Genomic DNA, 144,179 nt, shown 5'->3' on the forward strand with positions numbered 1-144,179 from the left:
TGTGGAAGCTTTTCATCTCATACTCATCAGGATAATCACAAGTATACCAAAGCCAGGGGAAGCAACAATTTTATACTGTGTGAGAAGATATTGATTGCTTGAAAAGTGGACTCTGATTGGGAAAGACGTTGCCATGGATAATCTATCAGTTAATGGTGGGTGACAGTTAACTTTCCAAGCATTGTTTGAAAAATTGAACAAGGTAGCTTTGCCCACATTGAAGAATGAACGGCAGTCATTTATTTTGATTAGGTGAAACAGGCACAAAATGTGTACATGGTCTTTCTGTCTGAGAAGAACTGTGCCCTGTTTATTAATATATGTCGCTTACAGTACATGCAAATGCAGCACATTGCAAATCCGACTGACAATCTTAATACATTTTAGCACACAGAGGATTATTTAATGAATTTTGTCCAATCGCAGAATCACATCTAATGTTGGCACTGTGGGTGGGATTTTCCAGCCCTTTCGGCTGGTGGGATCTTCCGGTCGCACCAAAGGTGACCCCCCAATGGTGCATTCCCCAGCGTCAGGACAGGTGAGCCACATAAAATTCTGTAGATACCGGTGGGACCGGAATATCCCGCCTATGGTCAATGGCTAGCTGTCTTCACTGCTGGAAAACATGACATAGGGGGTGGGGCTGAAAATCTTGCCCTGTGTTTTGAGTTTTGTAAGCATGGTCTGTACCTTGCCTATTGCAAACAATGGCTGGGACATGCTGTTTGTATCTTCTTTTTAAAAAAATATATATTTATTAAAGTTTTTTAACACAATTTTTTGCCTTTACAAACAATAACCCCGCCCCCCGTAACAAAATAACAAGGAATCGCACAGAGCAAGATATATACATGGCAAAATTATATGTTTACATAGCTTTGTACACTGGCTCTCTCCCGTACGTGCCAGTTTCCCCAACCCTTCATGTTATCTCTTGCTCATCAACCCTCCCAGGCAACCCCCGCCCCCCTCTCCCAGGACGTCCCACCCCCCCCACGTTGCTGCTGCTGACCGACCTTCCTCTAACGCTCCGCGAGGTAGTCTAGGAACGGTTGCCACCGCCTATAGAACCCCTACACAGACCCTCTCAAGGCAAACTTAATCCTCTCCAGCTTTATGAACCCAGCCATGTCGTTTATCCAGGCCGCCACGCTGGGGGGCTTCGCCTCCTTCCACATTAGCAAGATCCTTCGCCGGGCTACTAGGGATGCAAAGGCCGGAATGCCGGCCTCTTTCGCCTCCTGCACTCCCGGTTCGTCCATTGCTCCAAATATTGCGAGCCCCCAGCTTGGCTTGACCCGGACTTTCACCACCTGAGATATTGCTCCCGCCACTCTTCTCCAGAACCCCTCCAGTGCCGGGCATGACCAGAACATATGGACATGTTTCGCCGGGCTCCCTGAGCACCTTCCACAGCTGTCCTCTACCCCAAAAAACCTACTCAACCTCGCCCCCGTCAAGTGCGCTCTGTGAACCACCTTAAATTGTATCAGGCTAAGCCTGGCACACGAGGAAGAGGAATTAACCCGACCGAGGGCATCCGCCCACAGACCTTCCTCAATCTCCTCCCCCAACTCCTCCTCCCATTTACCCTTCAGCTGTTCTACCAGCGCTTCCCCCTCTTCTTTCATCTCCTGGTGTATTGCCAACACCTTGCCCTCCCCGACCCATACACCCGAGATCACCCTGTCTTGAATTTCTTGTGCCGGGAGCAACGGGAATTCCCTCACCTGTCGCCTCACAAACGCCCTCACTTGCATATATCTAAAGGCATTTCCCGGGGGTATCTCGAACTTCTCCTCCAGTGCCCCTAGGCTCGCAAACGTTCCGTCAATGAACAGGTCCCCCATTCTTCCAATCCCCGCCCGATGCCAGCTCTGGAACCCCCGTCCATCTTAGCCGGGACAAACCGGTGGTTACCCCTGATCGGAGACCACACCGAGGCTCCCATTGTACCCCTGTGCCGTCTCCACAGGCCCCAGATCCTTAGCGTTGCCGCCACCACCGGGCTCGTGGTGTACCTTGTTGGCGAGAGCGGCAGCGGTGCCGTCACCAACGCCCCCAGGCTCGTTCCTTTACAGGACGCCATCTCCATCCTCTTCCATGCCGCCCCCTCTCCCCCCATCACCCACTTGCGGATCATCGCCACATTTGCTGCCCAGTAGTAGCTCCCTAGGTTTGGCAGCGCCAATCCTCCTCAGTCCCTACTTCGTTCAAGGAACCCTCTCCTTACCCTCGGGGTCCTATTCGCCCACACAAACCCCATTATACTCCTACCTACTCTCTTGAAAAAGGCCTTCGTGATCACGATGGGAAGGCACTGAAACGCAAAAAGAAACCTTGGAAGGACCACCATTTTGACCGACTGCACTCTACCCGCCAGCGAGAGCGGTAACATGTCCCATCTTTTGAAGTCCTCCTCCATTTGCTCCACCAACCTCGTCAGATTCAGTTTATGTAGGGCCCCCCAACTCCTGGCTATCTGGATCCCCAGATATCGAAAGCTCCCCTCCGCCCTCCTCAGCGGTAGGTCCCCTATCCCTCTTTCTTGGTTCCCTGCCTGTAATACAAAGAGCTCACTCTTCCCTACATTGAGCTTATAGCCCAAAAACTCCCCAAACTCCCTTAGAGTCTGCATGACCTCCACCATCCCCTCCATTGCATCCGCCATGTACAGCAACAGGTCATCCGCATATAGCGACACCCGATGCTCTTCTCCCCCTCGGACCACCCCCCCCTCCATTTATTAGTCTCCCTCAATTACATGGCCAAGGGTTCGATCGCCAATGCAAACAACAGGGGGGACATGGGGCACCCCTGTCTCGTTCCTCGGTACAGCCGAAAGTACTCCGACCTCCGCCGGTTCGTCACTACACTCGCCACCGGGGCTCTGTAAAGGAGCTTAACCCAACTGATAAACCCTCCCCCGAACCCAAACCTACGCAGCACCTCCCAGAGGTACTCCCACTCTACTCGGTCAAAGGCCTTCTCCGCGTCCATAGCTGCCACTATCTCCGCCTCGCCCTTCTCCGATGGCATCATTATTACGTTTAAGAGCCGCCACACATTAGTGTTTAATTGCCTGCCCTTTACGAATCCCGTCTGGTCCTCATGGATCACCTCTGGGACACAGTCCTCAATCCTCGTGGCCAGCACTTTTGCCAACAACTTAGCCTCCACATTGAGGAGCGAGATCGGCCTGTACGATCCACATTGCAGTGGGTCCTTGTCCCGCTTTAGGATCAAAGAAATTGTCGCTTCCGACATTGTCGGGGGCAGGGTCCCCTCCTCTCTTGCCTCATTAAAGGCCCTCACTAGTAGCGGAGCCAACAGGTCTACGTACTTCCTGTAGAACTCCACCGGGAACCCGTCCGGTCCCGGGGCCTTCCCCGCCTGCATACTCCCCAAACCCTTGCTCAGCTCCTCCAACCCAATTGGTGCCCCCAAACCAGCCACCTCTTGCTCCTCCACCCTCGGGAATCTCAGTTGGTCTAGGAATCGTCTCATCCCCTCTTCCCCTGCTGGGGGCTGGGATCTGTACAGCTCTTCATAGAAGGCCTTAAATACCTTGTTTATTTTCGTCGCACTCCGAACCGTGGCTCCACTTCCATCTTTGACACCCCCTACTTCCCTCGCTGCCATCCTCTTACGGAGCTGGTGTGCCAGCATCCGACTAGCCTTTTCCCCATACTCGTAGGTCGCCCCCTGCGCCTTCCTCCACTGTGCCTCCGCCTTCCCTGTGGCCAACAGATTAAACTCCGTCTGGAGCCGTCGTCTTTCCCCAAGTAATCTTTCCTCCGGGGCCTCTGCGTATCTCCTGTCCACTCTCAAAATCTCCCCCACTAACCTCTCCCTTTCCATGCCCTCTGTCTTCTCCCTATGAGCCCTGATGGAGATTAGCTCTCCCCGATCACCGCCTTCAACGCCTCCCATACCACCCCCACCCGCACCTCCCCGTTGTCGTTGGCCTCCAAGTCCCTTTCGATGCACCCCCTCACCTTCCCACACACCACCTCATCTGCCAGCAGTCCCACATCCAGCCGCCACAGCGGGCGTTGGTTCCTCTCCTCTCCCAGCTCCAGTTCCACCCAGTGCGGGGCGTGGTCCGAAACGGCTATGGCCGAATACGCCGTCCCCTCCACCCTCGGGATGAGCGCCCTGCCCAGAACAAAAAAAATCTATCTGGGAGTAGGCTTTGTGCACATGGGAGAAAAAAGAAAATTCCCTGGCCTGCGTCCTTGCAAACCGCCATGGGTCCACTCCCCCCATCTGATCCATAAACCCCCTAAGCACCTTGGCCGCCGCCGGCCTCTTTCCAGTCCTTGATCTGGAGTGGTCCAGTGCTGGGTCCAACACCGTATTGAAGTCCCCACCCATTATCAGGCCTCCTACCTCCAGGTCCGGAATGCGCTCCAACATGCGCTTCATGAATCCAGCATCATCCCAGTTCGGGGCGTATACATTTACCAACACCACCCACGTTCCTTGCAACCTACCGCTCACCATCACATATCGCCCTCCATTATCCACTACGATAGTCTTGGCCTCAAATGACACCCATTTTCCCACCAATATTGTCACCCCTCTATTCTTCGTGTCCAGTCCCGAGTGGAATACCTGTCCTACCCATCCCTTTCTTAACCTGACCTGGTCCGCCACCTTCAGGTGTGTCTCTTGGAGCATGACCACGTCTGCCTTCAGTCCCTTTAAGTGCGCGAACACTCGAGCCCTCTTCACCGACCCATTCAGGTCCCTCACGTTCCATGTTATCAGCTGGATTGGAGGGGCTCTCCCCCAGCCCATGTAACATTTCCTGCGCGTGATTGACCCCCTATATACAACAACCATCACACATCAAACCTCAAACATCCCCCCACCCTCACAAACCCTCAGTTAGAGTCCAACTTTTCGATTTGTATGAAGGTCCACGCCTCTTCAGGCGTTTCAAAATAATAGTGTTGGCCCTTGTATGTGACCCACAGTCGCGCTGGCTGCAGCATTCCGAATTTCACTCCTTTCCGGTGCAACACCGCCTTGGCCCGGTTGAAACCCGCTCTCTGCTTTGCAACCTCCGTACTCCAGTCCGGGTATATTCGGATCTCTGCATTGTCCCACTTACTGCTCCGCTCCTTCTTGGCCCATTTCAGGACCCTCTCTCTGTCCATGTACCGGTGAAATTTCACCACCATCGCCCTTGGCGGCTCATTTGCCTTGGGCTTCCTCGCCAGCACCCAGTGTGCCCCGTCCAGCTCCAGCGACCTCGAAGGGGCCTTCGTGCCCATCATCGCCTCGAGCATCGTGCTCGCGTATGCCCCGGCATCAGTCCCCTCCACTATTCAGGGAGACCCAGGATCCGCAGATTCTTTCTCCTCGACCTGTTCTCCAGGTCTTCGAGTCTTCCCGCCCACCTCTTGTGTAGTGCCTCGTGCTGCTCCACTCTCACCGCCAGGCCCAAGAGCTCGTCCTCATTCTCACTGACTCTTTTCTGTACCTCCTGGATCTTTACCTCGTGGGCCTTCTGGGTCATCCCTAGTCCTTCAATTGCCGACAGCATAGGCGCCAGCATCTCCTTGCACAGCTCCTCGAAGCAGCGCTTGATGAACTCCTGCAGCTCCGGCCCGCACTCCGCTTTATCCCCGGCTGCCGCCATTTTGTTTTTTTCCCTCGCTTCTCCCGCTGCTCCAATGCCGCTTTTTTGGCCGTTGCACTTCTGGCTGGGTCCATAAAAGTTGGAGGGGGACCTCTCTCTTCCCTTCCACATGGGTTGTCTTCGAAAAAATTCCGTTGGGGCTCCCTAACGAGCCCGAAAGTCCATAATAGCTGTCGAATCGTGCGGCTTAGCTCCGCATAGCCGCAACCGGAAGTTCGCTGTTTGTATTTTCTGCCGGTCTTTGGGACATATGGGCTGGATTCTCAGCACCCCGACACCAAAATCGCGTTCGGTGACGGGGCAGAGAATCCTGTTTCCCGCACGAAATCGGGACCGGCGCAGGTTCCATGATTCTCCGCCCCCCGAAAAGCAGCGTTCTCAGGGAGTACGTCGTGCTGATTATACACCGCCTCAGGCCATTGCCTGAGGCCCGGCCCGCTATTCTCCGCTCACGACCGGCTGAATTCCACTCATGGTCCCACCGTCCGTGATACCCGTGTGGCGGCTGCGCACTCAGTCCGGGCCGCCACAGTCGGGGGAGGGCCAATGGGAGGGCAGGGGGGGCCTGATTCGGGACTGGGGTTTTTTTGTGTTGCCGGTCTGGGTCAGGTGAGCGGCCCGATGTGGGGCACTATTTCGTCGATCCTGGTCCGTGGGCTGAGTCCGCCATGGAGCACAGCGCAGCCGCTGGAGGCCGCCGTGCGCATACGCGGCCTCTGACCCGGAGGTGCGGGGGGGGCGTATCGTCAGCTGGAGCTGCGAGCTCCACGACAGCTGCCAGCTAGCCCCTGCAAGCCTGTGAATCTGTGGCCTTTTGACGCCAGTTTTCCTGCCATAAAAGACCACAGTTTTCACGACGACATGGGGACATAATCCCCAAAACGGAGAATCCAGCCCATGGTCTACATACCTAACATCACACTGGCACTGAAATTTCATATACCATATCACACATTTGTATGAGAGTCAGAATGTCTTTTGGTTTGACAGCATTGACCAGTTAATGGCGAATACAGATGTGTTGCTGCTACATAGTGTCCGTCAGTGCCATTCGATAAAATGACCACTTCACTTCCTACCCCTTATATTTTTCCGATACATGGATGATACGTTTGCTCTTTTTAATTTCATAGCAGCATAGAACATAGAACATACAGTGCAGAAGGAGGCCATTCGGCCCATCGAGTCTGCACCGACCCACTTAAGCCCTCACTTCCACCCTATCCCCGTAACCCAATAACCCCTCCTAATCTTTTTGGTCACTAAGGGCAATTTATCATGGCCAATCCACCTAATCTGCACGTGTTTGGACTGTAATAATTTCCTTGGGCTCCAATCTACGCTCAAATTCACCTTTGAAATGGAGCACTCAAATAAGATACCTCTCCTGATATGCTAGTTGAGAAATCTACCGGGAGGTTCCCTACCACGGTTTACCGCAAGCCTGCCTTCACAGGTTAATATCCAGGTTGGGTTTCCTACAGTTCGTTCACCATGCAAGCTTGATGCTGAAATAGGGTACGTCAAAGGAATCCTGTGAGACAATGGCTTCCCTGATCAGATCTTTTTGTGCTGTATATCATGCAGACTCATTGTCCAGCCTACGCCAATTTACCCTGCATGGGTAAAGGTGAAGCTAGGTGCTTCACACTGCTACCTTCCAGAGGCAACATACGTGGTATTCGCCAGAAACAGGGTGCTGCCATCCAGCCATTCTGCCTAACACATACATGAGTAATGTGGTATATGAATTTCAGTGCCAGTGTGATTCTAGGTTTGTAGGCCTATGTTGCAACGCCTGGCAGACCGTATTAAACAGCATAGAATATAGAACATAGATCAGTACAGCGCAGTACAGACCCTTCAGCCCACGAGGTTGTGCCAACCATTTATCCTAATCTAAGATCAACCTAACCTACACCCCTTCAATTTACTGCTGTCCATGTGCCTGTCCAAGAGTCGCTTAAATGTCCCTAATGACTCTGACTCCACCACCTCCGCTGGCAGTGCATTACACGCACCCACCACTCTCTGTGCCTCTGACACCTCCCCCATACCTTGCTCCAATCACCTTAAAATTATGTCCCCTCATGACAGCCATTTCTTACCTGGGGAAAAGTCTCTGGCTATCCACTCTATCCATGCCTCTCATCACCTTGTACACCTCTATCAATCACCTCTCTTCCTTCTTCGCTCCAGTGAGAAAAGCCCGAGCGCCCTCAACTTTTCTCCATAAGACATGCCCTCCAGTCCAGGCAGCATCCTGGTAAATCTCCTCTGCACCCTCTCTAAACCATCCACATCCTTCTTATAATGAGGTGACCAGAACTGGACACAATATTCCAAGTGTGGTCTAACCAGGGTTTTATAAAGCTGCAGCAAAACCTCACGGCTCTTCAACTCAATCCCCCTGTTAATGAAAGACAACACAACATACTCCTTCTTAACAACCCGATCAACCTGGATGGCAACTTTGAGGGATCTATGTACGTAGACCCCAAGATCCCTCTGTTCCTCCACACTTCCACGAATCCTGCCTTTAACCCTGCATTCAGCATTCAAATTCGACCTTCCAAAATGAATCACGTCACATTTATCTAGGTTGAACTCCATCTGCCACTTCTCAGCCCAGCTCTGCATCCTGTCAATGTCCTGTTGTAACCTGCAACAGCCCTCAACACTATCTACAACTCCCCCAACCTTCGTGTCATCGGCAAACTTTCTAACCCACCCTTCCACTTCCTCATCCAAGTCATTTATAAAAACCACAAAGAGCAGAGGTCCCAGAACAGATCCTTGCGGGACACCACTGGTCACCGACCTCCAGGCGGAGTACTTTCCATCCACTACCACTCGCTGTCTTCTTTTGGCCAGCCAGTTCTGTATCCAGACAACCAAATTTCCCTGTATCCCATGCTGCCTGACTTTCTGAATGAGCTACCATGGGGAATCTTAGCAAATGCCTTACTGAAATCCATATGCGCCACATCCACTGCCCGACCTTCATCAATGTGTCTCCTCACTTCCTCAAAGAATTCAATGAGGCTTATGAGGCATGACCTGTCCCTCGCAAAGCCATGCTGACTATCTTTAATCAAACTATGTTTTTCTAAATAACCATAAATCCCTATCTCTCAGAATCCTTTCCAGCATTTTGCTCACCACAGACGTAAGACTGATGGGTCTGTAATTCCCAGGGATTTCCCTATTCCTTTTCTTGAACAGGGGAACAACATTCGCCTCTCTCCAATCACCTGGTACTACTCTAATGGAGAGTGGGGACGCAAAAAGCATCGCCAACGGCGCAGCAATCTCCTCCCTTGCTTCCCGTAGTAACCTTGGGTATATCCCATCAGGCCCAGTAGATTTATCTATCCTGATGCTTTCAAAATTTCCAGCACATCCTCCTTCTTAATATCAATCTGTTTGAGTCTATTAACCTGGCTCACGCTGTTCTCACTAGCAACAAGGTCCCTCTCTCTCGTGAATACTGAAGCAAAATATTAATTTAGGGTCTCCCCTATCACCTCAGACACTAGGCACAAGTTCTCTCCACTATCCCTGATCGCCCTACTCTCACTCTGATCATCCTTGTAATTCTCACACAAGTGTAGAACGCCTTGGGATTTCCCCTAATCCTTCCCACCAGGGCTTTTTCATGCCCCCTTCTAGCTCTCCTAAGTCCATTTTTGAGTTCCTTCCTGGCTATCTTGTAACCTTCTAGAGCTGTGTCAGAATCTTGCTTCCTCAGCCTTACGTGTTCCATTCCATTATTTGCAACAAACAAGGTACAGTCCGTACCCAACCAGCCCTTTCCTACAAAACTCAAAACATAGTGGGCGGGATTCTCTGATCCTGAGGCTAAATGTTGACGCCGTCGTAAATGTCGTTGTGTTTTATGACGGCGTCAACAGGCCCCCAGGAGCAGCGATTCTGAGCCCTTCAGGAGGCCAGCACAGCACTGGAGTGATCCACACTGCCCCAGCTGCCGATACCGGCATCAAATGTGCGCCACGGGTCTGCGCATGCGCACTGCGACGGGTGCAATTGCATGCATGCGCGGTGGCTTCCTTCTCCGCGCCGGCGCCGACGCAACACGGCGTAGGGCTACAGGGGCCAGCGCGGAGCAAAAGAGGCCCCTAGCCCGAGGGATCGGACCGCCGATCGGCAGGCCCCGATCACGGGCCAGGCCACGGCGGAGGCCCCGTCCCCTCCCCCCAGGGTTGGACCCCCCGTCCCCTCCCACCAGGCTGCCCCCGAAAAGATGCATGCCGAGGTCCCGCCGGGTAAGACCACACGTGGACGGCGCCAGCGGGACTCGGATGTTTTTTCGGCCACTTGGCCCATACCGGGCGGAGAATCGCCGGGGGGGGGGGGGCGCTCACCGGAGAATCGGCGGACCGGCGTCGGGGCGCATCGCGCTATTCGCGCCTGGCCCGGTGATTCTCCGGCCCGGTGTGGGCTGAGAGAACACCATCCGGTGTCTAACATTAGATGTGATTCTGCGATTGGTCAACATTTACTAAATAATCCTAAGCGTGCTGAACCAATTTAAGATTGTCAGTCAGGCTGTTTCGTATGTACTGGAAGCTGCATATATTAATACACAGGGTACAGTTCCTTGCAGGCAGAATGAACATGTACACACAATGTGCCTGTTTCACCTCAACAAAATAAGTGATAACCATTCACTGGAGCATTCTCCATGGCAACGCCTCTATCAATCAAAATCAACTTGCCAACAAATCAGCGCTCTCTTCTCATACAGTATAAAGTTGTTTCCCGTGACATTGGATTCTTGTGATTGTGCTGATGAGTGCAAAATAAAAAGCTTCGGCAAAGTACCTTTACAGCAAACCCAAGTCTGTACTACCAAACAAATATTTCCAATCTTGTGTGTTTTTGATGTGCAAGGGCTGCTCTGTTGAGCTCGGGTACCAGATGCAAATGTTTTAAAGCATGTTTGTGAAGTACTGTGCCAAATTAAATCTTACTTTTTTTTCCACAAAGAATTTGCAACATGAAAAGAAAACTGGCTAGACTGAAGGAATATGGCTGGGGGGCGGGGGGCGGGGGGGGGGGGGGGGGGGGGGAGGGTGATGGGGAGGTTGTTGCCGTAATGTCAAAGGAGCCTTGGTGTTGGAGTGTAGGTGAGAATGTTTGGAATGTGGTGTGGTACTGTCAGAGGTCACTGCAGTTGGACTAATTGAATTTTATACATCTGAGTCATGCATGGAGGACGGAACTGAGATGATTAATGGGAATATCCTGTAATGGAATGTTCTGAAATACTATGCTTATAGCAGCGCAGCAGGTAGATTATATTCCTTTAGGAACAATTTGAATGTCTCTCAATCCTCTTTTATGCCCAGGAAAACATTCGTCAATTTTTTAGCTGCCAAAGTGCTTACATCAATGAACTTCATTCAGTCGTCACTTTATACAGGTATTCTTGAAAAATATGCTGTACATTCAAAATCTCAAAATGAAATAATACCCCAAGGGGACAAATATTTGTTACATGTGTACTCCGTCAGCCACAGTTATACGTAAACAGTTCAACTTTGTTTGACCTCTTCAAGGAACAAGCCTTTTGATGTGATTTGTTGATCAAATGTTATTTACTTTTCAAATTAGAGATAGATGTTTCTGTCAGAATAGTTTCCTATTCTGGAAAGGAAAATTGTTGCTGTGCAAATAATACAGCTAGTGTAAGACCCCAACTTACATATTTTAGGAGACTAATTGTCGGGCAGACAACTGGACAACTAAAGATTATTCAAGCCGCAGTTTAGTGTAGAGTGAATGGGCAAACCTTGATACAAAATTAAATCCTGAAAACAAAAAATAGGCAGGCATGAGTTGAATTTCTCTCCCCAAATGTCCACAGGTAAACTTATCATGCTGCAATTACACACTCTGGCTGTTTGGCGTTTGCTCAGCACATAAGCAACTTCACCAATTCTCTCTCAAAACCAGGCTTTTCTGTCTTGTTTTCTCTCTAGATAAGTATTTATTGAAAGCTAAAGATTAATGCTCCTTTTTTTGTAGCAATTTACTTTGAATATCTGAACCTGGACATTATATGGCACCCCACTGGTTTTCTCATTACTCACTAAAAATGCAGCGTCGTCCTATTGTGCTGGCAAAAATATAGATCTGAAATAGGGGAGTATCCTTTTACATCTTCAGATAAGTTGGATGGGCAGCACGGGTAGCACAGTGGTTAGCACTTCACAGCTCCAGGGTCCCAGGTTCAATTCCTGGCTTGGGTCACTGTCTGTCGGAGTCTGCATGTTCTCCCCGTGTGTACGTGGTTTCCTCCGGATGCTCCGGTTTCCTCCCACAAGTCCCGAAAAACGTGCTGTTAGGTGAATTGGACATTCTGAATTCTCCCTCCATATACCCAAACAGGCGCCGCAATGTGGCGACTAGAGGCTTTTCACAGCAACTTCATTGCAGTGTTAATGTAAGCCTACTTGTGACAATAATAAAGATTATTCTTATTATTATTATTATCCCTCTGCAAAACCAGTTTGATGATGCTGATGTCCTAGACCAGGTATGACATAAAACTCAGGACTTACTCTTTATGTGCAGGGATCATTTCTTGTTCTGTGGGTTGGCTCAACTTTGAGCTTTTTCTTTTGTTGTCTTAAAGTTGGTTTTAACCCCTCTTCCTATTCTTTCCGCTTTAAAATAAATGTAGTTTTGTCAGGATCTACTTTAAAGTTAGCATTGCTACTTCCTTTGCCGTGACATTTTCTGGAGTCTAATCAGAAAAATAATTTGAATTGGTAACAGCAGCAATTGCTTAAATCAGTTCCACTAAATGTTAGATTCTTAAAATAATTTAGAGTACCCAATTCATTTTTTCCAATTAAGAGGCAATTTAGCGTGGCCAATCCACCTAACCTGCACATCTTTGGGTTGTGGGGGCGAAACCAATGCAAACACGGGGAGAATGTGCAAACTCCACACGGACAGTGACCCAGAGCCGGGATCGAACCTGGGACCTCAGCTCCCTGAGGCCGCAGTGCTAACCCACTGTGCCACCGTGCTGCCCTCTAAATGTTAGATTCTTAATGGAAAATGAATAAAGTTCTGCCCTTGTGGCATGGATCAGCACACATTTTACCACAACAACATGCCTGGTGCATCGGACCTACAAAAAAAGGCCCTGCACACGCGTCACATCCCATTAGAGGAATTGGTCAATCCCATTCTTTCTTGAAGCATCGATCCTATGGTACTGAAAAATGTATTTGTTCTGCCAGTATTGTCATTGTACATTCCATTAATCACTAAAGGCATAGCTTCATGCTGCACAAAGCAATATGTTCAGTCCCTGCAGGGGCCCCTCATTGAGCACGAGCTCAATCACTGTTCACTCAGCTACATGTCATAGAATTATAGAATACAGTGTAGAACCGAGTCTGCACCGACCCTCTGAATGAGCCCACTACCTAGGCCCACTTCCAACCCTATCCCCATAACCCCAGCTAAACCTTTTGGACATTAAGAGGCAATTTAGCATGGTCAATCCACCTAACCTGTACATCTTTGGACTATGGGAGGAAACCGGAGCACCCGGAGGAAACCCACACAGTGCTAGGGAGAAAGTGCAAACTCCACACAGACAGTCACCCAAGGTCGGAATCGAATCCAAGACCCTGGTGCTGTGAGGCAGCAGTGCTAACCACTGTGCCACACATTATCCGATGTCCAATACCCCTCGCCACTACCCTCTCCCCACCCTGAACAATTCCTTCAATTCTTGTTTCCCCCACAACCCCACCTCCAGGTAAATTAACTTGCCAGATCCATCTACATGAGGGTGAAATGATCCACCCCGGGTGAGTTGGCCTGGGGGCCACTTCCCATTGAGCAAATAATCATGCATGTGGGCCAGCCCATCCTCAGCCCAATTGATTAAGTAATTGCAGATAGCCTCTTCTGTCTTAAGAGAAGGGAATGAAGGTTGGGGATAGCAGGAGAGGGAAGGATTAGAATGTAAAAGGGAATGCAGGATGTTGGCGGGTGCGTGTGTGTGGGGAGGGGGGTGGTGGGGGGGCGGGGGGGACGGGGGTGGGGGGGGGCGGTAGAGAGTGAAAAGAGAATTAAATCCTACTTCAAATTGGCCTGAATTGCACAAAGTTTTAGCACCCAGGAACGGCAATTTTTTCTTTGACAATTAGTTTTTTAAATCTTTTATTTCATTTGCTTAACTATTTGTCTACAAGTAGTTGAACAACCAATGAACTAGGCAGCTGCGGAATGAGTTTTATTAGATCTGAACAGGAATGTGTGTTACACTTCACATAATTATCCTGAGAAGCACTAAGCTATGACTACAAGTTTTTCCTCAATCTTAACAAATTGGTGCAGCTGCTCTGTTCTGGCTCGTGTGCCCACATTTTTGTGCGTGTTGGTTGTAATGGATTGTGGATCATTTTGTTTGCCGTGTGACGGGAATGCAAGAGGAATATACATATAGACTGGTATCTTCGGCACTTATAAACTTCTTTAGCATTGGGATCATTCCTGGGTTGTGTCATCGGTGCACCTTCTAGCGTAATCTTGCGAGAAGTGGCAAATGAACAGGCCATCTTTACATTCACCATCCAATTAATGATGTTAGGCAGGTGACCAGGTTGGCACCACATTTGAGAATGTTATATTTAAAGGGATATCGACAGCCTGTACACTGTACCCTCAACCCTGCCCTATGCCCGCCACACCCAACAATGGTTGAGTCTCTCAAAGATGACCTCTATGCTTCACACCTCCATATCCTTGGCTCTCACTACCCTCGAAGTAGTCATCAATTCTTGGAGAATCATTTGTTTTGAGCTCTTTAGTTCTGTTTGGGTTTCCAGTTGCTTTATGCTGAGGTTAGTTCGACTTGGATTATTGCAGCTGAGGGAGCGCATGGCATGTACAATTTTCTTCTCGTAATCAAGGCAGCACGGTAGCATAGTTGTTAGCACAGTTGCTTCACAGCTCCAGGGTCACAGGTTTGATTCCCGGCTTGGGTCACTGTCTGTGCGGAGTCTGCACGTTCGCCCCGTGTCTGCGTGGGTTTCCTCCAGGTGCTCCGGTTTCCTCCCACAGTCCAAAGATGTGCGGGTTAGGTGGATTGGCCATGCTAAATTACCCTTAGTGTTCAAAAAGATTAAGTGGGGTTACTGGGTTGTGGGGATAGGGTGGAGGTGTGGGCTTGAGTAGGGTGCTCTTTCCAAGAGCCGGTGCAGACTCAATGGATCGAATGGCTTCCTTCTGCACTGTAAATTCTATGATTCTATGAAAGGAATCATTAATGATCTGGAAGAAGGAAGTGAAGGCACTGTTGTTAAGTTTGCAGATGATACAAAGATTTGTAGAGGGAAAGGTAGTATTGAGGAAGCAAGGGGGCTGCAGAAGGATTTGGAAAGGCTCGGTGAGTGGGCAATGAAGTGGCAGATGAATACAATGTGGAAAAGTGTGAGGTAATGCACATTGGAAGGAGGAATTTAGGCATAGACTATTTTCTAAATGGGGAAATGCTTAGGAGATCAGAAGCACAAAGGGACTTGGGAGTCCTTGTTCACGATTCTTTTAAGGTTAACGTGCAGGTTAAGTCGGCAGTTAGGAAGCCAAATGCAATGTTAGTATTCATGTCAAGAGGGCTGGAATACAAGGGCAGGAATGTACTTCTGAGGCTGTATAAGGCTCTGGTCAGACCCCATTTGGAGTATTGTGAGCAGTTTTGGGCCCCGTATCTAAGGAAAGATGTGCTGACCTTGGAAAGGATCCAGAGGAGGTTCACAAGAATGGTCCCTGGAATGAACAGCTTGTCGTATGAGGAACGGTTGAGGACTCTGAGTCTGTACTCATTGGAGTTTAGAAGGATGAGGGGGGATTTTATTGAAACGTACAGGATACTGCAAGGCCTGGAGAGAGTGGACATGGAGAGGATGTTTCCACCTGTAGGAAAAACTAGAACCAGAGGACACAATCTCAGACTAAAGGGACGATCTTTTAAAACAAAGATGAGGAGGAATTTCTTCAGCCTGAGGGTGATGAATCTGTGGAACTGCGGAAATCTTTGCTGCAGAAGGCTGTGGAGGCCAAATCACTGAGTGTCTTTCAGACAGAGATAGATAGGTTCTTGATTAATAAGGGGATCAGGGATTATGGGGAGAAGGCAGGAGAATGGGGATGAGAAAAATATCAGCTAGGATTGAATGGCGGAGCAGACTCAATGGGCCGAATGGCCTAATTCTGCTTCGATGTCTTATGGTCTTAACTACCTCAGAACTATCCTCAGATTCCACCTTGTTTACATCTCTTCACCTACCTTCTTACTGTTATAATTCTGAAATGTTAACTTACTTTTTTTTTCTACATGCTCAGTTATAGCTTTTATCAACTCTCCTTTGACCCTCTGTTCATCCTCGTGTCACGTTTCTGGATGTTCTCATTTCATCCTTGTGAACTTCCTTAACTTTCATTGATTCTGGTTAATTTGTTAACTTATTTAACCCTGCCCTGAGCCTTGCCCTTTATGCTCCTTTGTTGACCTGAATGTCTGTCAGGTGCAGCCAATGATGGCTATCCACTGTGATTTTGCTTCAGTTGATCTGATAAGCTCCTGGAACCATGACATTTTCAAAAAATACAATGACACTGGTAAAATGAGGGTGTATTGTACATTGACTGCTCAGAATTGGCTTCCAGACACTTCCGTCTGAGTAGCTGTTACAGCTGGGAGCCCACCTCCAGTAAAAGCATATGGTGATGGGAACACAATTGGGGAATTGACCTGATGCTCCTCTTACAGAATTTCCGGAGCCTCCCCTCCTCCAAAGCCCCATCCATGGAAAATGCAGACCATAATGGACTTCTCTGTGCATAGGTCTGGTCTTCTTATGTTAGGAAGGGTATACTTGCCTTGGAGGCAGTGCAGTGTTTGAATCCTGGAATGATAGGGTTGCACCAAGATAAGAAGTTGGGTCGATGAGAGGTGATCTCATTGAAACATATAAGATGATGGTGTTGCTTGACAGGATAGACGATGAGAGGTTGTCTCCCCTATCTGCAGATTCTAGAATGACAGGAGGCACAGTCTCATGATGAACAGTCAATATTTTAAGACTGAAATGAGGAGGAAATTCTTTGTTCACTGGGTTGTGAGTCTTTGGAATTCACCAGCCCAGAGGTCTGTAGGTTCTCATTTGTTGAGTATAATCAAGGCTGAGATTGATACATTTTTGGATCTAGGGAAACCAAGGGTATTGGGGATCAAGAAGGAATGTGGAGTTGAGGTCGAGGACCCACCATGATATTATTGAATAGCTGATTACTATTATTGAACAGCAGGCCTTAGGGGCTATTTGACCTACTTCTGTTCCAATGTCCTCTGTTTTTATGTTCTCTGCATGGGGCACTGTATTCTGTTCATAATTAAATCCATGCAGAAAGAAAACAAAGGAACAAAGAAATAAAGACTTGCTTTGTATAACACCTTTCATAACCTCAGAAGATCCCAAAGCATTTCATAACCATTGAAGTACTTTTGAAGTGTAATCTTTGTTGTAATTTAAGAATCATAGTGCAGGAAGTCTGTTATCCATGCATCGCTATATAAATATTAAAAAAACATCGTGGCAATAATGAACATCAAGGCATCATTTATTGGTGGGTGAGATTCCATATCAGGAATTATCTTTCCAGTTCATTTCACCTTTGTATCTTCCCTAACTGGATGGACAATATTAGGAGTTTACTTATGGACAAATACTGAGTGCGTGCCCATATCTTACCCTCCAGTATTACTGTAAAACCTCCATTAGTCGAATACAAGGGAAACCTGCTCCAAATTTAGTTAAAGTGAACCTACATAATAGCCGAGGAGGCTCTGTTCACACATCAATGTGTCTCTGTGTAACCCGATATGCCTAAAACGTGGTCTATGTCAAAAAAGCAGTGTTAAAAAGTATTTATTCCATTTGTTCACACTTTACAGGGCCCTGACCTTGTAAAAGGCCAGGGCTTTGCATTGAAAAATGTTCAGAGTTAGCTCCAGAGAAGCTCTGCAATCCTTTTCTGCCTATGTGCTGTTTTCAGACATGTGTGATACAGGCAGCCATGTTGTCAACGCAGTCAAACATCATTTTGGTGTTTTCATGCTGCAGGGTGAAATCCTGGAACATCTATCAACTAGGGAAACAAGCACGGAAGTGGTCAGGTGTTCATCGAACTCTTCAGGGTCATCAAGCTCCTTGGTTGAAGAATGTACTGCATCCACGATGGCATCATCTACCTCTGCGTACGTTTACACAGCATCATCGACCTCTGCGTACGTTTCCATGGTTAGACCTTGTCCATGGTTTTGGAAGGCAAGAACATCAGCTTGAATCTCTTGAGGCTAGCAGTGTCGTGGTACACGGGGCAGTTGTATGTAATGTTGACGATCTTCATTTTCTTTCGTTGATATGTTTTGTCTATTTTCCTGATCCTCATCTCAGAAATACTGGAGCTCATCCAGGCGGTTTTGTTAACCTCATACTGTGCGGGGGGGGGGGGGGGGGCTTCTTGGACTTTACTACCACAATATTTTTGCTGCTATCCATGTTGGCGCAGACCATTGCAGTGACTTGTTTCTCGCTCCGCTTTCCACCATTACATGTTTCACTGTTTAACATCAAAAGTCTGTCTAACAAAGGATGTTTTCTTCCGCAGTAAAAATGTCTCTTAATGCATACCTATTCAACACATGGGTGGGACCATTTGGGGGACAATCATCTGCTTTGTTGCTGCACTGTCGTACCTTCACTGCTTACTGTATGGAAAACTATGCTGATCATTGTCTTGAATCAGCCCAGCCATCCATTGCTGCAAGCAAACTCCATGTGGCTCAACCTCTTTGTCAGGGCAAGTCCCCTTTCCTGCAGGATTGGGCTGGAGATGGGAATGTTCTCTGCTCAGGCTGCCTTGAACCACATTGACAGATCTTCAATGTCAGGATTGGCAGCTGTTTTTCATCCTGGTCCCTGCTGGAGGGAATCCTGCTTGTTGGACTGTTCCAAGATGTTCATATGGCAGACAAACTTGTTGGGATAACCTACCACTCCATCGTAATGTCTACTTTCCACTTCAAGCCACAATTTTCCACTTGAGGTATTAACTTCACCTTCTCTCTGATTGACAACACGTTTGACTTCCTCACGGATTTAGCTGCACTTTACATGTCCTTTCACATGGAGATCTCAATATCAAATGGTGGCTTGCCCAACATTCCGTGATTTTGCATTCATGTTTGATCTAACTCCGCCCTGTTAGGTTGCTGCGGTCATATGACATGCTTAGTCAAGTTTGGCAACTCTGGAATTACCAGTGTGGAATTTCCTCTTATCACAGGCATCGTTCCACGGGACTTGCTATTCTGTTGGCGAGAACCGTTTATGACTTTGACATAGTCAGAACTTTGTGTCAACCAAGTTTTACTCATCACAAATTCACTGTGTCAAAGTGCTATGCCATTAGGTCTGTCAGGCACAAACATTTACTTGTATTTAAGAGTTACTTCCAAGCTAATACCAGAAGAGCTGCCTCGTGCAAAGTATATTATAGTGGGAAAGATTAAAAGGAAAACTTGCATTCATATAATGCCATTCAATGACTGTGCAATATCCTGTAGCTTCTTACAGCTCATGATGTGTTTTTGAAATGTGGCCACTGTTGTAATGTAGGAAATGCAGCAGCCAATTTGCACACAGCATGCACTCACAAACAGCAATCTGATAATTGCCACTTCATCTGTCTTTTGTGGTTGGTTGAGGATATCGGGAAAACTTACCTTTGAATTAGTGCCACGGGATTTTTTATGTCCAACTGCAAGGGCAAACGGGGTTTTGGTTTAGCACCTCACCCAAAAATCTGGAACTCTGACAATGCAGCACTCCCTCAGTATTGCGGTGAAGTGTCAGACTAGCCTTTTGCTCAATGCTGGGAAGAACAGTTCAAACATTGAATTCTGATTTCCTGTCAGTGCTAGTTCACTATTGCATTCCCAGAAGTGTGATTGACCATTTTAGCTAGTTGCCATTAAAATTCAGCGTTATTTTAAAGCTCAGCGAGCAATAGAAGAAATACAAGTCAGTTAGATGGAAAAATGAACACATTTTCTTCTGTGCACTGTCAAAGTTTATTAATCTCTATGAGTTTTGTCAGCTAAAACTAATTTTGAAGAGCAATAATTCCCACTTTACCCGATGTAAGTAATTTTCAGTGGATTCTTTCAGCAAAGTCTTTTTATTCTTCTGCCATTTTCAGTGAATTTATAGCCAGGGAGCACAGAATACGTGCTTTGTTTATCGAGATTTCTTTTGGGCAGGGCAAGACTACTTTCTTGCCTTCGATTGCCGGCAGTGTTCGAGATCTGGCTCAGTGATATAATCTGAAGCCATGCCAAGAATCTCAGTATGTGCTGCATACAGCTTTCACAGACTCAGTATTGGATAGGTCCACCTACCACTGATATGATTCATTTTTAACAAGTCTATGCTGCTGAACATTGCTTTTAAAATGCTCTTTTTAAAAAAAATAATGCCAGGCTAATATCTTTAACATCTCCTAAGCCCGACTGTTGGTTACAATTAGTAGCCTTCCTTTAGTTTAGTAGCTGCACTGGGACAAGCTGAAGAATGTAAGGCAGCTAAAGCATTCAACTTTCAAATACTCTACTGGAAAGCAGATTTCAGTGTGACAAATGACTTCATATGGAAAAGGTTTGTGGGAATGTCTGTTTATGTTAGAGTGCCATCCATTTATGGTACATATGGCCATTTATGGCAGATTCCTTTTCAGCTATGTGTAGTTTTGAGGTCAGCAAAAACAGTCTGCTTTATTCTTTGCACTGCGAGCTTGGCTTTCTGAAAGAAAGCAATAATTTATGAAAAAAAGGAGGCCCACATGATTTCTCAATTTGAAAACCTCACCATGTTATAACTTAAATGTGCATTAACTAATTTTGATACGGTTAACGTAACCCTGAGAACAAAAACAACCTTGAGATTTATACTCACTGTTCTCTTTAAATAAGCACGCCCATTAACAGGTTGCCCACTAGTCGGACCCCTCTCTCTACAGAAACATTTTCTCCTCTCGCCCCTCAAACCCAGGCTGAATTGGCAAAAGGGGGTGAGATGATTTGGATTGTGCTAAGCATGCAAAAGGTTTATATCTGGCTGGTTTTAGTTGGAAATGAAATTAGATTTTCACCAAATCCAGCTCACCCAGATTGCTGTCATTAACTGGAAAGGATTTCTTTTCATCTCAGCATTTGAGAGTAGAGGGCGGAATGCCAAAGTGGCAATGCAGTGAAAACAATAACTTATATCAGAAAGTTAATGAAGAAACTTCAATGCAACTAAAGCTGCAACAGAAAGTGCGAGGAGAGCAACAGCCAAGCTATCTGCCAACAGGCTATCTTGGCAATTAGAAGAGTTGGAATGCTGCAGAGCAAAGGATAAGAAGATCAACAAATCCAAAACAATTTTTCAGAATAGTTTTTATTGATGCCAAGCAGGAAATAGTATCATATTCATAGTACAGTGGAACTCCACCCAACCAAACTAGCTGCAGCCCAGAACTATTTAGTAGGTCAGACTTTCAATCCCACTTTGGTTCTGTTTTCAATTTCATTTACAGCTTTGTTCGGTTGTCAAAAATACACATGTTAAAACACACAAAGGTGATGAAGTGATACTATCAGCTTCACATCGATATCTCCCCAATCTGCATCTGTGGACTTGGCTCTTTTGCTGCAAGTACTGCGTGGGCACCTCAAGCATAGGGTTTACATCCATGAGGAGCATTTCCTTCAGATCACCATCCTGAATCAAGTCAGTAAGATTTCTACGTTAAGCAAATGGCTGAAAGGCGCACATGAAGAAGAGGCTCTCGCTGGCGGCTACTATTTTCGAGGGGGTTTTCCCGGTTTTTTTTTCTCCCCGACATCTTTTCGACCTTTAGGGTCGATGGGATGGGTGGCAAACCAAACCGGTTTAAAACCGGTGAAGAACCCCGCGGGAGTGTCGGGCAGCTGGAGCAGAGATGTCGAGCCCGAAGTGCGCGGCGGTTGGAGCGGTGGAGGCGGAGCCCAGCAGTTAGCGCCGAGTCCAGGAGGTGGCAGAGGGTGAGGCAGCTGGAGCAGCAGGGCTGAAGTTAAAGTGTGGAGCAGCAGGGCTGAAGTTAAAGTGTGGAGCAGCAGGGCTGAAGTTAAAGTGTGGAACAGCAGGGCTGAAGGCAAAGTGTGGAGCAGCAGGGCTGAAGTTAAAGTGTGGAGCAGCAGGGCTGAAGTTAAAGTGTGGAACAGCAGGGCTGAAGGCAAAGTATGTGATGTGTTGGGTGTTCTGGATCGCATACAGGTCACCAACACTTGAAGTAGTGCAACACTATTTTATTAAAAGGTTAACTATTTAAACATACTTGAACTGTGGGTAAATACGATACTAGCTTTAACTAAAGACCTTTGCCTTGTCCTAACCAGTTGATGCACTCAGCACATGGTGAATGTCTGTGTTGCAGGCTGTGAGCTCTGTCCTCCTAGCTAGCTGCTACTCGAATGAGCGGGAACTCTGATGCCCCCTGTCTTTATAGTGAGTGTGCTCTCACTGGTGATTGGCTGCGGTGTTGTGTATGTTGATTGGTCCCACTGTGTGTCCATCAATGTGTGTCTGCACCATGATATACTGGTGTATATTATGACAACTCCCCTTTTATACAAAAAAATGTGCCTGCGTGACAATAAATAGTGTGTGGTGAATGTTCCTGACTACGTGTGTGCGAAATATTTACAGGACAATGTACATAAAACTAAGCTATTTACATGGGAAGGTACCTGGTGCAGAAAAAACAGTGTGTCACACAAATAACGAGATGAACACTATATACAAACCACTTGAACGATTAAACGGAAGAACAGAACAGACCAGAGAGTCCATTAGTGCAAAGTTCACAAATTAAGTCTCTGAGGTGAGCGACGAATTCTGGTTGACCGCCTCAAGGGTGGGTCAGGAGCCAGCGGCTGAGGAGCAAGCTGGACTGCGTCAGAGTGAGGAGGATGCAGAGTAACCGGAATCTCCGCATAGTCCAGGCCAGGGACAACAGGAGGGTGTCGCACTGGCGGAAGATCACGTAGCGAGCGCGGAACGAGACGAAGGGCACGTCGATTACGGTGCCAAATGGAACCATCCGGTAGACGAACCAGGAACGAGCGGGGAGCCACCTGCCGAAGAACCACAGCAGTTGCAGACCAGCCAGCATCCAGAAGATGGATGCGGACGTTGTCATCTGGAGGAGAGCAGGGAGATCAGCTGCACGGGAGTCATGAGCCGCCTTGTGCTGTGCACGAGACAGTTGCATTTATTGAAGGACCGGAACGTGGTCGAGGTCTGGGACGTGAATGGACGGCACCGTCGTCCTCGGGGTGCGACCCATGAGCAGCTGGGCTGGCGACAGGCCAGTGGACAGTGGGGCCAAGCAATAGGCCAGCAAGGCGAGGTAGAAATCGGACCCAGCATCGGCAGCCTTGCAGAGGAACAGTTTGATTATGTGGACGCCCTTCTCCGCTTTGCCGTTGGATTGGGGGTACAGGGGACTGGATGTCACATGCACAAAGTTGTACCTCCTGGCAAAGTTGGACCATTCCTGGCTTACGAAGCAGGGGCCATTGTCCGACATCACAGTGAGTGGGATGCCGTGACTAGCAAAGGTGTCCTTACAGGCACGGATGACTGCAGACGATGTGATGTCGTGCAAACGTACCACCTCCGGGTAGTTTGGAAAATAGTCTACAATCAGAACATAGTCCCTGCCCAGCGCGTGGAACAGGTCGATGCCGACCTTGGACCAAGGGGACATGCCCAACTCATGGGCTGTAGGGTCTCACATGGTTGGGCCGGCTGGAACCGCTGACAGGTGGGGCAGTTGTGCACTGTGTTGGCGATGTCGTCATTGATGCCGGGCCAGTACACTGCCTCTCGGGCCCGTCGGCGGGACTTCTCCACGCCAAGGTGGCCCTCGTGTAGCTGTTCCAAGACAAGCTGGCGCATGCTGTGCGGGATAACAATGCGGTCCAGCTTCAGGAGGACACCATCGACTACCGCCAGATCGTCTCTGATGTTGTAGAACTGCGGGCATTGGCCTTTGAGCCACCCGTCTGTTAGATGGCGCATGACACGCTGTAGCAGGGGGTCAGCCGCAGTCTCGCGGCAAATTTGGACGAGGCGTTCATCCGTGGCCGGTAGATTGGAGGCCACGAAGGCCACATGGGCGTCAACCTGGCAGACGAATCCCGCTGGGTCACACAGGGTGTTGACTGCCTTGGGCAGAGCGTCGGCTATGATCAGGTCTTTGCCCGGGGTATATACGAGCTGGAAGTCGTATCGCCGGAGTTTGAGCAGAATGGACTGGAGGCGAGGCGTCATGTCGTTCAAGTCTTTCTGTATTATATTGACCAGCGGGCGATGGTCGGTCTCGACGATGAATTGGGGAAGGCCGTACACAATCATGAAACTTGACGACACTGGTCAAAAGGCCCAGGCACTCCTTTTCTATCTGCGCGTAGCACTGTTCCGTGGGGGTCATGGCGCGTGACGCATATGCAACGGGGGCCCATGATGAGGCCTCATCGCATTGCAGGAGCACTGCCCCAATGCCAGATTGGCTGGCATCGGTCGAAATTTTTGTTTCTTTTGCTGGATCAAAAAAAGCCAATAGCGGGGCCGTGATAAGTTTGGTTTTAGGTTCTCTCCATTCGCGCTCGTGGGCAGGAAGCCATTGGAAGTCTGTCGTCTTCCTGGCCAGGTTCCTGAGAACTGTGGTATGAGAGGCGAGGTTAGGGATGAACTTCCCTAGGAAGTTGACCATGCCCAGAAATCGGAGGACCGCCTTCTTGTCCTCTGGCTTGTTCATGGCTGTGATAGCAGCCACCTTATCCGCATCCGGCCGCACATCCAACTGGGAGATGTGGTCCCCTAGGAATTTGAGTTCCGTCTAGCCGAAGGTGCATTTGGCTCTGTTGAGACGTAGGCCCTGCTCCCGTATGCGTTTGAACACACGCTGGAGGCGACTGATATGCTCCTGCGGGGTGGTGGACCAAATGATTATGTCGTTGACATAGACCCGAACACCTTCAATGCCTTCCATCATTTGTTCCATGATCCTGTGGAACACTTCTGACGCCGATATGATCCCAAACGGCATCCTGTTGTAACAACATCTGGCAAAAGGGGTGTTAAAGGTACACAGTTTCCTGCTGGATTTGTCGAGCTGGATTTGCCAGAATCCTTTTGAGGCGTCAAGTTTGGTGATGAGATTGGCGCGAGCCATCTCGCATGTGATCTCTTCGCGCTTGGGGATTGGGTAATGCTCCCTCATTATGTTGCGATTCAGATCCTTTGGATCAATGCAGATTCTCAGCTCGCCGGAAGGCTTTTTTACGCACACCATGGAACTGACCCAGTCGGTTGATTCCATAACTCTGGAGATCACTCATTGGTCTTGGAGGTCCTGCAGCTGCTGCTTGAGGTGGTCCTTGAGGGGTGCTGGGACTCTGCGAGGTGCATGCACCACAGGCGTGGCGTTCTGTTTGAGTAGGATCTTGTAAGTATATGGGAGCGTGCCCATATGGGAGCGTGCCCATGCCTTCGAAGACGTCGCGGTGCTGGTCGATGATGCCGTTGAGTTGCGCCCTGAAGTCAGCATCCTGGAAGGCAGACGCGTCATCAGGAGAGAGAGTGTGAACTCTTTGAATGAGGTTTAGCAGCTTGCACGCCTGTGTGCCAAGCAGAGAGTCCTTCGAGGAGCCTGCGATCTCGAAAGGAATGATGACTTTTTGTGACTTGTGCGTCACTTCGAGTTGGCATGAGCCGGTAGCAGGAATGATGGTGCCATTGTAGTCCAATAGCTTGCAGGCCGATGGAAGAATGGTTGGTTTGACACGAAGGCTTTGGAAAGCAGACCACGGCATGAGATTGGCGGAGGCACCAGTGTCCAGGCGGAATCGTATTTGGGACCGGTTGACCGTCAGGGTGGCACACCACTCATCGTCTGGATCGATGCTGTATACCGACAGCAGCTGGTGTCTTTGCTTCGGAGACAGCCTGTTTTTCGTTACGACACCGACTCGAAAAGGCGCCTTCGGGTACTCAGTGTCACTGCTGTGCGGGAGGTCGGAATCGGACTCGGTGACCATGGGTTGAATTGCCGAACATTCCTGCGAGGCTGGCTGAATTGCTCGACAGCAGGCAGCATAGTGGCCAAGTCTTCCACATCGTAGGCATTGTTGAGATTTTGCGTGGCATTGCCGCATGTCGTGACGTCAGCACGTTCGCTGCGCCACCACGCATGCGCGGTGCGGTCATGCGTGGTGCGCGCCTGCGCATTACGTTCCTCCACGTCGCCGTCCCCTCGTTTGGTGCGTACAAACGCGTGAGTCTGCGAAAAGCGCGCAAAATGGCCACCCTCATCCAGGCTGAGGGCCTGGAGGTGCTCAATCACTTGGACCCATTCCGCCTCGTGGGGACCTTGCGGCGCCGTTTCAGCCGCTTGTATATGGGAATACCGACTCGTGGCGTTTTCATGTAAGACACAGGTCTCAATGGCGGTCGCTCGGGTGAGCTGCTTTACTTTGAGGAGCTGCTGTCGTAGGGGGTCCGACTGAACACCGAAAATGATCTGGTCGCCTATCATGGAGTCGGAGGCCCGTAGCTGCAAGATTGCACAAGGATGCGGAGGTGCGTTAGAAAGGATTGGAAAGGTTCATCCTTACCCTGAAAACGCTGCTGGAACACGTTGCGCTCAAAACTTTCATTCACCTCTACGTGAGGTCAAATTTGAGGAGAACTGTCTTGAACTTCGTCTTGTCTTTGTCATCTGCAAAGGTGAGAGAGTTGAGAATGTGGATGGTATGGTTCCCGGCCGTGGAGAGGAGAGGAGCAATCTTTCTGGTGTCCGAGGCGCCCTCCCTGTCCGTGGCTTCGAGGAAGAGCTGGAAGCGCTGTTTGAAAATCTTCCAGTTGGCCCCGAGGTTTCCGGTGACGCGGAACGGTGGCGGTGGGCTGATGTTGTCCATGTTGCAGGAAGACGGAATGCTGGCGGAAGGCAGATCACTTGCAGGTAGGTCTAAGAAGTGCTAGTATGCAACCACACCTGGTATCATGATGTGTTGGGTGTTCTGGATCACATACAGGTCACCAACACTTGAAGTAGTGCAACACTATTTTATTTAAAGGTTAACTATTTAAACATACTTGAACTGTGGGTATATACGATACTAGCTTTAACTAAAGACCTTTGCCTTGTCCTAACCAGTTGATGCACTCAGCACATGGTGAATGTCTGTGTTGCAGGCTGTGAGCTCTGTGCTCCTAGCTAGCTGCTACTCGAATGAGCGGGAACTCTGATGCCCCCTGTCTTTATAGTGTGTGTGCACTCACTGGTAATTGGCTGCGGTGTTGTGTATGTTGATTGGTCCCACTGTGTGTCCATCAGTGTGTGTCTGCACCATGATATACTGGCGTATATTATGACAGTGTGGAACAGCAGGGCTGAAGTTAAAGTGTGGAACAGCAGGGCTGAAGGCAAAGTGTGGAGCAGCAGGGCTGAAGCTAAAGTGTGGAGCAGCAGGAGAAGTGAGACTGAGGTCAGTGCTTGAAGCAGCCGGAGCTGTGGGGGCAGGGTCCAGAACACAAGGCAGTCGAAGGCAACATGTAGAGGGGGCGTCACACGTTGGGTGGCTCCTGCTTGAGGCGTATATGTTTTTTTTTTCTTTTTGGAAATTTTTAATGCCCGGTCCTGGGGCAATTCATAAAGGGCTATGAACCGGAAAAAAGTCGAAAGATGTCCACAGAGGAAGGCAGCAGCGAGGAGGGGAGAGAACGGGAGCTCGCCCTCGAACGAGAGGACCAGCCTCCGGATGCTGTCAAGAGGGTGGAGGCTGGGCCGTTGGGTCGAACTGCACTGCTTACAGCAGAGAAGATGGCTGAGGTGGTATCTCTAGAGCTCGAAGAGCAGTTTGCAAAGAATATGGAGGTGATGAGAAAGGACCATAAGACAACAAGATCATAAAACATAGGAGCAGAATTAGGCCACTCAGCCCATCGAGTCTGCTCCGCCATTCAATCATGGCTGATATTTTCTCATCCCCATTCTTCTGCCTTCTCTCCATAACCGCTGATCCCCTTATTAATCAAGAACCTATCTATCTCTGTCTTAAAGACACTCAGTGATTTGGCCTCGACAGCCTTCTGCGGCATGAGTTCCATAGATTCACCACCCTCCGCCTGAAGAAATTCCTCCTCATCTCTGTTTTAAAGGATCGTCCCTTTAGTCTGATATTGTGTCCTCTGGTTCTAGTTTGTCTTACAAGTGGAAACATCCTCTCCACGTCATTCTATCCAGGCCTCCCAGTATCCTGTAAGTTTCAATAAGATCCCCCCTCATCCTTCTAAACTCCAAAGAGTACAGACCCAGAGTCCTCACCTGTTCCTCATACGACAAGCTGTTCATTCCAGGGATCATTCTTGTGAATCTCCTCTGGACCCTTTCCAAGGCCAGCACATCCTTCCTTAGATACGGGGCCCAAAACTGTTCACAATACTCCAAATGGAGTCTGACCAGAGCCTTATACAGCCTCAGAAGTGTGGTGTTGAGTGTTCTGACACACAGATGAGCCAACACGGTTGCATATGGTACAACGCTATTTTATTTAAACTTACTATTTACAGTTTGGTCTTTGCACCCTGCACGTGGGGGTTCCCTGCTTGTGATGTTTTAACAGCTCTTTCTTGTTCCCTTCTCCCCAGACCTACTGACCACCAGGTGTCGTGCTCGTGCTTTTTATGTGGTTGGTGTTCTTGTCTGTGATTGGTTGTGGTGTTGTGTACTCTGATTTGCCTGTTAGTGTGTCCATCATGATGTGTGTGTTTGAATATCATGACATCCCCCCTTTTTACAAAGATATGTGCCTACGTGGTAATAAATATGATCGTGTCGTGAGTGCATCTAAGAGTGTGTGTGTGTCGTGTGCAGCATGTGCATATGACGGAACTATGTACATGGGGCGATGTCGGGTGCGTCACATGAACCAAGTTGTACCATAACATAACATAAATGCGAATGAGAGAAGAAGAAAAAAAAACTTGAACAGTTGTCCAGTCAGACGACATCTGGAACGATAAACAACAACAGGTTATCATGTAAAATTGTGCAACTTGTTAAACATATGAACGGTATTATAAGTCCAGTCTAATGGGCTTGCGACGAGTTCGGGTTGACCGTCAGGGTGGCACACCACTCATCGGCTGGATTGATGGCATTGACCTTGTTGACATCAATGACGGAAACGCGGAAGGCATCCTGGTCATCTGCATCACTTAACTGGAAGTCTTGATGTGTGGGCTGGACGGTCCTGACTTGTCTGCGAGATTGTCGAGGATGCGCCGGATCCATGGGTTGAGCCGAACGACAGTGGGCTGCGTAGTGGCCCATCTTGCCACATCTGAGGCACTGTCGGTTTTTTGCAGGACATTGCCCTTTTAAATGTAGAGCTCCACAATTGCCGCACGTCATGACGTCACGGCGTTCGTTGCGCCACTGCGCATGCGCAGTGCGATCTTGCGGTGGGCGCGCCTGCGCAGTGCGTCCCTCGTTGTGGCCGTTATTTTTGGCGCGCACCTGCGCGGGAGACCGCGAAAAGCGCGGGAAGCGGCCGCTGTCGTCCGGGCCGTGGGTCGGGAAGTAATCGACGGCCTGGATGCGTTCGACGTCGTGGGCGGCCTGGCTTGCCGATTCGACGGCTGGGGACCCCCTCCGTGCCAACTCGGACGCCTGAAATCGGGCAAAACGGCAGGTAGCATTTTCGTGGAGGACACAGGCTTCCACAGCAGACGCTAAGGTGAGGCTTTTCATTTTAAGAAGCTGCTGGCGTAGGCCACTAGAGGCAACGCCAAAAACAATCTGGTCCCTGATCATGGACTCTGTGGTGGTGCCGTAACCGCAGGACTGCGCTAGAATCCGGAGGTGCGTCAAGAAGGGTTGAAAAAGCTCCTCCTTACCTTGCAGGCGTTGCTGAAAGAGGTATCTTTCAAAACTTTCATTTACTTCAACTTGAAAGTGCTGGTCCAGTTTGAGGATGACCGTGTCATATTTAGCTTGGTTTTCGCCTTCTTCGAACACCAGTGAGTTGAAGACGTTGGTGACGTGCTGACCTGCGTAGAAGAGGAGCATTGCAATCTTCGTGTCATCCGAGGCATTCTGTTTTTCGGTGGCACGGATGTACAGGTCAAATCGCTGCCTGTAGAGCTTCCAGTTGGTACCTAGGTTCCCCGCGACTTGCATCGGCTGCGGTTTGTCGGTGTGGTCCATGTCCAGAATGGCAGGTTAGTAGGCAGGTATCGATCCACTCCTGTACCATGTGGTGTTGGGTGTTCTGACACACAGATGAGCCAACACGGTTGCATATGGTACAACGCTATTTTATTTAAACTTACTATTTACAGTTTGGTCTTTGCACCCTGCACGTGGGGGTTCCCTGCTTGTGATGTTTTAACAGCTCTTTCTTGTTCCCTTCTCCCCAGACCTACTGACCACCAGGTGTCATGCTCGTGCTTTTTATGTGGTTGGTGTTCTTGTCTGTGATTGGTTGTGGTGTTGTGTACTCTGATTTGCCTGTTAGTGTGTCCATCATGATGTGTGTGTTTGAATATCATGACAAGAAGTACATCCCTAGTCTTGTATTCTAGCCCTCTTGACATGAATGCTAACATTGCATTTGCCTACTGCCAACTGAACTGCCAACGTTAACCTTAAGAGAATCGTGAACAAGGACTTCCAAGTCCCTTTGTGCTTCTGATTTCCTAAGCATTTCCCCATTTAGAAAATAGTCTATGCCTAAATTCCTCCTTCCAAAGTGTATAGCCTCACACTGTTCCACATTGTATTTCATCTGCCTCTTCATTGCCCACTCTCCTAGCTTGTCAAGTCCGACTGCAGCACCCTTGTTTCCTCAATACTACCTGTCCCTCTACAGATCTTTGTGTCACCTGCAAACTAGCAACAGTGCCTTCAGTTCCTTCTTCCAGATCATAAATGTATATTGTGAAAAGTTGTGGTCTCAGCACAGACCCCTGAGGCATGCCACTAGTCACCGGCTGCCATCCTGAAAAATACCCCTTTATCCCCACTCTCAGCTTCTGCCAATCAGCCGATCCTCTATCCATGCCAGGATCTTTCCCTTAACACAATGGGCTCTTAACTTATTTAACATTCTCCTATGCGGCACCTTGATAAAGGCCTTTTGGAAATCTAAATAAATCACGACCACTGGCTCTCCTTTGTCTCCTTTGTTCTCCTTTCTCTGTGTGCACATCTGTAAATATACCATGTATAAAATCCAATTAAAACATCCTTAAAAAAACCGAAAGGGCACCTGGGTGTCCTCAGGCTGGCGCACACAAGATGGACCGAATGGCCTGCTTCTGTGCTGTAACTTTCTTATGATTCTAAGAAAAGGCATCGTTCTCCAAATAATTTCCAGCTTTGGTTGGGATCTATCTCAAAGATTTCCTGTGTTTCTCATCTTTCTGTTGCTTCCTATTAATTTTCCTACCTGTTTGATGGGAAATCTATGAGATAATTCTGATCGATTTTGATGGAGTGAAGATGGAAAGATAATTATTTATAATTGGGGAGATAGTGAGAAAAGATCATCCATTTAACCCAGAGAGTGAGAAGAGGGATGTGGGGAGAAATTGTTGCAGCATGGAAGCTTTGCCATAGTCTTAACGGAAAATTGGGTAACTATTTGAAGCAGAGGAAAATACAAGGCTTTGGGGAGACAGTAGGGTTAGCTGTGAATTCCTCAAACAAAGAGATGATGCAGACACAATTAACCAAATGACTCCCTCTCTGTTGCAAATTTCTGTGGGAAAGCCCACAGTGTCTACTAGAAAACACTCACACGCAATTTGCATTTATTTGATGCCAATAATGTGGAAAATAACCTACAAAAAGATCATTACTATTCTTAAAATTCCATCACAAACAAAATCAGTCCTTGACTTTATTGGAAGCATACTTAAGTTTCACAGGAAAACTGCATTTTAAAAAAGTCTTTCCAAAAAACATCATATGCCAATAGAAATATCTCTGTCCAAATGGCATATCTTCACAGGATTTTCTTGAACCGGAAAAGTATGGGTTATCCTAATGATTGCCATATTTAGTTACAGTCTGTCTGAAAGATTTCTTTTTCAACCTTTTTGAGTTTTCAATACTGTTTTCCTCTATGTTTTGTGCTTTCTTCAAACCTGTTTTTCAAACCTGCCCCAAAACCTCTTCACGATATCCGTACTTTTGGAGTTGTATCCCCCCTTTTGCTTCTTTCATCTGTGGACACATAGCGGGACATTTAGAAACTCAAAATATAATCAGGCAGTCAACATGGTTTTGTGAAAGGGAAATCATGCTTGGCAAATTTATTATAGTTCTTTGAGGATGTTACAAGCAGGGTGGATAAAGGGGAATGAGTAGATATTGTGCATGTGTATTTCCAAAAAGCAAACAATAAGATACCATGTAAAAGTTACTGCACAAGATAAGAGCTTACGGCGTTGGGGATGATATAATAGCACAGATAGAACATTGGTTAACTAACAGGAAACGGAGAATCAGGATAAATGGGTCATTTTCAGGTTGCCAAATTCTGATTAATAGAATGTCGCAGGGATCAGTGCTGGGATCACAACGATTCCCGATCTATATGAATTACTTAGAAGAATGGACTGACTGTACTGTAGCCAAATTTACAGGTAAGGTAGTGAAGGGAACCGGCTATTTCTGATAGGTAAAAGGGTCATTGATTTAGCCATTTTAATGTAAATACTAAAGCCCAGTTTAAAGTCCATTTTAAAATGGACTTCATCATAAAACCTCAAGCATAACTTTGATTACAAAAACACACAGCTTGCAGGATTTGCAGTGGCAAAGCACAGAATTTGAAACATCTAAAGGCTAGCTAAAGCTTATGCAACAGGTTAAATTGACATTATAAAATATCCATTGTTCTAATGAACAGAATTGCAGAAGTTATGCAGCTATACCACAATCTGATCAAGGTCAAAATAAGCACCATGACAACATGAATCCACTATTATTCAGAATACAGATAATAGTGAAGTCAGCAGTAAAACCAGTAAAAGCTAGAATTGATTAAAAGCGTAAATCACATTCCAACACATAGAAAGTACCCAAAGATGCAACATATCCGCATATATATTGCACATTGATGATTGACAACTAACCATCCAATCAAATGCATTTGAGACACGTCCAAGCCAATAAGCACATTGCAGGGGTAGGGACAGATGGAGCCAGACTGATAACATTCTCATTCTCTTTAAACATAGAGGTCCGGGCAGACATTTTCCATCCAGGATGACTCTATACATTTTACCTAACTATTCGCTATCCTTATTTCGTATTTTCAGATTTCCACTCTAACTCTTAAAGTCTGCGCAGGCTGTTTTGCTTTGAGCAAGAAACCATTACTGTATTTTGAAAGTTAAATCTGTTTGTAAACCATTAAGCCAATTATATCTCTTAAAGTCTTTTGCTGGCAAGGGCTTTATTGAGAATATTTGATTTGTAACCACAAGAAGATTTCAGTCTCTCAATTATACTCAATGGATACAATAAAAGATTTTTATTTCGCATCCGAGAAGTGTAACTTAAATTTCTACTGAGTTTTGAAGTGTGTACGAGACCCTACAGGTAGGAAGGCAAGTGTGAGGAGGATGCAAAAGCTCAGAATTTCACACAGTTGTGGAGATTCTGGGCCTTAGCCAAAATGACATCAGGACCCCGGTTCCGGAAGTCTCGCCCATATTTCCGACGTCTCCTATTTTCGCCAGGGGTGGGGTGGAAGTGGGAAAGGTATGATTCACACGTGTGGGGGAAACCAAAATCAACAGGGCCATCTGATTTAGTTCTGAGTTCAAACAGACCCCATTTATGCTGGAGCGGGATATGTTTCCTTTGTGCATGATTTTGATTTCTTTTCAGAAAATATTTTATTGAAGCATTTGTAATTTTCACAGTTTAACACATTAACATTTCTTAAACAACTGCGTGGGCCGACACACACATAAAACCTAAAAGACAATGGCCCCGACTGTCCACGCCCTATTCCCTAATTACCCGTATACTGAGTTCCCTGTCTTTATCTAACACTGCCATTCCTCCTATTTTCTCACCCCCCCCCCTTACTGCTGACGTCAGTTTTCTTTGAAGAAGTCGATGAATGGTTACCATCTCTGGGCAAACCCCTGAGTTGATCCTCTCAAAGCGAACTTGATTTTTCCAGGCTGTGAAAACCCCGCCATATCGCTGACCCACACACCTGACTTTGGAGGCTCTGAGTCCCTCCATCCCAGCAAAATCTGTCTCCGGGCCACCAGGGAGGTGAAGGCCAGGACATCGGCCTCCCTCCCCCCCTTGGGGCACCCGGATCATCTGATACCCCAAATATTGCCAGTTCTGGACTCGGGGTTACCCTCTCTTCCAGGACTTCTGACATAACGTCCGCAAATCCCTGCCAGAATCCCCTCAACTTCGGACATGCCCAGAACATATGCACATGGTTAGCCAGGCTACCCCCACACCGCCCACATCTATTCTCCACCTCGTCAAAGAACCTGCTTATTCGGGCTACCATCATGTGGGCCCTGTGGATCACTTTGAACTTGATCAGGCCAAGACTGGCACAGGACGAAGATGAATTGACTCTCTTCAAGGCTTTTTCCCACTTTTCCATTTCCAGCTCTCTTCCCAGCTCCTCTTCCCACTTCCGCTTCACCTCTCTGATCGGGGCCCCCTCCCACTCCATCAACTCCTTGTATATCTCCGAAATCCTCCCCTCTCCAACCCCAGTTTTTGACATCTCCTTATCCTGTAGTCCCCTCAGGGGAGGAGAGGGAAGCTTGGAACCTGTTTCCAGACAAAGTCCCGGACCTGAAGATATCGAAACCCATTCCCGCCTGGTAGCTCAAACTCCTCCTCTTGTACCTTCAAGGTTGGCAAGTCCCCCTGGATAAATAAATCGTCAAATCTCTCGATCCCTGCCAGCTGCCTCCTCCTGAAGCCCCCATCCAGCCTCCCTGGGACAAACCGGTGATTGTTACAAATCGGAGATCACACTGACCAATCCCATGTGCTGCCCCCATTGCCCCCACACCCTTAGGAGGTCACCACCACAGGGCTTGTAAAGTACCGGGCCGGCGAGAAAATCCTCCAAACACGTACCCTTGCAGGATGCCGCGTCCACTCGCTCCCAGGCTGAGCCCTCCCCCACTACCCACTTTCTGACCATCGATATGTTGGTCGGCCAGTAATAGTTAATAAAGCTCGGGAGGGCCAGGCCTCCCTCTCCGTGACCCCGCTCCAGGAGTGCCCTCTTTACTCTCGGGGTTTTCCGCGCCCACACAAAACCTGTAATCGCACGTTTGTTTTTCGAAAAAAAGTATTTGGGACAAAAAACGGAAGGCATTGAAAAAAGAAAAGCAGTCTTGGGAGGACTGTCATCTTCACCGTCTGGACCCTTCCCGCTAGCGTCAGCGGGAGCATGTCCCATCTATGGAAATCCCTTTTCATTTCGTCGACCGCTTTGCCCAGATTTAACTTGTGGAGCTGCCCCCACTCTTTAGCCACTTGAATCCCTAAATATCTAAAACTCCCTGCCACCACTTTAAAAGGTAACTTCCTCAGTCTCCTTTCCTGCCCCCGTGTCTGGATCACAAACATCTCGCTCTTTCCCATATTCAACTTGCATCCTGAAAATCGCCCAAATTCTCCCAGTACCTCCATGATTTTGGTCATTCCCCCCACCGGGTCTGTAATATGAAGCAGCAAGTCATCCGCATAGAAGAAACCCTGTGCTCCACCCCCACCCTCACTATTCCCTGCCACACACTCAATGTTCTAAGGGCCATTGCTAAAGGCTCTATGGCCAGGGCAAACTGTAATGGGGAGAGCTGGCATCCCTGCCTTGTCCCGCTCCCGAGAGTAAAATGTTCTGACCGGGTTCAGTTGGTTCTCACATTTGCCACCGGGGCCTGATACAACAGCTGGACCCAGTCCACAAATCCCAGCCCGAACCCAAACCTGCCTACAATATCCCATAGGTATGTCCACTCTACCCGGTCAAAAGCCTTCTCCTCGTCCATGGTGACTACCACCTCAGCCTTGCGCCCCCTCAGCTGGCATCATTATAAAATTAAGAAGCCATCTAATATTGGATGCAGGTGCCTGCCCTTCACAAATCCAGTCTGATCCTCACCTATTACCTCCGGGACACATAGAACATAGAACATAGAACAGGACAGGCCCTTTGGCCCTCGATGTTGTGCTGAGCATTGTCCGAAACCAAGATCAAGCTATCCCACTCCCTGTCACTCTGGTGTTCTCCATGTGCCTATCCAATAACCGCTTGAAAGTTCCTAAAGTGTCCGACTCCACTATCACAGCAGGCAGTCCATTCCACACCCTAACCACTCTCTGAGTAAAGAACCTACCTCGGACATCCCTCCTATATCTCCCACCCTGATTCTTATAGCTATGCCCCCTTGTAACAGCTACATCCACCCAAGGAAATAGTCTCTGAACGCCCACTCTATCTATCCCCCTCATTATCTTATAAACCTCTATTAAGTCGCCTCTCATCCTCTTCCGCTCCAAAGAGAAAAGCCCAAGTTCTCTCAACCTTTCCTCATAAGCCCTATCCTGCAAACCAGGCAGCATCCTCATAAATCTCCTTTGCACCCTTTCCAATGCTTCCACATCCTTCCTATAATGAGGTGACCAGAACTGCACACAATACTCCAAATGTGGTCTCACCAGGGTCATGTATAGTTGCAGCATAACCCCGCGGCTCTTAAACTCAAGCCCCCTGTTAATAAACGCTAACACACTATAAGCCTTCTTCACGGCTCTATCCACTTGAGTGGCAACCTTCAGAGATCTGTGGACATGAACCCAAGATCTCCCTGTTCCTCCACATTCCTCAGTACCCTGCCGTTGACCCTGTAATCCGCATTCAAAATTTTTCTACCAAAATGAATCACCTCGCACTTATCAGGGTTAAACTCCATCTGCCATTTTTTGGCCCAGCTCTGCATCCTATCAATGTCTCTTTGCATCCTATTAATGTCTCTTTGCAGCCTACAACAGCCCTCCACTCATCCACTACTCCACCAATCTTGGTGTCATCAGCAAATTTACTGACCCACCCTGCAGCCCCCTCCTCCAAGTAATTGATAAAAATCACAAATAGCAGAGGACCCAGCACTGATCCCTGTGGTACACCGCTGGTAACTGGTCTCCAGTCTGAAAATTTTCCATCCACCACCACCCTCTGTCTTCTATGTGATAGCCAGTTACTTATCCAATTGGCCAAATTTCCCTCTATCCCACACCTCCTTACTTTCTTCATGAACCAACCATGAGGAACCTTATCAAACACCTTACTAAAATCCATGTATACGACATCAACTGCTCTACCTTCATCTACACACTAAGTTACCTCCTCAAAGAATTCAATCAAATTTGTGAAGCAAGACCTACCCTTCACGAATCCGTGTTGACTATCCCGGATTAAGCTGCATCTTTCCAAATGGTCATAAATCCTATCCTTCAGGGCCTTTTCCATTATCTTCCCGACCGCCGAAGTAAGACTAACTGGCCTATAATTACTAGGTTCATTCCTATTCCTTTTCTTGAACAGAGGAACAACATTTGCCACTCTCCAGTCCTCTGGCACTATCCCCGTGGACAGCGAGGACCCAAAGATCAAAGCCAAAGGCTCTGCAATCTCATCCCTTGCCTCCCAAAGAATCCTTGGGTATATCCCATCTGGCCCAGGGGACTTGTCGACCCTCAGGTTTTTCAAAATTGCTAACACATCCTTCCTCAGAACATCTACTTCCTCCAGCCTACCCGCCTTAATCACACTCTCATCCTCAAAAACATGGCCCCTCTCCTTTGTGAACACTGAAGAAAAGTATTCATTCAACGCCTCTCCTATTTCTTCTGACTCCATGCACAAGTTCCCACTACTGCCCTACCCTCACCCTGGTCATTCTTTTATTTCTCACATAAGAATAAAATGCCTTGGGGTTTTCCTTGATCCGACCTGCCAAGTACTTCTCATGCCCCAGCCTAGCTCTCCTAAGCCCTTTTTTCAGCTCATTCCTTGCTACCTTGTAACCCTCAAGCGACCCTACTGAACCTTGTTTTCTCATCCTTACATCCTCTTCCTTTTTCCTCTTGACAAGACATTTAACCTCTTTTGTGAACCATGGTTCCCTCACATGGCCATTTCTTCCCTGCCTGACAGGGACATGCTTATCAAGGATACGCAGTATTTGTTCCTTGAACAAGCTCCACTTTTCATTTATGCCTTACCCTGACAGTTTCTGTTCCCATCTTATGCTCCCTAATTCTTGCCTAATCACATCATAATTACCCCTCCCCCAATTATAAACCTTGCCCTGCCATATGGCCCTATCCCTCTCCATTGCAATAGTAAAAGACACCGAATTGTGGTCACTATCTCCAAAGTGCTCTCCCACAAACAAATCTAACACTTGGTCCGGTTCATTACCCTGTACCAAACCCAATGTGGCCCCCCCTTTTGTCGGCCTATCCACATATTGTGTCAGGAAACCCTCCTGCACACACTGTACAAAAACTGCCCCATCCGAACTGTTCGACCTAGAGAGGTTCCAATCAATATTTGGAAAGTTAAAGTCACCCATGACAACTACCCTGAGACCTCCACACCTATCCATAATCTGTTTTGCAATTTCTTTCTCCACATCTCTATTACTATTTGGGGGCCTATAGAAAACTCCTAACAATGTGATCGCTCCTTTCCTATTTCTAACTTCGGCCCATATTACCGCAGTAGGCAGATCCCCTTCAAACTGCCTTTCTGCAGCCGTTAAACTATCCTTGATTAACAATGCTACTCCTCCACCTCTTTTGCCACCTTCCCTACTCTTACTGAAACATCTATACCCCGGAACTTCCAACAACCATTCCTGGCCCTGTTCTAACCATGTCTCCGTAATGGCCACAACATCGTAGTCCCAAGTACCAATCCATGCTCCAAGTTCACCTACCTTATTCCGGATGCTCCTTGCATTGAAGTAGACACACTTCAACCCACCTTTCTGTCTGTCGGTACACTCCTGCGACCTTGATACCCTCCTCAGTACCTCACTACTCTCGACACTGGCTTCTGGACTACAGCTCGTTTTCCCAGCCCCCTGACAAATTAGTTTAAATACAGTCCTCGATTCTGGTGGCCAAGATCTTTGCCAGCAATTTAGCATTTACATTTAAAAGGGAAATTGGTCTGTACGATCCACAGCTCTCTGGGTCCTTATCTCGCATCAGGATGAGAGAGAATGATGCCTGTGATAGCGAAGGGGGTAGCAGTCCCAACTCCTTGGATTCAGTGAAAGCCTTGACTAACAGCGGTCCCACAAGCCCCGAAAACGTATTATAAAATTCCATTGGGAATCCGTCAGGTCCTGGGGCCTTACCCGATTGCATTGCCCCAATCCGTCTATCACTTCACCAAGCCCAATTGGGGCCCCCAAGGCTTCCACGTCATTCCCTCCTCACCCGCAGGGGATTCCGACTCATATAAATGACTATAGAATTCATAGAACTCGTCATTAACCATCCCCGTAATGGCCACAACATCGTAGTCCCAAGTACCAATCCACGCTCACTACTTTCCCCCTCACATCCTTAATTTTCCCTATCTTTCTCGCCGCTACCTGCTTCCTCAGCTGATGTGCCAACATCCTGCCAGCTTTCTCCCCATATTCATATACTGGCCCTTTTACCCTGCTCAGCTGTCCCTCCGCCTTGCCTGTGGAAAGGAGCCCAAAATCCATTTGAAGTCTTTGATGCTCCTTCAGGAGCTCCTAATTCGGAGACTCTGCACATATGATTTTGATTTTTAAGAGTAGACTTGAAGATGTGGCCTGTGACACTGTCAAATTATTTAAATCCCCAGCTCTTTAAATTTTGAAATAAACTGGGTTTAAAAAATGGGTACTTGCAATTTGACTAGCTCTTTGTTGATAAAAGCCTGAGCGTTTTTGATATTGTATTATTATTACTGTTTGACTGCATCCAGAAATTACCATTGTCACTGAAGGGGTCGGTAAGTTTTGTTGACAGCTCCAAGAGGTTATCAAGGGGTGATGTGGGGCTAGGAATACAAATTTTTGTTTTTATAAGGAATTAAGTACTAGAAGTGATTTAAATACATTATATGGGCTTTCATCAATGAGAATGGTTGTTTTACATGGTGAAGTCTGCAGTAGTTACTTCAAATTTTATTTCAGTTCATCTCAACATTTCTCCTGAGTTCTACCCATGATGGATATTGGGTGAATAGGCATGGAGAGGGTAAGGGCAAAGGCTAAGGCTGGTGGGTGGGGCTATGGATTGCATAAATTTACACTAAGTTGGCATAGGAGCTATAAGGGGAGACGGGGAAAGTAGAGGGGCATAGGATATCAGAGGAGCTATGAGGGTCCATTGGGAGGAAAGAGGGGCATTCCTTGGCATGGAAGGTATGAGGGAGAATGTGTAAATGGGTAGGGACATGAGTTGGCGTGGATGGTGCATGGCGAATAGGTAGGTGTTGAGGGGGGTGTCAGGGATGGGGTCATACTCACCTTGGGTTAGAAAATTCAGGTCAAAGAGTCTGAAAAGGAATATGAATAGGTTAAGCAAGAGAGGGAAATTTGGCAGTTTGAGTGTATGGGAAATATAAGGTTGGTAATTTTGGTAGGCAGAATAGAAAACCAAAATATTATTTAATTTGAGAGAAACTACAGAATGCTTTGATCCAGAACAACCTGAGTATCCTTGTACATGAATAACAAAATGTCAATATGCAGGAAGGCAGATGGAATGTTGCCCTTTATTGCAAGGGAGAGGTTGGATAGGCTTGGGTTGTTTTTGCTGGAGCAGAGAAGACTGAGGGGTGGCCTAATCGAGGTGTACAAGATTATGAGGGGCATGGACAAGGTGGATAGGCAGCAGCTGTTCCCCCTAGTTGAAGGTCAGTTACGAGGGAACGCAAGGTCAAGGTGAGGGGCAGGAGGAAAACCTTTTTTACCCAGAGGGTGGTGACAATCTGGAATGCACTGGCTGGGACGGTGGCAGAGGTGGGTTGCCTCACATCCTTTAAAACGTCCCTGGATGAGCACTTGGCACGTCATAACATTCAAGGCCATGGACCAAGTGCTGGCAAATGGGATTAGGTAGACAGGTCGGGTGTTTTTCTTGCGTCGGTGCAGACTCGATGGGCCGAAGGGCCTCTTCTGCACTGTATTAGTCTGTGATTCTGTGATTCTGAACATAGAAGTAGGGAAGTCTTTCGACAACTGTGCAAAGCATTGGTGAAGCCGCACCTGGGGTACTGTGTACAGTTTTGGCCTCCTTGTTTAAGGAAGGATAAAATTGCATTGAAAGCAGCTCAGAGAAGGTTCAGTAAGCTGATTCCTGGGATGAAGGAATTGTTTCATGAGGAAAGATTGAACAGGTTGGGCCCATATTAATTTGAGTTTTGAAGGATGAGAGGTGATCTCATTGAAGCGTACAAGATTCTGAGGGGGGTTGGTGCAGTAGATGCTGAGAGGATGATTCCTCTCATGGGTGAGCAAGGGGACAGAGTTCAAAAATAAGGGGTCTCCCATTTAAAATGGATATAAGGAGGAATCTTTTTTCTCAGAGGGTTGTTAGTCTCTGGAATTCCCTTCCACAGAGAACAGTGGTGGCGTTAAATAACTCCAAGGCTGAGTTGGACATATTTTCTGATTGACAAGAAGTTAAGGGATCTGGGAGACAGGCAGGAAAATGGAGTTAAGACCACAATCAAATTAGTCACAGTAGAATAGGCTCGATGGGTTGAATGCTCCTATCTTTTATGATCTTATAGTTTTAGCTTGCTTCACCCTACACTAAATTCCATCCCTGACTGAGAACGCATGAGTTGTTACTAATCTCAGGCCGCCAGTATTACTGATAGGATGATTATGAATGTCCAAAACACAGACCACTGTGTTATGGTCAGTGTGTATGCACCTTTGTGTTGCTACATGTGTTGTGCAATCTGTAATTTAATTGTGAAAATTACAAGGTGACTTATTTGAAGTGTTTGAAATGATTAAAAGTGTTGATCTGGCCCGCCTCCCATCCATTGACTCTATCTATACCTCCCGCTGCCTTGGGAAAGCGGACAGCATAATCAAAGACCCCTCTCACCCGGCTTCTCACTCACTCTTCCAACATCTTCCATCGGGCAAGACATACAAAAGTCTGAGAACACGGACAAACAGATTCAAAAGCATCTTCTTCCCCACTGTTACCAGACTCCTAAACAACCCTCTATTGGACTGACCTCATTAACACTACACACTGTATGCTTCACCCGATGGCGGTGTTATGTAGTTACATTGTGTACCTTGTGTTGCCCTATTATGTATTTTCTTTCCATGTACTAAATGATCTGTTTGAGCTGCTCGCAGGAAAATACTTTTCACTGTACCTCGGAACACGTGACAATAAACCAATCCAATAGAGATAAACCATTTCATCTGGTAAAGGGTGTCCATAACAAGATGCATGGCTTTAAAATTGAAACCAGTTCATTCAGAGTTATAATCAGGAATCAGTCCTTCACAGAAGGGGTAGTGGAAATCTGGAACTCTCTCCACAGAAAACTGCGGAGTCCAAATCAATTAAAGATACCAAACTGCGATGAATAGATTTTTTGTTAGCCAAGAAAATTTGGGATTAGCAAACAAGGGCAGGTAGATGGAGTAATGATACAGATCAGCCTGACCTAGCTGAATGGCTGAACAGACCTGAGGGGCTGAATGGCCTATTCGTCCTATGTTCCTGTTAAAACAAATATCATATTCAGAAGAGAGCTATAACAAATATCTCCACAAGTCAGCCAGATCACAGCACACAAGCAAGGATACAGTAAAGGAGTTAAGGAAACCCTTGTGAGTAGAGATGCAAATCCTACATCACTGACAGACATGACACAGCTTCTGTGTATGCTTCCCTTGGTTTTACTCAGCAACCTTGGTTTGTCGCACTGTCTATACGGGATTCATTTGCCACAGTCACCCTTTTGAATCAAGCTGGCTTGTTTTCAATTCTGAAATGTAGTGAGACTGCACACGTTTCTATTTAAGTTTAGATTTAACTTTGTCATATTATTTAGTGGTAACACAGCCATTTGTGTTTGAGAATGATTGACCAAAAGTATATATATGTTATCAGAATATATGGATTAAAAAATCTAGAAGAGAGTGCGTAGTAGATCATGAAGTAGTGTTGAGGTCAAACCAGGGTTAAATTTTACAAGCTTGTGGATGGTGGAAGAAAGCAGGGGTGCAAGCAGATCCATACTTCAGAGTTTCTATGTATCAATAAATTAGAACTAAGAGACCGTGCAATAACCCTGACAACAACACAGTGAACCTGCAGTCAGGAGCAAGCTTGAAGAGTATAAGATACAGGAGGAATTAGGAAATAATGCTCGGAGAAGCCATGCCCATAGGAGGTGTTACAAATTGAGATTGTAGCAGATGCTTTCCTCGCATATCATAGATTATCATAGAATTTACAGTGCAGAAGGAGGCCATTCAGCCCATCGAGTCTGCACCGGCTCTTGGAAAGAGCACCCTACCCATGTTCAACACCTACACCCTATCCCCATAACCCAGTAACCCCACCCAACACTAAGGGCAATTTTGGACACTAAGGGCAATTTATCATTGCCAATCCACCTAAATATAACGCAAAGGTGGCCACTCACACTTAAGAACTCTTGCTCACAGTGATCTGAAGCATGGCCTTTCATGCAAATTAATTAGATTCTTCATCTTGGGCAAGCAATGGACCAGCTCAATATCTCATTGCTACTGTGCATAGACTTTAATGTAAGATATTACTAGTACTGTAATTATGGTCACATGAGCAGGGATAAGAATAATTCCCCGATCATACCACTCCAAGCCTGCACATAACAGAGCTTTTTTTTGTGAATTGTAAGGATGAAAGTATTTACTCACTGTCCATATTTCACCATTTACACGATGGTTGTAAATAAATTAGTTTGGCAGGCTTTCTTGAGTTTAGACAAAAAGGCAATCATTTTATTAAGTTAGGAACCCACCCAGATAAAGATATAAAACATTTAAAATGATAAATCCATGTCCGGCCTTCACTCAGCACACATAAACACCCACACACATAGCACTGAAGTTATACTACATTTCAGAATTGAAAACAAGTTATTATTTCTTATTTTATTACAGTCGGTAGCTACTTTCTTCGCCAAATTAAAGTTCAATGCAACAAGAAAAACAAGGGAGCTCAATGTTTTGGAGTTATTTTCTGGTATCTGTGACTGCGGCAGGCTTTTCTCCATGTGGTCTTTAAATTTTAGGAATAAACTGTAATTGCCAAAGACAATTTCTTTTTAAAACACAGTCCATCTGTTTCTTTTGGATGGAAATTCGCTATCTCTGTGGAAGATTTTTATACTTAATAGAGATAGGGGACTGGATTCTCTGATTCTATGTCCCCACGCCAGCATGGAAACGGTGGCATTTTACAACAGACAAAATGACGTAAACGGCCACCGATCCTCCGTTTGGCTGGGGGCTAACATCAAGGCAGTGTAAAGCCGATATGCCCAGGAGAACTGCCGGGTCCATGGCCGTGCATGCACATGCCAGTGGCCTACAGCGGCCATGTCGTGCATCATGGCGTCGGCCGATCGCAGACTCGGCCTCCGAAATAGTGCCCCCCCTTTGGTCGGCTTGCACAACCCTGGTCACCCACCAACAGTGCCCCCAGCCCCTGGCAAAGTCCCCCCCTGCCCGTAGATCGGCCCTCCCCCAACTATGGCGGCGCTGGACTCAGTCCGCGATTTTGACGTCGCCGACGTCGCGATTTTGACGTACCCACCCAGGGTATTGAATTTGGAAGAGAAGTGAAGGGAACTCATTCATGTTTCATTGCAGCTTTTCCAGACTTCTATTGTTTCAGCAGCTGGCATGCAGTATCAAAAGACATTTTTAAAATGGTTTTGCTGGTCACATGATCTCTCCCCCCATTATGATTTTGAAAGGTATTTTCTTAGCTGATGTCTGAACAGACTGTGGCTTTGGTTTAATAGGCGAGATGATCAGATTCTGTAGTGTCCCAGACATTAGCTCCTGAATATCAATTATCAATCTTGATGAGATAGGGAGAAGACCTTTCCAAGTAGCTATTGTCTAGTCAACTTTCTGTCTTTGCTTGAGAGGTAGACTTATGTAAATATAAGGTCCAGTGCAGCTTAAGTTAATCTATTGAAATAGTTCTTGACATCACCAAGTGTGAGATTCCATAGAAGGAGGAGGGTTTAGTTGTATGGAAAATTAGAAAATCAAAGTTAAAGGAGACGGTAGGAGTGCAGGTTAATGATGAGGACATTAAACTAGTTAAGGGGGGGAGGGCTCAGGAAAGGTTAGTAAAGATTCCAGAACATAGAACATACAATGCAGAGGAGGCCAATCGGTCCATCTAGTCTGCACCGACCAACTTAAGCCCTCACTTTCCACCCTGTCCCCCTAACCCAATAACTTGTCGTCACCTTTTTGGGCACTAAGGGCAAATTAGCATGGCCAATCCACCTCACAGCACGTCTTTGGACTGTGGGAGGAAACCGGAGCACCCGGAGGAAACCCATGCAGACACGGGGAGAACGAGCAAACTCCACACAGACAGTGACCCAGCAGGGAATTGAACCTGGGAGCCTGGCACTGTGAATCATAGAATTTACAGTGCAGAAGGAGGCCATTCAGCCCATCGAGTCTGCACCGGCTCTTGGAAAGAGCATCCTACCCAAGCCCACACCTCCACCTCCACACAACCCAGCAACCCTACCCAACACTAATGGCAATTTTGGACACTAAGGGCAATTCAGCATGGTCAATCCACCTAACCTGCACATCTTTTGACTGTGGGAGGAAACCGGAGCACCTGGAGGAAACCCACGCAGAAACGGGGATAACGTGCAGACTCCGCACAGACAGTGACCCAAGCCGGGAATCGAACCTGGAATCCTGGAGCTATGAAGCAATTGTACTAACCACTATGCTACCGTGCTGCCCTGTACAAGTAATAGGACAGGGAGTATGGAAAGCAGCAGGCATCTAACTTCAAACACAGCACGTAAGGGGACCACTATGAGAAGGGGGGCGGTCAACACAGGACTGAGGGTGTTGTACCTAAATGTGCGCAGTATACGAAAGATGGTAAATGAGTTTGTAGCACACATTGAAATTGACAGGTACGATGATGTGGGCAAGACAGAGACATGGCTGCAAGGGTTCAGGGCTGGGATCTAACTATCCAAGGATATGTGTCCTATCGAAAGGACAGGCAGATGCACAGAAGGGGAGGGTTGCTCTGTTACTAAGAAATTAAATCAAATTGCTGGCAAGACACCATGTAGGGTCGGAAGGCGTAGAATCTGTGTGGGTGAGTTAAGGAATTACAAAGGAAAAAAGACCCTGATGGGAGTTATGTACAGGCCCCCAAGCAGTAGTCAGGATGTGGGGCAGAAAATAAATCAGGAGATAGAAAAGGCATATGAGAAAGGCCACATTATAATAATCATGGGGGACTTCAACATGCATGTGGACTGGGAAAACAGGTTTATAGCGAAACCCAAGAAAAGGAATTTATAGAATGTATGAACTGTTTTTTTGGTGCAGCTTGTGGTTGAGCCCACTAGAGAAAGGCAATTCTGGATTTGGTGGTGTGTAGTGAGGCTGACTTGACAGCACGTTGGCACCAAAATCCCTTGGAGATAAAGGGTTTTATTTCAGGGTGGCAGCCGGAGACTAGTGGTGTTCCGCAGGAATCACTGTTGGGACCACAACTATTCATCACTGAGCTGGAAGAAGAAACTGAGGGCATTAGTGCTAAGTTTCATAAAATCAAAGAGTCATAACAGTGGTTAGCACTGCTGCTTCATAGCTCCAGCGTCCCAGGTTCAATTCCGGCCTCAGCTATTGTCTGTGCGGAGTTTGCACTTTCTCTCTGCATCAGTCTTCACAATGGAAGACACCAGTGGCACACCAGAACATAAAGAGAGTCAGGGGATAGAGGTGAATATTGTGGCCATCATTAAGGTCTGAAAGTGGGTAAATCATCTGGACCGGATGGACTACACCCCAGTGTTCTGAAGGAGATAACTGAGGAGATTGTGGAGGCGTTGATGGTGATCTTTCAGGAATCACTGGAGGCAGGAAGGGTCCCAGGGGATGGGAGAATGGCTAATGTAACATCCCTGTTTAAGAAGGGAGGGAGGCAGAAGACAGGAAATTATATACCCTTTAGCCTCACTTTGGTTGTTGGTATGATTTTAGAGTCTATTATTAAGGATGAAATTGCCGGGTACTTGGAAGTGCATGATAAAATAGGGCTGACTTAGCATGGCTTCCTCAAGAGGAGGTCATTCCTGACAAATCTGTCAGAATTCTTTGAGGAGGTCATGAGGAAGTTAGACAAGGGAGAGCCAGTGGACGTGATCTATTTGGATTTCCAGAAGGCCTTTGACAAGGTGCCATATAGGGGTTAGGGGCAAGACACTGGCATGGATAGAGGATTGGCTGACTGCCAGAAGACAGAGAGTGGAGATAAAAGGTTTTTTTTAAGGGTAGCAGCCGGAGACTAGTGGTGTTCCGTAGGACTCACTGTTGGGACCACAACTATTCATTAATGAGCTGGAAGAAGAAACTGAGGGCATTATTGCTAAGTTTCATAAAATCATAAAATCATGCTAAATTGTCCCCTAGTGTCCAAAAAGGTAAGGTGGGGTTATTGGGTTACGGGGATAGGGTGGAGGTGTGGGCTTAAGAAGGGTGCTCTTTCCAAGGGCCAGTGCAGACTCAATGGGCTGAATGGCCTCCTTCTGCACTGTAAATTCTATGATCTATGAACATGACCTCTTTACTCTTGTATGCAATGCTGTAGCTATCTGAGATGGCCACCTGCAAAGGATCATGGAAATTATGTCCAAACCAGGACTCAGACAGATACAGAGCTTCTGTGTATTTGAAACACAGAAACATCAGGTAGCTAGACCTGATCGAAACACCCGCTTGTTTGCATTCTAATGGCCCATTTCCCCAGAACAATAGGACTGCACTCAAGAAACCGATACAGCCACAGACTGATCGGCGCCACTCCCCTTTGCTGAGAGAGCCCAACTGCCAAGGTCAATGACCGCTAAGGACCCACCCAGCCACCAAGGCATCCGCCCCTTTACTGGCCAAAATCGAAGGCCGTGATCGAAGCCTGTTGAATTATTGGGTCCAAGATTAAGGACTGCCCCAAAGAGCGCAAAACCCGAGGGATAAAAGGGGACACAGCCATGTGTTCTGTCTCTTTTGGACCCGGCCTGTGCCAGCCTCTTTTGGATCCGGCCTGTGCCAGCCCAACTGCAGCATAATGACCAGACAGCCAAGTTCAAGACCAACGATCGCTACCTGACGGATGAGCCCAGCAGAGACAGAGCCACTTCTTTAAACCAGCCACGTGAAATCAATCTACACAGCGCCGGTCTCCCTGAAGTTAAGTATAGGTTATTGTAGCTGATAGGTGGAGTTTAACTTGTAGTTTATTGTGCTTGCACATCGAAGTAACCCTTGTGTGTAAATAAACCATCTTTGAACTTGAACTGACTAATTGGTTGTGTGGTCATTTGACCGATATACGGGAAAGCCTTGTGGTTCAGTAAGAGAAATAGAAACACCCACAGTATTGGCGACGCTGTTGGGACATAACATCATATCATAAATAGAGCCTCATCACATTAAAGAGCAACATTATTGGCGACGCTGGTGGGATAGTATTCCGATTGGCAACATTATTGGCGACCTCAGGCGGGACTCGATTAGAAGTGACTGCGTCACTCCGAGAGAACCCACAAACTTTGAAATCCAATTGCGAGAGAGAGAAAGAACCACAAGTACAAACCCCATATCAACCAAATCACCGAATTTCGGAAGTGTGTACTAACCTGCATGCGTAATAACAGGGAAATAAGGTAAACAAACTAGATTTTGTGTAAAACTGTCGAGAGAATTGTGAACCGGAAAATAGCTTAGGCCATACCCACAGTTCAAATCGCTGCCTTATCCCCCTGTCCCAAATTAACAATAGGAAACAGAGATTAACGGTAGGAAACGAGAGATTAGAGGTAGGAAAAGAGATATTAGAAGCAATGGCCACAAAAGCGATGCAACGTTTAATGAACCCACAGGAACCCGAGGTCGCAGCGACCAACAGAGCAGAGCAATGCCCCATATGGGAAGAAGAGTTGAGGAAGTATTTAAAGGGGAAAGGATGGCCCTTTGGTCCAATGTTTGTGCGAATGACGAGTCAAGTCCAGGAAGCATAGGACAAACTTGATGGGACAACCTAACTGAGGCCCATAAGAAAAATGCAGCGAAAGTCTAAAGCCGATGGCGATAGTGTCCTTTTTGGCACAGATGCGAGGCACAGAGGTGGTCGTGAAGACGTTCCGCAGGCAGTTAGTTGAGAAAGACGAGAAGAATGAGGGAAACAAGGGTGAAAGCGAAAAGTTAATCGAGCAACTCCGGGAACAGTTAGCAGCTAAAGATAAGGAGATGGCTGATGTGAAACGAGCACACCAATCTTGTTTAGTTCACCTTAGCAGCTTTCAGACTCAGTACGATAAAGCCTACCAAGATACACAGCACGCAGTCTTGGTCCGAGAAGAGACAGAACAGCAGGTAGCACAGTTAACGAGTCAATGCGCGGATTTAAAAGCAGCTTTGTGAGCGCTCCACAGCTCCACAACAGAACAGAGACAGAGCACAGTAGACCATGCGAAATACAGACAACAGATAGAGAAATTACAGTCACTGCTTTCAGTGTAGAATGGCTTTAGGTATACTTTTGGACAAAATTTAGATGAGGAAGGTGCCCCCCACTAGGCAAGAATTAAATGAAAGCGCCCAGAGATATATAGAGGATACAGGAAATCAGAATCGAGCCCCCGATGCCCCAAAAAGAAAAGCACCCGCACCACCAACTGCACAGGCAGCACACACCCCCATGAATCCGGTTACCACGCAGCGCAAGTCCCCGGATCAGGATGAGCCTGATTTTGTTTACACCACCCCACTATCCATAACCCAGTTGAGAGATGGTTGCACCAAAATTAGTCCATTCCAGCCCACCACAGACCTGCACAGCTTCTTTGAGGAAGTGCGCCAACAAAAAGTTATGTACGGCCTAGACAAGAGAGAGGAAGTCAAACTCATAGTTATGAGCCTGAGCCAGTCCGTAAGGTCAGCTTTGCCTGAACCCCAAAATGTAGCAGGAGGAACCCTACAGGAAATGAAAACAGTCATTTTAGACGCAATCAGGTATAAAAAAGGAGATCCAGTCAAGGGTTTAAACCATTGTAGGCAAAAGAAGGGAGAGCATCCGACCGCATTTGCAGGTCGCCTTTGGATCCATTTTAAAGCAGTATTTGAGGATTTGAACCGCGCACACTTAAGTGAGGACGACACCACTAAAAGATCCTGCACCTTAGTCTCGCATGCCACAGACGCAGGTCAAAAGGCTTGTGTGAATTACGACCCCGCTGACCACACACATAATGAAGTTTGGGTTTTAAAGCAACTCTCCAGATCTTGGGAACAAACCCTACACCGACAGACAGATCAGGACAAGATAGAAGCAAACATGCACCCAGTCAGGACTAGCCAGGACCCAGCATGGATAAACGAGGGTAGACACGAGGGACAGCACCCCAGAGCACAGGCACCACGAGGTTGCTACCATTGTGGACAGATGGGACATTACGCCTGCGGATGCCGACAAAACCCCCGAACCAGCAACGATACCAACAACCAAACCCCCCACCCAGGAACAATGTTAGGCCCATTCATAATGTTAGCGCCTGTTCAGGCGATTTAGCAGTCAATTCCACAGATTGACGGTGTTTGGACTCCCCAACTTGGGTCTGGGACAAATCAGGCAGACCAGTAGTCACAGACACAGTACGGAGACAACCAGTCAAATTTTGTTGGGACACAGGAGGATCCTGCACCACTTTAAACTCCTCCACCATGTTTCAACGTGACAAATAGCCCACCACAGACAACATCACCCTTAGTGGATTTACTGGACACGTACAGCAGGGATACATCACAGCCCCCATAGATATTCAGATAGGGAACATAAGCACCAGGCGCCCCGTTGTTTTAGTCGACTTGGCCCAGACAGTCGAGCACATTCTAGGAATCAATTTTATGAGCTCCCATAATCTTTCCTTCGATCCAGTGAATAAATGTGTATGGAGAATGGCCAAAGCAGGTAGGGCTCCCACTACGCTCACAATAGGGGTTTATGAACATAGGATTTTCTCAGTGGGAGACTATTGGTTTAACACGCAAATAATTAATGCAGACCAAACAATTAGAGAGGTCCTCGTAAAACACAAAGCTTCGTTCGCACAACACAAACACGATTGTGGGAAGATCCCAGGTACGGTCACAATTTCAGGTCCCGATCCAAAGCCACAGAAGCAATACAGTTTCCCACAGCAAGCCGAGGGTGATATTTCAAAAGTTATTCATAGTTTATTAGACCAAGGAGTAATTCGGCCTGTAGCGTCAACAAATAATGCCCCAATTTGGCCCGTAAGAAAACCCAATGGTTCATGGCGATTAACGATCGATTACCGAGAACTTAACAAGGTAACCCCTTTAGCAGCCCCCACCGTTGCCACGAGTCCCAAGACCATGCTCAAGCAGGGAGCACAGGCAAAGTACTTCACAGTGCTGGACATCAGCAATGGCTTTTGGTCTATCCCGTTAGACAAGGCCTGTCAATATAAGTTCGCGTTTACATTTCAAGGGCAGCAGTACACGTAGGCATGCCTCACACAACGATTCCATAACTCCCCCTCCATTTTCCACCGACAATTGGCCAACGGACTTTCTAAATTTTTCCGACCCGAATGCCTCATACTATATGTGGACGATCTGCTCCTGCAAACGGACACAAAAGAGGAACACATAAAGCTCCTTTCGGAATTACTTGGCCTCCTGCAATTCATCGGATGCAAAGTCAACCCCAAAAAGGCACAGATTTTAAAAGAAAAGGATCTTTACTTGGGCACCATTATCACCCATGGGACGAGAGAAATCTGGCCGATAATCTCCAATATGCACGAGTGCCACATCATACACGAGTGCCACATCATAGCAGCCCAGCACCACACAGGACTCTTTATCCCGAAGTCACTACACCCACGAGCAGGCAGTAAAGCACAGCATTCCCAAGCCACAGGGAACGCTTTAAAAAATGTATGTAGACGGTTCATCCACGATCGACAATGGAAAGAGAATAACTGGCTGTGGAATTTATGTAGAAGACGCGCAGGGATGCGCATTAGATGAAATCTCTTAAAAATTGCCTGGCCACCTAGGTTCACAAGCAGCAGAGCACGCAACCATAGCATATGTAGTGCAACACCCAGATTCTTTCCCAACCCCCGCAGACATACATTCGGACAGTCTATATGTATGCAATAGCTTGACAGAATTCCTGCCCCTGTGGGAATCTAGAGGATTTGTATCAGCCGATGGAAAACCCCTACCCTCTGCCCTGTTGTTGAAACACATTCTTAGGACAGCCTCAGACCACACGTACGGTATAATTAAAGTGAGATGCCATCATCGTTCGTCCCCACCCAGTAATGTACAGGCAGATGCCCTAGCCAAGGCAGGATCACGCCATGGTCACTTTTGGCAGCTCCCTGCAAGCGAACCAATACACTCAGTCCAGGTTTCCCAGACCAATATTGAGGATCTATCTCAGATCCAATAGGCAGACGACACTCTCAAACAGATTTTAGACGGCAACTTCCCAACCCCCTATGATAAATGGAAGGACGCACTGACTGTACAGGCGGCATAGTTTTGAAAAATGGAATTTATGTGGTACCCACCCAGGACAGAAACCAGATAATTTACCAGTTTCATGACGGACACAGACACCAGGAGATAGACAATACCATTGCCCATTTAAGACCTTTGTGTTGGTGGCCCGATTTAAAAACCAATGTAACACATTATGTAGAGAATTGTCTTATCGGTGCTCAAAACAATCCCGAACGGTACACAAAGAATGGACAACTATGTCACACCCGACCTGTTAATGGCCCTTGGACAAACTCGACTACATTGGCCCCCTCCCCCTTTGCAGAAATGGTTTCAAGTACATGCTAGTTGTAAGCGACACCTTTACTAAATGGGTAGAAGCATTTCCCTCACGGACAAACACAGCAAAAGCCACAGCTAAGATTTTGACCCAACAGATATTCACACGCTGGGGTCTCCCCTGCAGCATTGAATCAGACCAAGGTTCCCACTTCACCGGCAGAGTCATGCAAAATGTTCCAACAATTTTTGGAATCAGACAAAAATTCTACATAGCATAGTACCCCCAATCCAGCAGCATTGTTGAACGAATGAACCACACTTTAAAAGCAACCATTAGGAAAATGGTGCAACAGAATAATACCACATGGGACACAGTTCTCCCATTTGCCCTCATGTTTATTCGGAACACCGTTTCCAGTTCCACAAGATTTCACCCCCCACACTCTCATGACTGGACGACCCATGAAAGGAATTGAATATTTATTAGGTCTCGATTTGGCAAGCCCCACAGTCACCGCCCTCACCCATGAAAAAGCAGTCCAACAAGTCACAGAGAATATTAAAGAAGCACCGCTCACTGCAGCTGTCCGACTAGGCGCTAGAAGGAAGCAGAGTAAAGCCTGCTTTGACAAAACCATCCACCCCGTAGAGTATACAGTCAGTCAGCAGGTAATGGTTTCCCTTTACAACCCCAGTTCTTTCCTCTCCCCCAAATTTGCAGGACCCTACTCCATCTCGGACAAAGTGAGCCCCTCAGTGTACAAGATAACGTCTCCAATGGTAAAACTGGTTGGTTCCACATCAACCAACTCAATGTCTATGGAACCCAATGTAGCCACTCCCACCACATCTCTCTGGCAATAGGAGACGATTCCGCCACGCCCATTGACAACCTAGTCCAACCCTCCCCCAGCCACGCCAGCACGTCCACAAACCCGAACTTGTCTCCGCCCACAGGTGTTACCTTCCACCTTGAGCTTGACTCCAACGACAGCGACAGCCTTCCCGAATTGATTGCTACCTCGGACCAATGATATGATCTCTCTGCCCCCAGTCACCCCAGGCCCTGGAACCACGACAAGGATATCTTCGCGCCCCCCTGCCTCCCCTTCCACTGCCACCGCCACAGCCACCGCCCGACGACAGTAACTTGCCCTTCACTGCCACCGCCCCTACTCCTCACGACCAACGAACCCCGCTTTGGCACCGCGACAACTCTTGTAGACTGGTAAGACATGACGATTCGGATCCTACGATGGCCCACGCAGCCACGGCACAAAAACGGCAGACACGAGTCTGGCAACCGGGAGATGGTGATGATTCAGATTCTGACTCTCGTTTCGGTAATCCTTTTACAACGCTGTTTGGTACAGATCCCTGATGTGTCCAGATGATGAGAAAGAGACACCGCCTAAGTATCAGGGTGTCCTAATTTCTGATGGAGCCTGCCCACCTTTTTCCTTCTTCTTTTCTTTTTGTCACATTGATGTCGGCCTGACACCCAATTTCTTGAGACAGTCATAGTTACTCTTCTCACAGAGACAGAGATGCAATTTACTGACCAATGGCGTTAAAGGTACAATTGTTGGATTTCATATGACTACAAATTCTTTCCGCTCGTTTCGGTCACCCAGGTAGGGAGTCATGGCACTAATCCCCGCCCTACCGAGGACCACAAATGCATCCGGTCAGTTAAGCTCGAGTAGTGGTGCAATGGCACTGATCACTGCCCTACCCGGGGATTCCACCCATCCTTGCCCTGCCGCGGCCCACACGCACCTCATGTTCCAGTCACTTCGAGTACTCTCGAATGGTTCTTTACACTTTTCACTGTCTTTGCAGGTCTTAGTTTTCCCTTCTCTGCTCTTTTATTGTGGTTCAAAGAATGTCCTTTGCCACAGTCTGTACACTCATCCCTTTACCTTCCGCGACCCTCTGGTCGCTCCCCACCTGTTATTTACACATATGACTCAATTGGTTGCTATACACGCTGCTACACGCAAAGTACCTCTGGACCCTGGAACGAAGAAACTTTATGAAACTGGCCGCCCTTAAATTCGGCTGGTTAAGATGAGCCTCAACCATCAATGGTTGTAGTAAAGAAAAGACTGGACGGGGAAATTGTCCGCCCACTCCCCGCATCGACCACAAGCTGCGAGAGTCTCTGTACTTTAAAAATTGGTATTTCTTGTTTCTCAAAACGTTATTTTTTTTTTTTAAATGAGGGAGTCACACATAGAACATAGAAAATACAGCACAGAACAGGCCCTTCGGCCCACGATGTTGTGCCGAACCTTTGTCCTAGATTAATCATAGATTATCATTGAATTTACAGTGCAGAAGGAGGCCATTCGGCCCTTTGAGTCTGCACCGGCTCCTGGAAAGAGCACCCTACCCAAACTCAACACCTCCACCCAACACCAGGGGCAATTTTGGACATTAAGGGCAATTTATCATTGGCCAATTCACCTAACCTGCACATCTTTGGACTGTGGGAGGAAACCGGAGCACCCGGAGGAAACCCACGCAGACACAGGGAGGACGTGCAGACTCCGCACAGACAGTGACCCAAGCCGGAATCGAACCTGGGACCCTGGAGCTGTGAAGCATTGTGCTATCCACAATGCTACCGTGCTGCCCTTAAGAACAAATAAATCTACACTATATCATTTTACCGTAATCCATGTACCTATCCAACAGCTGCTTGAAGGTCCCTAATGTTTCCGACTCAACTACTTCCACAGGCAGTGCATTCCATGCCCCCACTACTCTCTAGTAAAGAACCTACCTCTGATATCCCTCCTGTATCTTCCACCTTTCACCTTAAATTTATGTCCCCTTGTAATGGTTTGTTCCACCCGGGGAAAAAGTCTCTGACTGTCTACTCTATCTATTCCCCTGATCATCTTATAAACCTCTATCAAGTCGCCCCTCATCCTTCTCCGTTCTAATGAGAAAAGGCCTAGCACCCTCAACCTTTCCTCGTAAGACCTACTCTCCATTCCAGGCAACATCCTGGTAAATCTTCTTTGCACCTTTTCCAAAGCTTCCACATCCTTCCTAAAATGAGGCGACCAGAACTGTACACAGTACTCAAAATGTGGCCTTACCAAAGTTTTGTACAGCTGCATCATCACCTCACGGCTCTTAAATTCAATCCCTCTGTTAATGAACGCGAGCACACCATAGGCCTTCTTCACAGCTCTATCCACTTGAGTGGCAACTTTCAAAGATGTATGAACATAGACCCCAAGATCTCTCTGCTCCTCCACATTGCCAAGAACTCTACCATTAACCCTGTATTCCGCATTCATATTTGTCCTTCCAAAATGGACAACCTCACACTTTTCAGGGTTAAACTCCATCTGCCACTTCTCAGCCCAGCTCTGCATCCTATCTATGTCTCTTTGCAGCCGACAACAGCCCTCCTCACTATCCACAACTCCACCAATCTTCGTATCGTCTGCAAATTTACTGACCCACCCTTCAACTCCCTCATCCAAGTCATTAATGAAAATCACAAACAGCAGAGGACCCAGAACTGATCCCTGCGGTACGCCACTGGAAACTGGGATCCAGGCTGAATATTTACCATCCACCACCACTCTCTGACTTCTATCGGTTAGCCAGTTCGTTATCCAACTAGCCAAATTTCCCACTATCCCATGCCTCCTTACTTTCTGCATAAGCCTACCATGGGGAACCTTATCAAATGCCTTACTAAAATCCATGTACACTACATCCACTGCTTTACCTTCATCCACATGCTTGGTCACCTCCTCAAAGAATTCAATAAGACTTGTAAGGCAAGACCTACCCCTCAAAAATCCGTGCTGACTATCCCTAATCAAGCAGTGTCTTTCCAGGTGCTCAGAAATCCTATCCTTAAGTACCCTTTCCATTACTTTGCCTACCACCGAAGTTAGACTAACTGGCCTGTAATTCCCAGGGTTATCCCTAGTCCTTTTTTTGAACAGGGGCACGACATTCGCCACTCTCCAATCCCCTGGTACCACCCCTGTTGACAGTGAGGACGAAAAGATCATTGCCAACGGCTCTGCAATTTCATCTCTTGCTTCCCATAGAATCCTTGGATATATCCCGTCAGGCCCGGGGGACTTGTCTATCCTCAAGTTTTTCAAAATGCCCAACACATCTTCCTTCCTAACAAGTATTTCCTCGAGCTTACCAGTCTGTTTCACACTGTCCTCTCCAACAATATTGCCCCTCTCATTTGTAAATACAGAAGAAAAGTACTCGTTCAAGACCTCTCCTATCTCTTCAGACTCAATACACAATCTCCCGCTACTATCCTTGATCGGACCTACCCTCGCTCTAGTCATTCTCATATTTCTCACATATGTGTAAAAGGCCTTGGGGTTTTCCTTGATCCTACCCGCCAACGATTGTTCATGCCCTCTCTTAGCTCTCCTAATCCCTTTCTTCAGTTCCCTCCTGGCTATCTTGTATCCCTCCAATGCCCTGTCTGAACCTTGTTTCCTCAGCCTTACATAAGTCTCCTTTTTCCTCTTAACAAGACACTCAACCTCTCTTGTCAACCATGGTTCCCTCACTCGACCATCTCTTCCCTGCCTGACAGGGACATACATATCAAGGACACGTAGCACCTGTTCCTTGAACAAGTTCCACATTTCATTTGTGTCCTTCCCTGACAGCCTATGTTCCCAACTTATGCACTTCAATTCTTGTCTGACAACATCGTATTTACCCTTCCCCCAATTGTAAACCTTGCCCTATTGCACATACCTATCCCTCTCCATTACTAAAGTGAAAGTCACAGAATTGTGGTCACTATCTCCAAAATGCTCCCCCACTAACAAATCTATCACTTGCCCTGGTTCATTACCCAGTACTAAATCCAATATTGCCCCTCCTCTGGTCGGACAATCTACATACTGTGTTAGAAAAGCTTCCTGGACACACTGCACAAACACCACCCCATCCAAACTATTTGATCTAAAGAGTTTCCACTCAATATTTGGGAAGTTAAAGTCGCCCATGACTACTACCCTATGACTTCTGCACCTTTCCAAAATCTGTTTCCCAATCTGTTCCTCCACATCTCTGCTACTATTGGGGGGACTATAGAAAACTCCTAACAAGGTGACTGCTCCTTTCCTATTTCTGACTTCAACCCATACTACCTCAATAGGGTGATACTCCTCGAACTGCCTTTCTGCAGCTGTTATACTATCTCTAATTAATAATGCCACTCCCCCACCTCTTTTACCACCCTCCCTAATCTTATTGAAACATCTATAACCAGGGACCTCCAACAACCATTTCTGCCCCTCTTCTATCCAAGTTTCCGTGATGGCCACCACATCGTAGTCCCAAGTACCGATCCATGCCTTAAGTTCACCCACCTTATTCCTGATGCTTCTTGCGTTGAAGTATACACACTTCAACCCATCTCCGTGCCTGCAAGTACTCTCCTTTGTCAGTGTTCCCTTCCCCACTGCCTCACTACATGCTTTGGCATCCTGAATATCGGCTACCTTAGTTGCTGGACTACAAATCCGGTTCCCATTCCCCTGACAAATTAGTTTAAACCCTCCCGAAGAGTACTAGAAAACCTCCCTCCCAGGATATTGGTGCCCCTCTGGTTCAGATGCAACCCGTCCTGCTTGTACAGGTCCCACCTTCCCCAGAATGCGCTCCAATTATCCAAATACCTGAAGCCCTCCCTCCTACACCATTCCTGCAGCCACGTGTTTAACTGCACTCTCTCCCTATTCCTAGCCTCGCTATCACGTGGCACCGGCAACAAACCAGAGATGACAACTCTGTCTGTCCTGGCTTTTAACTTCCAGCCTAACTCCCTAAACTTGTTTATTACCTCCACACCCCTTTTCCTACCTATGTCGTTGGTACCAATGTGCACCACGACTTCTGGCTGCTCACCCTCCCCCTTAAGGATCCTGAAGACACGATCCGAGACATCCCTGGCCCTGGCACCCGGGAGGCAACATTCCTTCCGGGAGTCTCGCTCGCGACCACAGAATCTCCTATCTATTCCCCTAACCATTGAATCTCCTACAACTATTGCTTTTCTATTCTCCCCCCTTCCCTTCTGAGCCCCAGAGCCAGACTCAGTGCCAGAGACCTGGCCGCTAGGGCCTTCCCCCGGTAGGTCATCCCCCCCAACAGCATCCAAAACGGTATACTTGTTTTGAAGGGGAACGGCCACGAGGGATCCCTGCACTGTCTGCCTGTTTGTTTTTTTCCCCCTGACTGTAACCCAGCTATTCTTGTCCTGTACCTTGGGTGTGGTTACCTCCTTGTAACTCTTCTCAATCACCCCCTCTGCCTCCCGGATGATCCGAAGTTCATCCAGCTTCAGCTCCAGTTCCCTAACACGGTCTTTGAGGAGCTGAAGTTGGGTGCACTTCCCGCAGGTATAGTCAGCGGGGACACCGGTGGTATCCCTCACCACCCACATCCTACAGGAGGAGCATGCAACTGGCCTAGCCTCCATCCCTTCTTACCTGACAGAATATAGCTGCCCTGTGGACTAACTCGATCTCCGCCCTCCGACTCTGCTCCCAGTCAGCTACACTTTCTGTAAACTCCTGGCTCTCTTCGCACTCTTTGCGAAAATGTCGGAAACAAAATGAAAGCAGCACCTTACTCCCTCCTCACCTAACTCCCTCGGTCACCAAACTCTTACTATAGCACTCAAAAAGCACCAAATTCAGCACTCCCTCAGTCACCAAACTCTTACTATAGCACTCAAAAAGCACCAAATTCAGCACTCAGTGCAAACAAAGTCTGCACTGTAGGGGATCACTTTTATACTGTGAATCTAGCCTCTGAAAACTGGCCTAATCCAATTAACTAATTAACAAGCTCCAGCTGCAAGTGCCCACAAGTAGAAGCCTGTTTAAAGCTTATTGAAAATTCACCTTCTTCTAAACCAAACAGCAACTTTTAAGTTAATTAACTAAATAAAAGAAAGACTAAACTTTAGATAAAAATGAAGCCTTATACTCCCTCGGTCACCAAACTCTTACTATAGCACTCAAAAAGCACCAAATTCAGCACTCAGTGCAAAACCAAACATGGTGATGATCATAATGGGAAATTGGATTAAGGAGAGAAAGACAAGTAAAATGAGATATTAACTGAAGACAATAACAGATATTATGCTTGCACCCCCAGGATCACACGGAACATGGAAGAAGACAAGATGAAGCAAGGACCGCTGACACACGTTTTGATCTTTGCTGGACTCCTACAACTGCGCGTGCAACAAACTATTTTAATGCACATTACACCAGCCCTGAATACCACCACACAACATGACACCCCTAGCCCGGTCCCTACACCACACATAGAGATAGACACTGACACCCCCACTTGGTGCGAAAAAATTGCCAATTGGAACCCCCTTTCATACACAGTAGAGGCCCTTCTAGTAATTGCAATAATCTGCAGTGTCATTCAGACACTTCGACTCCGTAAATGGTGAGCAAAAGCCTCCCGGTCTCCGATATATACAGTTCGAGCTCCCTTCTTCGGCATTCAACAAAACTGAATTACCTGCTGTAAGAATTATAACCATGTACCTCTGTAAACTTTGCTGGATTAAGTAGAAATGTAATGCTGCTGTTTTAAAATGTTTGTACTGTACATACGTTCTTTTTGATATTTACCAGCAGCATAAGAGTAGTTTAGATAGTGTTAGTTAGAGATTCAATTGTGCGGATAAGTTAAATGCTTAATAGTGAAATGTTTTGTAGTGACCCGTTAGAAATGAGTAAATACCCCAAAATATAGGACAGAGTAGTGTAGAACCTTGCCTTGACCAAGGGTGAATGGCACACCAAGGATAATAAGGGATCAACAGTGTGATCCACCACACTTCGCGTTCAGGATTAAGAGGATGGGATGTAGCCATCTGAGATGGCCACCTGCAAAGGACCATGGGAATTATGGCCAAACCAGGACTCAGACAGATACAGAACTTCTGTGTATTTGAAACGCAGGTAGCTAGACCTGATCAAAATCCCCACTCGTTTGCATTCTAATGGCCCATTTCCCCAGAACAATAGGACTGCACTCAAGAAACTGATACAGACACAAACTGATCGGCGCCACCCCCCTTTTCTGAGAGAGCCCAACCGCCAAGGTCAATGACCGTTAAGGACCCACCCAGCCACCAAGGCATCTGCCCCTTTATTGGCCAAAATCGAAGGCAATGATCGAAGCCTGTCGAATTATTGGGTCCAAGATTAAGGACCGCCCCAAAGAGCGTTTTATCCCTCTAAACCCTAGAGGGATAAAAGGGGACACAGCCATGTGTTCTGTCTCTTTTGGATCCGGCCTGTGCCAGCCAAACTGCAGCATAATGTCCAGACAGCCAAGTTCAAGACCAACAATTGCTACCTGGCGGATGAGCCCAGCAGAGACAGAGCCACTTCTTCAAACCAGCCACATGAGATCAAGATAAAGGCCTTATCCACTTGCACAGTACCGGTTGCTCTGAAGTTAAGTATAGATTATTGTAGCTGATAGGTGTAGTTTAACTGGTAGTGTATTGTGCTTGCATGTTGAAGTAACCCTTGGGTGTAAATAAACCATCTTTGAACTTGAACTGACTAACTGGTTGTGTGGTCATTTGACCGACATACGGGAAAGCCTTGTGGTTCAGTAAGAGAAATAGAAACACCCACAGTATTGGCGACGCTGTTGGGACATAACATCTTATCATAAATAGAGCCTCATCACTTTAAAGATCAACATTATTGGCAACGTTGGTAGGTTAGTATTCCCATTTGCAACAATGCCTCTATTAATAAACATCATGCAGGGCACGCATTCTTCCAGTCTTTGAAGGTTTTTTCTTCCATCGACCATCCAGCTATTTCATTTGGCCTGAACATGATCTTTGAATGTTAAGGCATACATCCAAAGCCTCAACTTTGGATATTAAACCCCCTGGTATAACTGCAATTTGTAAGTTATTTCTTCGCAGGTATCTCCAGCTTTCATTGATTGTATGGGATCTGAACATGTCCTGCACTAATCAGCTGCCTTCTTTGCAAAGGCCACTGGGACCGCCTATTCCACTCATTATTGATGCACAACTTCACTTCATCCTCATCCATCTAACAATTGTCATGGACATGCACAACCCCTCCTGCAGGGAACTTGATGTTTAGCAAGTTTTTACAATTGAAAATTACTATAGGCTTTCATTTTGTTGAGTGCCATGTAGGCCGGTATCACCGTGAACCTTGTCTTCTCAGGTCCTCTGGTTTTCACTAAAACTGTTGTGAAACCTTTCATAGTTTGGTTGTTGGGTATATCAAAATTCATGTGCATGTCATCCATGTTGCTGATGCGACATAATGGGTACTTGTGTGTTAGTCACTGATTTGACGATGAAACACTGGAAACTGATAATTTTGTCATCAAAGTCTTTTGGTAGTCTCTGAGCAATTTTGTTCTTCTGCCACAACACAAGATGTATTTGAGCCATTAAATTGGTTACACCAACCAACTGCTGCTATGAAATCTTTGCTGGACTCAGGTTTTGATTTGACCGACTTAAGTATTATATGCATTGCATTTCTGGTGATAATATAATCGTTCCAACGCTTTTTAAGGGTCCGTTCTGATGCACATTTTTCAAGATCAGGACAGTCCTGTTGTGGCACATTTGGTTTTGGACATTTTCTTCAGGGTGATTCCTTCTTCTTCCACTCACACCAGTTTTTCACTCATACCAAATTCCTTTGCTGCAGCACAGTTGCTTGATTCCCTATGCTGACTTTTCAGGTGAGTAAAATCTGAATTTCTGAGGTGAAAATTTGTGCCCAATTCCAAATGCATTTCATAACAGAAAAGGGCGTCTGACGTATATACCGAGTATAGGCCTAAACATGACTTTTGGAGTTGAAAATATGGGGTGGTTTTAAATGCCAGTTCGAAGTATACACTGGGATCTATGGTATCAATCACACCAAACATTGTGCAGGATTTCCCTCAGGGGACTATTTCTGGGTCCACAAACCTTCCCTTGGGGAGAAACAACTATTCATTGTGATCTTTACAGGAATGTCCCCCTTAATTGGTCTGGAGACAGGCTCACCATCCAATTAACAACAGTGGGTGTGTTCTCAAAGCTGGTGGGATAATCATAGATTTGTAAGTTCGTAAGGTCCAGGAGCAGAATTAGGACATTCAGCCCATCGAGTCTGCTCTGCCATTCGATCATGTCTGATCTCATCCTGGCCTTAACTCCACTGTCTTGTCCATTCTCCATAATCCTTCAACCCATTACCAATTAAAAGTCTGTCTAACTATTCCTTAAATTTACTCACTGTCCTAGCATCCACCGCATCTGGAGTATCGAGGAATAGTTTCTCCACAACTCCATTTTAAATGTTCTACCTCTCACCCTAAGACTCTGATCTCTCGTTCTAGAATGCTCTACAAGTGGAAGCATCTGCTCCACGTCTACTTTATCTACACCTTTTATTATCTTGTATACCTCAATTTGCAGGATTTCCCTCAGGGGGCTACTTCTAGGTCCCTTCCTACGGAAGCTAAAGAAATTTGGCACGTCTGCATCGACTCTCACAAACTTCTACAGGTGTGCGATAGAGAGCATCCTATCCAGCTGCATTACAGCCTGGTATGGCAACTGCTCAGTCCAAGATCACAAGAAACTGCAGAGTGTGGTGAACTCAGCCCAACGTGTCACACAAGCTTGCCACCCCCACATTGATTCTGGGTACACCTCTCGCTGCCTCAGGAAGGCAGACAGCATTATCAGAGACCCCTCCCACCCAGGTACTGCCTTCTTCCAGGCCCTTCCATCAGGCAGAAGGTACAGAAGTCTGAAGACTCGCACATCCAGACAAAGGAACAGCTTCTTCCCCACAGCTACAAGACTCCTCAATGACTCCCCCTCGGACTGATCTGTTCTCTGTAAGAACACTATTCACGGCGCCCTATGCTGCTCTTGCTCATGTATTTGCTTTGTTTGGCCCTTATTCCACACTGTAACCAATCACTGTTTGTCGATGTACCATTTGTCAATGTTCTCTGTTGATTATTCTTTTTGTTTACTATGTACTTACTGTGTACGTTCCTTTGGCCGCAGAAAAATACTTTTCACTGTACTTCGGTACATGTGACAATAAATCAAATCAAATCAAATCATTTGATCCCCTCATTCTTCTAAACTCCAGAGAGTAGAGGTCTAAACTGTTCAATCACTCTTCATACAACAAACCCCTCTACAGATAGTAGCACCCCTCCTCCCCATGCCGAATCAGTGATCCTCGCTCTTCTTGATCTTTCATGGTCTACTGCTAGTTCTAGGTATGTGCCCAGGATGCACATTGGAGATGGAGGCAGCCTGCTGCTTTCTGCGGCCTGTGGCCTTTGATGCCCTTGGAGGACGTCCTATGGACAGCCTGGAACCGTGGACGACATACCGATGTCACTGGCATCGCCGTGCCACTCTGTTCTGCCCACTGCCCTTGAAATGCGTCAGTGTCAGGAGCAGGGGATTCAGAAGAACTGGAGAGCGCCGTCATCTGCTTGATGGCAGGCCTTTCTGCACTTCCTCCTACCTGATTAGTCCCTGGGGGTTTCTATGGGATGCAGTGGCAGCTGGAGTGAGCTCCAGAGGCCCCTGAGTCATATGGCTCTACCAGTCTTGGCTGCTCCCCAGTGTCTGCACCATGGTGTCAATGCCCTCAACGATACTCCTCAGTGACTGGGACGTGCTCTGTGGTGCCTCTGCAATGTCTACATGTGTCTGGGACATGTCCCCCAGTGACTGAGACAGGTTATCAAGGCCTCAGCTATGGTCATCACAGACTGAGCCATGCCTTGGGCACCAGCACTCAAGACACAGACGCCGTGCTCCAGGCTTTCTACTATAGTCGCCACGCTAGCAATGTTGGCCTCGATGCCACACATTGTCGGCGTCATCTCCTGCACTTGTAGCCTTTGGACTCCTCCAATCGGCTATACACTTGTTGGAATGTCATCTGCATCAGCTCTGGGAGAATTTTGTCCAGAGGGTACCATCTGACTGGGATGCAGCTGAGTCCTGGGACCCAGCAAACCTCCGACTGTTGGTACTCCCTTGGTTGCTCCTGTCTTTACTTGATGTGCATCACCAACTGTGGTGCTCACTAAATTGTACACCAGACATCTGCCCACTAATGGTGCCCACCGAGGTGTCTGTTTCTGCGCAGGTGGAAGATGGTGGTGACAGCTGTGATGCCTCCATGGTGGTCTCCTTGGAGCTCTCCTCCGAGGTGGCCTCTTGGGTGGCAGGAGGGGAACGACTCCGAATGGCCCGGCCCTAACAGATCGAGATCCTGCGAGAGAATGGACATGTGGTCAGTGAGAGTGAAGGATCATTTTGCCTGTTATGAACAATCCACTTGAGACAGGTCATCTGGGTGAAGGGGCAATGGATCCTCACCTCTGTGGAACAGGCCAACCTCGCTGTCGGTGACTGCTCGCTCTTCGGTGAACCCCTCAATTTCCAAGACCCGTTCCTCACAGGGGGTGAGGACTCGGATCTCGAGGACTCCGCCCCCATCTTGGCACTTCCCTGTTTATTATGGGCTATCTTCTCCTGTGGGGACAAAGAGAGAACATTGTGAGCCGCATGCTTGATGGGTCAGGTTGGGTCGATAGCAGGTGGCATGTGTGGGCACTGCACCTGGCCATGAAAGAGTTGCGCTGTTGGATGCCAGTGGATTCTGAGGAGCAAGCACAGAGATCGGATGTGGGGAGGGTGCAAAGTTTCAGCCAGTGATTTGTGGTGGAAGGGGGAGGGGGGTTGGGAATTTGAGGGATGGCCGGCGGAACTGATGCCAGCAGAGAGGTGGTAATTTACCCTTGTAGCTCGGTAGAGGTCGTTGGCCATTTTCTGACATTGTACTGCTGTCCTCCTGGTCATGCTGCCCGCACTGACAGCCACTGCCACTGCCTCCCAGGTGGTATTGGTGACCCTGCTGTTGGTCCTCCGACCCCTTCGAGGGAGCAGGATGTCCCACGTCGCAACAATGGCATCAAGGATCTTGGGCAGGTTGGCATCCCCATCTGTGCGCTGCCAAGCTTATGTGTTAACTGGGAATGAATGGTGAGGGTGCGTTTAGAAGCAGCTCCCTCTTGTTAGCGGTGAGATGCTGAGGCACGGGTCTGGAGAATCAGACGGCAAGACAGACAGTAATGGCGAAAAGCTCGTGGGGGCTCATTTCCAGCACAAAGTGTCGGTAAATACGGCTGCGTTCTCGCCAATGTGGCCATTGAGAAACACCCCACCAAATACACCCAAAATCACACTTAGAAATGTTTCTGTTAAATTGCGCCCATGGAGCCTTGAAACTAGCGTGCTGGTCAGCAGGTCTTATTTTAGCTCCCACTTGACGGCGGTTGAATTCCAGCCTCTTGTATCAATTCAAATTATCCCTGAAGTTTATTTATAAATAGAGTTTTTGGTTACTAGTAGTATTACAATGCAGAAAGCTGTTGATTCAGTGAAATAATAGGTCAATTTTGTACCGAAATAGTTAAACAAATCAGTCAACTGAATTTCTTTTAGTGGTGTTTCTTTGAAAACCTTTTAGGTAACAGATAATAGATTATTCTCAGTAGCAAACTAATCATTTCCAGATGTTGTCAGATTAAGGCAATTATTTGCACAATGGAGGCCAGCTACATTAATTCTGATTTAAAAGGTCTGTCAACGACCACCTTGGGGGCCAGCACAGCCCTTTTAAGTTCAGATCATTCTGAATGGATTGTGACGTTGGTTAATTTTCCAGAGATATATGTTGAGCCGTTTAACAGTAAGGTCGTTAGGGGTGATTCCAGAATCTGGTGCTCCCAACTGGGAACAGGACTCAAGTGGAGCACATCTCAAGAAATTGCAATCATTCAGCCAATAATTTTCCGTCCATATAAATGGAAGTCATGTGCTAGACTCCCAAAATTTCCTGAGATGCATTCCATGCAACCTTATACCCTACTGGGAGCAAAAATCATGGAAGCGTCCCTGTGGTAGTATTGTAAAACACTGGGGTCATTTTAACCCCTTCCCCCCCCCATCCCCCATCTGAATGCAGATTCTGGGCACAAAAGAAAGACACCACTCATTGTCCGTATAAAATGAGGATCAATAGGATATTCAACCCAGCATGAAATTGTAATTACTTTTGTTATGACCAGGTGAGGAGGATTTGAATGGCTGCCCTATTCCCCCACTCCTTATTTGACTGATCCAGGGATTTTTAATGAAAAACGTATACTTGCCAATTGAGTGAGTGTTTAAATGTTTACATAGAAGCACCAGATAGGTTTTTCTGAGTTTCAACACAGAATAGGATTTGCTTTACCGAACTTAACCCAAATTAACTAAAATTAATAAAATACGCTTTGACTTTCATGGGTATATGTCTGGTGAGGTTGGTGACTTGGATGGCTTCCCGATGGAGTTGGTGGTCCCATTGCTTCCCTTGTGGATGCGATTTAAAGATGTAGCTGGCTTATTTGGTTGTCCTTCAGTGTTGACAGTGGAGACAGTGGTCACAGTGAGGAAACAGGATTCAAAGCTTGCAAGGTGGGTTGGGGAGAGAGAGAGGGTGGGATTTTCTGCACTCCAGTAGCATGTTTCATGGTGGGTGGGGCGGGGGTTAGTTACAGGGTCATTTGGTCCCTGGCACCCTGACTGGCAATGCCACCCAGGCACATTGGCACACTGCACGGGTGCACGGGTGGCAGTGCTAAGGTGCCTGGATGTCAGGGGCAATGCTAGAGTGCCATCCTGCCATATTCCCGACCACCTGAGGGTCTCCAATGGCGTGGGAGACCCTCCCCCAAGATACCGTTGCGACTGGGATGCAGATGAAGGCCCAACGAGAATCTTCCTCCCACTCCCGATTCTCGGTTACACCAGTCGGAAAACACGCCGATCCAGAACACATCTGGGCCAACGTGGCATGCAAAGGTCGGGCCATGCTTACATCATGGACATCCGAGGAGACGACGAGAGGCCTGCAGCTATCAGACCCTGCGGAATGGAAGGTGGAGCATCTTGGCTGTGGAGCCCACAAGTAGCAGTTCTGAGAAGGTGGGGGATGGGGTGGCTTTTGCTCTGCTGTTGTCGGAGCTTCTTGGAACATCAGCACTTGCAGCATTTTGCCTGGTCTTCACTGAATTGTCTGACTTGCTTAGGAACGCCACAGACTTGGCCAAGTGCTGGCAGGGATGCAGCGAAGCAAAGGATATCAGAAGGTTAGGTGAGGGTGGGAGAGGAAGTTTCTGGGGAGGGGATTGAAGCTGGAAAGGGGTGATGAAAATATCTAGGAGGGGAATGAAGGCAGGTGGAGTGGGGAAATGAAGGCAGGAAGGAAGAGAGAGTGGGGAGAAAGGTGGAGCTCTGTGGGAATGTGTTACAGGAGGGAAAGGATTGAGGGAGGGAGTTCGGAGAGGTGAAGGAGTAAAGATAGAGATAGATGTCATGGAGAAAGGAGCTGGAGAGGGAATTCACAGGGCTGAACATGTCTGGGGGGAAGAAGAGGTAGCCGTGGATGAAGGTGTCATGAGAGGAGGAAGTGAGGGAGAGAGTAAGGAACAGTGAAGGAATAGGGGAGAGGAAAGAGTGAGAGATAATGTATGAGTGAAGGGAGAGGACAGAGAAAGGGAGGATGTAGGAGTGAAGGGAGAGGATGGAGTGAGGGACGATGCTGGAGTGAAGGGAGAGGATGGAGTGAGGGAGGATGTAGGAGTGGAGGGAGAGAATGGAGTGAGGGAGGATGTAAGAGTGGAGGGAAAGGATGGAGTGAGGGAGGATGTAGGAATGGAGGGAAAGGATGGAGTGTGGGAGGATGCAGGAGTCGAGGGAGAGAATGGATTGAGGTAGGATGGATTGGATTGGATTTGTTTATTGTCACGTGTACCGAGGTACAGTGCAAAGTACTTTTCTGTGAGCAGCTCAACAGATCATTTAGTACATAAAAATAAAACAAAATAAAAAGACAATACATAAAAGGGCAACACAAGGTCCACAATGTAAATACATAGACACCGGCCTTGGGTGAAGCATAGAGGGGTGTAGTGTCAATGAGGTCAGTCCATAAGAGGGTCATTTAGGAGTCTGGTAACACTGGGGAAGAAGATGTTTTTGAATCTGTTCGTGCGTGTTTGTATCTCCTGCCCGATGGAAGAAGTTGGAAGAGTGAGTAAGCCGGGTGGGCGGGATCTTTGATTATGCTGCTCGCTTTCCCCAGGCAGCGGGAGGTGTAGATGGAGTAAATGGATGGGAGGCAAGTAGTCTTTCCTGAGGAAGTATAAGCGCTGTTTTGCTTTCTTGGTGGTAGCGTCAACGTGGGTGGACCAGGACATATTGTTGGTGATGTGCATAGCTAGGAATTTGAATCTGCTAACCATCTCCACCTCAGCCCTGTTGGTGCTGACAGGTATGGAGGAAGAGGACAGAGTGGGGGAGGATGTAGGAGTGGAGGGAGAGGATGGAGTGAGGGCAGAGGGCTGGCATGGAGGGAGAGGACAGAGTGAGGGAGGATGTAGGAGTGGAGGGAGAGGATGGAGTGAGGCAGGATGTAGAAGTGGAGGGAGAGGATGGAGTGAGGGAGGATGCAGGCTTGGAGGGAGAGGATGGAGTGAGGGAGGATGTAGGTGTGGAGGGAGAGAATGGAGTGAGGGAGGATGCAGGCATGGAGGGAGAGGATGGAGTGAGGGAGGATGCGGGAGTGGAGGGAGAGGATGGAGTGAGGGAGGATGCAGGCGTGGAGGGAGAGGATGGAGCGAGGGAGGGCGCGGGAGTTGAGGGAGAGGATGGAGTGAGGGAGGATGCAGGGGTGGAGGGAGAGGATGGAGTGAGGGAGGACGTGGGAGTGGAGGGGGAGGATGGAGTGAGGGAGGACGTGGGAGTGGAGGGAGAAGATGGAGTGAGGGAGGATGCAGGCATGGAGGGAGAGGATGGAGTGAGGGAGGATGCAGGAGTGGAGGGAGAGGATGGAGTGAGGGAGGACGTGGGAGTGGAGGGAGAGGATGGAGTGAGGGAGGACGTGGGAGTGGAGGGAGAGGATGGAGTGAGGGTGGATGTGGGAGTGGAGGGAGAGGATGGAGTGAGGGAGGATGTAGGAGTGGAGGGAGAGGACAGAGTGAGGGAGGATGCAGGAATGGAGGGAGAGGATGGAGTGAAAGGGGATGGAGAGTTGGAGTGAAAGGACCGAGTGTGTCATGATATGCAGACGCACACATAATGATAAACAGACGAGCAGCTAATGGACACAGAGAACAGCACATGACCAATAAGCAGGCAGGACACTCAGAGGTGGGATCCGACTATAAAAAACACGAGGCACTCACACTCCATCTCTTTTCCACTGATGAACATCTAGAGAGTCAGTCAAGGGTGTTGTTACAATCTCACACCTCCACCACGTGGCTAAGAGCTAGTCTGGTTCAGTCAGAGTAACCACACTCAAGTTAGCAGAGAGTCGAACTCACAGAGAACTGTGCTAACTGTGCTATTAGTTCAATAAACCTGATGAACTAACTTCAAGGTCTGGAGTATCTTTTTGATCTATGCTGTGTCCAGTTGCAGCCAGTGTTAGACCAGTGTACCTAACACGACATGATACCAGGAGACTACTAATTTAAGCTGGCTTACCTCAGTCCATTCCGTGACGACCAGCAAATGTATCCTGGCACCGTGGAGAAGATTCAGGCTCCTCACCAGCTCAGGACCTCCGGTAATCTCAGTGCCAAACTGGCGGATACTCAAGCAAAAGTTCCTGCTGTACATCGAAGCCTCAGACCTCGAGGGTGCATCTGATGCAAGAAAGATCACGCTTCTCCTCTCGATAGCGGGTGATCAAGCCATCGACCTCTTCAACTCGTTTAACTTCACCGAAGGCTAGGACAAGACAAAGTTTCAGACCATCCTGGACAAGTTCGATAGTCACTGTGAAGTGGACACCAATGAAATCTTCGAGCGCTACATATTCAAACAACGTCTTCAAGGTAAAGATGAATCTTTCAATGCCTTCTTATCTAGCCTCCGCCTGCTAGCGTTGTCCTGCAACTTTGGTGATATTGCTGACTTCATGATCAGAGACCAAATCGTGTTTGGAGTTCACTCTGATCCTCTGAGAGAGCAGCTCTTAAAAATCAAGCATATGACCCTGCCAGTCGCGACTGAAACATGTACAGTGCATGAGCACGCAAAAAATCGATATTCCCAATACAAATTGGCTGAAAATGAGAAACGTGCCTCCCACGAGGCAGTGAGTGTGCAGGCCATCTCCCGGATGCAGCGCCTCAGCATTGAAGACAGCGACCATCTCATACGCTTTTCCCGGTGCCCCACGCATGCACGATGCAAACTGGATAACGAAGCGGCCGACACCCACACTGCGCAGGTGCAGACGTCTGCCGACCGCACTGCACATGTGCGACGACGTACACCGCATCACGCCGCCGACGTCATGACGTGCCCGAACTGCGGCAACGCCCACTTAAAGGGACACTGCCCTGCAAGAGCAGGCAATGTTTAAACTGCGGGAAGCCTGGACACTATGCAGCCTTGTGCAGGTCTGCACCACCAGTCAGAGGCCAGCGCTCCCAATTCCGACGATGGCGCGTCCAGAATGTGCAATGACGATTACAGAATTCTGATCCTGGCAGTACAACGGATCCAGAGGATGAGTACCTGGAGTCTGCCTACCGAGTGGGCATCATTACCACACGTGAACATGTCACACTTAACTCATCTCACATTCAGTCCATCCTCGCTGTGGATTCGGAGGACGAATGGCGTGCGGTGATGCAGGCCAACCGCTGCTCCATCCAGTTCAAGCTGGACACAGGTGCTTCTGCCAACCTCCTCTCACAGGCAGACTTCATACGCATCAAGAAGCCCCCCAAGGTCCTTCCAGCAGCCTGCCAGCTCCTGGACTATAACAGTAATGCCATCACAGCACTGGGGTCCTGCCATCTACTCGTCTCCAACCGGAGCACGCATGCACGGCTAAGGTTTGAAATTGTCAAGCCGGACAGGGCATCCCGACTGAGCGCGCATGCCTGCAAAAAGCTAAACCTGGTGCAGCGGGTCTATTCAACGACATCCTCCAACGTGGATCTTCAAGCTGGCATTGACAACATCCTCGCTCAGTATCCAGATGTGTTTGACGGGATGGGCACTTTGCCATATCAGTACAAGATCCTACTGCGACCTGATGCCAAGCCAGTGGTCCATGCACCACGCCGGGTCCCCGCTCCGCTGAAGGAGCGCCTGAAGGAACAGCTCAAATAGTTGCAGCAGCAGGGGATCATTCCCAGGGGAACCGAACCCACTGACTGGGTCAGCTCGATGGTGGTGGTTAAAAAACCCTCTGGAGACCTGCGCATCTGCATTGATCCCAAGGATCTCAACCAGAATATAATGCGTGAACACTACCCCATCCTGAAGCGGGAGGAACTCACCAGTGAGATGGCACATGCAAGGTTTTCCACGAAGTTAGATATGTCACATGGATTCTGGCAAATCCAGCTGGATGAGTCCAGCAAAAGGCTCTGCGCCTTCAACACACCGTTTGGGAGGTACTGCTATAACCGTATGCCGTTCGGCATCGTCTCGGCATCGGAGATATTTCATCGCATCATGGAGCAGATGATGGAGGGCATCGAGGAGGTTCGCGTGTACGTGGACAACGTCATCATGTGGTCCACGACCCCTGAGGAGCATGTTTCCCGTCTCCAGCAGGTATTCCGCCGTGTCCACTCCAATGGCCTGAAGCTGAACAGGGCCAAATGTTACTTTGGCATGTCGACACTCAAGTTCCTCGGAGACCAGATCTCTCAGCGGGGCTTGTGCCCCGACACAGAGAAGGTCAAGGCCATCGCAGCCATGAAGGTCCCGGAAGACAAGAAGGCGGCATTGCGCTTCCTGGGCATGGTCAATTTTCTGGGCAAGTTCATCCCAAACATGGCCTCACACACCACGGCCCCACGAAACCTAGTGAAGAAGTCCACTGCCTTCGAGTGGAAGGTGGCCCATCAGGCAGAGTGGTTGGAGCTGAAAGCCAAGCTCACCACTGCATCCGTATTGGCATTTTTCGACCCAGACAGGGAAACAAAAATCTCAACAGATGCGAGCCAGGATGGCATCGGTGCGGTCCTGCTGCAACGTGATGACACCTCATCCTGGGCACCGGTTGCCTACGCATCAAGGGCAATGATGCCCACCGAACAAAGGCATGCACAAATAGAGAAGGAATGCCTGGGCCTTCTCACTGGCATTCTCACGTTTCATAACTATGTCTACGGCCTGCCGACATTCACAGTCGAAACGGATCACAGGCCCCTGGTCCACATTATCCACAAGGACCTTAATGACATGACGTCTCGGTTGCAGCGCATCCTCCTCAAACTCAGAAGGTACGACTTTGGCCTGGTGTACACGCCTGGCAAGGAACTCATCATTGCCGAAACACAGTCCCGCTCCATCACCGTGCCTTGTGAACCACTGAGCGTCATCCGGCAAATTGAGTCACAGGTTGTGTCACAGGTGAGGCTGTGTGCTAGCACCCTCCCGGCATCTGATGAGAAGGAGATTCGTATCCGTGAGGAGACAGCCAAAGACCCCCTCTTGCAGCATGTTATGCAACACCTCGTCAATGGCTGACAAAAAGGGCAGTCACCTCAATTTTTCAATGTAAAGGACGACCTGACGGTGGTTGATGGCATCCTCCTCAAACTGGACCGGATTGTAATTCCACACAGTCTCCAGAGCTTGGTGCTCCGCCAAATCCATGAGGGCCACCTGGGTGTGGAAGAGTGCAGACGCAGAGCCAGGCAGGCTGTCTACTGTCCCGGGATCAGCCAGGACATCGCGAACATGGTCCTTAACTGTGCGACCAGTCAACGCTTCCAGCCAGCGCAGAGTAAGGAGACACTTCAGCAGCATGAAATCGAAACCTCTCTGTTGTCCAAGGTTGGCATCGACCTCTTTCGTGCAAATGGTCGTGATTACGTGTTGATTATTGATTATTTTTCCAATCACCCTGAAGTCGTGAAGCTCTCAGTCCTCACATCTCGGAACGTCATCAAGGCCTGCAAGGAGACGTTCTCCAGGCATGGTATCCCACTCACTATCATGACTGACAATGGCCCGTGCTTCAGCAGCCATGAATGGGCTCTGTTTGCCCAGTCATATCTGTTCAAACGCGTCACTTCCAACCCACACTATCCGCAGTCAAACGGAAAAGTTGAGAAAGGGGTGCACGTAGTGAAGCAGCTCATCTTCAAGGCCGCGGATTCTGTGTCTGACATCCACCTTGCGCTGCTTGCGTACAGGGCGGCCCCACTGTCCACTGGCATGTCGCCGGCTCAACTCCTGATGAACAGGGACCTGCGAACGACACTTCCAGAAATACACGTGCCCAACCTGGATCACCTCCCGGTGCTGCAGAAGGTGCAGCAGCTCCGAGACCGGCAGAAACAGGGCTATGATGCTCATGCCACCGATTTGCCCGTGTTATCCCCGTCAGATACTGTTCGGGTCAAGATCCATGATGGAGGCTGGTCAGCTCCAGCTGTCATTGTCCGACAGGCTGTGCCCCGCTCGTATGTTGTGCGTCTGGCTGATGGTTCTGTTGTGCGACGAAACAGACGGGCACTGTGCAAAGTTGCCTGCCCGCAATCACATTCTTCTCCATTTCCTTCTGTTGTTTTGCCACCTCCTGATACCTCGACTCACGAGGCCACCAGTCAGGCTTCAATCCCGCCCATCAAGGTGCTGTCGTCCCCATCACCACCTCTCCGGCGGTCGACCAGGATCAGACCCAAGCCACAGAGACTGGACTTATGAACATTTGTGCTGTTTGCTATGTTCTGTGTTCTCGCATTAGACAGCTGTTTTCACATGTACATATGTTCACATCCACTGCATGTATATATGCTAATATTGGCCTATTCTTGTAAATACGTTCACATATGTCATCCAAACATAAAATAAAAGGGGAGATGTCATGATATGCGGACACACATATAATGATATACAGACAAGCAGCTAATGGACACAGAGAACAGGACATGACCAATAAGCAGGCAGGACACTCAGGGGTGGGATCTGACTATAAAAGACAAGAGGCACTCACACTCCGCCTCTTTCCACTGATGAACATCTAGAGAGTCAGTCAAGGGTGTTGTTACAATCTCACCCCACCACCACGTGGCTAAGAGCTAGTCTGGTTCAGTCAGACAGAGTAACCACACTTAAGATAGCAGAGAGTCTAACTCACAGAGAACTGTGCTGTTAGTTCAATAAACCTGATTGAATTAACTTCAAGGTCTGGAGAATCTTTTTGATCTATGCTGCATCCAGTTGCAGCCAGTGTTATACCAGTGCACCTAACACGACAGAGTGAGGGAAGATGGAGGAGTGGAGGGAGAGGACAGAGTGAGAGAGGATGCTGGAGTAGCTGGGGAATGGGAACGTTAGGGGGAGTTGTTGCATGATCTGCCATTGCCCATGTGGTCAAACCCAAAAGCAATCGCAGCCACATGTTAGGCAGTCACATGTGCTGTGTGGGAGTGGGTGGGGGAGACACTGGTAAGCAGGGTGGAAAATTGAAAGGGAATCCCAGCAGGCAGCATTGGAAAAGCACTCAACAGTCAGATGAATGTGATGGTTGAAGGCTCCATGTGCTTGCATTAGGCTGTGAAAGGCCTAGTCACAGGCACTTTCCCTCCAGAATCACTTGCACGCAGCTGAACAGCAAGGGTTGGGGGATAGGGGTGGGAGGACCTCATAAAGCTGATATAATGATGCTGAAATACAACACTAGGCATTATTTACTGCATGTGCGAATATATTTACATGTCAGATGGTGAGAATGGTCACCCGTGTAACCACTTGTGCTCAGGTTGTTTTCATTTTCTTCGACCGACCTCTTCTTCTAAGTTCTACTGGGATATCCGCAGCAGGGGTGGAGGCGGCCTGTGGAGTTGTTGCCTCTGTTGCCTTTGCTGACTTTGGCGTCTGTCCTCTGGAGAGCTGAGACCTGAAAGTCCCCAGTTAACTTTGACTTTCAGTGGACCAGCTGACTTTGACTGCGGTGTCAGAGGATGAGGCTGAACGGGTCACAGGTTGAAGGGATTTATAGGGAGCAAGCAAGCTCAAAGAGTCCTGAGTGAAGGGTGCAAGTGATGGCTGTGATGCCTCGACTGCTGTGGAGCTCTCCTCTTCGGCTCCCTCCTGGCTGCTTTCAGGGCTGTGGCTGAGGGTGGGCCTGAAAAGGGGTCCTTCTCTTCCTCTGGCCTTGGTCCCTTCCTGAAGGCACCTGCAAGTGATAAATGAGAGTGCAAGCGACAGCATCAACTGATTCCAAGGCGGAGGCACATTCAACACTCAGGCTTGTATTCAATGGAGGAATCCTTACTGGGTGGACAACCAAGGCCAAGCTCCCCAATGCCAATGGCTTTGCCCCTTTCAGCTTCCGTGAGCTCTAGGGCCCTTTCTTCAAACTCGGTTAGTGCCCTCAGGTGTGGCCGACCCCCTCCGGTCTTCTCTCGCTCAGCTCAGTTTTGCAAAAGTTTATCCTGCTCACACAAGAGAATTCTTGAGAGGGCTTGCATGTTACATTGGCTGGAACATTGCATTTTGGAACATTCCTCCCCCCTGCACCCCTTATAATACAGCCCACTATTGTATGGCAGGTCATCACTGGAGTGAATTAGGCAGAAGTGTGGACCAGCTCCCTCCAGAGCGCAGAGCACATCCACATGTAAAGGTAAGACTCATACATGTATGCAATGTGGAGGCTGCTAGATCCATCTATTCCTACACTGGGTCCCTCCCTTCCACACTTTCTCCCCAACTCTACGGGCAGCACGGTAGCACAATGGTTAGCATTGTCGCTTCACAGCTCCACCAGGGTCCCAGGTTTGATTCCCGGGTCACTGTCCGTGCGGAATCTGCACGTTCTCCTCGTGTGTGTGTGGGGTTCCTCCGGGTGCTTCGTTTTCCTCCCACATTCCAGAAATGTACAGGTTAGGTGGATTGGCCATGCTAAATTGCCCTTACTGTCCAAAGGGATTGGGTGGGGTTACTGGGTTATGGGTATGGGGTGGAGGTGTGGGCTTAAATGGGGTGCTCTTTCCAAGGGCCGGTGCAGACTCGATGGGCCAAACGGCCTCCTTCTGCACTGTAAATTCTATGTCTATGTCACCTCCCACTCACTATCCATGCAGTATCCCATGTCTGCTCAAAGGTGAAGGATGAAAAGTGGTCTCTCCACCGCAGTGTGGGTGCACTGAAGTGGCGCTGCGGGCATGACTTACATCCTGCCATACTAGAGTCTTTGTGGATTGTGTGACCATGGATGAGACTTACCCTGGTGGAGTGAGTAAGATTGTCACTACCGGCACTAACTGCATCGGCCACCTGCGCCCATGCAAGGTTTGTTTTGCTGCTGGGCCTCTCCCTACAATCGACTGGGCAGTGAACATCCCTCCTGACCTCAACATGGCCAAGGAGGAGACGTGGGGAAGCATCACTAATAATAATAATCTTGATTGTCACAAGTAGGCTTACATTAACACTGCAATGAAGTTACTGTGAAAAGCCCCATTCGCCACATTCCGGCACCTGTTCGGGTTCACAGAGGGAGAATTCAGAATGTCCAAATTACCTAACAGCACGTCATTCGGGACTTGTGGGAGGAAACTGGAGCACCGGAGGAAACCTACACAGACACAGGGAGAATGTGCAGACTCCACATAGACAGTGGCCCAAGCCAGGAATCGAACCTGGGACCCTGGAGCTGCAAAGCAACAGTGATAACCACTGTGCTACTGTGCTGCCCGTAAAAAGTCAGTGCCAGGAATGGGATAAACGTAGGTGCGTTCCCCTCACCTCCCCTTCGTTACGTCTCGGCAATGGTTGGAGCTGACAGTAAGGATTCCTGGTGCCTTTTACATATGGCACCCAGGCATGATGATGGGATGTGCGCAATCAGACCTGCCCTGCCATGCGATACGACGTAAAACGCCCGGGTGCAGAATTACTGATGCGGGAGGATTTGCCGTGTTTTCCCAGCAGCCTCCACAACTGGAAACATTCCACATTCCACCCCGCCACAGATCTTAGTCCTGGGATGGGAGAATTCTGCCCCTTGTTTCTAAAAAGATTTTCTTTTTAATTTTCAGCTCAGGTGTCCAGCTGTTGTATGAAAAATCATTATTTGGCATCAAACATGTTTTTGTGACAACTTTCCAATCCTAAAATCCAGCGTTCACTTTTAAATTTTCTTCACATTTAACCTCACTTATTTTCCTCTTTTTCAGGCATACCTAGGGCCCAAAACATTCCCCAGGCAATTTAACAGGGACATGGGTTGCTTGTGTTGCCACTGAGTTGGCCAGTAAGTGTTCAAGGAAATGATTCAATCAGTATCGATTTGATTTTGACCCTGTCTCCCTGTCCAGCAGGTGGGGCCTTGGTCATAGATCATAGAATTTACAGTCAGAAGGAGGCAATTCGGTCCATCGAGTCTGCACCAGCCCTTATAAAGAGCAACCTACATAAGCCCACGCCTCCACCCTATCCCCGTAACCCAGTAACCCCACCTAACCTTTTTGGACACTAAGGGCAATTTATCACGGCCAATCCACCTAACCTGCACATCTTTGGACTGTGGGAGGAAACCGGACCACCCGGAGGAAACCCCCGCACACACGGGGAGAACGTGCAGACTCCACATAGACAGTGATCCAAGCCGGGAATCAAACCTGGGACCCTGGAGCTGTGAAGCAATTGTGCTAACCACTATGCTACTGTGACGCTACCATTACTTTGACCTTGTTGTGATTTTAACTGATGGTTGTGGTGGTGCTGTCCAGTGCAATAAAAGATGGTGTGAAGCAGCAGCAAAACCAGGAAACATCAATAAAAGTAACAATTTTGATTGTTTATATGTTTCCTTATGGAATGGGAGAGCTCCTCTGGACACCACAAGGAAGCCGTGGCCTTCCCTTGCCTCAGTCTACCCTATCTTCGATCACAATAGCTGTACAACCCCCCTCCTGACAACTTATCTTATGCCGGTGACCATTCCCTCAGGTCTCAGCAGTGAGCTTGTGCTGCCCAGAGTGTGGTGCCACCTGTTAACCAGGTGGTAATATATGCACTGTTTGAACTGAATCATGCAAATGTAATGCCATAGTTAAAATCTCCCAGGCCTCATGCTGCTGCTAAGGATTGTGGGATGTGGGTGGGGGCACGGGGGATTGGCTGGTTTTCACCCAACTTTGACCCCTTCAAGTACACCCCCCCCCCCCCCGCCGAGTTAAAATCAGCCCTCACCTTTCCTTGTTTCCCATGGGTAGGTCCCGTGATTAACCTCTCTCAGATAGCAGTGAATAACTCAAGAATAGTGACACTGCAGTGACATCTCAGTACTCTGTAATTCAACTTGACACAATGCTGCCCAAAGCAGTATGGTCTTAATCTTGTAGAAATGATGCCTGTTTATGAGCCAGTGTATTCACTGATGCAGCTGGATGTTCCCTTTGAACAGCAAGCTCACGTATTGAGGGCTCAGCAAAATCTAATACCATGAAGGTTAACAGTACGTTCGCTCCTCCCTTTTCAGGCTACATAGCCCTAATCATTCATGCGCACATGATACCTTCTTCCACCTATGATATTTATAGGTGACACATCACTATATGTCAAATGACACACTTGGAATGTCAATGCCTGATGTGTTCTTAAACTTTCTTTTATTGTGAATAAATGAATAAATGGAATTGTTTTAATGAATTTAATTATATTTAGTTGCTTATTAACCAAATTGCTAGAATAAAGACAGTAAGGAAAATATTACAGTGTGTTTGATTTTGTATGTTTGAAAACTATTAACTCGTCGAATTATTGTTTTTGGTTTCAGGTCTTGCCTCTGCCACCACCCTTCTCCTGGAAGACTGAAATGGTTTACACTGTAATACTGGGATTCTCCTCTTGGGGCAGACATTCAGAAAGGCAGGACTTATGCCCAGCCGCCTGATACACCCTGATGCTGATGCATTCTCCCGGGATGAGGTCGATCATTAGGTGCGACAGGCTCCCAGGGAGGTTCCTGTTGCCAAGCAGGAGCCCCCACTCCCCCCACCCAATCCCCCCCCCCCACCTCCCCAACATCCAGCCCATTGGAAGGGTAGAAAATGGTGTCTACTGCAGCACCAAAAGATGGAGGGGGGGTGGGGTAAAGAATTTTAAAGGTGATAAACTACCCTGATGATCATGCTGCATGACCTGACACCAGCTCCTTTATCAGGAATATGTTTGGGAACAGATTAGGAAGCAAAATCGGCCAGTGCATTTTTGTAATGGAGGAGAAACCATCCCATGTTCACACTACCTGATGTCTTTGCAGATATCGTCAATTCAGTACTACAGTGTTTCTCTGATCCTGATAGTTCTGTCCCCTTCGGTCAGGGGTATGGAAGAATGTCACTTTCCAGCAAGAATTGGCAAAGCTTAGCTGGTGCCGGTGGTAACTCGCTAATATAGTCAAAGGCTGAGTTATGGGCCTTTGACCTTTCGCTCTAAAGCGGTGAAATGAAAACACCGTGATGAGACAGCAGAATGTTGAAGGATTCCTTTTCCGAAGCACCCGGCACAACATGGAATATCTGGAATTGGCTCCATACCAAACCTTAGCTTTGCGCAGTTCTGCAGATTGACATCTGCTGAACGGGAAGTTAACCTTGTCAGATCATGTCTCCCAGCAAAGCTCAGCTGTCTTACTTGAGATGAAAAATGATCCTGCAGAGTAAATGTTAAATGATGATGTCTTGACAGGAAAACCGGGAATGTGCAGATGTAGCATTAAAATATCCAGAGCAGAGCTCCACAAAGTATCTATTATTTCAAATGTCATCATCTACCTCATATTCTTTCTCCCATCTATAATTTCAATTGGGCAGCTTTAATTTTTTTGTGTTTCAATAAATATCGCTTACTTTAAACAAAATCACAAATTATTTAAAATATAATTTTACGGTAGCACAGTGGTTAGCACTATGGCTTCACAGCGCCAGGGTCCCAGGTTCGATTCCCGCTTGGGTCACTGTCCGCGCGGAGTCTGCACGTTCTCCCTGTGTCTGCGTGGGTTTCCTCCGGGTGCTCCGGTTTCCTCCCACAGTCCAAAGATGTGCAGGTTAGGTGGATTGGCCATGATAAATTGCCCTTAGGTTAGATGGGGTTGCTGGGTTACAGGGAAAGGGTGGAGGTTCGAGGTTTAAGTAGGGTTTAAGTAGGGTGCTCTTTCCAAGAGCTGGTGCAGACACCATGGACCGAATGGCCTCCTTCTGCACTGTAAATTCTATGATCTATGATGATAATATTCTTGACCGATCAAAAGCAAGATACAATTTCTCAGAAGACACTCCACGACCAAAGAAAGTGCCAAGACCCTTAACTAGAGTGTTCTGTTACTATAACACTGCTACTCTCAACTGATATATCGGCCTTAAAGCCAAAAGTGCCTCTGATCAGCTCGTCCCCTGTGATCAGCTCTTCCCCCTAAAAGGAAGCTAAAAGGAACGTCACGGCAGAAATAAGTGCCTCCAAGTACTGTCATAAAATTATATTGGACACTTTGGTCTGTCAAATCCTTTGTTACCTCGTGGGCTACTGGATAAAGCTATCACAGAATGGCTGAAATGTCCATTTCTTTGTCCGGAACAAGGCGCCGGTCATCACTTTCTTCCTCTGCCATGTTTTCCTTCGTAATGGTGAAATGGTGGAGGATGAAACAAACCACTCCAATTCAGGAAACTCTTGCTGCAATTCCACTGTCCCCGAGGTGCAAAAACAACAAAAAGAGAGTTTGACAATTTTAGTGGCATGTTCCAATTATTATTATTATTGTCCAACTATATTTGTTTTTGACCTCAGACCTGGCAAGCTTCTATCAGCCATTCTGTCCCATTGCTCTCACAGAACAGCACGGGCACCCTGAACTGGCTGAGAGTCTAGACTCCAGGTAACATTCATTGATCTGCAGAATGAAATAGTTTGTATTATTGATTATCTGCATATTCAGGGGATAAAAGCAAATTACTGCGGATGCTGGAATCTGAAATGAAAGAGAAAATGCTGGAAAATCTCAGCAGGTCTGGCAGCATCTGTAGGGAGAGAAAAGAGCTAACGTTTCGAGTCCAATGACTCTTTGTCAAAGGGAATGAACTCCCTTCCTGTTGATGAACTCGATGGCAATTTTAGACAAAGCCTGGATAAATAAATAGATGCAATCATTGGCACTGAATACCTATGGCTCGGAAGAAGTTGTGATTTTTTTCTGTATGCAAACTTGAGGCTTCATTCGGTATTTTCGCCTGGACCTTAAAGTGTTGAATTGGATTTTGCTGATTGTTTTTCACTAACTGAACTCATCCTTCTTAATTGGCTACTAGTCCGCTCAGTTGGTTAGACGGCTAGCTTGTGGTTCCAAATAACACCGGCAGCATGGGTTAAATTCCTGTTCTGGCTGAGGTAGATTTGGAACCTGCTTCCCTGCCCTGACCGGAGTGTAGAAGGCAATGGCAAAGCACCAGTGGCTAAACAAAAACTGCCAAGGAAATGGCTCAGGATGAAGCATCAGCAGACAATAAGCCAAAGACCTGTCTTTGGGCAGAGTGCACATACCATCACAAAGCGCTGCTGTTCATGTCGTTCTCAGCACTTGTCCTTCAAAATGCAATCAAAGACCTTTCCTTTCCGAGTCAAATGAGCATTTACAGAACAAGTCATGACTTCCAATTGTTAATTTAACTCAACCGGGGTCCCTATAATGGACTGTTGGTCCACAATGTCAGTTTCATAGAACCATCATAGAATTTACAGTGCAGAAGGAGGCCATTCGGCCCATTGAGTCTGCACCGGCTCTTTGGAAAGAGCACCCTACCCAAGCCCACACCTCCACCCTATCCCCATAACCCAGTAACCCCATCCGACACTAAGGGCAATTTTGGACACTAAGGGCAATTTATCATGGCCAATCCACCTAACCTGCACATCTTTGGACTGTGGGAGGAAACCGGAGCGCCTGGAGGAAACCCACGCAGACACGGGGAGAACGTGCGGACTCTGCACAGACAGTGACCCAAGCCGGGAAGTTTCATGCCCAGGCAGAAAATTGAGAATCAATCGCGATATGTTTTAAATTGTTGGTGATCTGGGGCGAAATTCTCCGTTATCGGCGGAAACTCCGCCGATCGGCGCAAAAAACGGCGCAAATCCCACTTGCGTCACGTCATAAAAATGGGCCGATAGTCTGCGGCCCGAAATGGGCTAGCAGCGACGTAACGGGATCCGCGCTTGCGCAGTGGTTCACGCCGTGCAGCGTCATACGCGCTGCACGGCGTGACGGCTCATAAGGCCGCGCAGCTCCCCCCCCACCCGACCGGAACAGCCGACCGCAACACCCGACTTGATGGCTGGCCGTCGCTCAGCCCCGAGGTTCGAGTCACGCGATGTGGAGGCGCTCCTGGATGCGGTGGAGCAGAGGAGGGACGCCCTGTATCCCGGGCACGGCCGCAGAGTTGCCCCACGCCACAGCCAGCGTCTGTGGAGGGAGGTGGCAGAGGCCGTCACCGCTGTGGCCCTGACACCACGGACAGGCACCCAGTGCCACAAGAAGGTGAACGACCTCGTCAGAGCAGGCAGGGTGAGCGTCCCCCATATCCCCCATATCCCCTCTCCCCCAAATCCCCCCCTCCCCCATATCCCCCATATCCCCCCTCCCCCATATCCCCCATATTCCCCCCTCCCCCATATCCCCCCCCTCCCCCATATCCCCCATATTCCCCCCTCCCCCATATCCCCATATCCCCCCTCCCCCATATCCCCCCTCCCCCATATCCCCCCCTCCCACATATCCACCCTCCCCCATATCCCCCCTCCCCCATATCCCCCATATCCCCCCTCCCCCATATCCCCCATATTCCCCCCCTCCCCCATATCCCCCCCCTCCCCCATATCCCCCATATTCCCCCCTCCCCCATATCCCCATATCCCCCCTCCCCCATATCCCCCCTCCCCCATATCCCCCCCTCCCACATATCCACCCTCCCCCATATCCCCCCTCCCCCATATCCCCCATATCCCCCCTCCCCCATATCCCCCATATTCCCCCCTCCCCCATATCCCCCCCTCCCCCATATCCCCCATATTCCCCCCTCCCCCATATCCCCATATCCCCCCTCCCCCATATCCCCCCTCCCCCATATCCCCCCCTCCCACATATCCACCCTCCCCCATATCCCCCCTCCCCCATATCCCCCATATCCCCCCTCCCCCATATCCCCCATATCCCCCCTCCCCCATATCCCCCCTCCCCCATATCCCCCCTCCCACATATCCCCCATATTCCCCCCTCCCCCATATCCCCCCTCCCCCATATCCCCCATATCCCCCCTCCCCCCATATCCCCATATCCCCCCTCCCCCATATCCCCCCTCCCCCATATCCCCCCCCTCCCACATATCCACCCTCCCCCATATCCCCCCTCCCCCATATCCCCCATATCCCCCCTCCCCCATATCCCCCATATTCCCCCCTCCCCCATATCCCCCCCTCCCCCATATCCCCCATATTCCCCCCTCCCCCATATCCCCATATCCCCCCTCCCCCATATCCCCCCTCCCCCATATCCCCCCCTCCCACATATCCCCCATATCCCCCCTCCCCCATATCCCCCATATCCCCCCTCCCCCATATCCCCCCTCCCCCATATCCCCCCTCCCACATATCCCCCATATTCCCCCCTCCCCCATATCCCCCCTCCCCCATATCCCCCATATCCCCCCTCCCACATATCCCCCATATTCCCCCCTCCCCCATATCCCCCCTCCCCCATATCCCCCATATCCCCCCTCCCCCATATCCCCCATATCCCCCCCTCCCCCATATCCCCCATATCCCCCCTCCCCCATATCCCCCCTCCCCCATATCCCCCATATCCCCAAGTGAATCCAGCCCTAACCTTAACCTCTGCAATGCACGCGCAACCGATGGCGTGCATTCATATACCTGCCTAACACTGTTGCCTTTTACCCCTGCCACCACCCCCCCCCCCCCCCCCAGGAGAAGCGCGCACACAACAATAGGGAGCATGTGAGGACTGGAGGAGGGCCCGCTGATGAGAGGCCACTGACCGTACACGAGGAAAGGGCCCTGGAACTGGCTGGCGGACCTGACGACCGGGAGGTTGCTGATGCAGAGGTCGGGGCCCCACGAGCAAGTGAGCCACCAACAGCCGTCCCCATATCCCCCCTCCCCTATATCCCCCTCTCCCGTATCACCTGATCACTGCCTGATGTCTAACCATGCATGCTTCATTGTGTATCGCAGGACCAAACGTCCAGGCACCCATCCCCGCAGATGCAGACCGCCCGCAGGATGCCCCTCGGAGACCACGGGAGACGGAGAGACCCGAACCCTCCAGCATGCGACGCCCCGCAGGATGCCCCTCGGAGACCACGGGAGACGGAGAGACCCGAACCCTCCAGCATGCGACGCCCGCAGGATGCCCCTCGGAGACCACGGGAGACGGAGAGACCCGAACCCTCCAGCATGCGACGCCCGCAGGATGCCCCTCGGAGACCACGGGAGACGGAGAGACCTGGAGCAACAGGGAGACGACACCCCGGTCACGTGCGGGAGCGACCACCCAGCGATGAGGGGGGCAGCCACAGGCCCCCGTCACATCCGAGCCAGGACACCACTACCCAGGACACCACTATCCAGGACACCCCTACCCGGGACACCACTACCCAGGACACCCCTACCCGGGACAGCACTACCCGGGACAGCACTACCCAGGACACCCCTACCCGGGAAGACGAAATACCGGACAGTGACTCAGAGTGGATGGGTGGAGACGAACCCCCACCCCAAAGTGCCATGGACTCAGAGTGGGACGAAGAGCACGACACAACGCCACTGCTGTCACCAACACCCTCCACCATCGCAGAAACACTCACCACGGTTGGGCACTTTAGTGATGAGGCGTCTGGTACACTCACTGGTGCGCACAACACAGCCGTCCCGGTACAGCAGGTGGAGGTAGGAGCAGCAGAGGGACCGGGCGGTCGGAGGGCAGCCAGGCCAAGCGAACATCTGCCGCCCAGATGGATCCCGGGTTCCTGCAGTTACCACACCCACACATAGATCCGATGCAACCACCGACACGGAGACGAGCGAATAGGGTGACGGGTGGCTTGCGGCGGCTGCGGTCGCAGGTGGAGGAGTCCACCCGCGTCCAGGAGCTGGGAGTGGTCCCGGTCATGCGTGCCCACCCAGGCTGACACCGCACGGGTGGCGTCCGCGGTGGAGGCAATGGGTGCGACGGTGTCAGACATGGGGAACGGTTTGCGAGGCCTGGGGCCTTCCGTGCAGGCGGCGTCTGTGGCCCAGGAAATGGCTGCCCTCTCACAGGAGGCCATGAGCCAGTGCCAGCGCCAGATGGCAGAGGCGCTCAACGCCATAGCCCAGTCTCAGCAGGCCATGGCCCAGTCTCAGCAGGCCATAGCCCAGTCTCTGCAGGCCATGGCCCAGTCTCTGCAGGCCATGGCCAGTCTCAGCAGGCCATCGCTGAGGGCATCGGCGCCAGTGGCCATGTGCGAGCTGGCGTCGCACTGTCGCAGACAGGGTTCGACAACCCCCTGGGCTCCATGGCTGCAAACCTGCAGACCCCTGTCGATACCAGCACGGGCCTCCAGGACTGGCAGCGCCAGATGTCGGGGGCGCGTCGGATGGCCAGTCCGTTCGCATCCCCCCACCCATGTAGAGGCCTGGGGGCCATCGGGCACCCCGAGGGAGGAGGAGGTGGTGTGGTCCATCCCGGCTCCCTCTGTAGGGGAGGTCCCGGTACACCGCGACACCTCGGACTCCCCCCCTTCCGTCCCAGGTGCATCGGGTGGGCAACGGGCAGGACAGGCTGGCAGCTCGCCATCCCAGTCGCCCGGGCCGCAGCCTGGCCCATCTAGGCCAGGACGCCCCAGGAAACGGCCGCCAAAGGGATCCAGTGTCAGAGGGCAGGAATCACAGGAGTCCACCTCCAGTTCTGCTGTACCGTCTGGGGAACCACGTAGACGTAGTCAAAGGGCCCGTAAGGCCAAACAATTAGACACTGAGTAAGTTGGCACGGGTGCAGGGCACAGATGAGTTTTAGGCGCTAGGGCACGTGCATGAACTCCTTTGGTTATTAAAGTCAATGTTACACCTACCGAAGCTGCCTTTATGCTCTGTCCAAAGTGTGCGGGGGTGTCATGTACGTTGAGCGCAAGTGTGTGTGTGAGGGGTGGTCTTACCTCAGCCCCAGGTGAGTCTGCCCCCTTCCCCCTGGGCCGCCATCAACATCCCCGGGCAGAGGACGGGACGTGCGCTGCAGTATCACAGCCGCATGCAGGGATGGTCCGGGTGGATGGTGGTACTGTGGCCATGGGTCAGACATAGTCCAACGATGTAGAGCCAGGAGCTCATCGGAGGCGGGCTGTCATCATTCTCCATGGCCTGCGATAGACACGCGTCCACCCGCAACTGGGTGAGCCCGGCCCGTTGTGCCGCCGGTGGATCGGCAATTGGGAGTGGGGGGGTGGTGTGCATGCGGGTGGGGTGTGTGGGGTTGGGGAGGGGGGTGATGGTGCTGGGTGGATGGATGGGTGGGGGGTGTGGGTGGTCGGCTGTTGTCATGGTGTGCGGTCTGTGGCCATACTACCCGATTCCCACGCCCATCTAGTCAGTGAAGCGGGCGTCTATCAGTCTGTCCCGTGCCCGCTGGGCCAGCCGGTAACGGTGGACAGCCACCCGTCTGTGTCTACCCCGTCTGCCCTGACCATTGCCCCCATCCCCCTCATCTGGGGAGGACTGGGCCTCTTCCTGCTGCTCCTCCACTCCGCCCTCCTCTGCCTGCGGCACATCGCCCCTCTGCTGGCTATGTTGTGCAGGACGCAGCACACCCACAATGATGCGGCCGACCCTATCTGACCGATACTGGAGGGCGCCCCCAGAGAGGTCCAGGCACCTGAAACGCATCTTCAGCACGCCAAAGCACCTCTCGATCACTCCCCCTTGTCGCTACATGGGCATCATTGTAGCGGTTCTCCGCCTCATTGCGTGGCCTCCGTATAGGCGTCATCAGCCACGATCGCAATGGGTAGCCCCCTGTCGCCCAGCAACCAGCCCCTCAGCCGGGGATGGCGTCCCTCGTACATGCCGGGGATGGATGACCGCGACAACACGAATGAGTCCGTGTACACTGCCTGGGTAACGGGCGCAGACGTGCAGGATCATCATGCGGTGGTCGCAGACCACCTGTACGTTCATCGAATAGGTCCCCTTCCTATTAGTGAACACGGCCCTGTTATCTGCAGGTGGCCGCACGGCGACGTGCATCCCATCGATCGCGCCCTGGACCATGGGGAACCCGGCAATGGCAGAGAAGCCCACGGCCCGGGCATCTTGGCTGGCCCGGTCCACGTGGAAGCGGATGTAGCGGTGCGCCATGGCATAAAGGGCATCTGTCACTGCCCGGATGCACCGATGCACCGATGTCTGCGATATGCCGGACAGGTCCCCACTCGGTGCCTGGAATGACCCCGTTGCATAAAAGTTCAGGGCCACCGTAACCTTGACGGACACGGGAGAGGGTGTCCCCCGCCAGTGCCACGCGGTGACAGGTGTGCCAGCAGGTGGCAGATGTGTGCCACGGTTTCCCGGCTCATCCGGAGTCTCCTCCTGCATTCCCGGTCCGTGAGGTCCTGGTATGACTGCCGGGGCCGGTACACACGGGGCGCCCTCGGGTGCCTCCGTTGCCGTGGGGCCGCGACGTCCTCCTCCCCCTCCTCGTCCTGTCGGTCAGGTGTCCCTCCAGCCTGGGCGGCTGCCGCCTGCCCCTCTGCGGCAGCCTGCGCCGCCTCTCTGGCACGCTCCTCCTCCTCCTCCTCCTCCTCCTCCTCCTCATCCAGGGCAACATAGACATGAGCGGCTGCCACCACGGCGGCCAACATCGCTGGATGATCTGAAAACATGACGACCTGGTGGGGGGGAGGGGAACGACGACATGTCATCATTGCCCATATCCCCTCCTCCCCCCAGCCAGGTGGCATGGACCGCATGGGTCCAACTGTTGGAGGCTGGCACCTGGCCAGGTGGACCAACTCATTTGCCCTCCCATCACCCACCCCGGCACGGACCCCCCCCCCCCAACCTCCACCCCGGCACGGACCCCCTCCACAACCCCCAACCTCCACCCCGGCACGGACCCCCTCCACAACCTCCACCCCGGCACGGACCCCCTCCACAACCCCCAACCTCCACCCCAGCACGGACCCCCCCCCCCCAACCTCCACCCCGGCACGGACCCCCTCCACAACCCCCAACCTCCACCCCGGCAACGGACCCCCTCCACAACCCCCAACCTCCACCCCGGCACGGACCCCCTCCACAACCTCCACCCCGGCACGGACCCCCTCCACAACCCCCAACCTCCACCCCAGCACGGACCCCCCCCCCCCCAACCTCCACCCCGGCACGGACCCCCTCCACAACCCCCAACCTCCACCCCGGCACGGACCCCCTCCACAACCCCCAACCTCCACCCCGGCACGGACCCCCTCCACAACCTCCACCCCGGCACGGACCCCCTCCACAACCCCCAACCTCCACCCCAGCACGGACCCCCCCCCCCCAACCTCCACCCCGGCACGGACCCCCTCCACAACCCCAACCTCCACCCCGGCACGGACCCCCCCCCCCAACCTCCACCCCGGCACGGACCCCCTCCACAACCCCCAACCTCCACCCCAGCACGGACCCCCCCCCCCCAACCTCCACCCCGGCACGGACCCCCTCCACAACCCCCAACCTCCACCCCGGCACGGACCCCCTCCACAACCCCCAACCTCCACCCCGGCACGGACCCCCTCCACAACCTCCACCCCGGCACGGACCCCCTCCACAACCCCCAACCTCCACCCCAGCACGGACCCCCCCCCCCCAACCTCCACCCCGGCACGGACCCCCTCCACAACCCCCAACCTCCACCCCGGCACGGACCCCCCCCCCCCAACCTCCACCCCGGCACGGACCCCCCTCCACAACCCCCAACCTCCACCCCAGCACGGACCCCCCCCCCCCAACCTCCACCCCGGCACGGACCCCCTCCACAACCCCCAACCTCCACCCCGGCACGGACCCCCCTCCACAACCCCCAACCTCCACCCCGGCACGGACCCCCTCCACAACCCCCAACCTCCACCCCGGCACGGACCCCCTCCCCAACCCCCAACCTCCACCCCAGCACGGACCCCCCCCCCCCAACCTCCACCCCGGCACGGACCCCCTCCACAACCCCCAACCTCCACCCCGGCACGGACCCCCTCCACAACCTCCACCCCGGCACGGACCCCCTCCCGGCACTCCCCCGGAGCCCAGCCTACTCTAACCACCCCCCCCCCCCCCCGCCGCACACACACACAAGCCGAGACACACCTCTTCTCAGGCAATCAGTCTGCGGCCACGCCATTTCCTGCCCAGAGCCAACCCCCCAGGCCGTCACTCACCTCCTCGCTGGTCGGCGTGAGCCTGGAGCACCCGGGTCACGCCGATGAAAAGGAGGTTTGATTGACGTCGACGTGAACGGTCATCACGTCGACGGGACTTCGGCCCATCCGGAAGGGAGAATATCGGCAGGCCGAAAATCGGCTGCCTTGCGCAGGCCCGTGACATTCTCCGCGGCAGCGGCGCCATTAACGCCCCGCCGACTTTTCTCCCTTCGGAGACTTCGGCGGGGGGCGGGGGGCGGGATTCACGGCGGCCAACGGCCATTCTCCGACCCGGCGGGGGGTCGGAGAATGACGCCCCTGCTTCTTTCAGGCCACTTGTCATCAAAAGAGCAGGTCACTGTGACAACTGCCTATTATTTTTGGCAAACTCACAAGCCACTGATGCTGTTTAAAATTAGTGTTTGGATTAGTAAATAAGTGGATCACTAGCTGACTGTGTGAGTAACTGTTCAGCTGTAGCCTTCATAGGCAGAAGGAGATAAACAGATCGCTGTTGTTATGATTCAGGCTCCTCACAGTTTTATTTCTCATGCCCAGCTTAAAGGTCCATTGAAAACTGAAAATGTCCGCATTCTCAAATTAAAATGTGATGTTGAGTTATAAAGTGAACAATTACCTCTTTGATGCCTGAAGTAGTGAAGAGTGCAGAATTACACAATGTACTGTGTGACTGAACTCATCACCAATAGTGAAACAGAACGCTGCCTGACCACATGACTCAAGCAAGAACTGCAACTGAGGGCAGCATGGTTGCACAGTGATTAGCATGGTTGCTTCACAGCGCCAGGGTCTCAGGTTCAATTCCTGGCTTGGGTCACCAAACGTGCAGGGTCAGCACGTTCTCCCCGTGTCTGTGTGGGTTTCCACTTGGTGCTCTGGTTTCCTCCCACAAGTCCCGAAAGACATGTTTGTTAAGCGAATTGGACATTCTGAATTCTCCCTCCGTGTACCCGAACAGGCGCCGGAGTGTGGCGACTAGTGGATTTTCACAGTAACTTCATTGCAGTGTTAATGTAAGCCTACTTGTGACAATAAAGATTATTAAAAAAAAATTTTTTTAATCCAGTCTTTACCTCATGACTGATCAACGCAACCTAAGCTTCTTTACTTTTCAGTAGTTCTTGAGCTGTTGTCGATGTTGTAATGAAGAAACAGCAACCAATTAGCACAAATCAATGGCCCACAAACAGAGCGAGATAAAGGGCGGCAAAATCTGTTTCCAGCATTGGTTAAAGGATAAATATTGTCCAGGACACCAGAGAACTCACCTGCTCTTCTTCAAATAGACCTATGGGATCTTTTACCTCCACCAAAGAAGACAGACAATGTACTGATTTAACTCATCGCCAAAAGGCAGCACCTCTGATAGTGCAGCATTACACAATACTGCATTAAAGTGTCAGCCTAGGTCATGTGCTCAAGTCTCTGGCGTGGAACTTAATCGCACACCCTACTGACTCAGAGGAAAGTGTGATTTTACCATTGGACCACCAACTAGCATCTATTAAAAAATAATATTAAACAGAAGTAAGAGTAAAAAAACTATATTTAGTTCAATTACAATATTTTAACCCATTTGCAATATTGGCCTCGATTTAGTGCTCAGCAGCGAACAAATGTGCAAGCCATTCATTATGCTTACAGCTTTCAGTGGAGTTTTGCGTGGCATCTTAAGGTAATTAGACAGCAATTTCAACACAGCGCCCTCTACAGTGTGATTTGGGGCCGATATGATCAGGGCAAGCCACATCAGGAGAAATTAATTTGTATTGTGGTACTATGCAGATTCACAATGATTCCCTTGGGTCAGTGGCACCAAGTGCAGCTAACTGCACAGCCCGCACAATAGCAATATCATGAACAATATCGTGCAGGTCCAACATGGAATCAACATAAGTCTACCCCGGTGCCCATAGCGGCAGCACTACAAGGATGAATGTCTCACCCACAGAATCTAAACCAGAATCTAAATTAGAATACTGAATTCAATTAAAAACAATCTCAATCAGAAAGCAAAATACCGGGCAGCACGGTGGTGCAGTGGTTAGCTCTGCGGCCTCACGGCGCCGAGGTCCCAGGTTCGATCCTGGCTCTGGGTCACTGTCCATGTGGAGTTTGCAAATTCTCCCCGTGTTTGCGTGGGTTTCACCAACACAACCCAAAGATATGCAGGCTAGGTGAATTGGCCGTGCTAAATTGCCCTTAATTGGAAAAAATGAATTGGATACTCTAAATTTTAAAAAAAGAAAGCAAAATACCATTGAGAAGGAAAGAGAAGTAAAAGAGAGACAGGGAGAAAATGGAATGAAAGCAAATTTTAATTTAAGCAATAATTAAAATCCAAAGGTGACACCACTACTTATTAAAGTAAATTTTCAGTGCCAAGGAGGTTGTTTGTCAGTAATTAAGGCTTATCATTGCATTAAAAATCAAATCCACTTATAAGTGAATGCACAGGTCCTAACTTTCTCTGGCATGTTTATTGGGTAATTAGTGTCTAATTATATATTTGAATGCTGAACCTTACTGCGCATGTGCACTTGTTGGGAGTTGCAGTGTAATTTACTCTTTAATAATGGTGTGGTTATCAGCTCTCACTGTTATGGTAGCCACACCATTATTATCACTGCAAAATCCAGTCTCGATTTCACCTGCCCTAACCTGGTAAAACCCAGCTGGAGCAGTCTGTTAAAATACCATGTTACTCACTCCATCTGATGGTGCTTCAACCCTGCCATGTATGCACATTGACCACTGCAGAAAGGAAGCAGGATCTTGTTTTAAATACACAGACTGGAAACTACATTTGCATCAGGCCCCATCTGCATTTTTAACCAGAGAGCTAGGCAGTGGGGGCCTTTCGACAAAAATTACCAAAAGAACCAATCATGAGCCAGAAAAGTTTGAAGTAAGTTAAAGTTTATTATTCACATTTCATTATGGGTCAATGGATGCTTTAGACTTTCTTTGCCATGATTATTACCCCCACACTCTCCTGACTATGGTTCCTAGTTTACCCTCCCACTGTCTGGGGGTCATTACTTCAGGTCCTCAGCTGCCACGCCTTGGCCGTCTCACCTGCCTGCCAGGCTGTCAATCTGGTCGGCTATGGGTGGAAACCTGCAGGTGTTACTTAAATGAGATCCTGCAATTAAAATCAGCCGGAATCCAGGTTCCCAGTTTTACCTGTTCATGCCCCACACCCTCCAGCCTCTTCATTGATACCAGGGCCATGAAATCACACTGACATACAGAACACATCCATGAAGAGTATGAGGATATTCAATAGTTAATGGTTCATCCGTTGAGTTTGCAGTTATTAGTTTTATGTTCACTGCTCATCTAAGAAGCTGCTGAGCTGTGTGTTACTCAGATGATTACTGGGCCGTGAGTCGTGCCGTTTAGAAATTTTGCTGGGGAAGGCAGTGCTCCGTCTCCACTCAAACCCGCACTTCGAGGCAGCCTTCTATCACCACAGCAACATTCAACTTGTTAAGTGTTTGAAAATGCAGTAAAATCCATGTTGGCAGAATATGAATATTTAGTTCAATAGTGTTGCCCCACTCAGTTGCAATTAATTAAACTAAGTGTTCCCCAGTCATTTGAACTTACACCTAATGAAATATTCCTACCTCATTCTCCAAAAGCTCGTTAACAAGATATCAACAAAATTTAAGAAGCAGCGGCAGATTATTTTTCAAAGAAATGTTACCAGTTTTCTCTCTTTTTGGACAAATAACAGAGTAGCTGGGATATAATTGTTATTTTCAACTTCTGTTTTTTAAATTTATTCATGGAATGTGAGCAGCATTGGCAAGGTCAACATTTATTGCCCACCTCTAATTTCCCTTGGGAAGGTGATGGTGAGATGCCTCTTTGAGGTGAGCTACCGTCTTGAAGACCAATCTCTACAGTTGCCATCAAACAACAGCAGAAAGCAGCTCCCAACACGGCCAAAAGAAAGGAATTGCTCCAAATGACCTCAAGAGGTTGATGTCTAATAGTTACATACAGATTTCATTCAAAAGTATTTTTAAATTTAGGGCATTAGGCTACACAAGGTAATACCCGCACATCCTTTGCCTCTTCCATTTGTTGCTACTGCTTTAGAATGTTTTTAAAGGAACAGTCTATGTCCATGTCATTTTCAATCATAATTGAAAACATACAAGATAGTTTATATACTAATTGTTGCTATAGATTCCTCAAAGTATTCCACATTTTGGTGAGTGGTAAGCTTCTGCCACCTTAATCAATGTTAGAAAAGCAAAGTGCTGGAAATGCTCAAAAGACCTGGCAGCATGTCTGGAGAAAGAAACAGAGTAAAATCTGACCCTTCTTCAAAGATGCTTCCAAGTCTGCTGAGTATTTCCAGCTCTTTGTGGTTTCATTTCAGTTTTCCAGCATTTGCAGTTATTTTGCTTTTATTTTAACCGGTGTTATCATCATTTAACTTGTTATTTTGGGTTTCCAACAATGAGAGAGTGAATTAATTAGCTTGATTCATCTTTAGCCATGTGGTGGTATGTATTAGGGGTAGTACGGTACCTGTGAAGCCGAGAGGCAGACAGGCACTGGGTCCTGCTTGGATCTGCCGCCTGCTGGTTCCGCCCCTGAAAGGCGGAGTATAAGAGCCCGGGTTCTCCCAGCAGCCGCATTCTGTAACCGAGCTGCTGGGGAACAAGTCTTGCTTAATAAAGCCTCGATTGACTTCATCACTTCTCGACACGAGTGAGTAATTGCTGCGCTACAATTTATATAGCAGACTTAAAAAGACTATGGAGCTCCGGATCGCCCCGGAGTGTCTGCGAATCAGCCCCCCATGCAGCAAACACGGCAGCCGTGTTTAAACACTGGCTAGCATGCTTCGAAGGTTACCTTCGAACGGCCCCCGGCCGGACCACGGAAGATCAGAAAATGCAGGTCCTGCATTCCAGGGTGAGCCCGCAGATCTACACGCTCATCGAAGACGCGGAGGATTTCCCAACGGCGCTCACCATGCTGAAAGGAGTCTACATTCGGCCCATAAACCAGGTCTACGCATGCCACCAACTCGCGACAAGACGGCAAATCCCCGGAGAATTGCTAGACGAGTTCTACAGCGCACTGTTGATATTGGGAAGGAACTGCAACTGCCCGTCGGTGAGCGCGATTGAGCACACAGAGCTCCTAATCAGGGGTGCTTTTGTGGCAGGTATGACTTCTTCTCAAATTTGCCAAAGACTGTTAGAGAGAGACTCGTTAGGACTCACAGAGGCACGGGCCCTTGCGGCCTCCCTCGACGTGGCCTCACAAAATGCCCGCGCCTGCGGCCCCGACCGCACGGCAGCCCCTTGGGCTCCGTGGACCCCCGTTGCGACCGACTCCCTGGCACCGCCCCACCACCCCGCAAGTCTGCGCGGCTGGAGCACCAGACCATCCCAGTGGGCCCCACTGCTATTTTTGCAGGTAGGTGAAACACCCCCGGCAGCGCTGCCCGGCCCACTCAGCTATTTGTAAGAGCTGCGGCAAAAAGGGGCATTACTCAGCGGTGTGCCAGTCCCGGGGGGTTGCTGCAATCTCCGGGGGAGAACGGGGACAGCAGACTCAACCCCCCCAACGATCCATGTGCGGCCCGTGGGCGCCGCCATTTTGGTTCCCGGACACCACACGGGGAGGATGGGCGCCGCCATCTTGTGACCCCCCGGCCACATGGGATCCATGGGGGTGGCCATTGTGTCCGCCCCCGACCGCTGCGATCCATGGACCCCGCCATCTTGGCTGATAGCCAAGGGCCCCAGCATAGACGGCTCCACGGGGTCTGAAGAAAACGCCGCGATGCAACAACCACGACTGGCTTCGGTGACCCTGGACCAATCGCGGCCCCGGACGCTCCAAACGGCAACAACAACGGTGCTGGTCAATGGGTACGAGACGCCATGCCTGATCGACTCTGGGAGCATGGAAAGTTTTATCCACCCGGATACGGTAAGACGCTGTTTTCTTTCCATTCGTCCGAGCACCCAAAAGATTTTCCTGGCAGCGGGATCCCATTCCGTCGAGATCAAAGGGTTCTGCATTGCGAACCTAACGGTGCAAGGGAGGGAGTTTAAGAATTACCGACTGTATGTCCTTCCCCACCTCTGCGCTCCCACTCTCTTAGGGTTATATTTCCAATGTAACCTCCAGAGCCTAATGTTCCGATTCGGCGGCCCAATACACCCACTCACTATCTGCAGCCTCGCGACCCTCAAGGTTGAACCGCCTTCCTTGTTTGCGAAACTCACCCCGGATTGCAAGCCCGTCGCCATTAGGAGCAGACGATACAGCGCCCAGGTCTGGATGTTTATCCGGTCCGAAGTCCAGCGGCTGCTGAAGGAAGGCATAATCCAGGCCAGCAATAGTCCCTGGAGAGCCCAGGTGGTAGTTGTGAAGACTGGGGAGAAGCAGAGGATGGTCATAGACTATAGTCAGACCATCTATAGGTACACGCAGATCGATGCGTACCCTCTCCCCCGCATATCCGATATGGTCAATCGGATTGCACAGTACAAAGTCTTTTCCATCGTGGACCTCAAGTCCGCATACCACCAGCTCCCTATCCACCCGAGTGACCGCAACTACACGGCCTTCGAGGCAGACGGGCGGCTCTACCATTTTTTAAGGGTCCCATTTGACGTCACGAACGGAGTCTCGATCTTCCAAAGGGAGATGGACCGAATAGTTGACCAGCACGGTTTGCGGGCCTTGTTCCCATACCTTGACAACGGAACCATCCGCGGCCATGACCAGCAGGACCATGACGCCAACCTCCGCAAATTCCTCCAGACCGCTAACGCCCTGAACCTCACCTATAACGAGGAAAAATGCGTTTTTAGCACCAACCGTCTGGCCGTCCTGGGATACGTGGTGCGTAATGGAGTGGTAGGCCCCGACCCCGAACGCATGCGCCCCCTTATGGAATTTCCCTTCCCCACTGCTCCAAAGCCCTGAAATGCTGCCTGGGCTTCTTCTCGTACTACGCCCAGTGGGTTCCCCAGTACGCAGACAAGACCCGCCCGTTAATCCAGTCCACTACCTTCCCCCTGTCGACAGAGGCCCGCCAGGCTTTCAGCCGCATCAAAGCGGATATCGCAAAGGCCACGATGCACGCAATCGACGAGTCCCTCCCCTTCCAAGTCGAGAGTGACGCATCCGCTATAGCTCTGGTGGCCACCCTCAACCAAGCGGGCAGACCCGTAGCCTTTTTCTCCCGGACCCTCCACGCCTCAGAAATCCGGCACTCCTCAGTGGAAAAGGAAGCCCAAGCCATCGTGGAAGTTTTGCGACATTGGAGGCATTACCTGGCCGGCAGGAGATTCACTCTCCTCACTGACCAACGGTCGGTAGCCTCTATGTTCAATAATGCACAGCGGGGCAAAATCAAGAATGACAAGATCTTGAGGTGAAGGATTGAGCTCTCCACCTATAACTATGAGATCTCGTATCGTCCCGGAAAGCTGAACAAGCCGTCCGATGCCCTATCCTGCACATGTGCCAATGCACAAGTAGACCGCCTCCAAGCCCTCCACGAGGACCTCTGCCACCCGGGGGTCACTCGATTCTACCATTTTCTGAAGTCCCGCAACCTCCCCTACTCTGTTGAGGAGGTCCGTACAGCCACCAGGAACTGCCAAATCTGCGCAGAGTGCAAACCGCACTTTTTCAGGCCAGATAGAGAACACCTGATAAAGGCTTCCTGTCCCTTTGAGCGCCTCAGTTTGGATTTCAAAGGCCCCCTCCCCTCCACCGACCGCAACGCATACTTCCTAAACGTGGTGGACGAGTACTCCCGTTTCCCCTTCGCCATCCCCTGCCCCGACATGACAGCGGCCACAGTCATTAAAGCCCTCGGCACCATCTTTACACTGTTCGGTTTCCCCGCGTACATCCATAACGACAGGGGGTCCTCCTTTATGAGTGACGAACTGCGTCAGTTCCTGCTCAGCAAGGGCATTGCCTCAAGCAGAACGACCAGTTACAACCCCCAGGGGAATGGTCAGGTAGAGAGGGAGAACGGTACGGTCTGGAAGACCGTCCTACTGGCCCTACGGTCCAGAAACCTCCCAGTTTCCTGTTGGCAGGATGTCCTCCCGGATCCCCACCACTCCATCCGGTCGCTGCTGTGTACCACCACTAATCAAACGCCTCACGAGCGCCTCCTTGTCTTCCCTAGGAAGTCCTCCTCCGGAACGTCGCTGCCGACCTGGCTGGCAGCCCCAGGACCCATCTTGCTCCGAAAGCATGTGCGGGCGCACAAATCGGACCCGTTGGTCGAGAGGATTCACCTTCTCCACGCAAACCCTCAGTACGCCTACGTGGCGTACCCCGACGGCCGACAAGACACGGTCTCCCTGCGGGACCTGGCGCCCGCCGGAAACACACACACACCCCCAACACCAATCACCCCCTCCCTCCCACCGGCACACCCCACGATCACTCCCTTCCTGGGTGGATCGGTCCTCCTCCCGTGCCTGCCCAGGAGTAAAGAAACAGGGATAAACAGCGCAACGCTCCCAGAGATGACAGTGCCCAAGCCAGCACCTGCACCACCACCGGGGCTGAGGCGATCGACAAGGATGACCAGGGCACCAGCTCAACTCGTGGAATCCGCGTGACGAAAATCTGTAAATAATTCTGACAAAACCTGTACATAGTAAACTGTTGGGGTAAATGCATAGCCACTGTACGAAATTAGTTCCAGGACCAGCCTTGTAAACCCCTACCACCATGCGACCCACCACCTCGCCGGGTTCTTTTTTAACAAGGGGTGAATGTGGTGGTATGTATTAGGGGTAGTACGATACCTGTGAAGCCGAGAGGCTATTGGCAGACAGGCACTGGGTCCTGCTTGGATCTGCCGCCTGCTGGCTCCGCCCTGAAAGGCGGAGTATAAGAGCCTGGGTTCTCCCAGCAGCCGCATTCTGTAACTGAGCTGCTGGGGAACAATTTCCTTTGTTTATATAGTAAAACAAAAACATCTTGGGCGGGACTCTCCAACCCCCCGCGGGGTCGGAGAATCGCCGGGGGACGGCGTGCATCCTGCATCCGGCGGCTGCTGAATTCTCCGGCCCCCCCCAAAATCCCGTTGACGTGAATCGCGCTGCCCGCCTCTGAGAATGGAGAGCACCATGGGTCACGTCGACGTAAATCAAACCACTTATTTAACAGCGTCAACCAGTCATGCTGGTTGACGCAGGCCAGCGCGGAGGTAGGGCTCGGCGTCGAGCGGCCACAGGAGAAGTGATGGCACGGCCGCTGTTGTTGAGGGGGTGGGGGGGCTGGGGGGGTGCAGGACCTGTTGGAGTGTTCGTGCCGGGGGGTTTAGGGTAGGGGTTTGGGGAGGGCAGAGGGTTTGAGGAGGGCGGGGGGTTTGGGGACCGCATGCCGGGGGAGGGCTAGTGCTGGGAGGAGAGGGCGAGTGCTGGGGACGAGAGGGGGCATGCCGGGGAGGGGGGGGGGGCGAGTGTTGGGGAGGGGGGGAGAGTGCTGGGAGGGGGGGAGAGTGCTGGGGAGGGGGGGCGAGTGCTGGATAGGGGGGGCGAGTGCTGGTTAGGGGGAGGCGAGTGCTGGGTGGAGGGTGCGAGTGCTGGGGAGGGGGGGGGCGCATGCCGGGGAGAGGGGAAGGGTTGGGGGTCGCGAGCCGGGGAGGAGAGGGCTAGTGCTGGGAGGAGAGTGCGAATGCTGGGGACGAGACGGGGCATGCTGGGGAGGGGGGGTGGGGGCGAGAGTTGGGGAGGGGGGGCGAGTGTTGGGGAGGGGGGGGCGAATGTTGGGGAGGGGGGGCGTGTGTTGGGGAGGGAGGGGCGAGTGCTGGGGAGGGGGGGGTGAGTGCTGGGGAGGGGGGGGCGAGTGCTGGGGAGGAGGGGCGAGTGCTGGGAGGGGGGGCGAGTGCTGGGGAGGGGGGGGCGAGTGCTGGGGAGGGGGGGAGAGTGCTGGGGTGGCGGGGCGAGTGCTGGATAGGGAGGGGCGAGTGCTGGGTAGGGGGAGGCGAGTGCTGGGTGGAGGGTGCGAGTGCTGGGGAGGGGGGGTCGAGTGCTGGGGAGGGGGGGTGCGCATGCCAGGGAGAGGGGAAGGGTTGGGGGGCGCGAGCCGGGGAGGAGAGGACGAGTGCTGGGAGAAGAGGGCGTGTGCTGGGGAGGAGGGTGGGAAGGGGGGGGTGGGAGGGTGTCCGCCTGGCCAGGTGCCAGCTTCCAACAGTTGGGACCATGCAGCCCATGGCACCTGGCTGCGGGGTGGGGAATGAGGGGGAGGGTATGGACAATGATGACATGTCGTCTATCCTCCCATCCCTAACCCCCCATCCCCTGCAGGCCGTTATGTTTGGTCATCACCCAGCGAGTTGGCTGTCGTGGTGGGCGCCGCACTTCTACATGTTGCCCTGGGGGAGCAGGAGCAGGAGCGTGCCTGTGTGGCGGCGAAGGCTGCCGCAGAGGAGCTTGCTGCAGAGACGCAAGTGGCAGGCGCCCAAGCTGGAGGGCCGCCCGCCCAACAGGAAGAGGTGGAGGAGACGCCCGATGAGGCCCCATGTGTACCGGCCCTGCTCGTCATACCAGGACCTCACGGACTGCACATGCTCCGGATGAGCCAGGAAACTGTCGCCCATATCTGCCACCTGATGGCACACCTGGCACCGCATGGCACTGGGGGAGGACACCCTCTCCCCGTGGCTGTCAAGGTTACGGTGGCCCTGAACCTTTATGCCACGGGGTCATTCCAGGCGCCTAATGGGGACCTGCCTGGCATCTCACAGACATCGGTGCACCGGTGCATCCGTGCAGTGACAGACGCCCAATATGCCATTGCGGGGGGCAATATGGGGGATAAGAGGGATATGGGGGAAGGGAGGATATGGGGAAAGGACGAAGTGGGATGTGGGATAAGGGGGATATGGGATAAGGAGGATATGGGGAAGGGGGGATATGGGGGAAGGGGAATGTGGGGGAAGGGAGATGTGGGGGAAGGGGGAAAGGGGGCAGGAAGTGGGGGTCTCAGTTGGTGGTGCGCCCCCGACCTCTGCATCTGCAACCTCCCAGTCCTCAGGTCCGCCTGCAATTTCCAGGGCCCTCTCCTCATGGATGGTGAGTGGTTGCAGTTTGGGTGGACCTCCTCCGGTCCTCTCACGCACCCGGTTGTTGTGAGCGCGCTTCTCCTGTGGGGAGCGGGAGGGTGGCAGGGATAAAGGGCAACAGTGTTAGGCGGACATATACATGCGGACCAGCAGTTGTGTGTATGTTGGCAGAGGTTCACAACCCATCCTGCCAATGCAGCCTGCATGGGTGGGTGCAGCCATACCGATTGCACCTAGGGCTGTGCCGCCCATCGGAGCTACCCTGACAAGGTCATTGACCTTCTTGTGACATTGGACGCCTGTCCTGGCTGTCACGGTCACGGCGCTGACGGCCTCTGCCACCTCCCTCCACAGCTGCCGGCTGAGGTTTGGTGCGACCCTGCGGCCGTGTCCGGGGTACAGGGCCTCCCTCCTCTGCTCCACTGCGTCCAGGAGTGCCTCGATGTCCCGCTCCTGGAACCTCGGCGCTGCGTGGCGGGCGGCCACTTTGACGGGTCTCTGTTGGGGGGGGGGGGTCTTTTGTGCTGTGACGCGGGGGGGGGGGGCTGTCTATTGTGCTGTGATGCAGTAGGGGGGGGGGGAACCGTCCTTTGTGCTGCGACGCCGCGCAGTGTCACTGACGGTGCGCGCGTCCGTGACGGGAGACTCCATTGTGAATGGCGTCACGCCGCTGCTAGCCCATTCCCAGCCGGAGAATTGGCGACGTTCCGGGGGGTCCGACACCGGAGTCATTTGCGCCGTTTTTGCCGCCAGGTTCGGGCCATCGCGCCGATTCATGGAGAATCCCGCCCCTTATTTTCAGGATGTTAATCTGATCTTCTGAAGTAAGAATTTGCATTTATACAGCATGGGTTCAGCAGCATTGCGGGGGAGATGGTGTCATAGTGGTCATGTCACTGAACTAGCCATCCAGAGACCCAGGCTAATTCCAGGGGGACATGTGGGTTCAAATCCCACAGTGGCAGCTGGTCAAATTTGAGTTCAGTTAATAAAATCTGTCATAGAAAAGTAGTCTCCATAATGGTGGCTATGAAATTATCATCGATTGTTGTAAAAACACTAGTTCCCCTTTAGGGAAGAATATCTGCTATCCTTACCTGGTCTGGCCTCCATGTGACTAACCAACTGCAATGTGGTTGACTATTAACTGCCCTCTAGCAAAATCAATTCAGGGGCAATTAGGGATGGGCAACAAGTAGTAGCCTTGCCAGTGACGCACATATCCCATGAAAGAATAAAGAACTTTTAACGACCTCTGGATTTCCCAAATAGTTTCACTGTCAATGTGATACAGTGTGGTCACTAATGTAATATAGGAAAAATATCAAACAGTTTGCAAACTGCAGCTGTCCACAAGCAATGAAATAAGTGACTAATCAATCATTTTAGTGATAGCAATTTAGGGATAAATACTACCCAGGACAATATTGATTTCTTCTTCAAATAGTGCAACAGGGTATTTTACATCTTCCCATTAGGTGGGGCTTTACTTTTAAGATATCTCCAACAGTGTGGTACTCCTTCAGTACTGCACCAAAATATCAGGGTAGATTATGTGATTAAGTGTCTTTAATTCATACAGCAATTTTAACAGTACCCTTAGAGGTGCAAATTGGCGCAGAACATGGATTAATTGGGGTGAGTGAAAACATGGTCAGAGAGTAGGTTTCAGGGAAGTATTTGAAAATAAAGAAATATGTAGCAGCAGCTGCATATGGAATGATCGACCTAATGGGTATTGTAGAATGAGTCATGTCCAATGCTGTTGTGCCTGGGGTGGGTTTGCTTGCTGTCAGGCAATGTGAACAGAAATTTGAAATGGTTGTGGCATCATGCTTCACCAGACTAACGTTGAGCATTTACACAAAACTGTCTTTGGCTGATGGAATCCAGAATGTTGGGCAGCTATAAGGCTCATGAGCCCTTGCCTCAAGGTTATACCTATGCCACCCCCCCCAACATGTTATAGGTGGCTGAAAGACCATCTTTAAATTTTGACACCAGTGATCTATATTCATGAGTTATGGTCCCATTGTGCCTATGAGTTGTGCTTAGCTGTACATACCACAGGAGTTTCCAAGCATTTAATGGCTGCGTGCAATGCAGTCAACCAGTCATCCATAGCTGTACAGACCATGTAGTGAACTCCTCCATCTTCTTCTTTAGGCTTTGCACGATATTTAAACACAGATGCTTCTTCTGGATGGTATTTTTAAGCCAGTAATCATGTTTTACAAATAGGCACTGTGAGATAAGCATGGTGCTTTTACTAACTTACAGGAAGGGCTACAGAGTACCTGTCAACCACGAAAAACCATGTTAGGTATCTAAAATGCTTCTTTGGTTAATGTAGTGCCTGTTCACAAATTTAGCTCGATAGCTGTTGATCTTCCAAGGGGAAGAGGGCCTACCTTTGCTGCTCTGAACTTGCTCCGCCTGCCTCCCCATAACAGGAATCAAAATCTGCTGGAATACTTCTTGATCCCAGACATCTTTGTCTACAAAGTGTTGTTGCCCTATTAAGGCCACAAAAAATGTACCCCTCCTTTAAGAACCTGTCGAAGTGCCCAATTTCCTGCCTGCATCTTATGGGCTGCCTATTCCAAGGTGGCAGCTCACTTTAACCTTGAATGTGGGAGAAAACTTAGAAACTGGCACAGGGCCCCTGACAAACCCCTTTCGGTACCTCCTCCCTTCACCTCACCGACCTCACTTGAGTTTCCCGTTGGGAGATCATTTGAGACAGATATTTGCCATCAGCTTAGCAAACCCTTCAGCCTTTAACAATGACACTAGTTTAAAAATATATATATTTATTGTATTTCAAAAATGAATAATAATGGCAATATCAACAGCCAAATATATAGAATACATAGGTAAAAAAATCAGAAAAGTGATTATAAATAGACATTGGTCTTTATAACTACAACAATCAAACTATCCCCAATATAAACTAACCCCCTTAACAATTGACTGTTACTATGACTTCAGGTTTCAGTGCAATGGGAGGGAAGAGTACAATGTTTAAGAAGCGTCAAACATTGGTCGATAACTGCTGGCCCTGAACAAAGTCCCTCTGATCCTCAGAGACTATAACTGGGTGAGAGGGCTCCAGTCGGAATGCCAGGACCTTAGCCAGTAGTTTAACATCTGTGTTAGAAGTAAAATGGGTTGGCATGACCGACACTCTACTAGGCCTCTGTCCCTCTTGAGTAGCAAAGAAACTGTACAGCGAATTATTAAACGTGTTCAATAATAGAGGTATGGGCTACTATGGAAACCTTTTATAAAATTAGGCTGGAAAGGCGTCAGCATTGGGGCTTTGCCAAATCGCAGCCACCCAATGCACTTGAGTATTTCCTTTGAGCATAAAGAAGAGTGCAATTCCTAGCTGCCTTCCTCTATGGCCGGAATGTTTAGACCATCTAGAAAACTTTTCATACTTGGAGGAGGCTCTGACTCAAATAGCTCATGGTAATGCGAGCTGAAAGCTGCATTAACCTGGCGAGGAGCTGAAACCATGTTACCTTTCTTATAATAATAATCTTTATTATAACAAGTAGGCTTACATTAACACTGCAATGAGGTTACAGTGAAAAGCCCCTAGTCTCCACAGGTTAGGTGGATTGGCCATGCTAAAATTGCCCTTAGCATCCAAAAAGGTTAGGTTGGGTTACTGGGATAGGGTAGAGGTGTGGGGCTTAAATGGGGTGCTCTTTCCAAGGGCCGGTGCAGACTCGATGGGCCAAATGGCCTGCCTCTGTACTGTAAATTCTATGATCTATATTCTATGTTCTTTTCCGGCGCCTGTTCAGGTACACAGAGGGCGAATGTCCAAATTACCTACCAGTCTTTCGGGATTTGAGAGAGGAAACTGGAGCACCCGGAGGAAACCCACGCAGAAACGGAGAGAACATGCAGACTCCACACAGACAGTGACGCAAGCCGGGAATCAACTCTGAGACCCTGGAGCTGTAGAGCAACAGTGCTACCCATTGTACTACCGTGCTGCTCACGGAAGTGGAAGTCAAATTTCTGAACCAAAGAGATTTCTTGAGAGGCAGTTTGCTTCTTAATTGAACACCCTCCGCCTTCTCCCCATATTCATAGAAGGTGCCCCTGGAACGTTATAACTGATGCACCACCATTTCTGTAGGAATGAATTCAAATTGAAGCTGTAAATTTTTTAAGTGCATCAGTAAATCTGGCATTGGGGCAAGTGAGTATTGGCGGTCAACTTCCAAAATAGAGTCCACCAGCCTTAGTCATTCCACTCTCAAGTTTCACAATGTGAGCTTTATATGATATAATTTCCCACCTTAAGACGTCCTTTAGCACTTCCCAGAGTATCGAAGGAGATATTGGGCGGGATTCTCCTTGAATCGGCACGATGGCTCAAACCCGCCGCCAAAAACGGCGCGAATCACTCTGGCGTCGGGCCCCCCGAAACGTTGCAAAAACGGCCGGGAATGGGCTAGTAGCGGCGTGACGCTATGGGGATATGGGGGAAGGGAGATATGGGGGACGGGGTATATGGGGGAAGGGAGATATGGGGTAAGTGGGGTTAGGGGGAAGGGCGATATGGGGGAAGGGGGATATGGGGAAGGGGGGATATGGGGGAAGGAGGGATATCGGGGAAGAGTGAAATAGGGGAAGGGAGATATGGGGGGATATGGGGAAGGGAGTATACGGGGGAAGGGGGGATTTTGGGGAAGGGGGGATGGAGGGTAGGGGATATGGGGGAAGGGGATATGGGGAAGGGGGGATATTGGAGAAACGGGGATATGGGGAAGGGGCTATGTGGGAAGGGGGCTATGGGGAAGGGGGATATGGGAGAAGAGGGATATGGGGAAGGGGGTATGGGAGAAGGGGGGATATGGGGGAAAGGGGGATATAGGGAAGGGGATATGGGGGGATATGGGTGAATGGTGGAAGTGGGATATTGGGGAAGGGCGGATATGGGGGAAGGGGATATAAGGGATATGGGAGAAGGGGGATATGGTGGATGGGGGGATAGGTGGGAGGGGGAAATGGGGAAAGGTGGATATGGGGAAGGGAGGATCTGGGGGAATGGGGGATATGGGGAAAGGGATATGGGGGATATGAGGGAAGGGGGATATGGGGGGAAGGGGGACAGGGGGATGGGGGATATGGGGGATGGGAGATATAGGGGAAGGGGGACATGGGGGAAGGGGAGACAGGTGGAAGGGGATATGGGAGAAGGGGGGCTACGGGGGATATGGGGAAGGGGGGATATGGAGGAAGGGGGATATGGGGGCAAGGGGGATCTGGGGGATATGGGGAAGGGGGATATGGGGGAAGGGGGATATGGGGGAAGGGGGATATGGGGGAAGGGGATATGGGGGAAGGGGGCAGGAGGAAGGGGATATGGAGAAGGGGATATGGGGGAAGGGGTAATATGGGGGATATGGGGAAGGGGGATATGGGGGAAGGGGTATATGGGGATGGGGGATATGGGGGATATTGGGAGGTATGGGGAAGGGGATATGGGGGAAGGGCGGATATGGGGGAAGGGGGATATGGGGAGGGGGATATGGGGATTTGGGGGACAGGGGGATATGAGGGAAGGGGGATATGGGGGATATGATTGAAGGGGGGATAGAGGGTAGGGGATATGGGGAAGGGGGATATGGGGATGGGGGGATATTGGAGAAACGGGGATATGGGGAAGGGGCTATGTGGGAAGGGGGCTATGGGGAAGAGGGATATGGGAGAAGAGGGATATGGGGAAGGGGGTATGGGAGAAGGGGAGATATGGGGGAAAGGGGGATATGGTGAAGGGATATGGGGGGATATGGGGGAAGGGGGGATATGGGGGAAGTGGGATATTGGGGGAGGGCGGATATGGGGGAAGGGGATATAAGGGATTTGGGAGAAGGGGGATATGGTGGAAGGGGAGATATGGGGGAAGGGGGAAATGGGGAAAGGTGGATATGGGGGAAGGGATGATCTGGGGGAATGGGGGATATGGGGGAAGGGGATATGGGGGATATGAGGGAAGGGGATATGGGGGAAGGGGGATATGGGGGAAGGGGACAGGGGGATGGGGGATATGGAGGATATAGGGGAAGGGGGACATGGGGAAGGGGAGACAGGTGGAAGGGGGATATGGGAGAAGGGGGGCTACGGGGGATATGGGGAAGGGGGATATGGAGGAAGGGGGATATGGGGGCAAGGGGGATCTGGGGGATATGGGGAAGGGGGATATGGGGGAAGGGGGATATGGGGGAAGGGGGATATGGGGGATATGGGGAAGGGGGGATATGGGGGAAGGGGTATATGGGGATGGGGGATATGGGGGATATGGGGAGGCATGGGGAAGGGGATATGGGGGAAGGGCGGATATGGGGAAGGGGATATGGGGAGGGGGATATGGGGATATGGGGGACAGGGGGATATGAGGGAAGGGGATATGGGGGATATGATTGAAGGGGGATATGGGGGAAGGGTCAATATGGGCAATATGGGGCAAGGGGGATAGGGGAAGGGAATATGGGGATATGGGGAGGGGGATATGGGGGAATGGGGGGATATGGGGGAAGGGGAATATGGGGGATGCGGGGAAGGGGGGATATGGGGGAAGGGGATATGGGGATATGGGGGAAGGGGGATATGGGGGAGGGTGATATGGGGGATGGGAATATGGGGGATATGGGGGAAGAGGGATATGGGGAAGAGGGATATGGGGAAGGGGGGTATGGGGAAGGGTGGATATGGGGGAAGGGGAATATGGGGGAGGGGGGATTTGGGGGAGGGGTAATATGGAGGATGGGGGGACAGACCCGGCCCATCAGGCATACTGTAGCCACTTAAAATGGCCAACTCCCGATTTAAAATGGCGAACGGCAAAGGCTGATGGGAAAGTCAGCCAACAGGACAAAAATGGGCAGCTGCAGGTTGGCTGTGTATTTACCTCTGGAAAGGCCGGACAAGATCGATACCAGCAACCATCAGCATAACAAAACACCAGCCATCTGCATACTTATGAGCAATCCCCGGGAACAATAAGCAACATTTAGACACATAAAGCAAAACCGGACTCTTCGGCGCCAGCAGAAACCTACACAAAAGGAGGTGAACAACCACCTCAGGACCGCCCATCGATCAGGGAACCGCTCCAGCATTGGAGAAAATCGAACCAAGCGATTGGGACAAAGTCCAATCACTTGGGACCAGGTACAGGGTCCGCCCTGAAAGGCGGGAAGCCCCTGGGGACTATAAGAATTAAGCCCAAGTTCAAGTCTCTCTCTTCAGCTCTTCTCCACCGCTTCTCCAGCTCTTCACTCTGGCGCAGGCTCATAACGTGGCCGAGTCTGGGGAAGTCCGAGGGGGGCTCGCAGGATCCGTGGGGTAGGGGTACGTGCCTAAATTATGTCGGGCCACTTCCAGCGAGGAGGCGGGCGTAAGCGCAGCTTGCGTGGCCCCAGGATGGGAGTCTCTGAGGAGTCCAGATAGGCCTCGAAGCATCGGAGCCAATATTTAAAAATTTCCTTTGCCACCGGTGTCCGTGCTTCCAGATTGAGCTTCTCTGGTTTTAGGCCTGCGTCCATCCTGATGTAGTTTAGCTCATTAAATTGTTGTACCCTCAATAACGACGCTAGAGAGTAAAACGGTAAAGAAGGCTTTAATAAGCTAAGAACTAGCCTAGTGCCGAGACGGGTCCTGACTGGGTGCCGCCTGCAAGGCGGCCCTTTATATACGACTCCCAGGTGGGCGGAGCCGGAGGCGGAGTCCCCCAGGGTTCCAAGCCCGGTCTTAAAGGGGACATCACCTTACATGATGATAAGGGTACAGTAATACAATAGCCGTTCATCACAAAGACACTACATTTCTTCTATGAGAATTCCTGCAAAAACTACTGCACTAGTCACTTCTGATAGAAGGAGGGAATGATCCTCTCTGCTACCCACTCCTTGTGGCAGAGAACCGCCGGTGTGGTTCTGCGCATGCGCAGACCGGCCGGCGTATTCTTGCGCATGCGCAGGGGGTGTCTTCTCCACTCCGGCCATGACGGAGCCTTACAGAGGCCGGTGCGGAAGGAAGAAGTGCCCCCACGGCACAGGCCCACCCGCAGATAGGTGGGCCCCGATCGCGGGCCAGTCCACCATGGGGGCCTCCCCCAGGGCCGGATCCCCCCGCGCCCCCCCGAGGACCGCCCCAGCCGGCCAACAGCCAGGTCCCGCCGGCGGGACTGGCCATCAACCGACGGCCACTCGGCCGATCGGGGCCCGGAGAATTGCCGAGAGGGCCGCTGCCAACGGCCCCCAACCGGCATGGCGTGATCCCCGCCCCCACCCGAAAGCTGGCGCCAGAGAATACGGCAACCGGCGTCAGAGCGGCCGGATTCACGCCGCCCCCGAGGATTCTCCAACCCGGCGGGGGGTCGGAGAATCCCACCCCAGATTCTTGCAAACCACATGAGTTCAGAACTTGAAGGTGAAAGACGAAATTCATGATATTGATACAGACAAATTTCAAAGAGAATAATTGCTTGTCTTTAAACCAACAAAGTTGATTTTACAGAATACTGTTAAATGCACAAATATGCATCCCCAGTCAAACTGATCATGCAGGACTTGTTGCAAATCAGCTATGACCCACAAGGAGATAAAACACCCAATTTACAAGACACACATCGATTATTTGGATCTAAGTAAAAAGGCTTAAGGCAGTGTGTGGTCAGAAGGCAAGTGTTGATAAAATTATGGCAGAATTTTGTAAAATAAATTCCAATCTGACTGTTAATTTTACTGACAGGAGAGACAATGGGAGAATAGCTTGTGTGTCATTAATCTCGGTTCCCTCTGACAATTTTCACTGATTAATTGGGCGTCAGTCAATCCAGCATACCCAAATATATATAGTAAACCAGTTAAGGAGCTTTACTTAAAATATGCTGGTCTGTCACAAATGCCAGACATCTGGGGAAGATTTTCCATGCAATTCCCCAGACCTCCTGTTGTAACTTCGATAGAAAATAGGCAGAAGCCTTGAAGAAAAGGAATAGAGCTTTGCTATGTTACTTCTCTGTGGATTCGATATGGTGCGACATCACAGATATTGCCGTTATTGATTTCTGAAGGTCAAAAACTGCATCATCCCCATCAGAACAGATGTAATCTGAGGAATTGGTATTGAGGCACTCAAAAAGGGTTTTTGCTTTTGAGCCAAATGAATGCTGTGTTTTCAGATTTCAATCTTACGCTGTGAGAGTTTCAAAGTTTATATTTATTCTTGGTAGAGATGGTGCACAATGTTATACTTTCAGAATCTCCCATTTTGGCACTAAACCAGGAGACAAGAACCCCCGCAACCACCCCTTCCCCCTCCCCCAAACCCCACCCCATCCCGCACAACACCCCTACAGAAATTGCAGGTAACCTTAGATACTGCGGATTAACTGTTCGTATCTGGTAATTGTGGACTAACTAATCCCACTTAGATATGTTGTTTAACATGGTGGATTGTCCAATTTAGGAAGGAAATGAAGTAAGAAAGAGGGAATACTGAAAAGCCATTTAGACACCTGAAATCGCACATGGCAGACCAGTACAGGTATTAATGTTGCAATTTCCTAGGGGCACAATGGTTAGCACTGCTGCCTCATGGCACCGAGGTCCCAGGTTTGGTCCCGGCTCTGAGTCATTGTCTGTGTGGAGTTTGCACATTCTCCCCGTGTTTGCGTGGGTTTCGCCCCCACAACCCAAAGATGTGCAGGGTAGGTGGATTGGCCACACTAAATTGCCCCTTAATTGGAAAAATGAATTGGGCAGGCTAAATTTTTTTTTTTTAAATGTTACAATTTCCTAAGCATTACTACCTTTTGGTCAGAGAAAAACAATTAATGCGACTTTGAAAACGGAGCACCCGGAGGAAACCCACGCAGACACGGGGAGAATGTGCAGACTTCGCACAGACAGTAACCCAAGCCGGGAATCGAACCTGGGACCCTGGTGCTGTGAAGCAACAGTGCTAACCACTGTGCTGCTGTGCACCCTTGAATGGACTTCACCGGAGTTTACTTCAAGCTCAGGGAGTCTTTGTCAGAAATAGGCTGGGGTTTTATTGAATATGATAATGCAGAAGAAGTCATATAATTTTGACTTTAATGCAATTTTCCAGCCTATGCAAAAAGAACTCCCCTACTTCATAATCAAATCCATACAAATTGTGCTTTCAAGTTTACAGGGGTTGTCCTCAAATACAAATTAGTTGAATGGATGTCCCGCACATTTAATGCATTTTTTTTTTTCAAATTTTTAACCATTTCTGCATTTTATTGTTTACCTTTTATTCCTTTTTGTTCACTCAATAGTTGTTGGTGCTTAGAAATATGGACGGTGGGGGTCCCTGTAGGAATTTCTTTTGTGTTCGATAATATGGAGGAAGACAACAAACAATGGACATACCAGATTGCAACAGAGGATTATGCCCAAAATGTGTTAGCCTCGAACTCACACGCACATGCACACAAAGACAGACTTAGCTGGACTTTTGATGGAGATTCTGGGCTGGATTCTGCTGAAGATAATGGAGGATCTGTGGTGTTTCATGCCGAAAAAAATCAGTGCTGCACCCACACCAATTCCGGTACCGGTGAGGGGCTAGCAGCGCCGCTGCATTAAATATCCGCGGAACGCGCAAAAAACGTCAGGAGAATCGTGCTGGACATGCGCAGGCATGACAAGCTGCAGCTGTGCGTATGCCTACACCCCCCCCACATGCACTGATCGCACTGGAAAATATGCCGCCGGTTGTCCTGTCCCGCGTACCCCTTCACCCCGACCCCACCGCCCACCTTCTGGCCACCTCCCACTACTCCCCGCTGCCCTGGCAGAAGCCCCCCGTCAAGTGGCACGGCTCTCAGCGGATTATGGCGATGCTGGGCACTGTCCGTATGCCCTCTCTCCCTCTCCGCAGCCGCCATGCCAGGCTCACAACTGCTGAGACCACACGTTGCCCGTGCCATCGGGAACTCAGCCCATCGGAGGCGGAGCATCGCGGGTAGGCCCGATAATTACAAATGGAGTTGCGACTGCCCGTGGCCCGCGTCTCAATGAGGGGGCGGAGCATCGCAATCTGGAGTCAAACCAGCGCCTGCCGTGATTTTGGTGTCGGGAGCCATTCTCCACCCGATCGCCGTTCCCGATTTTAGCGTCAGGCAACAGCGAATCCCGAGCTGCATGTGTTGGCTAAAGTAGAACAAGGGGATGTGACAGATTTATGAAATGTTGTACAATGTGAGCTACAGACAAAACTCAGGACAGGCACAGCCCCCCAGTAGCTTTAACTTCAGCTCAAATCTTTTGTGCTTTGCACTTACACGATGTTGGCACAATCAATCTGTAATGGATAGACATACTAAAGAAGTGATGCCTTGTTCACCATAGCAACCAACTTCATCACATCCTTGTCCTGATCCTGGTAGTAGATGTAATTTTCAGCAGGATGCATGTCATTGTACTTCTGGGTTTGCTTTGGTGCAAATGACTGAGTGAATTGAATTGAAGTTCAGGACAAGCCCTGTGCTGACATGGCCACTCTGGATTCTCCATTCCCTGCTTTTACAAAGACCTATGTTCAAAACATAGAATCATAGAATCCCTGCAGTGCAGAAGGAGGCCATTCTGCCCATCGAGTCTACATTGACCCTCTGAAAGAGTACCCTACCTAGGTCCACTCCCCCACCCTTTTCCTTGTAACCCCATAACCCCACCTAACCTTTGGGCAATTTAGGCAACCATTGGACACTAAGGGCATGCCCAATCCACCTTGCCTGCATATCTTTGGACTGTGGGTGGTAACCAAAGCACCGGAGAAAACCCATGCAGACACAGAGAGAAGATGCAAACTCCACACAGTTACCCAAGGCTGGAATTGAACTCGGGTCCCTGGCGATACGAGGCAACAGTGCTAACCATCTCTTGTCACCTCAAAATGAGAATGAATGTGTAGGTCAGAGCATCTAACTGCTTTGTCAAAGAGCTGAATTTTAAAGAGTATCTTAAATGAGTGTGAGGAGGTGCTCGTGCACCACTCGACTTTTGCCAATCGAAATCTAGGAAGTCAGGTATTTTCCACCAGAGGGTGCTCTTATCATATTTCATTTATCAACCATAATTCATGAAGGTGCACAATAATTTATTCAGGTATACCAGGAATGTAGATCTTACAGTTTTCAGTAATATTTTAGGATGTCTATTTCTGAACTTATAGAAATTATAATTATTTCTTTCTCATTATCCCGGTTTTCCGAATTAATGAGTCATAAATTGTGTCAGAGTGAATGATTGGCTACATCAATGAACATTTTGACCACTTCAGGTACTGAAGTTAATGCTTTCAATTAGGAATAATTTGTTAAAGTGAATCATTACAGGAAATCTACAAGCAACAAAGATCATGCACACGCATGAACATCCGGTCAAATTAGGCACGGGCTTAGCTGTGACATTCAAGATCAAATTGCCACCAACACTTATATTCCTAGGCTACAGAGGACAGAGGATGGGTACATTTCCCGCCTAGGGCTGAAACTTGCCCGAAATCTTATTCAATTGGGTTTCCAACTTGTTGAATTTCCACACTATTCCATGCAGCCAAAGGCTGGTTTCATTCACCAGTCCCTTTAGTTCAGGGATGTTCCTGGGCTACTCCTTGCTTTCACTCTTTTGTAAAGTCTCAGTCATTGAGATGCCACTGAGATGTTTGAAAAGACTCAGAAGTGTCTCACAATAAAGGTAATTGATACTTTTATTTAAATGTCTTATGGTTCCTTTAGTACCTTAAAATTAATTTACATATATATATATATATATATATTTCCATGGCTCAGCAAGGCCTCCGAGCTTACTGGAATGACTATGGGAAGTCCAACCTCCAGCAGCAGAATAAGGTGAACGTCTCTTCATTCCTTGATGATGATGACTCTGATGGTGTGCCTGTTCCTGGATTTGGGATGGGGCCTATGGTCATCAGTACGGATACACTGGAAATCCATCCATCCCCTCTTCCACCAGTGATGCACTATCAATTACCACAAAGACGAGAATAGTGGAACAATCAAGGCTTTATTGAGCAAGATGTTGTGCCCCCTGTAGCTGGAACCAGAATGGCTGCAGCACAGAAGAGCGCACACATTTATACGCCGCCTACTGGGCGGAGCCAGCAGGCAGGGATTTACCCTTGTACCTCTAATATACGGGCAGTGCCGTAATACATGTAATATACTACTGGTGGTGACTACCACAACCAGCACAAACAGGATCCTGCATTTGTGGCGCCTCACCATTTGAGGTCACTTGAAGAATGGACAGTGAGTTTTCCCAGGGTTGTTGGTACCCATTCAGCTTATAATATCCACAGGAATTCCGAGAAGGTTTAACCATGCAGGTTTATTTGATCAAAGAACAAAACCACAATGCGACATGCAGTACATCAGCCCCATCTGGGATGATCCAATGTGCCGGTTCAAATCTTAGCCGGCTTTTAACTGCCCAGTTCAACAACCTCCAACTGGCAGGTCTCTCTCAGCGGGGGAGCTCGTAGTCCATGATTCCCACGGGGCGATCATAGAATCATAGAGTTTACCGCGCAGAATGAGGTGATTTAGCCCATCGAGTCTGCACCAGCCCTTGGAAAGAGAACCCCACCCAAGCCCCCCTTCAACCTATCCCCGTAACCAGGCATCCCCACCCAATCTTTTTCTTTGGACGCTGAGGGTAATTTAGCACGGCCATCCACCTAACCTGCACATCTTTGGACTGTGGGAGGAAACCGGAGCGCCTGGAGGAAACCCACACAGACACGGGGAGAACGTGCAGACTCCGCACAGTGACCCAAGAATGGAATTGTACCTGGGACCCTGGAGCTCTGAAACAACTATGCTAACCACTGTGCTACCGTAATAATAATAATCATTTATTGTCACAAGAAGGCTTCAATGAAGTTACTGTGAAAAGCTCCTAGTCACCACATTCCGGCGCCTGTTCAGGGAGGCCGGTATGGGAATTGAACCCGTGCTGCTGGCCTTGTTCTGCATTACAAGCCAGCTGTTTAGCCCACTGTGCTATACCAGCCCCGTGCTGCCCACCATCAATTGGATCATCCTTGTGGGTCTTGTGAGGTTTATTACATCCTTCCACCCCCACCCCCTTAGTCCACAAGTCCCTCTGTCATTTAGGGTGGAGGGGGTCTCCTTCGTCGCTTCACTTGCGGCTGTGTTTCCAGCGGTTACGGGGCCGGGTCGGGGGGTTTGTAACGCATCGGGGAGCATCGCATCCGCGCCAATCATCTGGGGGGTGCAGTCAGTGTTCATTCCCTGGCCAACACGTCATCTATCTCATGCATATCTGAATCCTGGCCCTTGGGGAGTCCCTGTAGTTCCCCGTGCAGGACAATATGGTATAACTTTGCTAAGGTTTGGTCCTTTTGTCTCCACTCATGCATTAGCAAGGCTGTGCCGGCAAGGTGTCCATAACATTTAATGCCAACACGACTGTGTCTGCTACTGGTCGGGGTGGGGGCCATGTTGGCAATGGGAGTTCCTCAGGGCATCTGCATGTGTGATCAGGGCGATACATATTACAGAAGTAGGGATGAATCAGGGCGGGTACAGGGATTGTGATTGGGGTGGACTCAATGGCGAGAGAAGGCATGTCCAAAATTACAGTAATAGGGTCCTGGGTGATGAGGGGGAGGCTCAATGGTCATCAAAGGTAAAATAAAGGTGGCGTGAGGAGTGGGGTTGTGGGAGATGCAGGTTGAGGTGATGGGTTGAAGTTGTTGGGTGATGGAATAGAGTAAAAGGTGGTGATAACAGTGTGATTTGTGACAGGCACCATCCTGAGATACAGGCAGCTCCAGAACAAGGCAACACCCTCAATGTTCAAGTGCAAAACATTGAGGTGGGAGGGAGGATCTTCTCAGCTTGATGGAGCTGAAGGTCAGCACAACTAGACACCTAAAGGGAAACCCTAATGATCACATGGAGAATGTATGAGAGGTTTTTGCTTTGCAAATCCTCACTGTCTGTTGAAGACCACAAGGCATCAGGTCTGACCCAAAGGATTCTCTTTACAATAAGATCCCAGCAAGGTGTGGAGCTGCTGTTCACTCTGAGCCATTTGCCATCAGTTGCAGGCAGAGTTAGGGATGAAGGGAGGGAGGGGATACCTACAAGGGGCAATGCAGTTGAATGGCAAGTCATAACTGCAAACCTCCATCCTGCCAGGGGGTGGACCTGTGTGACAGGGGCTCATGTGATTAGTCTTTCCATTGTGACAAGAACTCTCTATAGAACCTCAAGGGTAGTGGGAGTGGGAGGCCTCGTGCATATCACAGTCATCGCCCTTGTCAAAGAGCGACGTGTCCATCTGCAGCCATCTGTTAGGGGGAGCAAGATCCATCCTTGCGCCTCCCCTGGGAGGACTGCAGTGTGTGGGACCATTAAAAATATTAGCAGCAAGAACTAATCCAGTAAACAGCCAATCAGATTAAGATAGCATATATTTAGAAATGCAAAAACAAAATCAATGATTGATCACCCATGGCACCAATGTTGTTTCAATACTTCTTAATTTTCCTAACTCTACCGTTACAATGAAATGCATCCCCAACAGTCTCAGCAGAGGTGGAAGCAGCTTGCTGTCTACCATGCCTGCTGGCTCTGATCACTTTGGTGGGTGTCCTCTGGAGGGCCGAGGCCTGCTTTAGGTCTCCTGCTCAGGGGCAGATGCGCCCTTCTTGACCTAAGTAGTTGAAGCTGATGGGGTCACAGGCAGAGGGGATTGGGAATGCCTGGACACCCTTGAGGTTTCCTGAGTGGATGCCCCAGGGTATCTGCCTGAAGCTCCTCCTTCCTTTTGTTGGCAGCGGCCCCTCCATGATGCCTTGAGGAGAAGGGGCATTTGGAGGGAAGTCAAAGTGACCCGTCCTTCTTTCACGTAACCACTGTGAATGTTTGCCCATGGTTACAGTAATGGAGTGCAGGTCTGAGTGAAACTGCGCATTGTGACAAGAACTCTCTATCGAACCTCAAGTGTAGTGGGATAGTGTGAGTGGCACTTGCCATTCTTCCCCATTAAGACCTGAATGTGCTCACAAGTTGGAATGATCAGAGAGCATGTGGACGGATTCCTGTCTCTTGTGGCTGCCTGATGATCCTCTGCATCTCTTTGAACTCCAGCACTTCCTCCATGGCCACTTCCAGAGGCTCGTCATCTGACTCAGACTTAACAGAGATCTCTTCTCCAGCAGTGCTGTGAGTGCTGGAGACATTGTTTCCTCCTGCTGTGGATGCATGTCTGTGAGGTGACCACCAGACTGCGAGACTGAGCCTAAACTAGATTTAGTAGCCACTCAGCTGTGTGCCTCTGGATTGGTGAAGGCTGCAGATGCATGGTATCACGGTATGTGAATTCCGTGAGAAGTCAACTTTGTTCTCCTCAAAGGTTTCTTGCGGGCTGGGACTGTCTTCAGGTGTGAAGGCTAGCCTCATCCTATTCCTGCTGGCACCTAGAATAGAGAGAGGAGGGAATGAGTGACGGCCTAGGCTGGCTCAAATGTGGCACATCAATCACCATGATTTTCCGAGGTTGTTTTGATTGTGCATGTATCCTCAGCAAGTGCATTGGGGAGGCCGACCTCGATGGCAGCACAGGCACAGTCACAATCCTCCTCTGCCAGCCCGGCAGCCTGTTGCTCAATTTCTGTGAGGAGTCCGAGCTCAGGAAACCTCCTTCCTATCTTTTTTCACTCTTTCCTGTTGTGGGCCACCTTTTCCTGCAGAGAGACAGATAGATGGACTGTGTGCATGTATAATGAAAGATCAGGTCACAGGCTGCTAATTCTGTGGCTGCTAGCTGACCCAGGTGACTCCCAAAAGTCCAACCACCATGTGCATGGCACAAGTAAGGGGTGAGATGTAATACTCCCCATTGCTTAAATACATTTTTTAAAAATAAATGTTTTTTGGGGGTTTTTGAACAAAGTGTATTGACAGTTATGTACATAGAATTAAAATATATATATATATATAGAAGAGAAAATAAAAAACAAACAAAAATAAGACTGGTATGATATTGATGCACTAGCTCAATAACAGCAACTCTGTACAGTTAGCAATATTATTTTTAACAAATAAGTAGGCACCCGTTTGTGGGGGGGGACTGGGGAGGTACTGTCATGTGAGAGTACCTTTAAGAAATGGGTGTTTATCAGTGATGTCAGAGTGTGGGTGGAGCTGGGCTGGCTGTCAGCTTTTTACTTTCGTTTTAGGCTGTTTGCTGCATGGTGTTTTTAGTTTCGTTTTCAGAGCTGGATATCTGCAGTCACAGCCAGAAGGTGTATTAGAGTCTCTCTCTGTAATCTAAAAACTGTAAATCAATCCTTTGATGATTTAAAACTAATAACTGCTCTCAGTAGTGACTTTAACCTGATGTGCTTCTGTAAAAAAAATTTTTTAAAGTCTTATGGATGTTAAAAGGACAGCTTAAGGATTACTTAGTGTTGTATTCTTTGGGGGTTGCATTTGAATTAATGGTTGCTAAGATGTTCACGGTATGTTTTAAAAAGGTTAACTTGAATTCATAGAATATACATTGTTTTGCTTTAAAAAATACTTTTCCATTTCTGCTGTACCACACCTGCAGAGTGGGCTGTGTGCTCCCCATACCACAATTTAGTAAACGTTGTGGGTCAGGTGAACTCCATGACACACTTTGGAGTTCTCTAAACCCTGGCCCATAACAGTACATTTGGGTGCCGGAGAAACAATGACATTGGTTATGTCCAATACAGGGAGGGTAATACGAGAATGGATCTGGTGTTGGTGTTGTTACTTGCTTCTCGCGGAATGTTTTTCGCTGCCGATGTCGTTGCGTGTTCACCTCCGCTTCGGCTGTTCGTCCTGTCTTTCGCCCGTATTTTCCTTGCTCTCTGTTACTGTATTTGCCAAGTTTGTTGTCGTTTCCCGTGCGCTACTTCCGGCTATCATTCCCTTGCCTCCCCCCCCCCTCTTTGGTTCCCCTCTATTGTTCCCTATCTCCTCCCTCTTCCCTCTTTCCCCCCTCCCCCCCTTCCCCCCTCCCTTTCTCCTGTGCTTCGCCTTTCTTTTCTCTTAGGTTTAGTTGTTCCCTCCACCCCCAGTCTAACCCTCCCCCTCCCGCCTTGGCTACTTTCCCCTGATTCTTGGCTACCTGGCTATTCTTCTGCTTGTTCATTGGCCACAAACAGGTCCTGGAACAATTGTGGTGAATGGCTCCCACGTTCTGTGGAAACTGTCGTCTAACCCTCGGATGACGAATTTGATTTTCTCCATTTGGAGAGATTCTGAGAGGTCGGACAGCCAACCTGCAGCTTTGGGTGGTGCTGCTGACCGTCAGCCGAACAGGATTCTGCGGCGGGCGATCAGGGAGGCGAAGGCAAGGGCGTCCGCCCTCCTCCCCAGGAATAGATCTGGCTGGTCTGATACCCCTAAGCACGCCACTTTCGGGCATGGCTCCACCCCACCACTTTGGACATTGCCTCGAAGAAGGCTGTCCAGTACCCCGCAAGTCTGGGGCAAGAGCAGAACATGTGGGCGTGGTTGGCCGGGCCTCCTTGGCACCGTTCACATCTATCCTCCACCTCCGGGAAGAACCTACTCATTCGAGTTCTTGTTAAGTGGGCTCTATGTACCACTTTTAGTTGCATCAGGTTGAGCCTTGTGCACATGGAGGTGGAGTTTCAATCCCCAGGTCTTCCTCCCATTTCCTTCTTGTTGTGTCCAGGGCTAAAGAGCTGGCTTTTAAAGAAGACCAAGGCAGGCCAGCAGCACGGTTCAATTCCCGTACCAGCCTCCCCGAACAGGCGCCGGAATGTGGCGACTAGGGGCTTTTTACAGTAACTTCATTTGAAGACTACTTGTGACAATAAGCGATTTTCAGTTTCAGTTTCAGTACGGTGCCGGCCCTTTCTACCAGTCGGTCATACATGTCGCTACAGTTCCCTTTATCTAGGATGCTTGCGTCCAGTAACTCTTCCAGTAATGTCTGTCATGGTGGTTGTGGGTACGTCCCTGTCTCCTTTTGTAGGAGGTTTTTGAATTGCAGGTACTTTAGCTCGTTCCCCCTGACGAGCTGGAATTTCTCCGTCAGTTCGTCCAGTGTTGCGATCCTGCCGTCTGTATGCAAGTCCCTGACTGTCAGTGTCCCTCCGTCCTGTCCCCACTTTTTAAAGGTGGCGTCAGTCCACGCTGGTGTGAACCTATGATTGTTGCAGGTGGGAGATTTGTCCGACATTTTGGTCAGGCCAAATTGCTGTCGTAGTTGGTTCCAGGACTGGAGGGTGGCTATCACCACCGGACTGCTGGAGTGTTTTTTGAGTGGGGATGGGAGTACCACCTTGGCAAGGTCTTAAATAAATTTAGGTGGTTGCCCCAGAGTATCTGCCTGACCCTCCTCCTTCCTTTTCGCGCCAGAGGACCTCTCCCTGATGCCTTGAGGTGAAACATGGGGCGGCACGGTAGCACAGGGTCTGTTTAGCACAGGGCTAAATCGCTGGCTTTGAAAGCAGACCAAGGCAGGCCAGCAGCACGGTTCAATTCCCATAACAGCCTCCCCGAACAGGCGCCGGAATGTGGCGACTAGGGGCTTTTCACAGTAACTTCATTGAAGCCTACTTGCGACAATAAGCGATTTTCATTTCATTTCAGAGGTTAGCACGATTGCTTCACTGCATCAGGGACCTGGGTTCGATTCCTGGCTTGGGTCACTGTTTGTGCGGAGTCTGCACGTTCTCCCTGTGTCTGCGTGGGTCTCCTCCGGGTGCTCTGGTTTCCTCCCACAAGTCCTGAAAGACATGCTGTTAGGTGAATTGGACATTCCGTGTTCTCCCTCTGTGTACCGAACAGGTGCCGGAGTGTGGCGACTAGGGGATTTTCACAGTAACTTCATGACAGTGTTAATGTGAGCCTACCTGGTACACTAATAAAGATTATTATTATTATTATTCAATGGAATTCCAACCACATTCAGGTAGATCAGCACCATCCAGCCTGCTTGATTGACACCCCACCCAACACCCTCAATATTCAGTCCCTCCACTGTCAAATCGCCAAAGCACAATGTGTACCATTTGTAAGATGCTCTGCAGCAACCCACCAAGACTCCTCCAACAGCACCTTCCAATCCCCTGAGCTCTACCAGCTAGAAATCAAGGCCACCAGATGCATGGGAGCAGAAGCACCTGCAAGTTGCCTTGCACTCAAGCCGATAGCTGTGCCTTCACTGTGGCTGGGTGAAAATCATGCACTTGCCCACTAACAGCACAGCACATGGACTGCATGGGTTCAATGAGGCAGGAGTCCAACCATTTTGCCAAGGCCATTTCGGGATGGCCAAGAGAAATGCTGGCCCTGCCAGTGACGCCCAGGACCCATGAGAGAAACACAAATGAGTAGTAATGTGTGTTGAGAGAGTAGAAGTTCACATACCACCCAGGTTAAGAGGGTTGTTAAGAAGACGTATGGTGTGTTAGCTTTTATTAGCAGAGGGATTGAGTTTCGGAGCCATGAAGTCATGTTGCAGCTGTACAAAACTCTGGTGCGGCCGCATTTGGGGTATTGGGTGCAATTCTGGTCGCCGCATTATAGGAAGGATGCGGAAGCATTGGAAAGGGTGCAGAGGAGATTTACCAGAATGTTGCCTGGTATGGAGGGAAGATCTTATGAGGAAAGGCTGAGGGACTTGAGGCTGTTTTCGTTAGAGAGAAGAAGGTTAAGAGGTGACTTAATTGAGGCATACAAGATGATCGGAGGATTGGACAGGGTGGACAGTGAGAGCCTCTTTCCTTGGATGGTGATGTCTAGCACGAGGGGACATACCTTTAAATTGAGGGGAGATAGATGTAAGACAGATGTCATAGGTAGGTTCTTTACTCAGAGAGTAGTAAGGGGGTGGAATGCCCTGCCTGCAACAGTAGTGGACTCGCCAACACTAAGGGCATTCAAATGGTCATTGGATAGACATATGGACGATAAGGGAATAATGTAGATGGGCTTCAGAGTGGTTTCACAGGTCGGCGCAACATCGAGGGCTGAAGGGCCTGTACTGCGCTGTAATGTTCTATGTTCTATGTTCTACCCTAGTGACACAGATTAGATTATTGACCCATTCCTGGACTCCAACGCAGTCCTCCTCTGCATCCCACAAGTGCTGAACACCCTGGTGACCTCTCCCAGGTTGCAGTGGTCAGCTGAGATGGCCTCCTGTGGCCATCTCTGGGGAAGTGGACATCCTGCCTTTCCAGTGCTGCCTCAAGGAGATGCCACAGGGAAACACCTAACCGCGGCTAACTGCCTTCTCCTGCAATCTTTCTTCCCTTTAGTGGAGATCTGTCCTGGTCTCTTTCAAATAAGACGGCGGGGTATCCACCTTCCTGCCCTCCCAGCATGGGACGTATGCAATAGACACGCTTGCATATCTAATGGGGCAGGGAGCGGATGATTGTACCTAATAACCTGCCCCATGGCGCAGTGGGAATCACTCTGACTTTCTGATCTGACCATAGAACTTACAATTTCAATGCAGAGAAATGTGAGGTGATGCATTTTTGGAGAAGAAACATGGGGAGACTATACAGGTTTAATGGTGTAACTTTGAGGGGAGAATAGGAATAGGGATACCTTGGGGATCAAGTGTATAATTCTCTGAAAGTGGTCACACAAGTTTAAATAGTTAAGAAGGCTTATAGGATCCTTTGGGTTTATAAATCGAGGCATCGAGTATAAAAGCAGAAAGTGATGCTACACCTCCACAAATCATTGGTCAGACCCCATTTGGAATATTGTGTTCAGTCTGGGCACCTTATGTAAGGAAGAATGTTAAAGTGAATGAGAGTGCAGAGGAGATTTAATAGAATGATACCAGGAGTGAGGAATTGTAGATACAAGGAAAGATTAGAGAAATTGGGCTCGTTCTCTTTGGAGCAGAGAAGATTAAGAGATGACATTATTGAGGTGTTCAAAATTATGAACAATTTTGACAGGGTGAAGAAGAATATTCTGTTTCCAGTAGTTGGTAAGTCAGTGACTGGGGTTAAATTTTAAGATGGTCAGCAAGAGAGCTAGGAGTGAGATGAGGAGAAACTTCTTTACTCAGAAAGTTGTTGGGATTTGGAATGCGCTGCCTGGGAGAATGGTGGAGGCGGATTCCATAGGAGATTTCAAAAGAGAGCTGGATATATATTTGAAAGTGATGAATTTAGAGGGCTGCGGAGATAGGGCTGGGAATGGGACTAGATAGGTAGCTCTTTCGGGAGCCAGTGCAGACAAGATGGACCGAATGGCCCCCTTCTGGGCTGTAAAATGTTATGATTCTATGGTATATGTTCTTTTTATTGAAGATATTTGTGAATGTTCCGTCCACAAGATTAACAAATTAATTCATGGAAAATGAAGCATTTCCATTATTTACACTATTATATAAACTAGCAATCTAGTCCCCAAAATGTATTTCTTTATTTACCAAGGTTTTAAATGAAATGGCTTTGGGCATATAATGAAAGATTCTTTCAACCCTCTCTCTGTCAGTCTCAATCAACAAAGTCACGGAGAAGGTATTTGTGGAAAAAGAAAACATTACTGATGCCCTTCAGGTATATTATTGGGACAGAGCAGAGGAGGCTTCATACGGTAGACTTTGCCTTATTAGTAGGAGCTTGATTTAAACCCAGGACTGCGACATGAAATGAAAAACCTTTTACTATCCAGTTCTTAAATAGTAACAACTTTGACTAAAAAAACAACAAATTTTCTTGACTGACGTTAAACATTTGGAACTTGTGTTAAACACACCAATTAATTGGCAACATTCAATCATAGTTTTACTACTCTACTTTTGAAAATGATTCAGAAAGAAAATATGCAAGGCTTTTAAGGCAGTCTTATTAAAAACATAACAAATAGGAGCAGGAGTAGGTCATGCAACTTCTTGAGCCTGTTCCACCAATCAGTAAGATTATGGTTGACCTTTGATCTCAAGTTTACTTCGACAGCCAATCCCATGTCCCTTGATTCCATTACAGTGTAAAAATATACTCAACATTGGGCATCCATGTCACTCTAGCAAATTGGGAAGCTTCACAACTGTTACAAATACCAAGTGTCATGATATCCATATTAACATATCACGGTGCAATCACACACACACACTGATGGACAGGTCGACGGACCAATCAACACACACGGAACATCACAGCCAATCACCAGTGAGAGCACACGCACTATAAAACAGGGAACACCACAGTTCCCGCTCATTCCACCAGGAGATAGTTCAGAGCACAGAGCTCACAGTGTGCCACTCAGACATACACCATGTGCTGAGTGCCTCTCTAAGATAGTGTTAGGGCTGGGTCCACAGGTTAACGGGTAAAGTACGAACCAAAGCAATGAGCTAACAGATGTTGTTATCAAGAGTAATAAAACAGAGTTGTACCATCTACAACTGTGTTGGTTCATTTGTATATCGGAACACCCAACACGACACCAAGCACATAAGATTGTTATGTTTTGGGTCTGTTTAATTTAAGATAAAATGGAGGAACGGCCTGCTATGAATTCTGCCTGACATTATATAAGCCTGTGGCTTGTTTGTTTGGAGGACAAGAGAGGCACAAGCCTAGAGATCTCCTGAGAAGGTGCAAGATCTTTGCACCTGTGGACAGTAGCAAAAGCAGACGTGCTGTCTGTCTTCGACCCAGAATTTTACTCCCAAGGCAGATGCACAGAGCTGGGAAGGTTCCCAGCTCGGTGCACCCGCCTCGGCATAAACAGCCCCGAATGGACAGATTTTCATTCCAAGGCGGGACGGGTGCATGCTGGAGTTGGGTCCGTAACTCCCGAAAACAGTTCGTACACAGCCAGAGGGGCTGTCACTTGCTGAGGCGGACTATTTGAAAGATCTATTTTGGTGCTCTGGGGCTTTGTTCCAGTTGTAATTAAAGTAGTAATACAAAAAAATCACCACTCTAACCCTCAGCCCTCACACCGCCTCCCCTGCCACTCCCTCCCAATGCCACATCAATGCTATCTCATGCCCCTAGTCCTCATGACCTCTCATATGTCAACCTATGACTCCCGACTTAAGTCCTGAGGCCCTTCATAGCCTCCATGCCAACCAATGCCCCTTACCTATTCACAGTGTCCCTTATAGCTCCCATGCCACCTTAGTGCCAACATATGCCAACTCATGACCCCAACTCATCACCATGCCCCCTTATACCCCCTTTTCCAACTTAACACCAACATATGCCAACCATTCCCTCATTTATCATCCTTTAACCTTATAGCCTCCATGCCAACTTACTCAGTATCCACCATGGACAGATCTGAGATTAAGTAAAATAAAGTTTGAAGTATCTGTTACAGACTTCAAAACATTAAGACATGCCCTCATTGATAAGCCTATTAAGTACATCCTCAAGTGCTTATTCCCTTATGAAAACAAACATTTATATTCATAACCCCGCATCATAAATATCAAATGGCTTAATCACCTCTTGGAGCTGTCAATCAAACTGTGAACTTACAGCCTCCACCCCTCCCCTGTGATAATGATAAGCTGTGGAATCATTCAAGCTATAAAGATTATAGAAAGCAATGCTATAAAGATTATAATGTGGAGATGCCGGCGTTGGACTGGGGTGAGCACAGTAAGAAGTCTTACAACACCAGGTTAAAGATTATAGAAAGGCCCAGATTGTTTGACTGGGAAGAAGATGTAAGGTGAACAGACTTGGAGACGATTGGCAGCAGCATCTGTGTTTACAGTGGTTACATTGGTAGTCTCCACAATTTCAAAGAGGTGAAGAAAATATGAGGTTGTAAACAGGGGCGAAATTCTCTGGAAACGGCGCGATGTCCGCCGACTGGCGCCCAAAACGGCGCAAATAAGTCGGGCATCGTGCCGCCCCAAAGGTGCGGAATGCTCCGCATCTTTGGGGGCCGAGCCCCAACCTTAAGGGGCTAGGCCGGCGCCGGACGAATTTCCGCCCCGCCAGCTGGCAGAAAAGGCCTTTGGTGCCCCGCCAGCTGGCGCGGAAATGACATCTCCGGGCGGCGCATGCGCGGGAGCGTCAGCGGCCGCCGATGGCATTCCCGCGCATGCGTAGTGGAGAGGGTCTCTTCCGCCTCTGCCATGGTGGAGACCGTGGCGAAGGCGGAAGGGAAAGAGTGCCCCCACGGCACAGGCCCACCCTCGGATCGGTGGTCCCCGATTGCGGGCCCGGCCACCGTGGGGGCACCCCCCGGGGCCAGATCGCCCCGCGCCGCCTTGTCCCGCCGGTAAGGTAGGTGGTTTAATCCACGCCGGCAGGACAGGCATTTTAGCGGCGGGACTTTGGCCCATCCGGGCTGGAGAATCGCGGGGGATGGCCCGCTAACCGGTGCGCCGCGATTCCCGCCCCCGCCGAATATCCGGTGGTGGAGAATTCGGCAACCGGCGGGGGCGGGATTCACGCCAGCCCCCGCCGATTCTCCGACCCGGCGGGTGGTCGGAGAATCTCACCCCAGTTTTCTTTAAACTGTCCAATTGAATCTATTATAGAATAGAGTTGAGGTCTAGTGAATAACCAATCAGCATTCCTTAGCACTGCTGCCTCAGAGAGATGGTGCAGACTCGATGGGCTGAATGGCCTCCATCTACACTGTAGAAATTCTATGGTACTATGGTTCTATTTCTGCCTGGATGCAAGGCCCATTTTCGGCATAGTGTCATGGTGATGGGCTTTGAGAGGGAAAGGGTACAGAAGAAACCATTGGGGTATCAGGTTACAGGATTTTCTACAATGTCACTGAATTCTCAGAGACACTGCTACTCTACTGGAATCCAAGACAGGGAGAGCAAGTAGAGGCACAGGGATTCTCCCATCCCGCGGCAGAGTGTCCACACCTTCGTAAACGGCGTCGCGTTTTACGACGGTGTGAACAGGCCGCTGCCAGGAGTAATACAGGAGGCCAGCTTGCGCTGGAGCGGTTCACGCCGGCCCCGACGCAACATGGCGCAGGGCTACAGGGGCCAGCTCATGGGGAAAGAGGCCGGGGGACAGACAGGCCACCCGCCAATCAGTGGGCCCCGATCGCGGGCCAGGCCACATCGGAAGCCCCCTGAGGCACGATCAATCGGACAAAGACGATAGTTGAATCCAACTGAGGCTTTATTGCTATCAGATGTGTGGCCTCCCACAGCAACTGGTGAAATGGCTACTGGCTGGAGGACACGCATATCGCATATTTATACAGGCAGGGACTACCGGCAAACCTGTAGTACAGATCCTACCGTACATCACCTAATACAGATGCAACAGTGGTTTACCACATTCACCCCCTGTTAAAAATTGAGTCCAGCAGGGGTGGTGGATAACTATATACAACAATGAGTTAGTATTTACAAGATTTAAGCAAACAAATGTCCTTTGATGTCCGGTGGACCGATCATAGGTTTAGCCGGTCCGGGGCCTTGATGTTCCTCTGGGAGCGACGCAGTGGTGTTGGCGATGTTGGTGCTGATCTGGTCGATGGTGACTCCGGGAGCTGTCGAAATCCTCATCATCGTCGGGCCTACACGGGGGGGGGGGGGGGGGGGGGGGGGTGCGGATGGTCCTGGGGGGGGTGCTGTTGGGAGCGACGGGAGAGGGGAAGGTGGCGCCGGGGGCGGAGGGTGTGTGGGGGTGGAACCTGCTGGTGCCAGGTCCCTGAGGGAGACAGTATCTTGGCTGCCATCGGGAAACGCCACGTAGGCGTACTGGGGGTTTGCGTGGAGCAAGTGCACCCTCTCCACCAACGGGTCCGCCTTTGGGAGTCGGAAATGCTTACAGAGAAGCACGGTTCCCAGAGCTGCGAGCCAAGTCGGGAGCGACACCCCGGATGTGGACTTCCTGGGGAAGGAAAAAAGACGTTCCCTGGGGTGTATTCTTCGTGGTGTTGCTAACTTTTGGTTGGTTCTTAATTTGGCTCTATTTAATCACGTTTGCTCAAGAATCGCCAGGTATCATTCGACACCGCCACAAGGTTCAGAACCGAATACTGATCAATGACTCGATACACCAGTTAGTAAGTTCAAAAGTAATGCTCATTTATTTACACACAGTCAAATCTACTCATGCATAAACTCTACAAACTAAACTACCACTATTACTAAAGCCTATACTTAGCTTCGGGTGCCCACTCAGTCAGAGGAACAACGGCCGTTGCTCGGTTCTGAGGCTGCTGAGTTGAGCTGTTTACAGGGTAGCAACTAGGAGCATCTATCTCGTAGCGAGCGTTGACTTGGGACTTACTTGGTCCGATGCAGCTGGCAGGCAGGTCTCTCTCTTCGGTGAGAGCCAAAGCCAAAGGAGGGTGATTCTCCCTTGGGTGATACCTCTTATACTGAAAGGGCTTCGCACTCTTTTGGGCAGTCCTTGAACTTGGCCTCAATTAATTGGGTCTTTCTCAATCAATTGTATTGATTTTCCTCCAATAGAGGGGTGGTTCCCTGATCGCTGGGCGTGTCCTGGTGACTGTCAGTCTGCTTTGTCTTAGCTTCTTCTGGCGCCGGGGAGTCTGTCCCAACATTTGTATCTAAATGTTTCCTTTTGTCCCCGGAGATGGCTCATTAGTATGTAGACCGTTTGGTAGTTTCTGTCCTGTCTGAGCGTTTAAGGTTCTAATCAACAGACAGAGTTTGCACCTGCTTGTTTCTTAGTATTGTCCAATTTTCCCTGCATTCTTTGCGGGTGTCCATTTTGTAATCGGGACATGGCCATCCCAGATGGCTACAGTGGCAGTGCAGAGTAATGAACGAATGGAGTGGAGTGCATCAGGGAGGACACCTGCCAGCGGAAGGCCGGGAGGTTTCTGGACCGTAGGGCCAGCTGGACGGCCCTCCATATCGTCCCATTCTCCCTTTCTACCTGTCCGTTTCCCCGGGGGTTACAGCTTGTCGTTCTGCTGAAGGCAATACCCCTGCTGAGCTGGAACTGACACAGCTCATCACTCATGAATGAGGATCCCTTGTCACTGTGGATGTTGGCGGGGAAACCGAACAGAGTGAAGATTGTGTTGAGGGCTTTAATAACGGTGGCAGACGTCATGTCGGGGCAAGGGATGGCAAAGGGGAATCTGGAGTATTCGACGATCACACTGAGGTGTGACGGTCGGTGGAGGGGAGGGGGCCTTTCAAGTCCACGCTGAGGCGTTCAAAGGGGCGGGAGGCCTTCACCAGGCGTGCGTGGTCCGGACGGTAGAAGTGCGGCTTGTACTCCGCACAGACCTGGCAGTCCCTGGTGATTGTCTTTACTTCCTCGACGGAGTAGGGCAAATTTTGTGCCTTAATGAACTGGTACAACCGTGTGACTCCTGGGTGACAAAGGCTGTTGTGCAGGATCCGGAGTCGGTCTACCTCGTGATAGGGCGTCTGGAGGTTCGTTGAGTTTGTCGGGGTGTTACATAATCTCGTAATTATAGGTGGAGAGCTCGATTCTACGCCACAAGATTTTATCATTTTTGATCTTGCCCTGCTGTGTGTTGTTGAACATGAAGGCTACCGACCGTTGGTCCGTAAGGAGAGTGAATCTCTTACCGGCCAGGTAATGCCTCCAATGCCGCACAGCTTCAACGATAGCTTGGGCCTCCTTTTCGATGGATGAGTGCTGAATTTCTGAGGCATGAAGGGTGCGGGAAAAGAATGCCACGGGTCTGCCTGCCTGATTGAGGGTGGCAGCAAGGGCGATGTCTGATGCGTCGCTTTCTACTTGGAAAGGCAGTGTCTCATTTACAGCGTGCATTGTGGCCTTGGCAATATGAGCTCTGATCCGGGCGAAGGCCTGTTGGCCCTTGGCCATCAGGGGAAACTGGGTGGACAGTATGAGTGGGCGGGCCTTGTCTGCATAGTTTGGGACCCACTGAGCGTAGTACGAAAAGAACCCTAGGCAGCGTTTGAGGGCCTTGGGGCAGTGGGGGAGGGGGTGCTCCATGAGGGGGCGCATGCGGTCGGGATCGGGCCCCAGAACTCCATTCTGGACTACATAGCCGAGGATGGCTAAGCGGTTCGTGTTGAACACGCACTTCTCCTTGTTGTAAGTGAGATTTAGGAGAGTAGCGGTGTGGAGAAATTTAGCAAGGTTGGCATCGTGGTCCTGCTGATCATGGCCGGAGATGGTGACGTTGTCGCGGTACGGAAAGGTGGCCCGCAATCCGTACCGGTCGACCATTCGGTCCATCTCCCTTTGGAAGACCGAGACCCCATTTGTGACGCTGAAGGGGACCCTAAGGAAGTGGTATAGGCGGCCGTCTGCCTCGAAGGCGGTATAGGGACAGTCCGATTTATGGCTGGGGAGCTGGTGGTAGGCAGATTTCAGGTCTACCGTTGAGTGGACCCGGTACTGTGCAATCTGGTTAACTATGTCAGATATGTGTCGAGCTGCGTGTACCGGTTGATGGTCTGGCTGTAGTCCACGACCATTCGGTGTTTCTCCTCAGTTTTAACTACTACCACTTGAGCTCTCCAGGAGCTGTTGCTGGCCTCGCTGATGCCTTCCCGAAGCAGCCGCTGGACTTCGGACCTGATGAAGGTCTTGTCCTCGGTGCTGTACCGTCTGCTCCTGGTGGCGACGGGTTTGCAATATGCAGTTAGATTGGCAAAGAGGGAAGGTGGGTCGACCTTTAGGGTCGCGAGGCCGCACACAGTAAGGGGTGGTAAGGGCCTGCCGAATTTCAGAGTAAGGCTCTGGAGGTTGCACTGGAAGTCCAGGCCGAGGATTAGTGCAGCGCAGAGGTTAGGGAGGACGTAGAGGCGGAAGCCGCTGAATTCTATGCCCTGGACTGTGAGCGTAACCGTACAGTACCCCCGGATCGCTACGCAATGGGATCCGGAGGCCAGGGAGATTTTCTGGTTGGCGGAGTGTATCATGAGGGAGCAGCGCCTTACCGTATCCGGGTGTATGAAGCTTTCGGTGCTCCCGGAGTCCAGCAGGCAGGAGGTTACATGTCCGTCGACTTTCACGCTGGTGGATGCGTTGGTCAGGTTATGCGGACGAGACTGGTCGATTGACATGGAGGCGAGTCTTGGTTGGTCGTCGGGTAATGTGGCGGCTGGTGAGCCCGGGTCCTGGAACACTGGTGGTGCCCATGTGCTGAGGGGTAGACAAGATGGCGGCGCCCGAAGATCTTGAGGGTTACAAACTGGCGGCGCCCATGGAACGCACGTTGCAGGGGTTTAACAAGATGGCGGCACCCATGTAATGCACGTGTTGCGCGGAGTAGAAGATGTCGGCGCCCACTGGCTGCACGTGGTCTGGGGGCGGGGTGGCGGCACCCATTGTCCGTGACCGAGGGGGGTGGGGGCGATAGCGGCTACTGAGCGGGCCTGGCACACCGCGGCGAAGTGGCCCTTCTCCCCGCAGGCTTTACAAAGGGCAGCGCGGGCCGGGCAGCATTGGCGGTGGTGCTTCCGTTGGCCGCAAAAATAGCATCGGGGTTCGCTGGCTGGCGTGCAGCGCAGGCGTATTGGGTGGGCAGCGCCCCCGCTAGGGCGGCTGTCTGTGGGGTCCACGGAGTGTAGGAGGGGTGGGCTGCACAGCTGGGGGTGTAGGACTAGATGTTGCGCAGGGCGACCGTCATGGAGAGCACTAGCGTTTTAGTCTCTGCGAGGTCGCGCATGGCCCCTTCTAGGAGTCGCTGGCGTATGAGATCTGACCCAATTCCAGTCACAAAAGCGTCCCGCGTAAGGAGGTCTGACTGTTCCATGGCCATAACGGCCTGACAGTCACAGTCCTGGACTAGTGGGATTAGGGCCCGCCAGAAGTCTTCTATGGACTCACCAGGGAGTTGAGAGCGAGTGGCGAGTGCGTGCCTGGAATCAGCGGGCTGGCCGCATAGAGCGGCTTGCGACCAGCGGCGCGCCAGAGATGCCAGCGTCAATGGCGCCGATTTTCCGCTCTGCGGAGAATCGTATGCCGGCGGCATGTCCCGGTCGCGGGTTTCTCCGGCCCGGCCCCGGGCTGAGAGAATTCCGCCCATTTTATTGTCTCTGTGGGTCAACTGTAGGATGGTGAGTGGGAGTTTGCACGCAGATTGAAACCAAATTCATGAGGAGTTAGAATAAAACAGGAAGATACGCTCAGCCGGCATGAGAAAGAGATCCTTCAGGAAAAATTTCAGCATGAAGGTTAGATCTGGGGTTAAAAGTTACCAAACTGAAAAAGGAAAAGAACAGACATAAACCCCTAGAAGCTAAGAATCACTTTGGACTGGTTCGCTTAAGGAAGTGTGTAATGTATAACATATTCAGTTGTATTAAAAATGCTGTTCTGTAGTTTGAACTATATATTGCCTACAAAAATTGTATATGGTCAAAAGTGCTTTTAATCATTTTGTTACAGTTACAGCTCAAAAACGTGAAATCTTGTCATGTCAGCCATTCAGCAATTGACTGAAAGTTCAATTTTATTTTCAAAAGTTAGCAGTCTCTACAGGAATTGTAACAATATTTTGTTTTAATTAATCACTGGACCCTAATTCTACAGCCTATGAATGACAGCTTTGTGGTGATGTGCATCTCTGTAAATACATGTAAGCTAGACAGACACTAGAGGGAGCACCAGAAACATCACACACACACACTCAACCAATAGGTAAGTTAGATGGGAGGCGACCAATGGACATTCACGATACACAAGGAGGTGACACGACCACAGGGGGGCATTACACCAACCCATACATAAAGGACACCGCACACATGATCAGCCCCTTTCGGCCAGTGGAGACAGTCAGTGAGGAGAGGCACAGGGTTGATTCATTATCACACCCACCACGTGGAAGACAGCAGCTGGTCAGTCAGTTTAGGTAGCTACAATAGGATTAGCAGTAGTGTCGAACTCAAGTTATAAAAGTGTACATAGTGTAAATAAATGTGTTGAAGTTATCTACACATCTCGACCTTCCTTGACAAATGCAACACAAGGAAGCCGCTTATGTTACAAAGGAAACATAACAAAACAAGCTTCAACACATTTCATTGCACATTTGAATAAACATGTTATTCAACACACCATTGTAGACAATTTGATTACAGTATTCTGCTGTAAAGCAAATTCAAAGCATAAATAACTGATCCTGCTACCCAATTACTTCACCGGAGTACAATTGTTTGAGTTGTTTACTTTTCTGAATTCCATTGCTTTTAAAGAAGGCTAATTTCAGAATGAGCTTTCACAAAAACAAGGTAGTGACATTTTGCAAGAATGTCTGAAACAAAATCCGTCAGATAGCAAACTTTAATATTATGGGTGCGATTCAAGTTAAAGTCCGCTGAACACTGCATTTAGTGGGGTGTTTCTCGGTGGCTGTAGCGCTACCCAATGGCACTATGCCGTTTTTGTTTGCCTTGGGGAGTTTCACCGCACTGAGGCTTACAGGGATTTCCAGGCTCCACACAATTCGGGGCACTATTTTGTCTGAAGGACCCAATCTCCCCCCCACCCATCCCCACCGTCACCTTTCAGGCTCTCCCCCGCTCTTTTGATTTACATTTGTTGACATATTTATTCATTATGGTGAAAGACTGAGCTTGATGAGTGATGCACGATCAATGACCACGACAGCGAGGTTTATCATAGATTATCATAGAATTTACAGTGCACAAGGAGGCCATTCGGCCCATCGAGTCTGCACCAGCTCTTGGAAAGACCACCCTACCCAAGGTCCACACCTCCACCCTATCCCTACAGCCCAGCAACCCCACCCGACACTAAGGGCAATTTTGGACACTAAGGGCAATTTAGCATGGCCAACCCACCTTACCTGCACATCTTTGGACTGTGGGAGGAAACTGGAGCACCCGGAGGAAACCCACGCACACACGGGGAGGATGCGCAGACTCCGCACAGACAGTGACCCAAGCCGGAATCGAACCTGGAACCCTGGAGCTGTGAAGCAATTGTGCTACCCACAATGCTACCGGGGACGAGACCACGGGGGGGCAGCGGAAGGACCGATCCTCCTGTAAGGTGCTGCGGTGGAGGGGAGGGTGGGACTGGTGGCTGGAATGTGCGTGGGGTTCCGGCGGGTGCCAGGTCCCGTAGGGAGACCGTATCTTGTCAGCCGTCGGGGTACGCCACGTAGGCGTACTGGTGGTTAGCATGGAGCAGATGGACCCTCTCGACCAATGGGTCTGACTTGTGCGCCTGCACGTGTTTTCGGAGCTGAATGGATCCGGGTGCTGCCAGCCAGATGTGAGCGAGGTCCCCGAGGAGGGCTTCCTAGGGAAGACGAGACGTTCGTGAGGTGTCTGATTGGTGGTCGTACAAAGTCCAACTGAAGGCATTAATAAGCTAGATGTTTCCGCCAGCTGCTCAGGTACAGAATGAGGGCTGCTGGGGCGGCACAGGTTCTTATACCCTGCCAATCAGGGCGGAGCTACCATAAACTCTAACCAATAGAAAGCATACAGTTTCCACCAATGGTGCTTTGGCACCGTAACACCTATAATACCACATACACCCCCTGTTAAAAAAAGAGTCCGGCGGGGGTGGTGGCCAGAAACTACAAAACATAGCAACATGGTATAATTAGTTGTGGAGGTACCGGAATACCTCTGTACAGTGTTTAGTAACTAATTACAGGTCTGGAAGCTATGTACATTCGGTGTTTAATGTTTACAGATTACGGTTAAAATGAAGCAATCAGTCGATCGGGGGCCCTGGTCGACCTCTGTGATCGTCGGAGCCTCGGTGGTGTCTCCGGTGGAGGCTCGGGCGTCTGTGACTCCGGGAGCGTGGCTTCGATCTCCATGGCAGCTTCGTCACCCCTAGACGGCGCTGGTGGGAAAAACGGCTGACCTGGGAAGGGAGCGCCTGCAGGGGGCGTCGGTGGGTGGGGGGGCCTAGACGGGGGGTGGCGGAAGCACCTGTAAGGTGCTGCGGTGGAGGGGAGGGTGGGAATGGTGGCTGGAATGTGCGTGGTGTTCTGGCGGGTGCCAGGTCTCGTAGGGAGACCGTATCTTGTTGGCCGTCGGGGTACGCCACGCGTACTGGGGGTTAGCATGGAGCAGATGGACCCTCTCGACCAACGGGTTCGACTTGTGCGCCCACACGTGTTTTCGGAGCAGGATGGATCCGGGTGCTGCCAGCCAGGTGTGAGCGAGGTCCCCGAGGAGGAACAAAGAACAAAGAACAAAGAAATGTACAGCACAGGAACAGGCCCTTCGGCCCTCCAAGCCCGTGCCGACCATGCTGCCCGACTAAACTACAATCTTCTACACTTCCTGGGTCCGTATCCTTCTATTCCCATCCTATTTATATATTTGTCAAGATGCCCCTTAAATGTCCCTATCGTCCCTGCTTCCACTACCTCCTCCGGTAGCGAGTTCCAGGCACCCACTACCCTCTGCGTAAAAAACCTGCCTCGTACATCTACTCTAAACCTTGCCCCTCTCACCTTAAACCTATGCCCCCTAGTAATTGACCCCTCTACCCTGGGGAAAAGCCTCTGACTATCCACTCTGTCTATGCCCCTCATAATTTTGGAATACCTCTATCAGGTCGCCCCTCAACCTCCTTCGTTCCAGTGAGAACAAACCGAGTTTATTCAATCGCTCCTCATAGCTAATGCCCTCCATACCAGGCAACATTCTGGTAAATCTCTTCTGCACCCTCTCTAAAGCCTCCACAGCCTTCTGGTAGTGTGGCGACCAGAATTGAACACTATACTCCAAGTGTGGCCTAACTAAGGTTCTATACAGCTGCAACATGACTTGCCAATTCTTATACTCAATGCCCTGGCCAATGAAGGCAAGCATGCCGTATGCCTTCTTGACTACCTTCTCCACCTGTGTTGCCCCTTTCAATGACCTGTGGACCTGTACTCCTAGATCTCTTTGACTTTCAATACTCTTGAGGGTTTTACCATTCACTGTATATTCCCTACCTGCATTAGACCTTCCAAGGACTCCCTGGGGAAGACAAGGAGACGTTCGTGAGGTGTTTGGTTGGTCGTGGTACAAAGCAGTGACCGGATGGAGTGGAGGGCATCCGGGAGGACTTCCTGCCAGCGGGATACTGGGAGGTTCCTGGACCGTAGGGCCAGTAGGACGGTCTTCCAGATCGTTCTGTTCTCCCTCTCTACCTGTCCGTTACCCCGGGGGTTGTACCTGGTCGTCCTGCACGAGGCGATGCCCTTGCTGAGCAGGAATTTTCGCAGTTCGTCGCTCATAAAGGAGGACCCCCTATCACTGTGTATGTAAGCGTGGAACCCGAACAGTGCAAAGATGCTATGGAGGGCCTTGATGATGGTGCTTGCGGTCATGTCGGGGCAGGGGATGGCGAATGGGAACCGGGAGTACTCGTCAATCACGTTCAGGAAGTATGTGTTGCGGTTGGTGGAGGGGAGGGTTACTTTGAAGTCCATGCTGAGGCGTTCAAAAGGACGGGAAGCCTTTATCAGGTGCGCTTTCTCTGGCCGGTAGAAGTGCGGTTTGCACTCCGCGCAGATTTGGCAGTCCCTGGTGGCTGTCCTGACCTCCGCGATGGAGTAGGGCAGGTTGCGGGTCTTGATGCAGTGGAAAAATCGAGTGACCCCCGGGTGGCAGAGGTCCTCGTGGAGGGCTCGGAGGCGGTCCACTTGTGCGGTGGCACATGTGCCGCGGGACAGGGCGTCAGGAGGCTCGTTTAGCTTCCCGGGACGATACAGGATCTCGTAGTTGTAGGTGGAGAGTTCGATCCTCCACCGCAAGAACTTGTCATTTTTTATCTTGCCCCGCTGTGCATTATCAAACATGAAAGCCACCAACCGTTGGTCAGTGAGGAGAGTGAATCTCCTGCTGGCCAGGTAATGCCTCCAATGTCGCACAGCTTCCACTATGGCCTGGGCCTCCTTTTCGACTGAGGAGTGGCGGATTTCGGAAGCATGGAGGGTACGGGAGAAGAAGGCCACAGGTCTGCCCGCTTGGTTGAGGGTGGCCGCCAGAGCTACGTCGGACGCATCGCTCTCGACCTGGAAGGGGTGGGACTCATCGATGGCATGCATCGTGGCCTTTGCAATGTCTGCTTTGATGCGGTTGAAGGCCTGGCAGGCCTCTATCGACAGGGGAAAAACTGTGGATTGGATCAGGGGACGGGTCTTGTCCGCATAGTTGGGGACCCACTGAGCGTAGTAGCTAATAAACCTTGGGCAGCGTTTCAGGGCCTTGGAGCAGTGAGGGAGGGTGAACTCCATAAGGGGGCGCATGCGTTCAGGGTCGGGGCCTATAACTCCATTTTGCACTACGTAGCCGAGAATGGCTAGATGGTCGGTGCTAAACACGCATTTATCCTTGTTGGATGTAAGGTTAAGGATTTTAGCGGTCTGGAGAAATTTTTGGAGGTTGGTGTCATGGTCCTGCTGGTCGTGGCCGCAGATGGTGACATTATCGAGATACGGGAATGTTGCCCGTAAACCGTACCGGTCAACGATTCGGTCCATCTCGCGCTGGAAGACCGAGACCCCGTTGGTGACACCGAAGGGAACCCTTAAGAAGTGATAGAGCCATCTGCCTCGAAGGCAGTGTATTTGCGGTCACGAGTACGGATGGGGTAGCTGGTGGTAGGCGGACTTGAGATCCCCCGTGGAGAAGACCTTGCACAATCCTGTTTACCAGGTCGTATATGCGGGGGAGAGGGTACGCGTCCAGCTGCGTAAACCTGCTGATGGTCTGAATGTAGTCGATAACCATCCTATGCTTCTCCCCGGTCTTTACCACCACTACTTGAGCTCTCCAGGGGCTGTTACTGGCTTCAATGACCCCTTCCCTCATAGCCTTTGGACCTCTGACCTAATAAAGATCCGGTCCTGGGCACTGTTGCGTCTGTTCCTGGTGGCGACGGGTTTGCAATCCGGGGTGAGGTTCGCAAACAGGGAAGGCGGGTCGACCTTAAGGGTCGCGAGGCCGCAGACAGTAAGGGGGGGTATAGGACCGCCGAATTGGACGGTCAGACTTTGAAGGTTACACTGGAAGTCTAAACCCAGGAGTGTAGCCGTGCAGAGGTGAGGAAGGACGTAGAGACGGAAGTTTTTGAACTCCCTTCCCTGGACTGTGAGGTTTGCTACACAAAACCCCTATATCTCCACTGAGTGTGAACCGGAGGCCAGGGAGATGTTTTGATTAACGGGGTGGATGAGGAGAGAACAGCGCCTTACCGTGTCGGGGTGTATGAAGCTCTCCGTGCTCCCAGAGTCGATCAGGCAGGACGTCTCGTGCCCGTTGATGAATACGGTTGTCGTAGCGGTTGAGAGCGTTCGAGGCCGAGACTGATCCAGAGTCACCGAGGCTAGTCGCAGCAGTTGAGAGTTCTGTTCGGGTGGTGTGTGGTCAGCCGAGCTGGGGTTCTGGGGGTTCATCCAAGATGGTGTCTCCCATTGGTTGCACATGGCTGGGGGTGCACAAAATAGCTGCACCCATCCCTCCAACGTGGCGTCCGCGGAACAAGATAGCGGCGCCCGGTGTCCGCACGTGGCCCTGGGAAATGGAGGTGGCGGCGACCGCCGGCCGCACGGGGCCCGTAGAGAGTTTTTGTGGTTGCGGTCCGCATTCGCCGGTGGAGACTGCGGCAACCACCCGGGCCTGGCATACCCCCACGAAATGGCCCTTTTTGCCGTACCCCTTGCAGGTGGATGCACGGGCAGTGCTGGCGGGGGTGCTTGGCCTGCCCGCAAAAGTAGCAGCGGGGCCCCTCGGGGTTGCCAGACCGCCTTGCAGTGCAGGCCTATGGGGGAAGTCTCGAGGTCGGCCGCGGAGGGGTTCCACGCTGCCCAGGGGGCTGCCGTGTGGTCGGGAACGTAAGCGCGGGCATTCCTGGAGGCCACGTCCAGGGAGCCTGCAAGGGCCAGTGCCTCCCTGAGACCCAGAGTGTCCTTTTCTAACAGGCGCTGGCGGATTTGTGATGATAGCATACCTGCCACGAAAGCGTCCCGGACTAAGAGTTCGCTCGCCGAAACTTGCGGGCAGCCGCAACTTCTGCCCAACACCAGGAGTGCACGGTAGAATTCCTCCAGCGATTCCCCAGGGGTTTGTCGCCTTGTTGCAAGCAGGTGCCGGGCGTAGACCTGGTTTACCGGGTGAATATCGTGTCCTTTTAGCAGCTCTATTGCTGCATCGAAGTGTTCCGCTTCCTCGATGAGGGTGCAAATCTCCGGGCTCACCCTTGAGTGCAGGATGTGCAGTTTCTGCTCTCCCGTGGGTGCGTTTTCGGCCATCCCTAGATACCCTTTAAAGCACGCCAGCCAGTGCTTAAAGATCGCCGCTGAGTTCACCGCGTGGGGGCTAAGTTGCAGACACTCCGACTAGATTCGGAGCTCCATCCTTTCTTCTTAAAAAAAGCTAGCTTATTAAATTGATGCACGATCAATGACCACTAAAGCGAGGTTGTAGTCCAACTGAAGGCTTTAATAAGCTAGATGTTTCCCCCAGCAGCTCAGGTACAGAATGATGGCTGCTGGGGCGGCACGGGTTCTTATACCCCGCCTATCAGGGCAGAGCTATCATACACTCTAACTAATAGAAAGCATACAGTTTCCACCAATGGTGCTTTAGCCTATCAGGTACCGTAATACCTATAATACCACAATGAGTACCATGATGCCAAAAACAGCAGAACTGTGAAGAGAATACTTAATCCACGACAGCTTGGAAATTACTGTTGGCATAGACCTTTCCTGTGTAAATAGTAACCATAAATATTAGAGAGCAGTACAATACTTGCTTGCCACATGCTTCCATTGTTAACAAAAAAGCTGTAAACACAAACTGATGTGCAAACACGAATGCACTCAACCATCTGTTAGCTTAGTTAAGTCAGAAGGCAGGGCACTGAAAGGAGAAGAACCTCATACTTGTACATCAATACAGGGTCAATGGATTTAAGGTGAAATTGTTTCAAATTTTCCTCCGCCACCACCCCACCCAACCTTGGAGATGCCCCCGGGAACCCCTGCTCATACCCCCAACCCCCCACCCTTCCAAGGAAGGACCTCCCTGGCCTGTCTCCTGGCACTGCCAGCCTGGCACCCTAGCAGTGCCACTCAGGCATCCTGGCGGTGGCTGGCTCTCCAGTGGCTTGGGAGAACTCCCAAGTGTCGTTATGACTGGTTCATGTTTGTGTGGCCCAGTACTAAACAGCGCGCTGGCGAGGTATCCCAGGTGTGGCCAGTGAGTAGCAGGCACCGGGTGAATCTGGCACCCGGGTAGTAAGGCTCACTTAAATATGCTGATCTGCATCTCTCCCAGCGAGGGTGAGATCCAGATGTCGCTAGGCGGAGCGAGTTGGCTAACTCATCATCGGTCCGGTGCCTGGTGCGGAGCCCAATATGGGGCTCGTTAGGATTCACCTGGTGCGGCTGGATCCACACCGGGCTCAATGAGATCGCTGAACCGTGTCCTATGTCAGAATGAGATAAAAATAATAATACCTTTATTAGTGTCACAAGTAGGCTTACATTAACACTGCAATGAAGTTACTGTGAAAATCCCCTAGTCACCACCCTCCGGCGCCTGTTCGGGTAAGCTGAGGGAGAATTCAGGTTGTCTAATTCACCTAACAAGCATGTCTTTCGGGACTTGTGGGAGGAAACCGGAGCACCCGGCGGAAACCCACGCACACACAGGGAGAACATGCAGACTCTGCACAGACAGTGACCCAAGCCGGGAAATGAACCTGGGACCACTGTACTACCGTGCTGTCCATAAACCTTTGCTGTTAGATTTGTTGACATATTTATTCATTGTGGTGAAAGACTGAGCTTGATGACTGCCATGATGCCAAAAACAGCAGAACTGGGGAGACAATACTTTATCAACAACATAGAAACTACTGTTGGCATACACCTTTCCAGTGTAAATAGTAACCATAAATATTAAAGTGCAGTACAATATTTGATTGCCACCTGCTTCCATTGTTAACAAAAAAGATGTAAATACAAACTGATGTGCAATCACGAAAGCACTCAACCATCTGTTAGCTTAGTTAAGCCAGGAGGTAGTGAATTAAAGAAGAACCTGAATTAATTCAGAGTCAGTGGATTTAAAGAGAAATTGTTTCAAATGTATCTTCCGCAATGCAGGTCTTTGTGAAGTTCTGGGAACAGTATTATGTGGCTCATTAGCCCTGGAACAAAGAACAATACAGCACAAGAACAGGCCCTTCGGCCCTCCAAGCCTGTGCCGACTATGGTACCTGCCTAAACAAAGGAGTTGTCAGAAAAGCTGCAAGATTTAGAATGGGGTACCAATAATGTCAGGTGGCACATCTCATCTTCATCCACTTGAAAACACAGCAAATTAAATTGTGTTTCAGCTGTGGCTCAGTTGGTGGCACCCTTGCCTCTGAGTCACAGGATTGTGGGTTCTAGTCCCTCTCAAGGGCTTGAAAACAAAAACCAAGGCTAATACTCCAGTACCGTACAGACGGCGTGGTACACTGTTGGATGAGGTGTTAAACTGAGGCCTCCATCTGCCCTCTCAGGTAGGTGTAGAGGATTCCATGGCACTATTTTGAAGAAGTTCAAGAGATTATCTCTGTTGTCCTGTCAATCAACATCACTAAAACCAGATTATCTGGGCATTATCACATTCTTCTTTGTGGGAGCTTGCTGTGCGTCAATTTGCAGCTGCATTTCCTACATTTAAACAGCGACTTCACTTCAAAAATTACTTAATTGGCCATAAAGTGCTTTGAGATGTCCAGTGATGTGAAAAATGCTATATAAATGCAAACTTTTCATCTTGTTTCTACAAGATATCACTATTTTCCCCTGAGATGTGTCTAATGAGGCTTTGGTTTAGCAGCGAAGAATGACCAGGTTGAACAATTTCCTTCAAGAATGGTATTATTCACCACCAGAGGTTGTCAAAGTTAGTATAACATTCAGGTATTAAGCAGACATTGTTGCCAGATTTGCACTGTGGTTATGGGGCAAAATGTCATGCCCTCCCCTGGGGTGAGTCTGGCTGTGGGGAGAGGGCACATTTAATAGCACTGGAGGGTGCAGAGTGGGGATCCTGCTGCCTTTCTGCCTCTGACCTGGTTAAGTCCATGTGAATAATAAATACTCACTCAAGGGCCTTGTGCAAACAGCCGTTGGTCTCAGAGAGGGGGACTTACCATGCGAGATGCCTGAAAGGCAAATCCTGTTGAGTTGTTGTCTTCCGGAGTTGGGGGCTGCTGGTGTTGGTGCTTCATTCAAAAACACTCCACCTTATCTAGGGACCTGGCATCAGGAAACGGAGGCTGCTGAGAGCCCCCCTCCCCCTGCCCTGGCTGTCGACCCCCAATTTCTGCAACCCCCCCCACCCTCCACCAGCATCAACCAGCTCCCCTGAGGTGCTGCTGAGCAATGAAGAGCTGTCAGTCTCTGATTGGCCAGCAGCCCTCAGTGGATAGCAGTTCTTCTCCTCCGAGGATCTTTGATCCCAGGGAAGGCCCTCCATTGCCCAGTTAACACATCTGATAGGTACTTAATGCAGCGGGCTTCTCCAAAAAGAGGCAGTGCAGGGCTCTCACTGGCTCCCAGTTGACAGTCAAGACTCCCATCCCCAACATTACATTTTGCCCATGGTTTACTGCCCATACGTGCATCAAGGAGGTCACAAATGCATTAAAGAGCATCTCAGGCACTCACATTTCCCAGTCATCGGGAAATCTGGCCTCACTGTCAGGTCCAGGACATGAGCATCCGCAGAAACACTGAAATCAGAAGAAGACATCCATTTGTAATGCAAACACTTCAAACAAACAAAAAAGATCTACATGAAACTATTTAAGTTCTGAGCCATTTTCCTTCCCCACATTGCATTGTTCAACATGTCAATATGTTTTTTCTCATTCACTTTATAACACCAAGAATGTATAAGGAGTACCCATTTGTGCCAACCCCTCTTCTCTACAATACAAGTACCCTTGTAAAGGTAGACAGAGATTCTTCCCCTTACAAGGCGACATGGCCTGGAAGCACAGACCAGGATCCAATTCCGAGAATGTTTTCTGTTCCTGCAGCCACTTTCCCACCAGAGATGCCACAGGATTGCATTGTGAGGAATCAGAAAATTTACAAACCAATCTTTTAAGGTTAGATTTAGGCTGAGATTAGTTTAAGATTTAAGGTTATATTTAGGGTGAGGATTGTCATACATAATGGATGTCCAAAGAACCCAGTCAATGTATACACTAAAGGAAGGCGAACATCATTATCACTATCATTAACACCCTGAAGAGGAGCAGAGCCCATTACTTCCTGGACTCAGATAGAAGGTTGAGGGAAATTATGTGAAGGAGGCAGAATATTAGAAAGCCATGGCCT

General features: G+C 49.8%; 1 long non-coding RNA gene across 1 annotated transcript; it reads right to left on the reverse strand.

Annotated features, from left to right (window-relative positions):
• Window positions 1–31,689: 31,689 nt before the first annotated feature.
• LOC140403947 (uncharacterized) lies at window positions 31,690–112,244 on the reverse strand. Its single transcript, XR_011938475.1, has 4 exons — window positions 112,124–112,244; window positions 81,780–81,951; window positions 75,971–76,433; window positions 31,690–32,089 (listed from the first exon to the last, which is right to left on the reverse strand). It is a non-coding gene; the product is annotated as an uncharacterized lncRNA (long non-coding RNA).
• Window positions 112,245–144,179: the final 31,935 nt, after the last annotated feature.

The sequence above is a fragment of the Scyliorhinus torazame genome, chromosome 1 (assembly GCF_047496885.1).
Source record: "Scyliorhinus torazame isolate Kashiwa2021f chromosome 1, sScyTor2.1, whole genome shotgun sequence".
Lineage (NCBI taxonomy): Eukaryota > Metazoa > Chordata > Chondrichthyes > Carcharhiniformes > Scyliorhinidae > Scyliorhinus > Scyliorhinus torazame.